General features: G+C 44.4%; 1 protein-coding gene across 3 annotated transcripts; it reads right to left on the bottom strand.

Moving 5' to 3' along the window:
- Window positions 1-8,544: 8,544 nt before the first annotated feature.
- On the bottom strand, window positions 8,545-68,535 carry LOC137427989 (uncharacterized). Of its 3 annotated transcripts, XM_078777548.1 has the most exons (14): window positions 68,442-68,535; window positions 59,561-59,670; window positions 49,579-49,710; window positions 49,358-49,465; window positions 45,779-46,782; window positions 45,480-45,546; window positions 44,231-44,378; window positions 43,737-43,856; window positions 38,276-38,385; window positions 17,932-18,025; window positions 13,515-14,062; window positions 13,274-13,466; window positions 12,994-13,132; window positions 8,545-9,427 (listed from the first exon to the last, which is right to left on the bottom strand). In XM_078777548.1, exons 2-14 carry the CDS (start codon window positions 59,596-59,598, stop codon window positions 9,198-9,200), a joined length of 2,931 nt encoding a protein of 976 aa, XP_078633674.1. In that variant the 5' UTR covers window positions 59,599-59,670; window positions 68,442-68,535; the 3' UTR covers window positions 8,545-9,197. The 3 variants fall into 3 exon arrangements, with proteins under 3 accessions (XP_078633674.1, XP_067973973.2, XP_067973974.2); XM_068117872.2 differs by having other exon boundaries at window positions 13,274-14,062; XM_068117873.2 differs by having other exon boundaries at window positions 13,274-14,059.
- Between the last annotated feature and the right edge of the window lie 55,086 nt (window positions 68,536-123,621).

Raw genomic sequence — 123,621 nt, 5'->3', positions numbered from 1 at the left:
TTGTGTGTGCGTGAAGTGTGTGTGTGTGAAGTGTGTTTGTGTGTGTGTGTGTGAAGTGTGTGAGTGGTGTGTGTGTGTGAAGTGTGTTTGTGTGTGTGTGTGAAGTGTGTGTGTGTGAAGTGTGTGAGTGGTGTGTGTGTGTGTTTGTGTGTTGACGAGTTAGAGAACACGAGAAACAAGGTGGTCCAGTGAGGTCGTGATTTGAACACCAATAAACCAGGTCCAAAGCCAGATGCCGACCTTCAAAGTCCTTCCTTGGCATATCTGAAATCCTTGCCACCTCGCCCTCTACTCTCTCCATGCTTTGTTCCCCCCAGGTTTATGTGGGGCACACATGGTCAACAATTCTAGTGAAACTCCCAAAAACCAGAATCACGTCTCACCTCCACGATTTCGTTCCTCTTTTTTCCACCTGGGGAACCATCTTCCACATTCTATTCGGGGCGCGGGGTGACCAGTTAGGGTGCGCGGGGTGACCGGGGTGACCCGCTGAGTGCGCGGGGTGACCAGTTAGGGTGGCCGGAATGCGCGGGGTGACCAGTTAGGGTGGCCGCAGTGCGCGGGGTGACCAGTTAGGGTGGCCGCAGTGCGCGGGGTGACCAGTTAGGGTGGCCGCAGTGCGCGGGGTGACCAGTTAGGGTGGCCGGAGTGCGCAGGGTGACCAGTTTGAGTGGTCGGAGTGCGCAGCGTGACCAGTTTGGGTGGCCGCAGTGCGCGGAGTGACCAGTTAGGGTGGCCGGAGTGCGCAGGGTGACCAGTTAGGGTGGCCGCAGTGCGTGGGGTGACCAGTTAGGGTGGCCGCAGTGCGCGGGGTGACCAGTTAGGGTGGCCGCAGTGCCCGGGGTGACCAGTTAGGGTGGCCGGAGTGCGCAGGGTGACCAGTTTGAGTGGTCGGAGTGCGCAGCGTGACCAGTTTGGGTGGCCGCAGTGCGCGGAGTGACCAGTTAGGGTGGCCGGAATGCGCGGGGTGACCAGTTAGGGTGGCCGCAGTGCGCGGGGTGACCAGTTAGGGTGGCCGGAGTGCGCAGGGTGACCAGTTAGGGTGGCCGGAGTGCGCGGGGTGACCAGTTAGGGTGGCCGGAGTGCGCGGGGTGACCAGTTAGGGTGGCCGCAGTGCACGGGGTGACCAGTTAGGGTGGCCGCAGTGCGCGGGGTGACCAGTTAGGGTGGCCGCAGTGCGTGGAGTGACCAGTTAGGGTGGCCGGAATGCGTGGGGTGACCAGTTAGGGTGGTCCGCAGTGCGTGGGGTGACCAGTTAGGGTGGCCGCAGTGTGCGGGGTGACCAGTTAGGGTGGCCGGAATGCGCGGGGTGACCAGTTAAGGTGGCCGCAGTGTGCGGGGTGACCAGTTAGGGTGGCCGGAGTGCGCAGGGTGACCAGTTTGAGTGGTCGGAGTGCGCAGTGTGACCAGTTAGGGTGGCCGCAGTGCGCGGAGTGACCAGTTAGGGTGGCCGCAGTGCGCAGGGTGACCAGTTCGGGTGGCCGGAGTGCGCAGGATGACCAGTTAGGGTGACCGGAGTGCACAGGATGACCAGTTAGGGTGGCCGGAGTGCGCGGGGTGACCAGTTAGGGTGGCCGGAGTGCGCGGGGTGGCGAGTGCGGGGTGGCTTACTCACCACAGGTTGGTGGTCTTTCTGTCTTCTACCGACTCGGCCTTGCTCCCCCAGCTCTCTCTGTGCTCTGTCCCCCAAATATTCCGACAGGTCGCACAAGATGTGCCAGCAACCCTCTTATGGTTAAACTGCCAAAATCTCGGCTCTCTGCTCACCTTCACTCCTTCATTCCTCTTTTCTCCCGCCTCTGGAACAAACTCCCTCACTCTCTTCAATCCCACTCCTCCCTCCAGGTCTTTAAAACGGCTGTTCACCACCATCTCTTATCTTCCCCCATCCAAAACCTTGATCTTTTCTACCCCCGCTAATTTCACCCCAGATCCACTCTTTTTAAATTCCAACTTCTTTCCTGGAAGTCCTTGCAGTGTCCTTGTTTTATACCTCTCCCACCCCTACCCCCTTCCCCTGAAGCCCTCTCCCTCCCACAGATCTCTCGATGTCCCTGCTCCCAAATGTTGTGTTGTGTGCTTCCCCTTCTCTCCCCATCTTGTCTACCGCTCCCATTATTATGTTTTATGTGACTGTTTGATTTTTTTGTGTAATAAATATTAGCTCTTTCACGAGCCTCGATCTTGTATACAAAAAAACCCAAAAAACCCAGCAGCTTTACATCAATTAGTGAGAAAGTGGTGAGAACAACAGCTGTACATCTTAATTACTGAGCAAGTGATGAGAACAGCAGCTACACATCGTAATGAGAGCAAGTCGTGAGAACAGCAGATGTACATCGTAACATGTGAGCAAATAGCGAGAACAGACCAGCTGTACTTCACAATTAGTGAGCAAGTGATGAGAACAGCAGCTACACATCACAATTAGTGAGCAAGTGATGGTAACAGCAGCTGCACATCACAATTAGTGAGCAAGCGGTGAGAACAGCAGCTGTACACCACAATTAGTGACCAAATGATGAGAACAACAGCTGTACATCACAATTAGTGAGCAAATGTTGAGCAGCTGTACATCGTAATAACTGAGCAAATGGTGAGAACAGCAGCTGCACATCACAATTAGTGAGCAAGCGGTGAGAACAGCAGCTGGACACCACAATTAGTGAGCAAGTGGTGAGAATGACAGCTGCACATCACAATTAGTGAGCAAGTGGTGAAAACAGCCCACCTCGCGAAACAAATCCGTTACACCATGACAACGATAACTGCACCAGTCTTCATGGGATGTTTCACTCCAGGATTATTCAATTCTTGGGTAAAATTTGGGTCTCACTATCTGCCATGATCTTTCTTAGTCGGGTCAATATACGAAAAAAACTCACCTAACCCCCAAAAAATTGATACAAAAGGTTTTTCAATGGATTCTGGTACCATTGGGCATGCTAAATAACGTACTAAAAATCTAGTAACATCTGACTTCCGGAAAGGGGTCATTTTCAAGATGGCGTCCAAGATGGCCGCCGGGAGCTTAAAATGGCCATATCTCAATTATTATTCAACCTAGAAAGGTGGTTTTGGTGTCTAACCCTAGGTTTTAGGGCCCAAGGAATCCAAATGAATCAATAAAATTACCATCAGTTAATTATTTATTGGCAAGTCCAAGATGGCATCCCAAGGTGACATCCTGATCCACTAAAATGGCTCTGTCGAGTCGTAGTCAACCTAGAGAGATATTTTCAGTGTGTATATCTAGGTTTAAGGCACCCAGGAAATCATCAAAATTACTTAAATAAGCACAAAGTAATCAGGTAATCCAGTAAGCCAGGTTTACCAGCCCATTAGGCATTTGTTGTCTTATACAGTTAGTCGCTATTCATCGTCATCCTCCGACTCCTCTGGAAGAAACTTATGTGGATTGTCACATTCTTCAAGTTGGCACGGTCCACAGGCAGTAGTACATGGTAGTCTATATCGTCTACAAGAGCAGCGGAGTGTCTTGCAGGCAGTGGAGCAGTTACAATGAATGACCTTCAAGAGACTGTCTGGAGCATTACAAGTGTACATTTCTTTTGGAAATGTCTAAAAAATATGGATTTTGGTTATGTATACATGTACCAAATAATATACTTATTCCTTTTGAGATGAAAATAAATTGTTTGTCAGATTTTTCAGTCCCCCAACCCCCCCCCCCCCCCCCTCCCCAATATAAAATAGTCTGTCCCTTGCCATAACCTCTCAAGCTTTGTACAAACCTTTGTCTGTAATGATCACTGAATACTGTGGACTGGAGTCACAGGTGGCAGTGCTGTAGACACATGACACTCTTATCTCCAATCTCAAACACACACTTGGTTCATTAGCTGGTGAGTCGGAGGATGACGATGAAGAGCGACCAACTGTGTAAGACAACAAATGCCTAATGGGCTGGTGAACCTGGCTTACTGGATTACCTGATTACTTTGTGCTTATTTAAGTAATTTTGATAATTTCCTGGGTGCCTTAAACCTAGATATACACACTGAAAATATCTCTCTAGGTTGACTACTATTCGACAGAGCCATTTTAGTGGATCAGGATGTCACCTTGGGATGCCATCTTGGACTTGTCAATAAATAATTAACTGATGGTAATTTTATTGATTCAATTGGATTCCTTGGGCCCTAAAACCTAGGGTTAGACACCAAAACCACCTTTCTCGGTTGAATAATAATTGAGATATGGCCATTTTAAGCTCCCGGCAGCCATCTTGGACGCCATCTTGAAAATGACCCCTTTCCGGAAGTCAGATGTTACTAGATTTTTAGTATGTTATTTAGCATGCCCAATGGTACCAGAATCCATTGAAAAACCTTTTGTATCAATTTTGTGGGGGTTCAACCATATATTGACCCCTCTATCTTCGGAAAGCCACATTTCAAGTCTGGCCTCCAAAGCCAGTCTCCGACTGGGCATCTTCCGTCGTGCGAAGTCCTTCCTTGGCACACCTGAGCTCCTCACCACATACAAGGCTTTCATCCGCAGCTCAATGGAATACTGCTCTCCCCTCTGGGCCGGTGCTCCTGCCTTACACCTAGCTCGGCTTCACGCTGTTGAAACCAAAGCGTTCAGAATCATTGGAATCTCCTGCGATGAAGCTATCTCCGAGGGCCTTTCACTCACTTACCGCAGGCAGGTTGGTGGTCTTTCCGTCTTCTACCGACTCCTCTCCGGCCTTCCTCCCCCAGCTCTCTCTGGGCTCTGTCCCCCAAATATTCCTACAGGTCGCACAAGATCTGCCAGCAACCCTCTGATGGTTAAACTGCCGAAATCAAGACTCTCTGCTCACCTTCACTCCTCTTTTCTACCGCCTCTGGCACAAACTCCCTCACTCTCTTCAATCCCACTCCATCCTCCAGGTCTTTAAAACAGCTGTTCACCACCATCTCTTATCTTCCCCCATCCAAAATCTTGATCTTTTCTACCCCCGCTAATTCACCCCATAAACACTTTTTCGAAATTCCAGATTCTTTCCTGTAAGTCCTTGCAGTGTTCATGTTTTTTTTACCTCTCCCACCTCCCCCTAAGCCCTTTCTCTCCCACAGTTCTCTCGATGTCCCTGCTCTCAAATGTTGTTTGTGTCCTTCCCACTCTCTCCCCATCTTGTCTACCGCATCCCTTTTTTCTCCCATCTCGTCTACAAAACATTTTGTTGGTGTTTTATGTATCGGTTTGACTTTTTGTGTGATTAATGTTAGCTCTTGCACGAGCCTCGATCTTGTATACAAAATAAAATAAAATAAAATGCTTGGGGCATAGAAAAAGCCCCTTTACGGAAGGGTATGTGCCATGTGGAAAAGTAGAGAAAAGAAGGGACATTCCATAGCTTATAGAAAATGTCGAACAATATAAAAGAGGGGACATTTAAAAAAAAATCTTCGTGCCCATGCTGTACTACCCTCGTAATGCTCTAGAAATGTTCATATGAAGGGGCGCCAATTTGATTCATACACCTGCATGGAGAAGTAAATGTATTTTATTTGCCAGATGTAGGGCGCCGCTTTATATTAACTTACCGAGAGCATTACTTGGTTCCTCCTCAGAACACAAGGGTAGTCCAGCATGCACATGAGAATTTTTGAATGGCCCTTCTTTTCTATACTTTGCCACGTGGCACATCCCATATAAAGGGGCTGTTTCTATGCCCCTGGCATTTTACCCAAGATACATTTTAAATAAAAAAACAAAATGCATTTGTTCATCGTACAAGACTTCATTCAAGACGATATAAAACACTTCAAAAAGTAAGAAAAAAATTATTCAACCCAAATGGGACTCAAACCTGCAGTCCATAGCTTGGAAGTCTGATGCCTTATCCATTAAGCCATTAATCCAGCTCATTACATTTGGGTAATAACATTTTGAACAGTTATAAAGTATGTATATATTTTTATATATTTATTTATGTATATTTAATTTTAAAGCAAAAACTACAGCACGTAAGTGGAATTTGTTTCGAAAGCATAAACGAGACCTGTTGGCCGATGTATATTCCAAGTTTCAGCTAGTTTCAATGTATAGCCCTTGAGATATGAGCGCCAACACATTTTGGGCGGATGGACAGACGGACAGACGGACAGACACCTACGTGATTGAGGGTTTTCTAAATAAAACTCAAGAATGCATAAACTCAAGAATGGAATATACATCGGCCATCAATGCCAAACAGGAAATTAGAGCTGTCTCCCTCGACATATCACGTGCCTTCGATAAGGTCTGGCACCCCGCTCTGCTCACCCAACTCTCCTCCTTTGGTATCCATGGAAATCTCCACGCATGGCTGGCGGACTTCCTCTCTAGTCGTAGTCAACGTGTGGCCCTGAATGGGTTTCTCTCAACTCCTCTTCCTGTTCAGGCTGGAGTTCCCCAAGGCAGTGTTCTGGGCCCTGTGCTTTTTCTGGTCTTCATCAATGATCTCTCCGACTCTCTTGAAAATCCTCTATCTCTTTGCTGATGACTCCACTCTCTGCCGCTCCATTCCTCATCCCTCAGATCGGCAGTCTGCAGCCTCCTCACTCTCTGCAGACCTGGACAAAATCACAGACTGGGCAAACAAGTGGAACATGTCTTTCAATCCTGACAAATCTCACACTCTTACGATGTCTCTCCGAAAAGACCGACTGGACAACCCTCCCATCTACTTTCTGAATAATCCTCTCCAAGAAGTTCTGTCACTCAAGCTTTTGGGTCTCACGATCTGCCATGATCTTTCCTGGGAAAACCACATTTCCAAGCTGGCCTCCAAAGCCAGTCGCCGACTGGGCATCCTCCGTCGTGCGAAGTCCTTCCTTGGCACACCTGAGCTCCTCACCACATAAAAGGCTTTCATCCGCAGATCAATGGAGTACTGCTCTCCCCTCTGGGCTGGTGCTCCTGCCTCACACCTAGCTCGTCTTCACGCTGTTGAAACCAAAGCGTTCAGAATCATTGGAATCTCCCGCGATGACGCTATCCCCGAGGGCCTTTCACTTAATCACCGCAGGCAGGTTGGTGGTCTTTCCGTCTTCTACCGACTCCTCTCCGGCCTTGCTCCCCCAGCTCTCTCTGGGCTCTGTCCCGCAAATATTCCTTCAGGTCGCACAATATCTGCCTGCAACCATCTTATGGTTAAACTGCCAAAATCAAGACTCTCCGCTCACCTTCACTCCTCTTTTCTCCCGCCTCTGGAACAAACTCCCTCACTCTCTTCAATCCCACTCCTCCCTCCAGGTCTTTAAAACGGCTGTTCACCACCATCTCTTATCTTCCCCAATCCAAAACCTTGATCTTTTCTATCCCCGCTAATTTCAACCCAAATCCACTTTTTTGAGGTGACTTTTGACTTATTTCCTGGAAGTCCTTGGTGTCCTTGCGTTTTATACCTACCCTGCCTCCCCCCAGGCCCTCTCCCTCCAAAAACATCTCCCGATGTCCCTGCTCTCAAATGTTGCGTTTGTGTGCTTCCTCCCCTTCTCTCCCCATCTTGTCGACCGCTCCCCTTTTTATATACTTTGTTTGCTTGTTTGTTTGATAAATGTTAGCTCTTTCACGAGCCTCGACTCTGTATACAAAAAGAAAAGAAAAAAAACGGACGTTGCTTAAATTTGGAACATATTACCTCAACGTACAAAGCATTTACCTATGAACTTTCCAGCCGATTTCATCCAGTAGAAGCTGAGAAACGTATTTTCAGTCCCCATGTAAAATCTGCGTACAGTACAGAGAAACCATCCCATATAAAGGGAGGGGCGCTTTGCACCCCCCTTTCATATTGCTCTCCAACGATAGTGGCCATCTTTTTATTACGTCCGCAAATATAACAGAATTATTCATCCCCACCCTTCTTACGTCCGATGTATACCTCTCATCTTCCGAAACAGGTAACCCTTCTCTCCAATGAACTCTCATCTCAAAATGTACTCCTTCACCTCCTCTCCCTGTGTGTATCAAAAATTGAATCCTTCCCTATCCCCAGGTACCGATTCAGTGATATATATATATATATATATATATATATATATATATATATATTTGTTAACATAGGCTTAATTTAATAATTTATAAAGTTGTTCAATTAGCGATCATGGATGAGCTTTGTACATTACATGTATGATGTACAAACAATAGCACAAATTTTCATCAACACATTACATTAGACAAAAGGAAAAGAGATTTGTGTGTACGATTTGAACTTGGGATCCCTGCATCAGGAGCTAAATGCTCAGATGGGAACAAGCAGGCCAACGCAGACGGGGGTACGGGGTGGTGCGAGGAGGGAGAAGGGAGAAGGGACTCCTGCTCACCTGCCCTCACCACACCCACGGCATCCCCTAAGCATGTTGTCCCCCGCATCCTCCCTCACCACACCTGCCACTCCTTCCACCACACCTGCCAGCTCCTCCACCATGCCAACCACCTGTTACCAAATTCGCCTCCCTTTGGTGATGGAATAAATTCGGATCATTGGCATGAAGACAAAAACATTTTTTTTATATCACGTGTATCTGATCATGCTTTACAATGAAACCTGGACGCGCAAGGCCATTTGGCTTTATTAGACGATTCAGAATACAAACCGTGCATCCTTTGAAAACATAACGTGCAGTTCAAAAAGAGTTCAGAATACATGTTGCAGCAACATTTAGCAACAATAAAACACAAAGGAATGATTCATGTACAACAAAAAACGAAGCGCATAAGGGAGAAGGGGTCATGGGGGACGAGAGGGGGGAGCAGGGCATGGCAGAGAAGGAAGAATATCTGGGAAGAAAAATCCAACATGAGTCGTTGAGAAAATAAATGTACATGTCCGGGTCTGAGTACAGAAAGGACCTGGACTTGTATGGCCTAAACGAGGTTATGAGGACCGTTTGACAAGTTTGTGCGTCAAAATATTTGACTAGCCTTAACGTCCGCTCGGAAGAGAATCAGGAAGAGTACGGATCCAAGCCCCATTTATGGCCCTTTAGACTCCCCTTTACAATAGTCTGCAAGTCACAAGTCGATTTAAGTGAGAATAGACACTGATGGAACAACCCCCAAAAAATAAAGAACGCCGAAAACTATGAATAAGTACAAAGCTAAGTTTCTAAAATCTGACGACTGAAGAAAACAATTCGTGTACAAAATAGAAATCCCTGCAGAGGAAAAACAATTCCTTGAAGTGTTCATCACCCGCGTCACTTCGACAAACCGGGACAATCGGGGAGACGATGTTTCATCACGGAGGTGAACGGCTGGTTTCCGAAGAGCGGCGGAGAGTTCCAGCAGGCCGACGAGGTGCGCTTAAGGAAACGCGGCTTTCTGTATTGAAACATCTCCTCGAGGCTGAGCGATTCGGGCAAGAACATGCTGTCCAGATCAGGAGGGTTGTAGTAACTGCGCACGACGGCTGCCTCTAATGGAGAACCTATGGGAAAGGAGGAGACGTCATTTCTATGGATAATGATGACGTCATGCCATTTCATCTCATAGGAGGGACTTTTAAGGTGCGTCTGTTTCAAAAAAATTAACCTTGAGATGGAAAACTTTACGTCCATTAAAGCTTCCAGACATGGCACATTTAACTTGGCACAGAAAAATACCTTTGGTGTGATCTGAAACCATCAATTTTCATCTGAAAAATCATGAATTTTCATCCGATTGACTTGAAAATTGAACAGCATTAGTGTAGTGCGTCACTGAATTGGGAAACCAACTATTTTTGAGGTCAAAAGGCCAAAGATCAACTCTAGGTCAAACTTCTAAAATCATAAAAATTTTTTTTTTTTTAAATGTTTTTACTTTAATTGCCTATTTTTTTGGATGAAAATTGGTAACTTATTACCCAGAAAATGGGCCAAGTTCAGGGATCCACGCCTGATTACCAGTCCCATTAGGTTCCAGTGTGACTTCAAAATATCTCAAAAGCTTAGTTTTACATATAGATAATTAGGAACAGAACAGGAAAGAAAATCATGAGGATTTTATCCTGATTTATTTCTTCGCTTGTTCACAAAGAAACAAAACAAACTAAACTAAACCAAAACATGCAAGTTTTATGCAAGCCGTTTTACTAATCTAGTGAGGTTGTTACTCCCGCCAGGGAGTAATGCATTCACTCGTGTCCGTGTGTGTGTTTGTGAACAAGATATCTGGAAGAGTTCTGAACGGATTTGGATGAAAGTTGGTGGGATGATTTCCCTTGGGATAAGGAAGAATTGATTAGTTTTTGGTGAAGCTCAGGATATTATTCCTGATCCAGGAATTTTTTGAAGGATTTTTTTTACCATTGGAAGACAGGGCTCATTTTTAAAAAACATTATCTTCTATATATTCTATATTTAACATTGTGATATGAAAATAGTTTTCATATTTGTTGTATATGTAGTTTAAACTCGTCGTTATGCGTTAGAGCGGTGTATTTTTTTTAGCAGCGTCGTCTTCAATGTTCATTTTTTTTTTCTTCTAATAAAGACATATTCTGTCATTTTAAAACCACCAAAGTGTGTATTAGGTTTCCCCGTTTCATAAAATGTATCGTTTGATACATATAATGCTTTAAAACTGTTTTTTTGTTGTTGTTTTTTTTTGTTTTTTTTACCTCAGAAGAGATATCAACATTTAGCTCAGCGATTGTCATTTGCGGTGTCAGTATTTGATGAACTTATAAAGACTTAGTTCCAGATTTGTCAATGACTGAGGTATATAAACAACCGAATAAAACAGATTTGGCAAAATTCGAACTTTTTTTTAAAAAGATCGCATATTCACCCAGGGTTGAGAGGCTGAAGAAGAAGAAACCTCGCATGGGCTTCCCAGACCAAATAAATAATTCTGGTTCTGGCTCTGCGATTTTCAGATTTATTACTCCCGCCAGGGAGTAAAGCATTCGATCGTGTCCGTCCGTGTGTGTGTGTGTGTGTGTGTTCGTGAACAAGATATCTGGAAAAGTTCTGAATGGATTTGGATGAAAGTTGGTGGGATGATTGCCCTTGGGATAAGGAAGAATTGATTAGTTGTTGGTGAAGCTCAGGATATTATTCCGGATCCAGGAATTTTTTTTGGGAAAGATTTTTTCTGTTTTACTGCATTAAAGCTTTTATTCTTCAATGATGTTTTTCTCCTGTAATTCCGAAAAAAAAATGAATGAATGATCGTTTTAAGGCCATTTTTCCCCGCTAGAGCGGGGGTTAGCCTTGCGGGCCCCATGACCTCATGGTTCCCTGTTTGAGGCAATGTTTTTATGGCCGGATGCCCTTCCTGACGCCAACCCTTAATCGCCTCTTACGATGCGTAGGATACGGTGTACCTATTCTAAACCGGGGTACACACCGGGATCTCTTCTAATTCCGAGATATATCAAAATTAATTCTCTGACAGTTCGGGCTTACTTTCTTTTTCATTTATTGTTTTGGGGAGAGGGTATGTTAAACAAAACGTATTATTCCAACTAAACCCACGGCGGGAGTATGCGCTCTACTGAGTGGCGTTCTAGTTGCTGCTGTTTTTGTGCAATAAGAATATGGAATCGGGGCACAGTTCGTGACAACGCCACTCGCATATCATCGGACACATCAAGTAGATGTCTCCACTTTGATTTCAGGCTCAATAATGCAGAGAAACCTGTTTCACAGAGATACGTAGTTGTGAAGGGAACCAACGCATTCATTGCCCTCTTCGCCAAGCTAGGGTAAGCTGCAATCTGCTCACACCAAAACTGCTTAAAATCCAGCGCAGCCTTTCCGAAATCAGCTTTCTTTCTTTGATCTTCTTGGAACTCGATCAAATCATCCTTCACTAAATCGTTGTCACTCATCGTAGAAATATCAATCGAGAAAGGGTTCTGGATCCAAATGGATTCCGTGCTAAGATCATCAATATCTGAGAAGTAACCCTCAAAATTGGTACTTAGGACTTTCAAATGGTCCTCGACTTCTTGAAGTATTTCCCCAGGCAATGCCTTTTCATCTTCTCCATCAAGAAGGATATCGCCAAGGATTGGAAAGTTCACCATGTTTCCGCTTTCAACACGGCGACTCCAAATAGGTAATTTCTTTGTGAATGCCACTAACTTTCCCCTGGCTTGAATAATATCCACATCCCTTCCCTGCATCGACATGTTCAAGTCATTGAGGTGACCGAAAATATCGGCTAAATATTCCAGGCTAATAATAAAATGCTCATCTTCAAAACTGTTTGCAAGAGGGGATTGTTGATGCCTCAGGAATTCGAGAATTTCTTCCCGAAGTTCCATGACACGTGCGAAAACACGACCACGAGGATAGCCAACGTACCTCTGTGTGGTACAGTAAAATGCAATGTTCCGCCCCAATCTCATCACAGAATTTTTGAAATAGCCGATGATTTAATGCCCGTCCACGAATAAAGTTGACTGTCTGCACGACTATTACCATCACTTCTTTCAGTTTCTTTGACAACGTTATCAACGTTGATTTATTCAAATTTTATCAGAAAATTGAATTTATATTTGTTTGAAATATAATTATACAAATATAATTTGTTTTGAAATATAAATATTTATATTTAAATATATATTTATTATATATTTAAAGTTGACAGTTCATTGAATTTATTACAATTTATTATTATTATTTATTACGAGTCCCATACCCCCAGATTTTGTTCCCCATACCCCTAAGGGGTATGGATACCCCAGGTTAAGAACCCCAGATCTAAATGATGGTCTGTGGAAGACCACCTGAGGTCCAAAAAAGGAAATTCACAACAGGTTGGGAAATGTACAAATTACAATGCAAGAAGGTAGGTTGTTCAACACCTCTCAATGATAAATGTCCCTTCCTTATTTTCTCCCCTTTCCTCTCAAATGACCGCACCATAACCATAGTATCCAAAAGTGTTTCTTGACAACACAAGCAACATGAAAACGAGATAAAATATTCAGATTTCTTTCAGGCAACAAATAGAGAAAGAATAAGCAAAAGAGACTTCCTCAAATAATGCTGCAAAATTCACCTTTGGCCCAAGCGGGTATGGGTTTGCGGGGTTTACCCTCGTCATCCGTAGAGTCATCGCTTTTCAGGTCCATTCCATAATCTTCTAATACCTTGGTCACCTTGTTCTGACAGGTGCGGTTCAGCAGAGATTCGCCATCCTGCGCCGACCCCACCAACATGGGTGATGGTCGAAGAGAAATGGAAAAAAAAGAAGATAAGAGTTCATTCTTGTTTTTATCAGTGGCAGGAATTAAAGAAATAATAATAATAAAACGGTTCCATAATGATTTAGAACTTACCTCATTGGTTATGGTTTGAGACGTGGGGTTTTTCTGACCGAGCATCAACACCCTTTCAATCTCTTCTCTGCGTTTCTCTTTTGCTCGTCTCTCCTTTTCCAGCTCCAGCTCCTCCCTCTTCTTCCTCTCCAAATCCAGCTTCTCCCTCTTCTTCCTCTCCAACTCTTCCCTCTTCTTCCTCTCCAACTCTTCCCTCTTCTTCCTCTCCAACTCTTCCCTCTTCTTCCTCTCCAACTCCAACTCTTCCCTCTTCTTCCTGTCCAACTCCAACTCTTCCCTCTTCTTCCTCTCCAACTCCAAGTCTTCCATCTTCTTCCTCTCCAACTCCAAGTCTTCCATCTTCTTCCTCTCCAAGTCTTCCATCTTCTTCCTCTCCAACTCTTCCCTCTTCTTCCTCTCCAACTCTTCCCTCTTCTTCCTCTCCAACTCTTCCCTCTTCTTCCTCTCCAACTCTTCCCTCTTCTTCCTCTCCAACTCTTCCCTCTTTTTCCTCTCAAACTCTTCCCTCTTCTTCCTCTCAAACTCTTCCCTCTTCTTCCTCTCCAGCTTCTGCCTCTTCTGCCTCTCCAATTCCAGTTCCTGCCTCTTATTCTCCATCTCAAGCTCCTCCCTCTTTCTTTCCTCTTCCTTTTCCCTTTCCCTTTGCCTCTCCTCTTCAAGGTCTTTCTTCAGACAGTCTTCTGTTGCCACACGGGCTCTCTCCTGCAACTTCTCATATTTCTCCTTCTTGGCTCTTTGCAGCACGTCCAGCTCACGAGCAACTTGCATTTTTCTGGACTGCTCCTCCTGCTGTGGAAGATGATGAGGAATGGACAATGACAGGATGTGAACTCACACTTTGCCCTCAACAACAAAATCAGAACGATATGCAAGTTAAACTCTTCAAATAAAAATTCTGAAGATATTGTGAACTTGTAAAAGTGCAATCCCACCCTACTCACATTCCAGCGAGCTTAATCAACAAAGAGCAAAAGAGAAATCATAAATCTTCAATGTGCCACCCAATTGGTACGCCTTAAAGAGCGTAGCGAAGAAGATTCTGCCGTGAAGTGGGTATCTTCCTTTTTTAATTCCAAGGCATGTGCACTATGTTCCACAAATGATCATAGACCCCCATCATAGGGGAGGGCGGCGGGGAGGGGGGTACACGGTATAAAACAAATGGACACTACTGGGACTTTCGGGAAATAAGTCGGAATTAGAAGAAGGTGGATTTCGGGTGTATTAATGGGGGTAGAAAAGATCAAGGTTTTGGATGGGGAGAGATAAGAGATGGTGGTGAACAGCTGTTTTAAATAATTTTAAACTTGGGGGAGGGGGGGGAGGGGGGAGGGGAAGTGGTTTCAACTCTCCAAAATAGCTATTTACTGTCTTCTCCAAAACTACACAAACAATTTTGATGAAACTTGGCGACAAGCTGCATATCTGATGCCTCACAAAGGTGTGTTGACAGCATCAAAATCTGCACTCAATAAGAGGGCCAAGGGGTGTTTTTGACCCCCAAAAATAGGTATTCCCTCTCTTCTTCGAAACTACACACACGATGTTAATGAAACTTGGCAACAAGCTGCATATCCGATACATAACGAAGGTGTATTGACCGCATCAAAATCTGCACTCATTGTGGGGGTCTTTGGGGGTTTTGACCCGCCCCAAAAGTTATTTGTTCTCTTCTCTGAAACTGCACAGCCAATTTTGATGAAACTAGTTTAGAAGCTTCAAATCTGATGCCTAACAAAGGTGTATTGAATGCAAAATCTGAGCACATTAGAGGGGTTTATGGGGGAGAGGTGGGTTGACCCCCAAAATAGGTATTTGCTCTACCTGCCTACATATATAGGCGGCGCACTACATATATAGGTTAAAATCAGTCAGTACGTAAAGTTTTTTGAACTGTATGAATCAAATTGGTGCCCCTTTATATGAACTTTTCTCGAGCATTACTTGGTTTCTCCTAAGAACACAAGGGTAGTCCAGCATGCACACGATATTTTTTGGAATGTCCCTTCTTTTCCATTGTTTGGCATTTTCTACAAGTTTGGTATGTCCCTTCTTTTCTAGAATTTGACACATGGCACATACCATATAAAGGGGCCTTTTCTATGCCCCGGCATTTTCCCCAAGAATTACCCCTCCTGTTCACCTTCATGCTTACCAGTTCCATCACCATGATAAACATGTGTTTTGATAGAGCTTCCCTGCCTGAAATCATCCAACATTCCCAGAACCAACCAAAATTCTTCCGTTCGTTCCTTTGTACATTTCTTCAACCAACCTAACTTCTCTTTCCGGCATTGCCATCCATTTGAGTGTCGCCATCAACATCTCTCTCGGGACAGTGTCATAAGCCTTTTCCAAGTCCACAAATCCCATTGCCATTTCACCTTGCACCTCCATCTTCGTCACCAGAGCTCAGTCTCAACGTGAACATCCCATTCATCGTCCCCCCTACCGTTTCTCAACCCCTGTTGCTCTTTGCAGATCTCCATCTCCACACTCCTTATCCTCACGTTCAGAATCCTCTCCAGTACCTTCATGGCATCACTTAGTAGCATAATGCCTCTGTATTTGCCCCGGTCTTGAACGTCGCACTTTTTTTTTTTTTTTTTTTTTTTTGTATACAAGGTCGAGGCTCGTGAAAGAGCGAACATTAATCACACAGAAAGACAAACCGACACATAAAACATATAACATAGGGAGCGGTAGACAAGATGGGGAGAGAGGGGGAAGGACACAAACACAACATTTGAGAGCAGGGACCGAGAGACATGGAGACATCGAGAGATCTGAGAGAGGGCGAGGGCTTTGGGGGGGGGGGGGGGGCGTGGGAAGGGGGCGGTGGGAGAGGTATAAAACATATGGACACTGCCAGGACTTCCAGGAAAGAAGTTGGAATTCCAAACAAGGTGGATCTGGGGTGAATTAGCGGGGGTAGAAAAGATCAAGGTTTTGGATGGGGGAAGATAAGAGATGGTGGTGAACAGCTGTTTTAAAGACCTGGAGGGAGGAGTGGGATTGAAGGGAGTGAGGGAGTTTGTTCCAGAGGCGGGAGAAAAGAGGAATGAAAGAGTGAAGGTGAGCAGAGAGCCGAGATTTCGGCAGTTTAACCATCAGAGGGTTGCTGGCAGATCTTGTGCGACCTGTAGGAATATTTGGGGGACAGAGCACAGAGAGAGCTGGGGGTGCAAGGCCGGAGAGGAGTCGGTAGAAGACAGAAAGACCACCTACCTGCCTGCGGTGAGTGAGTGAAAGGCCCTCAGAGATAGCTTCATCGCGGGAGATTCCAATAATTCTGAAAGCTTTGGTTTCAACAGCGTGAAGCCGAGCTAGGTGTGAGGCAGGAGCACCGGCCCATAGGGGAGAACAGTATTCCATTGAGCTGCGGATGAAAGCCTTGTATGTGGTGAGGAGCTCAGGTGTGCCGAGGAGAAGGAAGTTTAGAAGAGGATAGAGGTGGACCAGCGGATGCAGATAGCTGAACTTACTCTTCTATATCGGCACAATTCGTCCCGTCCGACAATCCTCCAAAATCAAACCCTCTCTCGTACATACCTTCATCAGCCTCTTCGTTCAATTGATCCAGATTTCTCCTGCAGCAACGATCATATCTGTAAGCAACTCATCAATGCCTGGCGCTCTTCCCTTTTTCATTCTCTTTACTGCTGTCCACACCTCCCCTTCCATGATCTTCACTTAACACAAAAGCTATCTGCATCCGCTGGTCCACCTCTATCCTCTTCTAAACTTCCTTCTCCCCAACTGCCTTCACTCGTTCCTCCATCTACCTTGTCGCTCAAGCTTTTGGGTCTCACTATCTGCCATGATCTTTCCTGGGGAAAAAACCATTTCCAAGCTGGCCTCCAAAGCCAGTCGCCGACTGGGCATCCTCCGTCGTGCGAAGTCCTTCCTTGGCACACCTGAACTCCTCAGCACATACAAGGCTTTCACCCGCAGCTCAATGGAATACTGTTCTCCCCTCTGGGCCGGTGCTCTTGCCTCACACCTAGCTCGGCTTCACGCTGTTGAAACCAAAGCTTTCAAAATCATTGGAATCTCCCACGATGAAGCTAACTCCGAGGGCCTTTCACTCACTCACCGCACGCTACATTTTGCCAGTCCCGAATCGCCGACAGCATAATTCCTGTGCGCAGCCATGTTCACACCAATTTCCTCAGCGAATTTAACTTCCAACTTGAAAGCTGCCATGTACGACTTGCGCGATTTGCGTGACTTTACGGTAAGCATTTTGAGATAATGTAGTAACGATGGATACATATTAGGATTGAAAGGGGTGGATCAAATGCAAATGGCGAGTCTGGGCTCGTTATTGATTGGATCAAACATAATTGGTGACTGCTCATTATTGATCGGATAATTTTGCATGTGTCATGAAGTGGATTAACGTTCAATTGCTCAAACCAATCGGCAAACATTCCGGGCAATGATTGCTGATGCACGTTTTAAATTAACAATTGTACAATTTATTTCAGAAAATGTCACACGTTGCAATTATTTTTCCTTTTCTGCAATTCAAAGTCCTAAACGCTAGATAAGTCAAGGTCCGGACTTCCAGGAAAAGGTATCGACTTGTAAGCCAAACAATACGGTAATTTAAAGGTGATCCATTTCAAAATGCGGTGATCTGAGAAAGGACTCACAAGCTTCAACTCCATTTTCCTCTTCTTTTCTATGTCCAACATATCTTGCTTCCCTCGAACCTCGGCAGCTTTCCGAAACCGTTCCTCGTTTTTCCTGGAAAAGAGAAGACCAATCCGAATCGCTCAAACAATCTTTAAATGTATTTTTCAAAGGTAATGTTTGTTTTAAAAATATATTATATAGTTGTTAATGGAGGGTGGTTTTGTTTAACACCATGCTCAATAACCCTCAAATTGGTGTTGTGATCTAAATGTTCAACCAACTCATCTAGACTATGAACAAAGTAGTTCTAAAGTTGCTTGAAACAAATCAGACCGCCAGGCCCTCCTCCTCCATTGATGAGAAATGTTCTTCGAAACATCGTTTATGTCTTGTACCGTCATCGGTGCCCGAACAGAGTTACTCGGCAAAGCTGATGAAATTGAATTAGACAATTCAAGTCTTTCCTAAACTCCGTAGCATCCTCCCTACCTGGAGGGGACGATAGGTTTGCTCTCTGTCCGTCCGTCCATCCCACCTGTGGTTTTCTGCACTTTTTTCCACACCCTTCAACATATTGAACTGAAACTTGGTACATGGCTTTATTATGAGAGGTTACAGAACAAGTTTGAGTTTTGGGGCGTTTCACCAATTTTTCATGGAGTTGTGCACTTTTTGAAGTTACAAAATATCACGTATACATCGCTCAGTTTTCAGCTTCCCTGAATCCACCCACTGCTTTACGCCCATTGGTTGGACAGCTGGCCTGACCACTGCAATTAAAATTATGCACCGCCATTCCATGAAGCAGCACAGATCGGCAGGCCTCAGGCCTGGGTGTTAGTCCATGGCTTAGTACAACTGGAATGATCGTAGGTGTATAACCACAATGTATTATATATGCTCATAAGCCATTCATGTATGTACATCGGGTTATTTTTTAATTTTTTAAATTCTTTTTTCCCGGCACCGAAGGCGGCATTATACAGTCGTTGCCAAAAATATTGGCACCCTTGCACTTTTTTCAAATAATGCACCATTTATTCCACAAAATTGTTGAAATTAAAATACATCTTTGCAACCACATATGTACTTCTTTGGTTATTTTTTATTTATTTTTTTTGTACACAAGATCGAGGCTCATGAAAGAGCTAACATTCATCACACAAAAATTCAAACCGACACACAAAACACAAAATAAGGGGAGCGGACAAGATGGGGAGAGAGGGGGAAGGACGGACACAAGCACAACATTTGAGAGCAAGGACATCGAGAGAACTGTGGGAGGGAGAGGGCTTGGGGGGAGGTGGGAGAGGTATAAAACATATCACTGCAAGGAATTCCAGGAATGAAGTTGGAATTTCAAAAAAGTGTATCTGGGGTGAAAATTAGCGGGGGTAGAAAAGTTCAAGGTTTTGGATGGGGGAAGATAAGAGATGGTGGTGAACAGCTGTTTTAAAGACCTAGAGGGAGGAGTGGGATTGAAGGGAGTGGGGGAGTTTGTTCCAGAGGCAGGAGAAAAGAGGAATGAAAGAGTGAAGGTGAGCAGAGAGCCTAGATTTTGGCAGTTTAACCATAAGAGGGTTGCTGCACAGATCTTGTGCGACCTGTAGGAATATTTGGGGGACAGAGCACAGAGAGAGCTGAGGGAGCAAGGCCGGAGAGGAGTCGGTAGAAGACGGAAAGACCACCCACCTGCCTGCGGTGAGTGAGTGAAAGGCCCTTGGAGTTAGCTTCATCGCAGGAGATTCCAATGATTCTGAAAGCTTTGGTTTCAACAGCGTGAAGCCGGGCTAGGTGTGAGGCAGGAGCTCCGGCTCAGAGGGGGGAACAGTATTCCATTGAGCTGCTGATGAAAGCTTTGTATGTGGTGAGGAGCTCAGGTGTGCCAAGGAAGGACTTCGCACGACGGAGGCTGCCCAGACGGCGACTGGCTTTGGAGGAGAGCTTGGAAATGTGGTTTTCCCAAGAAAGATCATGGCAGATAGTGAGACGCAAAAGCTTGAGCGACAGAACTTCTTGGAGAGGATCGTTGAGAAAGTGGATGTGAGGGTTTTCCAGTCGGTCTTTTCGGAGAGACTTAGTAAGAGTGTGAGATTTGTCAGGATTGAAAGACATGTTCCACTTGTTTGACCAGTCTGTGATTTTGTCCAGGTCTGCAGAGAGTGAGGAGGCTGCAGACTGCCGATCTGAGGGATGAGGAATGGAGCGGCAGAGAGTGGAGTCATCAGCAAAGAGATAGAGGGGATTTTCCAGAGAGTCGGAGAGATCACTGATGAAGACCAGAAATAGCACAGGGCCCAGAACACTACCTTGGGGCACTCCAGCCAGAACAGGTAGGGGAGATGAGAGAAATCCATTAAGGGCCCAACGTTGACTACGACCAGAGAGGAAGTCCGCAAGCCATGCGAGGAGTTTCCATGGATACCATAAGAGGAGAGTTTGGTGAGCAGAGCTGGGTGCCAGACCGTATCGAAGGCACATGATACGTCAAGGGAGACAGCTCTGATTTCCTGTTTGGCATTGACGACCTCCATCCATTGTTGAGACAGCAGAAGCAACATGTCCAGAGTAGAATGACCTGGTCTGAATCCAAATTGATGATCGGAGATCAAGCCGTTGGAGAAGAGGAAGGATTTGATATCCGAAGCAATGATGGATTCCATGACTTTGCTAATAAATGGGAGCAGGCTGATTGGTCTGTAGTTGCAAGGATCTGTTTTTGCACCTTTTTTGTGTAAAGCGGTAATGTTTGCTGATTTCCAGGATGCTGGCAGATGACCTTGAGAAAAAGAGGGTGAAAAGAACAGAGAGGGTGAGATGGAGCGGCAGAGCAGGATTTTAGGACCCATGGGCTGATGCCGTCTGGTCCAGTTGCAGAATCAGAGTCGAGGTTTGACAAAAACTTCTCCACCTTGTCAGGAGAGAAGGACACAGAGTCCAGGAGCAGTTGGGTTCGACTGGGTAAGGTGGGAACAGAGAGAAATGGGTTTGGGACACAAGATTTTGAGGCAAACACAGAGTTGAGGCATTCAGCTTTGTCACGCGCGGTGTCAACTGTGTAGCCATTTGAGGTAAGGGAGGGGATGGAGGGGGAACAAACACCAGAAACAGATTTGACCAGACGCCACCAGGATTTGGAGGAAAGAGACAGGTTTGAGAGTTCATTCTTGAGTGTGGAGAGATAGTGCTTCCTGGCACTCCCGAGGGGAGACACACACTTGTTCCAAGCTTGGTGGAAGGAACTGAGATTGCCTTCAGTTGGATTTGCCTTCCAAGAGGCAAAGGCAAGTTGTTTACATATCTTGGTTTGCAGTGGAACAAAACAAAAAAAGCTGAAAAAATTGCTAAATCTTAGCTTATTCCACACAGAAATCCTAAAATGGCCTGGACAATATTATTGGCACCTTTTAGAAGTTGTTAGAAATAATTAGATTTCAAGCAGGTGATTCTCCTTTACTTTGGAATTGAACTCACCTTTGGTGAGTTGCAGGTGCCTGCAATAGAAATATCACTCAATCAACCAGTTTGAATAGAGAAAAGGAGTCATTCTGCTGTTTTGTGTCACTGTTTGTACCACAATGAGCTTGGAGAAAAGAAAGAAAACCAGAGAAATGTCTGAGGAAGTCAGACAGATTGTAGCCAATTATGGACAATCTCAAGGCGACAAGTCTATCTCCAGAGGTCTTGATGTTCCTGTGTTCACCATACGCAATGTTATCAGGAAGTTTAAGGCCCATGGCATTGTAGCCAACCTCCCTGGACGTAGCCGCAAGAGGAAACTTGATCGAAGATTGCAGCGAAGGATTGTTCGAATGGTGGAGAAAGCACCTCGATCAATTGCGAAACAGATTCAAGCTGACCTTCAGACACAAGGTACGACAGTTTCAACTCGCACCATCCGTCACCACCTCAATGAAAGGGGGTTCCATGGTAGGAGACCCAGGAGGTCCCCACTGCCGAGAGAGAGAGACATAAGAAAGCCTGAATGGAGTTTCCCAAAACACACCTGAACAAACCAAAATCCTTATGGGAGAATATCCTGCAGACAGATGAGACCAAATTACAGATTTTTTTGTAAAGCACATAATCTCTATGTTCACAGAAAACAAAAAAGAAAAGAACACATTCCCGACAGTCAAACATGGAGGAGGTTCAGTGATGTTTTGGGGGTGCTGTGCTGCAACCCCAAATCCTTGAATGTGTGCACGGCATCATGAAATCAGGAGATCAGGAGATTACCAAGGCATTTTGGAGCGCAATGTTCAACACAGGGTCAGAAACCTGGGTCTCCGTCGAGTTCAAGACAAAACGCTGGACTGTTCTGAAGTGGCCAGCAATGAGTCCAGATCGAAATGCCATTGAACACCTGTGGAGAGATCTGAAAACAGCAGTTGGGAGAAGGCATCCTTCAAATCTGGGAGAAATGGAGCAGTTTGCACAAGAAGAGTGGGCCAAACTGCCAGTAGAGAGGTGTAGGAAGCTCATGCATGGCTGTAGAAAGTGGTTGACTGCAGTTATTTTGTCCAAAGGTTGTGCTTCCAAATATTAAGTCTTGGGTGTCAATAATTTTGTCAATGCCCTTTCTTTTTATTATCTGATTTAAAAGAATATATTAAGTTCTGAGTAAAAAACAAAGGTTCTGTAATATTAACAGTGAAAGAAAGAATTGTGGAGACCAAATACTTGAGTAAACAAACAAACAAAAAAGAGTTATTTGTAAAAAATGCAAGGGTGCCAATATTTTTGGCCACGACTTTACACTGCCCATAAAAATGATGTGTTTACTGATATTGCACTTAAACTTGGGAGGGGACATGTATTGCACAGCAATTCTTACTCTTGTATAATTTCCATTTCTGTCCCATCTGCAGAATCTCACCCTGCAGTCCTTCAAGGAATTACTGTTTTATCTCAATACCCCCAACTTACCCATGACGTCTTCAATCGTGCCTACCCCTGAACATTTTTGTTTGCCTGTGCCTATTTGTTTCTCCACCACTGACGCAAATGCATAACCCCTCCTCTTATGTAACGTACAGTACGTTTATGGCACATGAACTGCTTCCTATATCAGAAACTTGGTGAAAGTCTTTCAATCATGACAAAACATGAAAACAGAAAAATAAAATAAAAACATGAAAGGAAAGAAAGAACATGTCTTTCAATCCTGACAAATCCCACACTCTCACTTTGTCTCTCCGAAAAGACCATCTGGACAACACTCCCATCAACTTTCTGAACAATCCTCTTGAAGAAGTTCTGTCACTCAAGCTTTTGGGTCTCACTATCTGCCATGATCTTTCCTGGGAAAACCACATTTCCAAGCTGGCCTCCAAAGCCAGTCGCCGACTAGGCATCCTCCGTCGCGCGAAGTCCTTCCTTGGCAGACCTGAGCTCCTCACCACATACAAGGCTTTCATCCGCAGCTCAATGGAATACTGCTCTCCCCTCTGGGCTGGTGCTCGCTCCTGCCTCACACCTAGCTTGGCTTGAAACCAAAGCATTCAGAATCATTGGAATCTCCCACGATGAAGCTGATTCTGAGGGCCTCTCTCTCACCGCAGGCAGGTTGGTGGTCTTTGTCTTCTGCAGACTCTCCTACGGCCTTGCTCCCAAAGCTCTGTCTGTGCTCTGTCCCCCAAATATTCCAACAGGACACACAAGATCTGCCAGCAACTCTCTTATGGTGAAACTGCCAAAATCAACTCTCTGCTCACCTTCTAGACGGGTCAATATACAACCAGAACAGCCGTACCCCAAAAAAATTGCAAATTTTAGTTTTATTGCATTTCCTTATATTTTAAGACTTACTTAGGAACATATCAAAAGTTGGACAGAAATGGACCATGGGAAAGTAAAAATTTTTGACATGATAAAAATGTCACAAAACCATGCATGATTCACTACGTCGAAAACGTCTTTGGTTTTTTATTTTTGTTTCTTTTTGTTTATATAAATTAATTTGTTCCACTGAGACCAGCTGCAAAGGCAACATTTTATAACACTTGTTTCGTGTCTTTAACAATGTTTACATCTGCTACCTGACACATGTCTTTAACAATATGACCTCCCAGCATGTAGGCTAATGACCTAATTCCTCACTGGTAGTTGTGCAGCTTGACTGAGTAACAACTCCACATGAATGAGTTAATTACACCTAATTAGGACTCAATTGGACAACGTTGTATGGTAAACATTGGAGATACAATACAATACAACCAAGGAGATACAGTACAATACAACCAAGGCCAAGGCAGTAGCAAAAAGACAGGTAGGCCTATGCATACAATTGCCCCATATATTCTACATGTATTTTGTACTCCTACAACTGTAGTGTATGATGGTATTTATTTTCCAGGTTCTAGAGTTGTGGGGATGCATATTTATTTAATAGGAATGGGACCAGTGATTGGGGGAAGGGGGGGGGGGGGGTTCTATCAGTATGTTTTTCTTCTGGACTATACATATCTTTTCCTGGTGCACCTTGTGACTAAGCAACAGAGCCCTTGTATATAATTCATTTCAGATGCAGAAAGCAATGGGATTACCACTATGCAGATTATTCCATAGTATGTTTCCTCCTAATATATATCTTACATAAATATCTCAGTTTCAGGGGCGGAGAATGCTCTGATGGCATTCAATGTATATGGCCAATGTAAATTGACTGCATGCTTCTAAAAGATCTCATTTTTGTATTTTCAGAGATAGAAAATGAACTCTTTATATGGTAAAGAGACCTGCCCTTTATGCCAAAGGGGATTGGACTGTGAGGAAACAGTATCAGTTCGTGAGAAAGGAGCAGAAGGCATCAACCGTGCAAGTGCCGAAAGGGGTGTTGACATCAGAATTCTAGCTGGTACCAGTGTTCACAAATCATGCCGAGTGAATCACATAAACAAAAAGGACATTGCTTTAACTAAGAAGGATCATGCGGAATCAGGTCCATCAGTCAAGAGGAGTGCTCGCATTTCCCTGAAACCATATGACAGTAAAACACATTGCCTTTTCTGCGGCACTGAAGTTAAGGAAGAGGGCCCAAAGCGAGGCCATGCAGAAACAGCCAGTTTTGGCTACGTGAAGACTGACGCATTTGTTAAAACTATATCAGTTCATTGCAAAACAAGGAGCGATGAATGGGCCCTTGCTGTTCAAGGCCGCATTGAATATTTTGAGGGTGATCTCCATGCAGCTGACTGTGTGTACCACAAGTCCTGCAACATTAATTTCCGCACAATGCGAGACATTCCACAACGGTTCAAGCCGACTGAGTCAAACAAGAGACGAAAAATGGGAAGGCCTAAGGACAGTGACCAGAATGAGGCTTTCGATAAGGTGTGCTCTTTTCTTGAAGACAATGATGAGGAACAGTTAACAATTACAGACCTCGTGGCTAGAATGGAACAATACCTGGGCGATAGTGAATCCAATGCATATGGGAACCAATACATGAAGGAACAGCTTAAAAAACGATATGGTGAATCTATATTCATGGCAGAGGGTAGAGGCTTAAAAGACATTGTGACATTCAGAGAAAAAATGTCCCAGATCCTCCGTGACCACTACAATGCACCACGAGAAGATGATGAAGAAGCACAAAAACGTGCAATTCTTCAGACTGCTGCAAAACTAATAAAAAGTGACATAAAAACAACAGTTGCACCACATGGGGATACATACCCAACTACTGCAGACCTAAGCCTTACTGCTGCATTGGGGTATGTCCCAACTAGCCTGCGATTCTTGCTGCAGCATCTTTTGGTCGGGAAAGATACATCTAGGGAGGTTGCTGGTATTGGACAAGCAGTCATCCAAGCAGTGCGTCCAAGGGCTGTAATTGCACCATTGCAGCTTGGTCTTGCAGTGCAAATGCATCACTTGTATAGGTCTCGTTTCTTGATAGATAGTCTATCAACCTTTGGCTTTTCCTCATCTTACTCCGAAGTGCAACGGTTTGAAGTAAATGCAGCCTCTTCTCTTGCTCCGGATGTGTTTGGAGGTGACACCGACATTCTTGATACATCCTTGTTATTTGCTGGAGACAATGTGGACCACAACATCATAACGTTGGATGGAAAGGGTACCTTTCATGGGATGGGCATGATAGCAGCTATTACACCAGGGCGTCAATCTAGCCACATCATATCTAGAAAGAAAATGTCTGACAGGAAGCTCGTCGAACTGACGAAGATCAATATAATAGATTACCGCTATGCAGAGCACGTCAACCGCAACCTCAAATTTCAGCCCCTCCCTTTGTTATCAATTTGTGATCGCCCAATTGACATATTATGGGAGATGTCATTTTGCTTCGAAAAGAGTGCACCAAATTGGCAAGGCATGATGCACTTTCTGCATGAGGAGTGTGATCACCCAGGGAAAGCCTCAATACAGTTTCTCCCAATGATTGATATGAACCCAGGTGACAAAACCTGCATCTTGTCAACTCTTGATTACCTGAGCAAACTTGCATCAAAACACAACATGCCAGCAATCATCACATTTGACCAACCGCTGTTTTGGAAGGCCTCTGAGATAGTGAATGCTCTTCCTGCTGATAACCCAATCCATAATGCAGTGCTACTGCTTGGGAGCTTCCACACATTAATGAATTTGTTGGGTGCCATTGGAAGTTTGATGGATGGAAGTGGACTGAAAGAGATCCTGGAAACAGTGTATGGTCAAAATGCTGTTGTGCACATGCTGAGTGGGAAGGCGGTGCAACGTGCTTTTCGTGGCCATTTGCTTGTGGATCAGTGTCTTACACGTCAGGTTGTTGGCAAGATTGTGGAAGTTGACCCTGGGTTTCAAGAACAAGTGGCAGAACTGGAGCGACTGTACATTTCCCTGGAGACTGTCGAAAGTGACACTATAGAGTCTGTGTTGCAATCAGAGTGCATTCATTTCATTGACAATAGATTGAATCAGGAAAGGAATAAACTTGCAAAGGACTCGAAAACCAGTGCACTTTGGATCAACTACCAGCGTATGTTGGGAATTGCAAGGGCACTTGTGGCAGCTGATCGGACGGGGTCCTGGGAGATGCATCTCCAAGCCATATCAGCTTGCTTGCCGATATTTGCAGCTGCTGGCCATCCCAATTACCTGAAGTCAGCTCGACTCTATCTCGAGAAGATGCTTGCGTTAGAGGATGACAACCCTGAGGTTCATCAGAAGTTCCAATCTGGTTATCATGTAATCCGGCGCAGTGACCAATACTGGGCTGGCCTAGGCTCTGATCTTGTGATAGAACAGACATTAATGCGCTCACTGAAAAGCCAAGGGGGGCTGACTCGAGGAAGTGGGATGTCAGAGCACCAGAGAGCAGTTTGGACTCTGTCTTCAACCATATCGTCCTCCTACAACCTTGCTATGCAAGAACTGACCTCGAGTAGCTACTCAACAAGTGAACAACATAAGGAGTTGACAACATCCAGGGTGAGTCGAGATGAAGCTGATCGTGGCAAAGTTGCCGAAAAACTGGACAGCTTCACACCATTTTCTGATGACAAGTCATTGCGCAATATCATCACAGGGGTTACTGCAAATGAGGATGTCAATGTTCATGACCTATTCAAAGTAGGTAGTGACATTGTCAAGAAGATGGATGATCACCCAGCTTACTCCTATTCACACAAAAGGAGTTCTAAAGCCAAGACACTTGCATTCAGCAGGGCAGTCAAAGTTGCTGAGGACCGCACAATAGATCCAGCGTTACTATTCCAGAGGTTCTTAGTGGTGTCACAGACGGGAGATCTCCAGATAGGTGAAGTGATGAAATATGAACTCTGCCCATACCCAATGTCTCTTTTTGAGGCAAAAAACATCCTGCGCCAGCCAGATAAACCACAGTTGGCGGAGGCAATAAGGAATTATGCTACAACCAAATCTGACAATGCTGTCAACCAGACAGTTCCAGGAACAGATCACTATGTTCTTGACGGGGGATCACTTATTCACCGCTTTAAGTGGACAGAGGGATTCACCTACAGTTCCATTGCAGATGAATATGCCTCATTTACAGTACGACACTATGGCAAAGCTACTGTTGTGTTTGATGGTTATGAGGCTGGGCCAAGCACAAAGGACTGTTCTCATCAACGTCGGAATAGAAACAAGAATGCCACCAAGGTTAACATTACGGAGTCAACAAAATTTGTTGGGAAAAAGGAGGACTTTCTGTCGAATGAGTCAAACAAGCAGGCAATGATACTGTTGATTATAGAGGTGTTGCACAAGGAAGGCTGTGAGGTGATCCAAGCAGAGGGAGATGCTGATGTTGAGATTGCAAAAGCGGCCGTCGCAAATGCGGCTTCCAGATCTACAACCCTCATTGGAGAAGATACAGATCTCCTTCTCCTCCTGCTCTTCTATATGGTGGAGACAAACTGCATTGAACTCTATTTCCGTTCTGACACGGCAAAATCAAATGTCTACAATATCAAAGTCCTTCAGCAGATACTTGGAAATGCAGCCTGCAGAGATATATTGTTCCTTCATGCATTAACTGGCTGTGACGCAACGTCTCGTGTCTTTGGGATTGGAAAGAAGTCAGGGTTTCAAAGAATCATCAAGAAAGAAAAGGAACTGATAGACAGCTCAAAGGTGTTCTGTAAACCACAGCAGAGTCAGGATGTTATTGAAACTGCAGGCTGCAGAGCAATGGTGGCATTGTTTAAAGCAAATCAGAACGACTCATTGGCATCGATCAGATACAACATTCTCTGCAAAAAGGTTGCAAGGGCTAAGGCATTTGTCACTCTTGAAAGACTGCCACCCACATCCGCTGCCTGCAAGTTTCATTCTCTGCGGACCTATTACCAGGTAATGGAATGGATGGGCCTTTGTTGTGGAATGGAGCCAACGGAGTGGGGATGGAAGGTAGAAGGAGGAAAACTTGTTCCAGTGATGACAGACAAAAGCCCTGCTCCAGACATACTACTTCAGATGATTCACTGCAACTGTTCAGGGGGGTGCAAAACACTAAGGTGTTCATGTAGGAAGCATGGATTAGAGTGCACCAGTGCATGTGGACATTGCCAGGACAGCAACTGTGACAATATGAGTGTTGAACCAGACATAGAGGAGGAGGAGGAGGACGATGAAACTGGAATCTAAGACTAGAAGGCATATGGTACTTCCACATGTGTCAAAATTGTCCAATTTTTTATATGTTGCTTTCCATGTCATAGACTGGCAGAAACAATCAAAGAACATATATTTGTGCAAATATTTACTTTAAATTTACTCCACCAAGTCCGTCTCCACCGACACCCACTCTATCCTGACAAACTGCATCACTGAAATAAAATCCTGGCTTCAAATCAACTTCCTCAAGCTTAACTGTGATAAATCTGAAATAATCATCATTGGCCCAAAAACGCTCACAAAATCCACCCATAACTTTGCCCTCAACATCGACGGTATCCCAGTATCCACCTCCCCTCACATCCGGAATCTTGGCGTCATCTTTGACCAAACCCTTTCCTTCGACAAATACACTAAACAGATCACAAAGTCAGCCTTCTTTCACCTGAAAAACATTGCCCGTCTCCGCTCATCCCTCTCCTCCACGGCTGCAGAAACCCTCATCCACGCCTTCATCACCTCCCGTCTGGACTACTGCAATAGCCTCCTCCATGGTTCACCCTCAAAAATCACCAATAAACTCCAATACATTCAGAACTCCGCTGCCCGTCTACTCACTCATTCCCGGACCCGTGACCACATCACCCCCGTCCTTTACAAGCTTCACTGGCTCCCCATCCCCCAGAGAATCCAGTACAAAATCCTCCTCTTGACATACAAAGCCCTCCATAACCTGGCCCCATCCTACCTGGCTGACCTCCTCTCCAGACACACTCCCACCCGCAACCTCCGCTCTGCTGGTACCAACCTCCTGACCCCCTCCATCCGGACCAAATTCAGATCCTGGGGGGACAGGGCCTTCTCCATCGCTGCTCCCACCCTCTGGAACTCACTACCTCACACCATCAGAGACTCCTCCTCACTCACCACATTCAAAACATCACTAAAGACCCACCTGTTCAACGCTGCATTCAACATTCAACCCACAGCATTTAACCCCTGACTATCTCTTCTCCTTCTCCCTCCTTTTGCTTTAAATATTTCCCTATTGATTCTTGTCTTGTCTTTTTGATTCTTGTCTTATATATATGCCGTATATCGCTGCTGTTTGTTTTCTTGATTCTTGTCTTTTTGCAATTGTTGTTTTCATGTATTGTTATGCATTATGTTTTCCACTCTGTCAAAGCGCCTTTGGGCTTCTGGAAAAGCGCTATACAAAATAAATGAATTATTATTATTATTATTAAATTGCGAATGGTCTCAGGATTAGCACTGCATAAACTACCAGCAACGATCATAATACAAATATTGGTGCAAAATTAACTTTAAATTGTTAGTGGTCTGATGATTATCAGTCAATTTTTTTACGTTTTATCTGCTGGCAGCCATCTTGTTTTCTGACGTCACTGAGGGACTTTCCCATGCGTCAAAATTGTCCAACTTTTAATATGTTGTCTTCCACTTCATAAACTACTAGAAATAAGCATAAAACAAAAATTTGCAATTTTTTTGGGGTCAGGCAGTATATTGACCCGTCTATTCACTCCGTCATTCCTCTTTTCTCCCGCCTCTGTAACAAACTGCCACTCTTCAATCCCTCTCCTCCCTCCAGGTCTTTAAAACAGCTGTTCACCACCATCTCTTATCTTCCCCCATCCAAAACCATGATCTTTTCTACCCCCATTAAAACACCCCAAATCCGCCTCTTTAAATCCCCAACTTCTTTCCTGAAATTCCTAGAAGTGTTCATTTGCTTTATACCGTGTACCCCTCGCTCCTCCCCCAGCCCTCCCCTTCCACAGATTCACCGACGTCCCTATTCTCTTCTGTTGTTGTGCTTGTGTGCTTCCCTCTCTCCCCCTCTTGTCTCCCGCTCCCTTCATTGCATGTTTTCATGTTCAATGTGTTAAGCTCTTACACGAGCCTCGATTCTGTATACAAAAAAAAAAGTGATGCAGAGTTTGATTTGTAGAACATAAACACATAATATGCGATTTGTGTAGGCCTGTTCAGCATTCCTACCGAAGCATGTGCTTCATAATGCTGGGATGCCAGGTTCATATCCAGGATACCGTGGTGATTAGTCCATAATCTACTAACCCCCTTGTAATTCAGGTGAAAATACACTGATAGCTAAATGCTAAAAATGGCCTTCTGCTGCATGCGATTACATTACGACTTAACGGATGGTACAGAACAGCCACAGAATGACAACAGACTTCCTGTGATGAAAATTAACTGAAAGTGCCACCCACCTAACTGCCCAAAAATGGGTGATGGGGTTCGATTTAATGGAAGGGCCAAAGAACACTAACAATCTTGTGGGGGATTCGGGCCAGAATGCTGCCCACCGCAAGTCTGACATCGTTGAGCATGGCGAACATTGAGAAAACGTGTACTTTCGACCGGGCCAAAGAGAACAAAAGGAGAACGTGCATGTACATTTAGATGGCGCAAGCAGAATTTTAAGACATTGGTAATTATGTGCACAAAGTTTGGTGATAATGTGTTTTTTATTTTATTTGTATTTTTTAAGATTAATGACATTAATGAAAGAGCTAACATTAATGCCAAAAAAAAAAAATGGACACATAAGACAATTAAGACATAATAAAGGGAGCGGGAGACAAGATGGGGAGAGAGGGGGAAGCACACAAGTACAACAATTGAGAGCAGGGACATCGGGAGATCTGTGGGAGGGAGAGGGCTTGGGGGGAGGAGGCGTGGGAAAGAGGGGGGGGGGCCCATGGACACAGCTAGGACTTCCAGGAAAGAATTCGGTATTTCAGAAAAGTAGATCTGGGGTGAATTAACGGGGGTAGAAAAGATCAAAGTTTTGGATGGGGAAAGATAAGAGATTGAGACATGTGGCAAGAGAGATGTGTGGCAAGAGAGTGGGTAGCAAACTGAAAAGTGCCGGAGAAAGGTGCCACCCTTTTATTAGCCCCCGTTGGACATAGTCTGAAACGGGGGCTTATGGATCGGGTCTCGTCCGTCCATCTGTGCTTCCACAATCGTATCTCAGAGATGGATGGAGCAATTTTGTTTATACTTGGCACAAAGACAATACATGACAGTATACATATGCACATCATTTTGTTTCGCGATGCAATCAAAGATGGCCGACAGGCAGCCATTTTAGTTGTTAAAAACCCGATGTTGGACATGTCCTCAACCATTTATCGGACATGCACTTACCGATGTTCTTCAAACTTGGCACACAGATAACGAATGATGGGTTACATATGCACATCTTTGCTTTTCATGATGCGATCAAAGATGGCCAACTCGCAGCCATTTTAGTTGTAAAAAAACAAATACAATATTGACAATGTCTTCAAACATTTCTCGGACATGCATTTACCGATCTTGTTCAAACTTGGCACGCATATAATGAATGATTGATTAGTACATATGCACGTCATTGTTTTTCAAAATCATATCCAAGATGGCCGACTGGCGGCCATTTTCTTACTTAAACGTATCCCCAATCATTTCTCGGACACACATGGACCAATTTTGTTCAAACGGCACAAAGACAATACATGAGAGGATACATATGTAGTGAAATTATACTGAAGGTGAACCCAGGGAGTGCTCGCTTATCCCACTAAAAGGGGCGTCTATAAGACCCGGGACAACCGGGGCGCACGGACACTCCAGCGGCACTTACTGTGACATAGTCCTGTAGTTTGAATGGTACGTACGCCCCTATATGCTGCGCTTGCTTTGTTTTACCTATTGATATCGGACATTGCCCATGTAACACTCTGATTCTAATGTCTGTTGCATGAATGTATTTTACAGGATGTTACTTCAGATCTAAATGATATTAAACCTACCCAAGGGACAAGTCGTGTCTGTGCTTGATTTTCACGACATTTAATATCATTTAGATCGACGAAATGACTGAACACAAGATGATCATGGTACCGATTCTCGGCGCCGACGCTCACGCTGAGGGGTCGGGATCGGAGTTCACCCACTGGCTCAAAACGCTGGAGAATTACTTTGCCGCTCACGAAAGAGCCCACTGCTGCGGTGAAGCTGTCCGTGTTACAATCGAAGGTCCATCACAGCGTTTACCGGAGCATTGCTCGATTTGAGACGTACGCTACGGCTCTGGCTGAGCTAAAGCGACTTTACGTAAAGACACGGAGCGCCGTGCACGGCCGGCATCAACTCTCCCAGCGGCGACAACAACCGTCGGAATCGATCGATCGCTACGCACAGGAGCTGCGTTACCTATTGGCGGACTGCGTGCAGGAGGTGCGGACCCACGAGCAAGTGCAGGACGACCTTCTCCGAGATTCATTAGTCTCCGGAATTAATTCTGGAGTCTTGAGGCTCCGACTCTTGGAGGTCGCGGAGCTGACATTTACGGGGGCACTACGGCTGGCACGCGTCTTTACAGATGCCCGTGAACAATCCACCGCTTATGACCACACCCGAGTCGTGGCGGGGACTTCTCAACTCGCGCGACCGGAGAGGGTTACCGCCGAGGATATGGGGGAGGACCCGACCACCACGGCCGAGACTCTGGGTGCTCCTGAAGCGGACTCCGCTTCCGGCCTAACTGCTGCTGCCCGGCCACGGCCTGACCGGTACGCGAAGTGTTATTTTTGTGGGAATCGGCAGCACCCTCGATCTGAATGCCCGGCTCGGGAGGCCATATGCCACCTGTGCTCCACCAAGGGCCATTTTGCAAAGGTCTGCAGGAAGGCCGCACGGGGCACGGGGCACGCGCGCGACCTTGAATGGGCTTATCGCTGAGCCAACGGATCGAGCACCGGACGGGGCGCCTCACTCGGCTTTGATGAGCCGACCTCCTTCTCGCGGGCTTCTGGCTGCACGCAACACCTTGGTGAGATACACCGGGCCGCCGAAACAAATGGCGCGAACGCGACCGGCCGCGGAGCGACCGACCTTGACTGGCGTTCGAACGCCTTCTTCAAACAAGCGACATGCTCCTGCTTTGGAAACTCCTCTTGATGTGCGGCAAACGCAGCACGTGACTCGAGCGCCATCTGACGGCGGCTCTTATGAAATACATTCACTCACTCTGGCATATGAAACTGCAGATGGCAGTGATCCTTCTCACGTGACTCGAGCGCCATCTGGCGGCGGCTCTTATGACTTACACACACTCACTCTGGCAAATGAAACTGCAGATGAGCCAACTATGCGCTTGTCACGGGCTGCCCGAATGACCGGCAAACTGCAGCCGGCGTGGGAACGTCCTCCGACAGTGGGTATTACGATTTATATGCTCCTGCTGAGGCCCAACCTGCCGACGATGCCCGGAAGATTGCAGCCGGAGTGGGATCCACCCGCGAGGCGCGATCTTCTCGCCCGGCCGGTACAATACCTGCCGGGTCTGCCGGCCTTGCGCAGGCCATCATTCCGCTCAAGGTCGCAGGCGTTTTTGCGCAAGCTTTGATTGACACGGGGTCTACGGATAGTTTTATCGATCAACGACTAGTGCATCAACATGGGTGGCCGGTTCTCGGGACAATACGACGGATCTTCATGGCCTCCCAAGGACTTCGGTTGAGCACAAAAGGGGCATGTCGATTGAAACTTGTGATAAAGGGACGCACGTTCCCGGACGTGTATCTCATGGTATTACCTGCTTTATGTGCCGACGTTCTGTTATGACTTGATTTCCTTAAGCGACATGGACGTTTGGAAATAGACTTCGGTGGGCCGGACACGCTTGCTGTGTGCGCCCTCGCTCAGATGGACGTGGAGCCTCTCTCGCTGTTCCCCAACCTGACCACTGATTGTACCCCTGTAGCCGTCAAATCGCGGCGCTACTCTCGCGCAGACGCGCAATTCATTGCGGAAGAAACGGCCCAGCTCTTAAAGGACGGTATTATAGAACCCAGTAGGTCACCGTGGCGGGCCCAAGTCTTAGTGGTGTGAAGTGAGGCCCACCGCCGGCGCATGGTAATCGACTACTCACAGACGATTAATCGTTTTACACAGCTGGATGCCTACCCCTTACCGGGGATGGATGCCCTGGTACGCCAGGTGGCCCTGTATTCCGTTTATAGCACTCTCGATCTGCGTAGTGCGTATCATCAGGTCCCCATCTCTAGGGCTGATCGCGTCTTTACAGCCTTTGAATCGGGTCAGCGGTTGTACCAGTTCACCCGACTCCCCTTTGGGGTAACTAACGGGGTCTCTTGTTTTCAGAGGGCTATGGATGACCTCGTTGCGAAGGAGAACTTGGCCGATGTCTTTGTCTATCTGGACAATCTTACTGTTTGTGGGTATGACCAGGAGCATCACGACGCTAATCTGAAGCGCTTCCTCGAGGTCGCGCGGAAATATCGCCTAACCATGAATGCGGCTAAGTGTCGTTACTCTCTACGCACGGTAGATCTTTTGGGGTACACCGTGACCCATGGCTCTGTCTCTCCGGATAAGGAGCGTCTGCGACCTTTGCTCGATATGGCTCCGCCTAGCGATCGGGCTTCGCTGAAACGCGCTCTTGGGCTGTTCGCCCACTATTCAAAGTGGGTGCAAAATTTCTCCGCGAAGCTCCGCCCCCTTGTGGCCTGCGACACGTTCCCCATGGGCCCGGCCGCCATGGCGGCCTTCGAGGGCCTTAAAGCCGACATCGCTGGCGCCGCTGTAGCGACGATTGACGAGAGTGCCTCTTTCGTTTTGGAAAGTGATGCCTCGGATCATGCGATAGCGGCGACTCTCTCCCAAGGGGGACGCCCTGTGGCTTTCTTTTCGCGGACTCTCACCTCCGCTGAGCGGAGGCATTCGTCTGTCGAAAAGGAAGCGTACGCGATCGTCGAATCAATTCGGCGATTGCGGCCGTACCTGCTTGGGCGGTGTTTCCAAATCGTCACGGACCAACAAAGCGTTGCATTTATGTACGACACCTTACATGCTCAGCGCATTAAGAATGAGAAAATCACCCGTTGGCGTATCGAACTCGCCGACTTCTGCTACACCATCAAATACCGCCCGGGGAAGGATAACCTGTTCGCCGACGCCTTATTGAGGCCGGCCACTTGCGCGGGGGTTGTAACTTTGGAGGGACTGCGTGTCTTGCACGGCACTATGTGTCATCCCGGGGTGGCGCGTTTCGCGCATTTTGTGCGCAGTGGTAATCTGCCGTACTCGATTGAGGACATCCGCCGGATCTGCCGTGATTGCACTATCTGTGCGGAGCTCAAACCGCGCTTTTACAACCCTCCTATGGGGACGCTGGTTAGGGCTACTAGACCGTGGGAGCGCTTGGCGATGGACTTCAAAGGGCCGCTGCCGTTGTCGAGTAACTCTCGTTATCTGCTCACTATCGTTGATGAGTATTCACGATTCCCCTTTGCTTATACGTGCGGGGATATGTCGGCTGCCACGGTTATCCGGTGCCTGCAGAATTTGTTTTCTATGTTTGGGTATCTGGCCTACGAGCATACCGATCGGGGTGCGGTGTTCCTGTCTCAGGAGGTGAGGGGCTACTTGCTCCAGAATAATGTCGCTTCGAGCTACACCACCCCGTACCGGCCCAAAGCGAATGGGCAGATCGAACGCTTTAATGGGATTATATGGAGGGCCGTCATGCTAAGCCTCCGGACCCTCGGCCGAGGCCTCGATAAATGGGCGTGGTCGCTACCTGCAGCTCTAAACTCGATCCGGGCTCTCCTATGTACCGCCACCAACCAGACTCCTCACGAAAGACTGTTCCACCACCCTAGAAGCTCGGGTAGTATCCAATCTTTACCCAGCTGGCTCGCTGAGCCGGGGCCCGCCTATCTCAAACGAGCGGTTCGCGCTAGCAAGTACGACCCCCTGGTTGATAAGGTGCGGGTCCTCCAGGCTAATCCCGAGCATGCTCGCGTGTTAACGGCGAACGGCCGCGAGTCTACTGTCTCCGTACGCCATCTCGCCCCATGTGGGGACGACGACAGGGATATCGACGAACCCATCTATGAGTCTATGGACTCTACCGAAGCTTCCTCTATGGAACTACTACCGTCACTTCCGTCGTCACCCACTCCCTTGCCAGAAGGCGCTGGGGCGCCCCCTCCGACACCCACCTCCGGCGACTATTCCGACGCGGGGGACTCCGGGCTTGGGGACGCCGTACCCGGTAGTTTCCGAACACGAACTGGCAGGGTAGTTTGCCGCCCCGACCGCTACGGGTGGACCGACTGAAGTGGATTGACGTGACCCATCCGATTATTGCTGACGCTTGCTTGCCACCTGCCGGGCGGCAGTATAGTTCTAACGGTGGGGAGAATGTAGTGAAATTATACTGAAGCTGAACCCAGGGAGTGCTCGCTTATCCCACTAAAAGGGGCGTCTATAAGACCCGGGACAACCGGGGCGCACGGACACTCCAGCGGCACTTACTGTGACATAGTCCTGTAGTTTGAATGGTACGTACGCCCCTATATGCTGCGCTTGCTTCGTTTTACCTATTGATATCGGACATTGCCCATGTAACACTCTGATTCTAATGTCTGTTGCATGAATGTATTTTACAGGATGTTACTTCAGATCTAAATGATATTAAACCTACCCAAGGGACAAGTCGTGTCTGTGCTTGATTTTCACGACAACATATGTAGAAGATTTTGTTTTGTAATCTGACCAAAGATGGCTGACTGACAGCCTTTAACTCCACACAGCAAAATTACTAAAACCATGGGGGCTATGACATTTTATGTCTTTTTCTTCTTGTTTATACTAACAGAGAACCCACCCACCCTACAGGCAACCTTGTTCCAAGCATGCAACACATTCTTCTGAAACAAAACGCTATAAAGAAAAAAAATTCCCAAAACTTTATGGAATCAACCAAAACTTGCACAGGCACAACTCCAGGGTGCCCTTGTTAATTCCTGAAAGTTTCAACCTCCAAGATCAAATCCTCTCAGAAGAGTAGATGATACATACATACTTTCCCTCCGTTATTATATATAGATAGAAGAGAAATCTCCACCATGAGTCTGGGATGAATTTGGTTATATTTATGGATTTCCTCCAGTCACACCATCATACGTCCAGTTCCTTTTCCCATGACATGAGGCCCTAAGACGGGTGGTCCCTCCAAATATTGCCAGGAAGATGCTTGGGTAAATAATAAAACAGGATCCCCATGTAATGATACCGTAGTGTTATTTAGATGGAAAGATAAAATACAAAACCTCGTGATCATTACATCATACCATTTGTGCAGACACATTCACAAATCAATCGGCTGTATTTGCTGGAGCAATATAGGTGGGTGCAGGTGCGGTTACGTACCGTTTTCGTTCTTCAAGACGCTCCATGCGCTGTGCAATCACACGCTTCTGCCTCTCCTCCTCCAACATTCGTTTCTTATGCAGGTTTTCGATTTGCTCCTTCTCTCGCTCCTGTGAGACACGCCATCTTTGTAAGATATCGCGCAACACTCCGGCTTCACATTTGCTTTTGAGAGGCTCGCAACAGCTTCCTCAAACAAGCGTTACGCCTAGGTCCCCCGTCGGGGAAGTGATGTGAGTTGACAAAGTGGAACACGGAGAAAACATGCTATTGTAGCGGTTACCGCTGGATGTACATAATCGCCTTGCACCGGCCAGAACACGGCCAGACGCGCCTCTCCCGGGCATGCCCGGACTCACTGTTCCCGGGCACGCCCGAACCTCCCGGGCACGCCCGGTCTCGTCTTTCCCAGGCATGCCCACTCTCGCCTTTCCAGGGCTCGCCCAGAGCGTCCGGGCATGCCCGCTATCGCCTTTCCAGGGCTCGCCCAGAGCGTCCGGGCATGCCCGCTATCGCCTTTCCAGGGCTCGCCCAGAGCGTCCGGGCATGCCCGCTATCGCCTTTCCAGGGCTCGCCCAGAGCGTCCGGGCATGCCCGCTATCGCCTTTCCAGTGCTCGCCCAGAGCGCCCGGGCACGCCCAGCCTCGACTTGCCAGGCCGCAGCCAAACACGCCTGGGCAGGTCCAGACTCGCCTTTCCAAGGCTCGCCCTTGATACCCGGGCATGCCCGGTATAGCTTTTGCCGGGCAAACTTCCCGACATAAATGTGTATATATATTGTTGCCCGAAAAACGGGCTTGTCAGAATACCTGAGCTGTTTTGTTTCAATAAAGCAACTCGGACGAATTCCGTCTTTGGTCGCGTCAATTCTTTCGACTCGCGTTGGAGCGCAGTTCCTTCACTATGATATTTCGCTCACAAGGTTCAGACATACATGGAGGCAGCCATCTTGGATTTTGACGTGGCGACCCAATTTACAATAGCGGTCTTCCTTATGCCGAGATACACCCACACACCAAATTAGAAGTTGGTACTTCGCTTATCTTTCAAGATATTGTTGTGGATATGAGAATGTTTTTTTAAATTTATTGTTGTGTAATGAATTGTTGTAAAATGTCACCCTCCTTCTTGCATTTGTTGTTGTATAAAGGTCAAAGGGCGTTCCCGTAGTTAATTCCATAAAACATACACGCAGGACACCATATATCCCTGTTCAGTAGTTATATCCTTATTATGTGTATTAGTGTAAGGCTGTGTCTTCCATTAATTTAAATACTCCATTGCACCAAGTGAAATAAGAGTAGATTCCCTTCACATTCCCCTTCCAACCATTGCCAACTGCATTCCCTCAAAGCCTCAATTGCCAACTGCACTGGGCGGTTTGTTAGGGTTGCTCCAGCGGTGGTTTGTTTCATCCCAAGACTCCATTAGCCACGAGGTAATCTCGGAGCCGAAGGTGGGAGGAGTCGGCCCAGCGCCGGGAACAAGGCGTGGCCTTGCCAACGCCTCCTCTAAGGGCGGGATCGGGAGCCCGCGCGACCAACCAGGGCCGAGGTGAGCTCACCGATGGGCGTGTCCTGGACACCAGCGGCTTGATCGCCTGAGGCGCTATAAAGAGCGCGCGCGGAAGCCTTTAAGTTGTTGGACTAAGAGAAGGGGCAAAGCGAAGAAAAGAGAGCAAGAGAGAGAGAGAGGGAGAAAGAAGCAAAAAGAGGGAGTCAGGGCGAAGCAAGAGAGGAAGAGAGGGAGTCAGAGAGAACAAGTGCCAAGTGCCAAGCCTGAGAACAAGTGCAACCACCGCAGCTTTAAACCACCACAGCTTTGAGCTTCGACGGCAGTTTCGTCCGTGGCTGCGAAGGAACGGCGGCTGCTAAACGTGCCGATCGACCAGGGGCGGCGGCTGCTCACTCCCGGCCTGACCGTGCTCCGGTTCCAGTTTTCATCCTCTCCCTCCAGCCATCCACCTCCTGCCATTCCTGTCATCATTCCCCGCGTGAGTCTGTCTTTGTTTGTTCTGTCCCTGGGTAAAGTAAGACTGTTTAGATAAGCTAGCAATTTTCACTGTGTCTTCTTGATTCCTTCTGTCTTTATTTTAATATCCTTCCTTCTCCTTGGTTACTTTTGGTTGTAAATAGAAATAAATTATATTCGTATTCCCTACTTCTGTCTTCCTCTTCTTCACATCCGTGTCGCCTTTGTCTTTTCCCTCATTGAATATCTGTGGCGCGATTCGGCCAACGTTCAGGAATCGGGTTAGTCGGGGTAACTGTTCGGGCACGGCGGCCATCCGCTCGGCAAACAACATCCTCGCCGCGGTCCCGTAACAATATTCATCTCACAAGATTCAGACATACATGGCGGCGGCCATCTTGGATTTTGACGTGGCGACCCAATTTTAAACAGCGTTCTTCCTTATGCCTAGATACACCCACACACCAGATTAGAAGTTGGTACTTCGCTTATTTTTCGAGATATTTCGCTCACAAGGTTCAGACATATATATGGTGGTGGCCATCTTAGATTTTGACGTGGCGACCCAAATTTCAATAGCGTTCTTCCTTATGCCTAGATACACCCACACGTCAGATTAGAAGTTGGTACTTCGCTTATTTTTCAAGATATGCAGGTTACAAGGTTCAGACATACATGGCATCAGACATACATGGCGGCGGCCATCTTGGATTTTGACATGGGTTGCACCCACACACTAAATTTGAATGCGGTCCTTCGCTTACGCACGCACGCCCGCATGCACACACGCATGCACGGACGGACGGACACACGGACGGAGGGGAAAGCCATAGTCCCCCTTTCGCTCCGCTGAGCGACGGGGGACAAAAAATGAATTGCAATAAATACACGCCACTGAGACGGCAAAGGACACAAAGTCACACATATGATAAGCAAATGGTTAACACACGACACATCCTGGTTTTCTTCACTCCCAATCATCAGCAAGGTCACGGAATTCCATCACCACTTCAGACATCAAATTCTTATTTTTCTTCTCCAATGACTTGATCTCAGATCAATTTGGATTCAGACCAGGTCACTAGGTCCTCAATGCCAAACAGGATATCAGAGCTGTCTCCCTTGACATATCCGTGCATTCGATACGGTCTGGCACCCCGCTCTGCTCACAAAACTCTCCTCCTATGGTATCCATGGAAATCTTCACACATGGATTGTGGAATTACTCTCCTGTCGTAGTCAACGTGAAGCTCAAAAGGGAATTCTCTCATCTCCCCTTCCTGCTCAAGCTGGAGTTCCTCAAGGCAGTGTTCTGGGCCCTGTGCTATTTCTGGTCTTCCTTAATGATCTCTCCGACTTTCTGGAAAATCCTCTCTATCTCTTTGCTGATGACTCCACTCTCTGCCGCTCCATTCCTCATCCCTCAGATCGGCAGTCTGCAGCCTCCTCACTCTCTGCAGACTTGGACAAAATCACAAACTGGTCAAACAAGTGGAACATGTCTTGCAATCCTGACAAATCTCACACTCTCACTTTGTCTCTCAGTAAAGACCGCTTGGATAACCCTCCCATCTACTTTCTCAACAATCCTCTCAAATAAGTTCTGTCACTCAAGCTTTTGGATCTCACTATCTGCCATGATCTTTCCTGGGAAAACCACATTTCCAAGCTGGAATCCAAAGCCAGTCACAGTCTGGGCATCCTCCGTCGTGCAAAGTCCTTCCTTAGCACTTCTGAGCTTCCCACCACATGCAAAGCTTTCATCCGCAGCTCAAAGGAAAACTGCGCTCCCCTCTGGGCTGGTACGCCTGCCTCACACCTTGCTCGGCTTCACGCTGTAGAAACCAAAGCTTTTACAATCATTGGTATCTCCCATGATGAAGCTCATTCTGAGGGCCTTTCACTCTCTTTCACCACCAGGTTGGTGGTCTTTCTGTCTTCTACAGACTCCTCTCTGGCCTAGCTCCCCTCGGCTCTGTCTGTGCTCTGTTCCCCAAATATTCCTGCAGGCCGCACAAGATCTGCCAGCAACCCTCTTCTGGAGAAACTGCGAAAATCAAGACTCTCTGCTCACCTTCACTCTTTCATTCCCCTTTTCTCCCGCCTCTGGAACAAACTCCCACCTCCCTCCAGGTCTTCAAAACAGCTGTCCACCACCATCTCATATCTTCCCCAATCCAAAACCTTAATATTTTCTACTCCCATTAATCCACCCTAAATCCACCTTTTTCAATCTGACTTCTTTCCTGAAGGTCCTTGTGGTGTCCATCTTGTTTATCCCTTGTATACTCCCCCCCCCCCCCCCACGCCCCCCAACCTTCTCCCTTCCACAGATTTCTCGATGTCCCTGTTCTCCACTGTTCTTGTGCTTCCCTCTCTCTCCTCCCCTCTTGTTACCCGCTACCTTTATTATACGTTCTATGTGTTAGCTCTTACATGAGCCTCGACCTAGTATATATACATATATAAATGATAAAAGAAGACCTGCTTCCTGTCTCCTCTCTGTCCAGGCTCTCATTCCCTCTGCTTCCATTCCTCCAACTTCCCTCAGTATGTTCCACACATATCTGTGGTTGGAGCATGCTGTTCCTGAATATTGTGCACTCATCAAGAAAGGTTTTCACAGGATGTTCAAAACTCATCTGCATCTCTCCCGAGCTATTCTCACTTCCATTACGAGAGGCCTGTAATCCTCATTTAAATCAACACTCCATCCCCCACAGCCATCGCTATGTAGGAATCCCTCGTAAACTCCTGGAATGCCTCCTGCTTTGCATTCCTCTCCATACATTATCACATGGAATCACATTGGCATTGTCCGGCCTACTTTTCAGAGGCTGTACTTTGTTCACTCATTTCTGAAAATTCTTTACAACTTCCTCATTTTTTGCATTGGACTATATCTTCTTCCCTTTATTTGTGGTGGTTTTTGAGCCAATGTCCATCACCATCGGCAGGTGAACGCCACCATTTTGGCAAACCACACAAGGCCTCACAGGAAATTGATTGGTTTTTCGCTATATCTACAAGTGCGCGCTTGATGGCGAAAATAAATAGTCGACGATGCTTTTTGGGAAAATATCGTAAAGGTTTTTTTTCTTTCTCTGACTATGGAAAATGATCGCCAAAAATGTTTTTCTTCTTCTGTCACTCGAGTCAAACTTGCATTTGGTCATGTATAAAACTGCACAAGCGCAGCAACCAATCGGATTACTTGATATACATTTAGAGCCAACTCGCATTGCAGGGATGTTTCCAGGGATATCCTGGACGCACCTCCCTTTGGTTAAACATGTTCAAGTACACCTGGTGTCAAACAAAAGATGACTACCTGTACATTGACAGTTGAGTTTATTCAATATTTGTTCCCCCTACCATACAGAGCGTTCGACTAGCGGCTCAATAACGTAAATCTGTACAAAACAAAGAACCTAGCCGGTGTTAAAACAAATGAACCCGACAAGAGAAAACATCAAACATGGATACGTACTTTAGGGTCAATTCTCTTTGGTCTGGCGTCTTTGATGAATGAGTAAGGTGTTCTTGAACCTGGTTGTGGAGTCGACGAAGACCATTCCATCGGACGTTGATGTGTGCCGGCCAGTACAAACTGCACACAAAAGTCAAACAGCTTCAAGCAACGACTCCGATTCTTCACAAACAGCTCCAGTTTCAACAGGGAGCAACTGAAATATTGTACATGACGTACACCTCCATCTGTAGACACCGGAATACGCCGACAACCCACAACCACTCAAGCAAAACAATGATTCAAGGTGGCAATTCCATTGAATTAGGGATAAGGCTGCATTATAACTGATGAGCGCAAACTGGTGTGAAAAACGGAGGCCGCAAACTTCAGACTGTCACGGTATGGATTGTTGACATTCTTTTGCCAGTATCTTCTCAACGATCACCTGAAAAAAAAAATGGCTGCAAGGCTCAGACCTAACAAGGTTGCCATGGGAGTCGGGGGTGACTTACCTTATTGGCCGAGAAAAGCGGGGACTGTTGTATTTTGGAGCGAGGAAGGCTTTTAATTCCCCCCCCACTCTTTCCAGCTAACTTGCTTTGCTGCAAGGCTTTCTGATAGTTTGCCTTTCTTTGAAGAACACTGACCACATCTGCCTTTCTGTGAAGAGGAAGAAGAAGAAGAAAAAAGACAAAAAACAACAACAAGCACACAGTGAGAATTGCTTTTCAATACATGTCCCCTACAGGTCCCAATGAATGTTCTACTCAAACTTGTTCTGTAACTTATCACAACAAAGCCAGGTACCAAGTTTCAGTTGAATATGTTAAAGGGTAAGTGGAAAAAGTCTGGAAAACTACAGGTGGGAAGGACAGACAGACAGACACAGACAGAGAGCAAACCTATATAGGTAGGTGACTGACAAAAATATTGCATGCCGTCTCCACACTATCGGGGGAGGAGGGGATGGAGTGGATGTTGATTTATGTAATGCCCATGACCTGACCCTGGGTAATGGGTATCTCCTGGGTATCCCAAGCATTAATGAAATAAAATAGCCCCGAGTGAGCTGACGGTCATCTCTTGAGGTTGTAGTTCAGAACTCTGCTGATTTTGGGGGACCCCCTCTGATAAGAAATCAAATAATCCAAGACCGAGCTATCCTGCGGACCATTGAGTATAAGGGCTGTCGGGTTTCAGAGCAATTGCTTGGTAAATAAGGGACGAGTAGGGATCCGAAGTTTAAGGTGGTAACCCTCTTTCTTTCCCCCTCTCCCCCCTTCCGCACCCCTACCCGGGAGACCCCATGATCCGAAATCGAAAAATCGAAGCCTGAGCGATTGTGCGGGCCATCCAGTAGAAGGGCTATATCAGGTTTCAGAGCAATAGGTTGGTAAATAAGGGACGAGTAGGGATCCAAAGTTTGGGGTTAACACCTCCTCCACCCCTCACCTCCCTCAAAGCCCTCATTATCTGAAATCGAAAAATCAAAGCCTGAGCGATGGTATAGGCTACTGTCTTGTATTCATGTGTCAAGTTTCAGAACAATCAGCCAGGTGATAAGGGAGGAGGAGCAAAAAATATCAAAAAGTTAATGGACGGAAGAATGGATGGACGGACAGACATCCGGACAGACCTAAAATTGGTGGAGGTCGGCAAAGCAGTTTTCTATTCCATAAGCCATGAACATAATGTCCACAGACAATGCCATATTTTATATACTGGAGTACGATAACGGAAAAGGGTGAAAAATGCCACAACCTCAGTGAGCGCGTCACATTTAGCAGCTCGTTGGGGGGCGTCGAGTCATTCACAGCAGGCCCTCTCCCTGTCGGGAATCCAGGAAACAACTCATTTCACACATTGTAATCACACTGATTTGGAGAGCATCATTTGAGTCAAAATAATATTTTCAAAGTGACAAAGACTTTTCAAAATTAGAACATTGTATGACAAGGAAGTAAAAAACAAAGGCAATTGAACATGTGCAAAGTGTACAAGTGGCTTGACTCGGTGAAATGGAAGAATACCAAAAGCAAACAAGATCATAAATATCTCACCAATTGGCTGTACACGGCTCTCCAGGTTCTGCTGCCCAGGTACCCACAACACACTGATCCGGGCTGCCAGCGAGGAACAGGCCCCCAGACTGCGATTGCCCAAGCGTGATGATCGGCGACAAATAGACAGCCGGACATTGGAGCCCTCGTCCTGGGGCAATCCAGCAACCGTCTCAGTTTCTTCTGGAATTTCAAGTTCTGCAAGAACTTCTCTCTCTTCACCATCTGGCTGAGTCTCCACACTCCTGAGATCACCATTTTCCTTTTCTCCCACACGAGAACATTCTGCTTCTTTGGAAACGTTTTCTACATTCCCACATTCCGCCTCTCCTGCTGTAATGGCTGCAGCACATTCACAATCAGCGCCGCCGCCTCCTCCGTTTGACCCACTCTCCTCACCATCCATCCTATGGGATGGCTCCGTTGGAGCAGTGGCCTGTCCGTTGGAATCTGCACCACTCACTTTGTCTTTACTTTCATCCACCTTCCAATTATTCATCCAGTCCATTACTCGCTCTTCCACTATGCAGTCTTTAGAAAAACCAGGTTGCACCTCAGTGGAGCAGCCATCTCCGACGTTTGCTTTATTATTCTCGATTAAATAACTTTTGCTCACATACTCATGGTCCAATTTGTGTGTCTTTGCAAAATGGGATGCGTTGCATGCCACATCTTTCTCTTCAGAAATGGCAGGCACAAGCGCTGTGTCCTTTGCCTCAGCCAAGCTTTGTTTCGTCTTTTTTCTTTGGGACGCACGTTGTTTTCCACTTGTCTGCCGGATTACTGCCCGACGACTCGTTTTTCTTGAAACTTGCTCTGTCTCTCCCATGGCAACCTCCCCATTCAAGCTGACAGATGCGTGTTCTTGGATGTCTGTTCCGGGGTTAACGACCGCATGCCCACTGCACAGTGCCAAACGAGTGGAAATCTTGTGATCCTGCAGGGAAGTGTCTGCCTGTGTTGTTCCTCCATCATCGAAACCATTAAACTGAACGACACAGTTGCTGCGGTTCAGAGATGGGGAGAGGGTGGGGTGGATAGGTTTGGGGTGGTGTGTGCTGTAGTGCTGGAGTTGTAAATATCACAGAAAACATTAGAGAGATGAGGTTGTGGTGGTTTGGACACACGATGAGGAAAATTAATGAAGAACCAATCAATAAAAAATAGAACGAGCTAATTGGAAGGAAAACAAGCGCTATGCCTCGGTCCCCCGTCGGTGAAGTGATGCGAGTTGACAAAGTGGCAGAGGCAAGGCGGCCATCTTGGATTTTGACGTGGCGACCCAATTTTCAATAGCGTTCTTCCTTATGCCTCGATACACCCACACACCAGATTAGAAGTTGGTACTTCGCTTCTTTTTCAAGATATTCTGCTCACAAGGTTCAGATATACATGGCGGCGGCCATCTTGGATTTTGACGTGGCGACCCAATATTCAATAGGGTTCTTCCGTATGCCGAGATACACCCACACACCAGATTATAAGTTGGTACTTCGCTTATTAGTCCCCTACCGGAGTACACCGGAGAGGACTATAGGTTTGCACTCCGTCCCTCCGTCCGTCAGTCCCTCACGCAAAGAACCGTTTTCCAGGCTTTTTTTCTAAACGCTTAATGCTAATGATTTCAAACTTGGCACATGGTTTCCTTATGATAAGTTACAGAAAAAGTTCGAACTTCACGACGTTTCGATTATTTTTGACAAAGTTATGGCAATTTGAACTTTGGGAATTCTGATAATTCTGATGATCCTCAACTCAGTGCCATTTTGAGTTTTCATTTCCTTTAAAAAAGATTTTCTCTGCAATAATTGGACCGATTGAGATCAAATTTTCACCGCAGGAGGGACTCGGTCTGTAGAATATTTTAATGGTAATTATGACGTCACAGGTCACGTGGTTCGGCCGCCATATTGTTTTTCGTGAAAACACAAAAAACCCTTTTTCTCTGCAACGGCTGAACAGATCGAGGCCAAACTTTACAGGCAGAATCGCATACCCATGACGAACAAAAAAGTCAACGAGCATGACGTCATGCGTCACATGGTTTCAGAGTTATGACGTTTTTAAGCATGAACCTTTAAAACCGAGCTCCTCCCTCATTTTTGATCCAATCGAGGGGAAACTTCACAGATCTGTTGAGCATGTCAGTCTACTAAAATGTCCTTTTGGAATTTGTGATAGGGCACGTGGTTTGGCAGATATCGTTAATTAAACGAAAATATTTTTTTTAAAATGGATATCTCTTGATTATTCTAGAGTTCTCCTCAAGCCGCACCGCGCGCCCTCAGCCTCGTCTCGCGAACAGTCAACAGCGCGACACAGCCCGCGCTTTCGGGAGGGGCGGAGCCAAGCCGAACAACATATATATGCACATCGATCATTGATCGTGAACCGGAAAATATAATAAATTACTGATATTTAGCGACTCATAGGGTTCTTTATCAAAAACTTATTTTCTCGTGCTTCTTCTGACCTGTCTGCAAGGTGTATAAATCGAAGTCCCAAGTGCGAATCACAGGTGAGCCCGTCCTGAGGTAATTAGTGATTGGGAACGATTCGGAACCTGTGGATAAATAACCCTTGGTAATTTCCCCAAGAGTGTTCCGGACGACAGACTGCCGGTAGGGGACATGTATTGCAGCGCAATACTCAGAATGCTTGTTTTTCAAGATATTCATCTCACAAGGTTCAGACATACATGGCGGCGGCCATCTTGGATTTTGACGTGGCGACCCAATTTTCAAGAGCCTTCTTCCTTGTGCCTAGACACACCCACACACCCGATTAGAAGTTGGTACTTCGCTTATTTTTCAAGATATTTCGCTCACAATGTTCAGACATATATATATATATGGTGGCGGCCATCTTGGATTTTGACGTGGCGACCCAATTTTCAAGAGCCTTCTTCCTTGTGCCTAGATACATCCACACACCAGATTAGAAGTTGGTACTTCGCTTATTTTTCAAGATATTCAGCTCACAAGGTTCAGACATACATGGCATCAGACATACATGGCGGCGGCCATCTTGGATTTTGACGTGGGTTGCACCCACACACCAAATTCGAATGCGGTCCTTCGCTTACGCACGCACGCACACACGGACGGAGGGGAAAGCCATAGTCCCCCTTTCGCTCCGCGGTGTGAGGGGGGACAAAAAAGATCAAGAGGATGGAGATTAAGGAGGAGTGAGGTCATGGAAAGAGATTGAAGACGGTGGGATGAAGAGAGGAAGATGCGGAGGACAGAGGGGGATGGAAAAGGCAGCTCCGAGTGGCCAACCCATAACTGTTGGGATTAAGTTCCAGAGAAGAGCAAGAAAAAGAAGAAGAATGGGGATGGTGATATTCATTTTTTAAAAATTGATGTACTATATTCGGCAAGGAACAAAAAACCCCAAAACTTGTTGCCACCTATTTGCCCCATTCTCTTTTTCATCAATAAGGAAAACCAATATCATTTAAGTTGTTAATAAACCTCCCCAGATCCCTTTGCCAGGCAATAATCAGAACTGTAACGGCCACAAACCACAAACCAACTCGTTTATTTAAAGCCAGTAAAGAATCCTTTAAGAACTCACCCACGTGCTTCTTGTTTGGTGCTTCTCGTCTGACGTGCTTTCGATGCCCTTGACCTACGATTCCGCTTCTTTTTCAATGGTGTCTTTGGTATGAAGGTCTGGTCCTTGCTGCAGGTACACAACAATCACTGTTCCAATCAACTACCAGTGCGGTCAGCGGTAAACAAAAGGGCAACCGCATCCCACCCCCCATCCCACAATAGTACGTCCAATTGACTCACCGAGTAAAAGACTGCTTGGCTTCTTCCACGATGCCATCCAACCACGAGAGTGTGGCTGCATGGTTAGTTTGCATGGAATGCAATTTCTGCTGCAGAAAATTGCTCGCTTCATCCAGGTATTCCTCTAGTGTGCTGAGGAGATAGAGGATTGAAAAGTAAAAACAAATAAATTACATGACAACCAACGAACGGTCAAGGAGCGAGAGCATCCTTGACTCGTGAAACGCATGTAAACTGAAGGGTTATTTATTGTAAAAAAAAAAAAAAAATACCAGATAAAGATGTTGAAATCCCAGTTTGATACAAGCTGTAAATGCAATCAAACTCGGAAACTGGAAAAGCATCCACTACCATCTATTACAGGAGGAGACACGTCCACCATGTGTGCCTGTGCACGTATGCATAGTTGATTGTTATCTCCAGATGAGGGATTAATACGGTGGAATGGAGTCTTCCTTGGGCTCCAAATATCCACCTTCGTTTCATGGAGGGATCATGATTCATTTGGTGTTCTTTGGTGTTCTCAATTTTTTGTTCCGAGGCCTCTTTTGAGGATCGTCACCAAGCCCCAGACAGTTTCCAACTGTAGTTTCTTGTAATAATATTCCCAGGGATGTTTTTTCTTCATTATTCCAGTACCTCCAATTTTATCAACACACACAGACACAGGCAAACAGTGCCTAGAGAAAGTCTACACCCCTTTCAAAGTTTTCACCTTTTGTTGCCTGATAGCCTGGATTTAAAATGCATTAAATCAGGCTTTTTCCACCTTTATTTATTTATACATCGTAAAGGTGGGTTTTCACTGGACACGCGAACGGTTCGCGAAGGATGCGAATGTCGAAAAAATGGCAAAGTCCAACATTCGTATTTTAGGCTCCAAAAGTTCGCCAAACATGCGCGGGGGATCGGAGGCGTCGTCAATTGTTCGCAGGAGTCGTTTTTTGTTGGGCGGGAATTTCAAACTTTTTTGAAATTCCCGCCGAACAAAAAACGACTCCTGCGAACAATTGACGACGCTTCCGATGCCCCGCGCATGTTTGGCGAACTTTTGGAGCCTAAAATACGAATGTTGGACTTTGCCATTTTTTCGACATTCGCATCCTTCGCGAACCGTTCGCGTGTCCCGTGAAAACCCACCTTTACCCACAAATTTCCAAGTGAAAAACAAATTCTACAAATTTCAGGAAATTAATTAAAAATACGAAACTAGAATATCTTGGTTGGATAAGTGTCCATCCCCCTTATAATAGCAATTGTAAATTAGCTCAGGTGTAACCAATCACCTTCAAAATCACACACCAAGTTGATTGGCCATAAAATTGTAGCGATTCTGATTATTTCAGAATAAAATCAGCTGTTCCTGTAAGTTTCCTCTGCTGGGTAGTGCATTTCACAGAAAAGACCCCCTTGCCCCCATCCCTCCTAAACTCCCCCCTTGCCCCTACCCTGCTAAACTCCCCCCTTGCCCTCCCCTCCTAAACTCCCCCCTTGCCCCTCCCCTCCTAAACTCCCCCCTTGCCCTTCCCCTCATAAAATCCCCCCCTCCCCAAAACCTCCCCTTCAAATCTGCAATCCAAGCATCCCTCCCAAATTCTCCCTCCTCCCAACCTCCTCCTCAAAGCTGCCTCCTCCCCACTTCGTCTCCCTTCTATCTCATACCTCCACCTCCCCCAACCTTCTACTTTACTAGCCCCCCACCCCCCTCAAACAACCCCTCACTGTGCCTCATCCCATCACCATCAAACCTTTCGTCCTCCTCATCCTTCCCTTTCTTGTAACTCTTCTGAAATATCTGACACACCATCAACTGCTCTCCCTACCTCCCCCTCTCATCCATCCTTCATCTGACCCTACCCCTCCCCTGTCCTGCACCCGATGCTCCCCCTCTCTCCTCTAACGGTATGGACCTCAAACATCCAGGGCCTTCGCTCAAACCTGATTGATCTCTCCATTCAGGTTGCTTCTGACAATCCAGACTTGATCTGCTCAACAGAAACTTTCCTCCTTCAAGATGTCTCTGATTCCTTAACTTAATATCTCTACCTGGTTACTCCCTCCTCTGGTATGATAGACCTGAGCCTCATCCTGGTGGTGGAGTGGCTATCTTTATCAAAAACTCTCTTCCTCACACTCCTTGCACTGCCCTCTCTCCACCCCACCCCCAGGAGTACCTCTGACTACGGCTTCCTCTCCGCTCGCACCTTTTGTTCATATGTGTTCTGTACCGTCCTCCAAACAGTGATGACGCCATTTACATTTCGCTGTTGGACAACATGGACCAACTTCCATCAACTCATCCAAACTCTTCCTCATATGTGGCAACTTCAACTGTCATCATGCCAGCTGGCTGGGTGTGGGTCCCTCTCTCAGCAGCCAAGGCACCTCAGCAAAGGACTTCTGCGACTCATTGGGACTGACACAATCTGTCAATTTCCCAACCCAGATCGCAGTCAATGGAGTATCTTCTCTTCTAGACTTGCTTCTGACAAACTTCCCTGCAAATGTCTGCTGCTCTTCTTCTGCTCCAATCGGTTCTTCTGATCATGTGCTTGTTAAAGTAGACATCTCTCTGGCCATTCTCAGAGAGCCTCCTCAGCGCCGACAAGTCTGGCATTTCACTCAGGCTGACTGGCACGGTCTGCAAGCAGCCATCAATCATCTGGACTGGTCTCCTATCTCTACTGCCTCTGACATCAATTCTTCCTGGGAATTCTTCCAAAGCAAACTGCTCTCTCTCATGCCCAAACTTATCCCATCTCGTCTTCAGTTGTCTTACCCTTCCTCCCGTCCATGGTACACTGAAACTTGTGGTGAGGCAGTTGCCCTGAAACAACTTGCCTTTGCCTCTTGGAAGGCAAATCCAACTGAAGGCAATCTCAGTTCCTTCCACCAAGCTCGGAGCAAGTGTGTGTCTACCCTCAGGAGGGCCAGGAAGCACTATCTCTCCACATTTAAGATTGAACTCTCAAACCTGTCTCCTTCCTCCAAATCCTGGTGGCATCTGGTCAAATCCGTTTCTGGTGTTTGCTCCCCCTCCATCCCCTCCGTTACCTCAAATGGCGACAGTTGACACCGCACGTGACAAAGCCGAATGCCTCAACTCTGTGTTTGCCTCAAAATCTTGTGTCCCAAACCCATCTCTCTCTGTTCCCACCTTTCCCAGTCGAACCCAATTGCTCCTGGACTCTGTGTCCTCTCCTGACAAGGTGGAGAAGTTTTTGTCAAACCTCGACTCTGATTCTGAAACTGGACCAGACGGCATCAGCCCACGGGTCCTAAAATCCTGCTCTGCCGCTCTATCTCACCCTCTCTCTGTTCTCTTCACCCTCTCTTTTGCTCAAGGTGATCTGCCAGCATCCTGGAAATCAGCCAACATCACCGCTTTACACAAAAAATGTGCAAAAACAGATCCTTGCAACCACAGACCAATCAGCCTGCTCCCAATTATCAGCAAAGTCATGGAATCCATCATTGCTTCAGATATCAAATCCTTCTTCTTCTCCAATGGCTTGATCTCTGATCATCAATTTGGATTCAGACCAGGTCATTCTACTCTGGACATGTTGCTTCTGCTATCTCAACAATGGATGGAGGTCCTCAATGCCAAACAGGGAAAAAAAGCTGTCTCACTTGATATATCACGTGCCTTCGATAAGGTCTGGCTCCCATCTCTGCTCACCAAACTCTCCTCCTATGGTATCCATGTAAATCTCCACTCATGGCTTGCGGACTTCCTCTCTGGTCGTAGGCAACGTGTGGCCCTGAATGGATTTCTCTCATCTCCCCTTCCTGTTCTGGCTGGAGTTCCCCAAGGTAGTGTTCTGGGCCCTGTGCTATTTCTGGTCTTCATCAATGATCTCTCCGACTCTCTGGAAAATCCTCTCGATCTCTTTGCTGATGACTCCACCATCTGCAGCTCCATTCCTCATTCCTCAGATCAGCAGTCTGCAGCCTCCTAACTCTCTGCAGACCTGGACAAAATCAAAGACTGGTCAAACAAGTGGAACATGTCTTTCAATCCTGACAAACCTCACACTCTTACTATGTCTCTCCGAAAAGACCGACTGGAAAACCCTCCCATCTACTTTCTCAACAACCCTCTCCAAGAAGTTCTGTCGCTCAAGCTTTTGGGTCTCACTATCTGCCATGATCTTTCCTGGGAAAACCACCTTTCCAAGCTGGCCTAAAAAGCCAGTCGCCGACGGGGCATCTTCCGTCGTGCGAAGTCCTTCCTTGGCACACCTGAGCTCCTCGCCACATACAAGGCTTTCATCCGTAGCTCAATGGAATACTGTTCCCCCCTCTGGGCCGGTGCTCATGCTTCACACCTAGCTCTGCTTCACGCTGTTGAAACCAAAGCTTTCAGAATCATTGGAATCTCCTGCGATGAAGCTAACTCCGAGGGCCTTTCACTCATTCACCGCAGGCATGTTGGTGGTCATTCTGTCTTCTACCGACTCCTCTCCGGCCTTGCTCCCCCAGCTCTCTCTGGGCTCTGTCCCCCTAATATTCCTGCAGGTCGCACAATATCTGCCAGCAAACCTCTTATGGTTAAACTGCCAAAATCTAGGATCTCTGCTCACCTTCACTCTTTTATTCCCCTTTCCTCCCACCTCTGGAACAAACTCCCCCACTCCCTTCAATCCCACTCCTCCCTCCAGGTCTTTAAAACAGCTGTTCACCACCATCCCCCATCCAAAATCTTGATCTTTTCTACCCCCGCTAATTCACCACAGATACACTTTTTTGGAAATTCCAACTTCTTTCCTGGAAGTCCTTGCAGTGTTCATATGTTTTATACATCTCCCACCTCCCCCCAAGCCCTCCCCCTCCCACATTTCTCCTGATGTCCCTGCTCTCAAATGTTGTGTTTGTGTCCTTCCTCCCCTCTCCCCATCTTGACTTGCCCGCATTACTTCTTCCACCACCTTTAGCCAAGTCTTTCTCGGTCTTCCCCGTCCTCTACTTCCTTCTACATTCATTTCCATCACTCTTCTCAACAAGTCACTTACATCCTTCCTCAACACATGACCAAACCATCTCAACCTGTTTCTCTTAACAGCATCCATCACAGGCAGTATTCCCATCATCTTTCGCAATTCATCATTTGTCTTCCTCTCTCTCAACGACACTCCACACATCCACCGAACCATTCACATTTCCACCCTTTCCAGCCTTCGTTGCTGCTCTACGTTCATTACACATATCTCGCTCCCATAAATCATAACACTTCTCACACATCCAGCATACACCTTTCCCTTCAGCTTCAACGACACTCCCCTCCTCGTCAGCATGCCACTCAGTTCCCGAAACATCTTCCATGCACATCTCACGCAAGCAACCGTTGCCGATTCTGATCCACCTTCTCCATTCAGCATGTCTCTGAGGTAGCAAAATGTTTTCACACCTTCCAGCTTCACGCCGTCTCCATGATCCAACTCAACATTTCCTCCATCTGCAGCTCACTCTGTGCACACCTTACATTTGAATGTAGCTGCCACACTGGTTAATGACCCTCTCAGACCACTACATTTTTGATGAACCCACTCAGCGCACATTGTACATTGAATGGAGTTCACTCCGACACCCTTCCTACACACAGCACAGGGCCACGTCCCAGTTCTTTCCACCTCACCACATGCTTTACCACTTGCCATCACCTTCGTCTTTCCGATATTCACCTTCAGACCTTTTGTCTCCATACATTCCTTCCACTTGTTCATCTTTTCCTTCAGTCCATCCATACTTTCCGCAATCAACACCAGATCACCTGCATACAACAACTCCCACGGTAAACCCTCCTTTACGTTCTGAGCCAGCACCTCCATCACAGCTACAAATAGTAGTCGACTTAATACCGACCCCTGATGCACTCCCACCTTCACCTCAAACTCACCACTGTTCCCGTCCTTCGTCCTTACAGCTGTGCGCGCTCTTTTGTGCATTGCCATCACTACTCTGATCAACCATTCCTCCACTCTTAACTTCCTCAATGCCCATGTCAATACTTTGCGTGGAACCCTATCGAATGCTTTCTCCAGATCAACAAACCCAAGAAACAACTTCTTCCTCTTCTCCATGTACTTCTCCTGCAACTGCCTCACAATGAAAGCACGTCTGTCGTTCCTCTTCCTGGCATAAATCCAAACTGCATTTCGTCGATCTTTACTTTCTTCCTTATCCCATATCCGCAACCACCTTCCACACTTCTTTCCTGAAAGTCTTGGCAGTGTCCATATGTTTTATACCTCTCCCACCCCCCCCCCTTCCCATGCCCCCCCCAAAGCCCTCTCCCTCCCACAGTTCTCTCGATGTCTCCATGTCTCTCGGTCCCTGCTCTCAAATGTTGTGTTTGTGTCCTTCCCCCCTCTCTCCCCATCTTGTCTACCGCTCCCGATGTTATTTGTTTTGTGTGTCTGTTTGTCTTTCTGTGTGATTAATGTTCGCTCTTTCACGAGCCTCGATCTTGTATACAAAAAAAAAAAAAAAAAAAAAAAATCCGCCTCTCCAACACCCTTTCCAATACCTTCATTCCATGCTCCAATAACTTTATCGCTCGGTACGAGTCACACTCCAGAGGGTCACCTTTCCCCTTGTATAGAGGGACAAGGGTACTCAGTTCCCAATCCACTGGAATGCGGCCTTCTTTCACCACCAGATTACAGATCTCTGTCATTCTCTTCACACCCCAACTTCCTGCTGCCTTCAACATATCTCCCACAACTCCTGTCGGCCCTCCCGCTTTTCTACCCTTCATTGCTTTTATCGCTTCCTCAACTTCCTTCTCAGTTATCTTCTCTCCAGGTCCTAAAACTGGGTTACTCTCTATGTTGCCATCCCATTCATTCTCTGTATTCAACAGCATTTCCATATATCTTTTCCATCTTCCTTTAATTCCATCTGGGTCGACAACGATTTGTCCCACTTCATCCTTCAAGCAACTCACCCCCATCACATCACACCTCTCTTTCGCTATCTGCTTTGCAATCCTGAATACTGCTTGCAAAGCAGATAGCGAAAGAGAGGTGTGATGTGATGGGGGTGAGCAACTTGGAACATGTCTTTCAATCCTGAGAAATATGTGCATGTCTATCTATCTGCCTCTCTTTGTCTCTCTCTACCATTCCACAAATCCTCCCATATACTTTCTCAAGAACTGTCTCAAAGAGGTCCAGGTACTCAAACCATTGGGTCTCACTCTCAGACATGATCTCTCTTCGGCAAACCACATTTCAACATTGGCATCCAAAGCCAGCTGCTGACTGGGCATCCTCCATCGGGCAAAGTACTTCCTTGGCACACCTGAACTCCTATCCACCTAAAAGGCTTTCATCCGCAGCTTGGAGTACTGCCCTCCCATCTGCGGTGGCTCCCCTAGATCACATGTTGCTCAGCTTGATGTCGTGGAAACAAAGGCTTTCAAGATCATTGGAATCTCTCACGATGAAGCAGAGTCTATGGGCGTATTGCTTCGCCATGGCCGGCAAGTATGTGGTCTCTGTCTTCTTGGACCTCATTTCTGGTCTTGCCATCTCCTTGCTCTGTCACCCCCTCTCCACAGGTATCTGCAGGTCGCACGTGGTCTAGCAGCAACCCCCTCCCAGTGAAAATGCCCAAATCCAGAACCACTGCTCACCCCCACTCACTTAATTCCTATCTTTTCCCACATGTGGAACCACCTTCCACACTCTTCGATCTCATCCTTCTGGTCTTCAAGACAGCTGTGCACCACAATCTCGTGTTTCAATCCAAAGCCATATTTTCTACACCCAATAAACCACCCCCACCCCTCACAAAATTTTGCTTATGTATCCATCTTGTCCACCCGTTGCATTCTCTCCTACCCCTCATCTTTACCTGCATCCCATATTTGTTTGTCCCCATCTATTTTCTCCCTCCTCCCTGGAACTTTTCACATACTCAGCCAGTCCTACTATTGTCACTCTATGTACTTGGTTAGAGTTCCATTAGGCCACTCGCTACCTCCTTCTCGTCTCGGCGGGTACATTCTCGAAATGTACAGAAATTTGCAAAACGGATAGCGAGGCGTTTCCTTGTTTTGATATCTTGTTTATTGATTTCCGCTTTTGCTCAGTTTATTATTCCGCAGATGTCCTGGAATACGAGTATTACAAATTATTTTATGGCTTTGATTCTGTTCCTTGGAGAAACGTACGTTTTGAGGATGAGCCTCATTCTACGCAGGCATTCTTTGGTAATTAATTTGCGCATTTGTTTGTGACATATTTGGTGGCCCTCTTCTAATCCGAAATATTTGTATGACGCTTCGTTGTCTAGCTCCTGTGTTGTTGTTTTTGTGTCAAATTTTATGTTGTCCATTTTTGTTGGCGTGCCTTGTATGAATGTGCACTTAACACTTAGCGATGGCAAATTCCATATGTTGGAAGAGTACCATTTCATAAATTTCAGTTCTTCTGCCAATTTTTTGTTGTTTCGTGCAAAACATTTTAAATCATCCATGTGCACGTCACTGTCTCCTTGGACGCCCTCTCCTCGTCTCCTTGGACGCCCTCTTCTCGTCTCCTTGGACGCCCTCTCCTCGTCTCCTTGGACGCCCTCTCCTCGTCTCCTTGGACGCCCTCTCCTCGTCTCCTTGGACGTTCTTTTATTGGATGTCCGGGTGTATCCATATCCTTGCTCATTAACGAGGTTGCTCAGTGGGTCCAAGGCCAGGAAAAACAGGAAAGGGGGGAGGGGGGAGGGGGGAGGGGGGAATTGGGATAGCAAAGCTAATAATAAAGAATGACCCAATATCAAATATCGAGTTAAAATAAATTTCCCCATTTTGACCCGTGACCCCAAGTCCCCAAAAACCAGAGGTCAAATCCAAAAAAATGGTTACATAATTCATGGGTCCACCAATGTTGATACAAGTTTCATTAACATATTCAACATCGATTAAAATTTTTAGGTATTTGACCCTTCGACCCACCCAAGGGGCCTTACTCGTCACATGCTGATCATGACCAAAACGTTTTTTGCATTTAGGAAGAGATAGCATGACGGACGCGGCCAGACAGATGGAGCCAATTACAATATCCCCCTTGCCCCCATTTTTTTTTTTAATTGCGTAAAGATAATAATCGATTTACTTGGTTGCAAAGCTAAAGATCTTTTTCCTTGTTTTTCTAAGTGTGTTACACCTGTTTTAAATGGCCCTCTTTCCAGAACAAGCCTCGGGAATGGGAGCTTGATACACAGCTGTTCTAACGGTAACAAATCTCATTCGACAATAGCAGGAACCCTTTTGAAGGACATGGGAGGGGTACACAAACTTACATGTAGTAATACTCCGCAAAGCAATATAAAAATACATAAAAATAGACAGGAGCACACAAAAAACAACAACAACAACAACAACAACAACAACAACGTTATAAAAGATCATTTTTTTCATGTTTCACTGCATTGTAAGTGCTCATTGAGATTCACAGATACACGTGAAATACGTTTGTGAAGTACAACATTCCATCTTTTGATTCTATCGGTCAACGAAGCGACGAATAGGCCCGGCTAGTGTTAATGAAAGGAATAAAACCAATCAGCCTTTTGTACGTATACGTTTCAAAATAACATCCATCAGTGATTCCTCAGTGATATTCAATATCATCTCAATATCATCAGTGATATTGAGTACCAGTTCACTGGTAATTCCCTGCTTGTCGTAAAAGGCGACAAACAGGGTTGGCGGCAGGAAGGGCACCCGGCCGTAAAACATTGCTTCAAAAAGGGGACCAAAAAACAACAACAACCACGGTGCCCGAAAAAGGCCAACCCCCGCTTTGCGGGGAAAAATGGCCTCTAAAGGTGGTTATTTTTTTTTTTTATAGTGATTATTAAACAGCAGACATCCGTCCATTGGAGTTTCCATGAACTCATCATAAAGATAGATGTATGAACACAAAATGAAACATTATATATTTATTTATTACAGATCACAGCTCCAGCTTATCCTTACCGCAGCTCAGTAAAGTCCTGAAGTCTGTGATGGTCCATGCTTCGGGCCCAGCACTCCCTCGAGCCTCAACCAGTTTCCTCTTGTTTGAGTAGCAGCGGATTTGGGGAATACTGTGCAGAGGGAAGCAAATCAGTTCAGCAATGAAATCAGTATACGGGATACAGGAATCATTTGCGTTCTTTTCTTCATGATGCCTCAGATGGAAACCGTGGACGGAGAGGATGGATAGGGTCGATGTTGAACAAGGTTGTTCAAGGTTACAATGAATAACAAGGAAATTTTATGCAGGAGGCCATTTGGCCCATCATGCCTGTGTCACATGAAAACCAGATTAAATTATTCTGTCAAAAGGATCATTTCATTGTGGGGATAGGGGAGGGGGAAGGTTAAAGGATCAGGGATATCACCAGTGTTAAAATTAAATTGTCCAATAAAATTAGGGATTTTTTTTAAATGGAGGGGAGGGGGTGAGAGGGGGGTTCATTGTGTTCTTGTCCCCCAACCAACTCATCCACATAGTTTTGTCATAATCCGTCCACAACTTTTTGAGATATCCTGTGTACAAACAGATAAAAACACAGACAGATAGACGTGAATACAACCTCCATCCACCTTCAGTGGCAGAGGTAGTTGCAGTAGTCTGCAAATAATGTCTCCAGTAAAGGGATGCGTCTGGGGCTTCATTATATCTATCTCAACACTAGGAAGGCCGAAATAGTCATTTTGATTGTTTTGTTGTGCTAAATTCCACTTCCTTCCTGTGTTTGAACAGTCAAAATGACTGCCGAGATGGTTTTAGGTCGGAAACATTTCAGCCTTCCCAGCGTTACATCTCCGTATCCATTCATAAATGCACCCTTTCTCATGTATAAAGCCCCGTCTCCTTCGGCTGCGCCTCATAGCCGAGTCTAGCAAGGCCTGGAATCAATCATCAAGTCGCCCTGCACTGAAATCTCTATGGCAGCTACATGTATGTCCTTCTTGGGCTGTGGTGACCAAAACTGCACTCAATATTTGAGATGGCCCTCACTAAATTCAATAAAGTGTTAGAAACACCTCTTGATTTATAACTTATCCCCCTACAACATTTGAAACCCTGTTTGCCATACCTATCGCTGTCTGCTTACCCCCCATATATATTACCACCCTGAGATCCTTCTGCCATGTGACACGCTCCAAGATTGACCCTTGCATCACATGATCTCTATTTTAATTTTTCTTACCCATTCGCAGCACCTTACACTTGAATGAATGAATGAATGAATGAATGAATGAATGAATGTTGTTAAGGCTAACCCCCGCTCTAGCGGGGGAAATGGCCTTAAAACGATCATTCATTCATTCATTCATTCACCTTACACTTGTTTAGGTTAAATTACATCTACCAATAATATACCCAATCTATGGAGGTATCACTACTTTCCTGAATCTTATCATTACCCTGTCTGTTATCTACCTTGCCTTCAAGCTTTGTGTCAACTGCAAACTTGGAAAGTAGACTCTTCACCCCACTATCCAAACTATTGATGTAAATTATGAATAACTAGCAGAAGCACTCGGTGTTGCCTGGGGAGGGGGAGGGAGAGGAAGGGGCAGATGGAAGGGGAGGGGTGGGGTAAGGGGGGAAGAAAGGGGGAGGGCTGGGAAAGAAGTGAGGGGAGAAAGGAGAGGGGAGGGAGGGTAGAGGGGAGAAGGAGGGCACAAATGTGTGTGTATGCATATGTATATGTATATATATACAGACTTGGTATTTAATATGGAATATTTTTTTTGTGGGGGTGAACTTACTTTTCAAGATGTCTTAGAACCAAAAGTTCATTAGAATTATGTTGAAATTATTCTAGATTTTGTTAATGTGACCTTTAAAAGAAACAATAACCACATTTGACATTTCGAAGCAAATAAATTGATCCTTGAAAGTGATGAAAACTGATATCGAACTCAATTCACCGACAGTACTGTGTTAAACTTCTGTACGTTTTCCAGAAGTATCTTTATTTTGTACATTAGCCAAAAAAAATTCTAACAAAAACAACAGTTAAATTACGACTGGGATTACGGACAGTAAAATTACAGTTCAGTACTTCGTGTAACCCCCACGAGCATTCAGGAGAGCACGTACACGTTGAGGCATGCTGTGTCACGAGATTTGCCAAGGTTTGGATAGGAATCGCTTGCCATGCAGTGACAATAGCCTGCTGCAATTCACGCACAGAGGTCGGCTGCTGGTCCAAGTGGTCGATTTGACGCGTTAATTCTGCCCACAAGTTCTCTATCGGATTCATATCCGGGGACATGGCAGGCCACTCCATATGCTCTACACCACGGTCAGCAAGAAAGTGTTGGATCATGCGAGCACGATGAGGCCGTGCATTGTCATCTCGGAAGACAAAGTTTCCTCGAAAGGCTGCACGAGCAAATGGAAGCAATGTTTCTTCCAGAATGGCCCTGTACTTGAACTGGTTTAGGTTTCCATTCAGAACAACCAGGTCAGTTTTGCCCCCTGCATGAAAAGCAGCCCAAACGGTCACCCCACCACCTCCAGCTTGAACTCTTGGCAATATACAATCTTTGTTGTAGGCTTCATGCACTTGTCTGCGCACTCGGACGCGGCCATCTTGACGATACACCAGAAATCTAGACTCGTCACTGAAGATCACGTGATTCCAGTGTCCTCGCTGCCATTGGCGGTGCTCTCTGGCCCACTGCAATCGGCGCTGGCGGTGTTGTCTGGTCAGGCGTGGCTTTCTCAGGGGACGCCTGGCACGATAGCCTGCTTGAACCAGTCGTTGGTCGACTAGCCTTCTGGATACAGGCACATTTGTCAATTGCTGCCACTCAGCCCTAAGCCGATTAGCTGACTTGGTACGGCCATTGCGGACAAACCGGTGCAGCTGGCGATCATCCCTCCTTGTGTTTCTGTGGGGATGTCCTGGCCTCGGTATTGGAGTAGGGACACCCCTCTGAGCATTTCGTTTCAGGATCTTTGACACCTGACCTTGAGTGATGCCATACTGCCGAGCAATAGCACGCTGTTTCATGCCGTAATTTCGTAAAGCCACCACTCCATGACAAACAGCGTTGTCGAGTTGACGGACCATCTCCAGAGGAAGCGGCAATAACTTTTGGAGATGTGCAGCAGTTGTTTTCCACTAATACAGAACGCAACAACCCTTGTATACCCGACTGTGAAGCCAATCATCAAATGCACCTGTCCGGAGATTTTGCCACGCCACCAGTGATATAATCCTGTTGTTGACTTCTTGCTGCGACAGACAATCAGTGACATGGTTCTTTTAACAAATAAATCACCAAAGTGTAAAAAACTCACCAGATTGATATACTGAGTTAAGAAAGTAAACCCAAGTCAAGAAAAAAAAAAAAATTCCATATTAAATGCCAGGTCTGTATATATATATATATATATATATATATATATATATATATATATATATATATATATATATATATATATATATATATATATATATATATATATATATATATATATATATATATATATATATATATATATATATGTATATATATATATATGTATATATATATATATATATATATATATGTATATATATATTATATATATATATATATATATATATACATATATATAGAGAGAGAGAGAGAGAGAGAGAGAGAGAGAGAGAGTTCGAAATAAGTGGTGGCCTGGGTGGCAAATGCCACCAATAACTCCGTCGGCCCAAAAGCTGGTCCTACGTTGCCCGTGTGGCCACTTGTCAAAATCGTCGATGTATTGGGTCGTTACTTATCAGTTATCATTATGCAATCTCAACAAACTGAACTTGCCAAGTGGATTACAGGCCATATGGCAAAGGTTGTAGTGAATTCATTTGCTCACCAAACCAAGAGGTCCGAAGGTCGGGCGATGCAAATTATCTTCATAAAGGTGTACGGTGTATCACCGCTTCTGGTGATGGTGGACGAGTGTTTTTTTTCTTTCTCTTTTCTTTTTCTCTCTGTCTCTGTCTCTGTCTGTGTCTGTCTCTCTCCCACACTTGGTTATGACTAACTTCCCTGCAAATGTCTGCTGTTCTTCTGCTCCAATCAGTTCATCTGATCATTTCCTTGTTAAAGTGGACATCTCCCTGGCCATTCTCAGAGAGCCTCCTCAGTGCCGACGAGTCTGGCATTTCACTCAGGCTGACTGGCACGGTGTGCAAGCAGCCATCAATCATCTGGACTGGTCTCCCACCTCCACTGTCTCTGACATCAACTCTTCCTGGGAATTCTTCCAAAGCAAACTGCTCTCTCTCATGCACAGATTTATCCCATCTCGTCTTCAGTTGTCATACCCTTCCTCCCGTCCATGGTACACTGAAGCTTGTGGTGAGGCTAGTGCCCAGAAACAACTTGCCTTCGCCTCATGGAAGGCAAATCCAACTGAAGGTAATCTCAGTTCCTTTCACAAAGCTACAGGGTATTACAAATGAAGCTTCTATGCAACCTCCTAATGATTAATAATATTCATCCCACCGCGAGCCGTAAACAAACTCGTGCAAACAACTGATCCAGGTGTGTCCCATTACCAATGAGCTTGCCAAGCCAGCCATCCCTCATCAACCATTTATTTGGAGTGTGAGCTTGAGTGCTTAAGCCACATGGCGAGCGCTCTACAAGCTGCTTGGTAATGGAACACGCCGAATGTGCTGTATCAATAACTGGAGCGAACCCCGCTGTGGTCATATGTTGCGAGTGTCACCAGCGACGAGTCATTACCCGCATCTTGGATTACCATAGCCCAGGGAGGCTGTTCAGCTCACTGGTTTCAGGTATAAACAAGGTGTTCATGTTCAGAGTTCTATTTTGATTTCGGCTGCAATCACAGGAATTCCGGCCAGTTGAAAGTGACCAAACCATTACTTTTCACAAGTGAGGAAACGGTATTTTATATTAAATAAGATTTTAAAATGTTGAACAATGTTATTATTATTATTAATATTTTATTATTGTTTAGCTCTCGGAGGTGAAGTTTCAACTCCATAGTATTTGCCTGATCATTATCACTGATTCGGCTTATGTTTATGCTGATGTGTTTCAAAGTGATAGAGTTGCATGTGTCTGTCTGTCTGTCTGTGCATACGTGTGTGTGTGTACGTGTACGTGTATGTATATGTGTATGTGTGTCTTTGTGCATGTGTTTTTGTGCATGTGTTTTTGTGCATGTGTTTTTGTGCATGTGTTTTTGTGCATGTGTTTTTGTGCATGTGTTTTTGTGCATGTGTTTTTGTGCATGTGTTTTTGTGCATGTGTTTTTGTGCATGTGTTTTTGTGCATGTGTTTTTGTGCATGTGTTTTTGTGCATGTGTTTTTGTGCATGTGTGTGTGAACATCGTTGGTTGGTTGTTAGCTCCACATGTAGGTTTCTTATTGTTTTTTCTTGTTTCTTTCTACATGTTTAAAAAAGACAATCAAAGCTTGCATGCTTAGGGGCTTGCATGCCCCTAACATGTGTGAGCCCATGCTTGGCTTGTATGCCCCTAACATGTGTGAGCCCAAACTTGGCTTGCATGCCCCTAACGTGAGACCAAGCTTGGCTTGCATGGCCCTAACATGTGAGCACAAGCTTGGCTTGTATGTCCCTAACATGTGTGAGCCCAAGCTTGGCTTGCACGCCCCTAACATGTGTGAGACCAAGCTTGGCTTGTCTGCCCCTAACATGTGTGAAGCTTAGCTTGCATGCCCCTAACATGTGTGAGCCCAAGCTTGGCTTGCATGACCCTAACATGTGAGACCAAGCTTGGCCTGTGTACCCCTAACATGTGTGAGCCCAAGCTTGGCTTGCATGCCCCTAACATGTGTGAGACCAAGATTGGCTTGCATGCCCCTAACATGTGAGCCCAAGCTTTGCTTGCATGCCCCTAACATGTGTGAGACCAAGCTTGGCTTGCATGCCCCTAACATGTGTGAGACCAGGATTGGCTTGCATGCCCCTAACATGTGTGACCCCAAGCTTGGCTTGTGTACCCCTAACATGTGTGAGCCCAAGCTTGGCTTGCATGCCCCTAACATGTGTGAGCCCAAGCTTGGCCTGCATGCCCCCAACATGTGTGAGACCAAGATTGGCTTGCATGCCCCTAACATGTGTGAGCCCAAGCTTGGCTTGCACGCCCCTAACATGTGTGAGCCCAAGCTTGGCTTGCATGACCCTAACATGTGTGAGACCAAGCTTGGCTTGTGTACCCCTAACATGTGAGCCCAAGCTTGGCTTGCACGCCCCTAACATGTGTGAGCCCAAGCTTGGCTTGCATGACCCTAACATGTGTGAGACCAAGCTTGGCTTGTGTACCCCTAACATGTGTGAGCCCAAGCTTGGCTTGCATGCCCCTAACGTGTGAGCCCAAGCTTGGCTTGCATGACCCTAACATGTGTGAGCCCAAGCTTGGCTTGTGTACCCCTAACATGTGTGAGCCCGAGCTTGGCTTGCATGCCCCTAACATGTGTGAGACCAAGCTTGGCTTGCACGCCCCTAGCATGTGTGAGCCAAGCTTGGCTTGCATGCCCCTAACATGTGTGAGCCCAAACCTGGCTTGCATGGCCCTAACATGTGAGCCCAAGCTTAGCGTGCCTGCCCCTAACATGTGTGAGACCAAGCTTGCCTTGCACGCCCCTAACATGTGTGAGACCAAGCTTGGCTTGCATGCCCCTAACATGTGTGAGCCCAAGCTTGGCTTGCATGCCCCTAACATGTGTGAGCCCAAGCTTGGCTTGCATGACCCTAACATGTGTGAGACCAAGCTTGGCTTGTGTACCCCTAACATGTGTGAGCCCAAGCTTGGCTTGCATGCCCCTAACATGTGTGAGACCAAGATTGGCTTGCACGCCCCTAACATGTGTGAGCCCAAGCTTGGCTTGCATGCCCCTAACATATGTGAGCCCAAGCTTGGCTTGCATGCCCCGAACATGTGTGAGACCAAGATTGGCTTGCACGCCCCTAACGTGTGTGACCCCAAGCTTGGCTTGTGTACCCCTAACATGTGTGAGCCCAAACCTGACTTGCATGGCCCTAACATGTGTGAGCCCAAGCTTAGCGTGCCTGCCCCTAACATGTGTGAGACCAAGCTTGCCTTGCACGCCCCTAACATGTGTGAGACCAAGCTTGGCTTGCATGCCCCTAACATGTGAGCCCAAGCTTGGCTTGCATGCCCCTAACATGTGTGAGCCCAAGCTTGGGTTGTATGCCCCTAACATGTGTGAGCCCAAACTTGGCTTGCATGCCCCTAACGTGAGACCAAGCTTGGCTTGCATGGCCCTAACATGTGTGAGCCCAAGCTTGGCTTGCATGTCCCTAACATGTGTGAGCCCAAGCTTGGCTTGCATGCCCCTAACATGTGAGACCAAGCTTGGCTTGTATGCCCCTAACATGTGTGAGACCAAGCTTAGCTTGCATGCCCCTAACATGTGTGAGCCCAAGCTTGGCTTGCATGACCCTAACATGTGTGAGACCAAGCTTGGCTTGTGTACCCCTAACATGTGTGAGCCCAACCTTGGCTTGCATGCCCCTAACATGTGTGAGACCAAGATTGGCTTGCACGCCCCTAACATGTGTGAGCCCAAGCTTGGCTTGCATGCCCCTAACATATGTGAGCCCAAGCTTGGCTTGCATGCCCCGAACATGTGTGAGACCAAGATTGGCTTGCACGCCCCTAACGTGTGTGACCCCAAGCTTGGCTTGTGTACCCCTAACATGTGTGAGCCCAAGCTTGGCTTGCATGCCCCTAACATGTGTGCGCCCAAGCTTGGCCTGCATGCCCCTAACATGTGTGAGACCAAGATTGGCTTGCATGCCCCTAACATGTGTGAGCCCAAGCTTGGCTTGCATGCCCCTAACATGTGTGAGACCAAGCTTGGCTTGTATGCCCCTAAGATGTGTGAGACCAAGCTTAGCTTGCATGCCCCTAACATGTGTGAGCCCAAGCTTGGCTTGCATGACCCTAACATGTGTGAGACCAAGCTTGGCTTGTGTACCCCTAACATGTGTGAGCCCAAGCTTGGCTTGCATGCCCCTAACATGTGCGAGCCCAAGCTTGGCTTGCATGACCCTAACATGTGTGAGACCAAGCTTGGCTTGTGTACCCCTAACATGTGTGAGCCCGAGCTTGGCTTGCATGCCCCTAACATGTGTGAGCCCAAGCTTGGCTTGCATGCCCCTAACATGTGTGAGCCCAAGCTTGGCTTGTGTACCCCTAACACCGCCTCTGGATATAGAATGAAGGCCGTGAGCTTGCCATATGCACACATCACATCGTCACCCGCCGGCTCACCACTCATTCACGCTGTGTTAAAATAACTGTTCTTTCCATCAAAGTTTGACTCAACATTCTTTGAAACTGAACGTTCATCAAATAAAAATACTCAAGTTTTACAGACCTCGTGGGCCTATCTACAAACTGGGTTAAAATGCAACCCTCGACTAGATCCAGGAAAGTGTCACCCCTTCGGCCTTTCTGTTCTTCCCCTGTTCCTGGACCCAATCTATCCCTGGCAAGTTAGAAACCCCCACAATCGATTCTCTTCTTCCCATACCATACCATACCATACCATACCATACCATATGCCCTTCTGAATCGTTCACGTTCTCCTTCTTTCTCCTCCTCTTCCCTCACACCTGGAATCCTATAAAATGATCCTCCCAGTACTTTAACGCCACCACCGCTGTTAATAGTAATACGCACTATCTCAGGCCTGTTGTTGAACAAGTACTAAGTAGATTCATTTATGTTTAAGAGGCGCCGTCCGAAGTATCGTCATATTTACCTCAGCGAGTACGTCCGAGTTAACACAACGGGTTGAAATGTTAACATTTGGGAGACTAACTCGCCAGACAGCGCCAAATAAATCTTACCGGAGCGGATAACGCGACCAACAGGAACGCCGAGTCGCCGACCACCACCACTCCAGTCTCCAGGACATTCAAAACGAAACAACCGCTGCGCTCTGATTGGTCTAGCGCAAAAGGTTCTTCTTCATATACATAGCCTCTCCTCCAGTGGTTCGATCAATTATAAATTTACAACGTTAGATTTTTCTATCATTTGACAACATAAAAAGTAAAATTAATAAATGCTTTAAAATAAAGTTTCGCTCGAAAAACAACGTCTCTGATTCATCTTCTTCTTCGGATCCTAAAGGGTGCTGCTTCTTCTTCACAAAAGAATCTTATTACGTATGCACGATGGGCTGGATGCTGGAGGACGTATGCTGGAGGATCAAAAGACGCATGTCGTACTTCCTCTATCCACTCTATCATTTCCCCGACGTCATATTCCATTTCATTGGAAGTCAGGGGGAGTTTTCCCTTTTCAAGCAGCTTGTTTCATTCAAATCGCTCAAGCAAGCACTCCAACTAGTCTGGTCTGTTAGGGGAAAAATTGTGCAGATTTGTCTACAAGCATGGCATTTGGCACGCTTGTAGTTTGTGACCTGCTGAATTCAAATCTGCCGGGAGCCAAAGCCAATTCTCAATGGGAGCGCCATATTTGACACTTCAAAATGGCCGCCACTCAAAAACTGACTTTTCCGTTACTAGCCAACCAAAAGTCACATAATTACAATTAAAAGCACTTTTCTAGGGTTTTGGACCTCACTGATTCTAAATCTGATGTCTGTTTGACAGTAGCCTTGACAGGAAATTTTACATTTTTTTTATTTTATGTTTGACAATTTTTTTTAATTTTATTTTCTTTAAAAAAAATTTTTTTTTTCAGGTGCCTGTCGTTCTGCTGTGGGAATAGAAGAATAGAGAATAGAAGAATAGAGAATAGAAGTCCTAGCTGCACTGGTGGTGGATGGCAAGGATGGATGCCATCAACTGGGAGCTTTGCTGTGTCTGCCAAGAAGAAAAGGATGAACGGTTGCAGACGCCAACGGAAGAGGGCCTTGCTTCAATTGAGAAAGATCTGAATGGTTTTAAAGCCATTGGTGTCATGCCTTCTTGTTTGAAAGTTTCATGGGCTCAGCTTGATGAGGGCCAGGGCATTGCTAAGACGCTTCAGACACACAATGCCAAATATCACAAAGTTTGCAGAACCTACTGCAGTAACTCTCGCCTGAGAAGGTTCACTGAAAAAGAGGATTCTAGTGACCAAAACTCACCTAAGAAACTACGGTCCAGTTTTGCAGTGTCTTCTGCTGCTCAGAAGTCTCCTTGTTGCATAATATGTGAGGGACAGGACCAAAATAATCTACGTAAAGTTGAAACATTTAATGTAGACACAAACTTAAAGACCTGGGCTCAGAGCACCAACAATTTCAATCTTCTGGGCAAACTGATTGCCCACGCAGCTGATGCCCACTATCATGTGGGCATCAGCTGCGTGGTGACACTTACTGGTGACACTTACTATCATGTACAGTGTTACTTGCACCTGAGAGACTCAGCTCGTGCTGAGGATCGCAGATCATCTGCAGGTCCTCCTGCCCCTCACTTCAATTCAGTTGCCATTGCGCAAATTGTTGCTTTAGTCGAGGACTCTGACTCAGTCTTCAAACTGTCTGCTTTGCAACAGTTATATAGAACACTTGTGGAGCAACACTGAATTCCCTGTTCTGATACCAGGGAACCACATGCCACACGGTTCAAGGAGTATCTTCTGAAGCTGCTTCCTGAGTCGACAGAGTTCTCCCAGGGCAAGGAAGTCTATATCTCTAGCAACCAGAACGTTGGAGATCTAATAGCTGAAGCCCATAAGTCCCAGATAGGTCAGGATGATGCTTTGTTGTTGATGCGAGCAGCAGTAATACTTAGGAAATGCTGTCTCCAGAGGCAAGAACCATTTACTGGTTCTTTTGCCTCTGATTCCCTGACATCTCCCATCCCTGGACAGCTGAGAAGCTTCCTCAACATCCTGCTCCAGGGCCCCTCAATCTTGCGTGAACAGAGCAATGAGGAGTTGCAGGCGCAGGTACAAGGCAGGGCAAGAGTTGCAAGCGCCATTGCCCAGCAGATTATTTATAATACCTGCAGTGGTTCACATCATGCCACAAAGTCCAGCAACATCCGTCACAACAAAGAACATGAGACCCCTTTTCCTTTGTACCAGGGCCTCAAGCTGCATGGTGAGGGTAGGCGGAAGAAAGAGATCAATAATGCCAATGCCTTTGGGGTTTCTGTGTCTTACAGTCGTGTCTTGGAGATCAGGCGATCCATGGCACGAGCACACGTCAAACAGTTTGTCCAGGATGGAGTTGTGCTGCTCACAAACATCCGTAGTGGGGTCTTCGTGACCTTTGATGTAGACAACTTGGATAGCAGCAACCAAGGTAACTTCTCCCATGATGAGTTCCATGGGACAGTAATCAGCGTGACAAACCACCTGTCTTGGGACAACCAAGGAGTACAGCGACCCTCTATCGAGCTGGATCCTACAGACACTACTGTACCACAACTTCCTGAATCCTACACAGTGGTTCAGCCAGCTGAATTCTCAAGCAATGATTTGCATGTACCATGTACTCCAGATCTCAATTCTCGGCCATCTCATAATCTGCTACATGGCGCCAAATTCAAGGATGAGTCCTGGATGGCACATGTGTCCACAGTGCTGAAACAGGACACATTGCCAGAAGGTGAAGTCATCACCTGGTCAGGCTACAACTCCCAACTCATGAGTGATGACTCTGTGAAGCCTAAGGCATTGATAGGGGTTCTACCTCTGTTCCCTGACAAAGCAGCCACACCTATGATGAAACATGCAATGCATCTCACAATGCAAGGCACAGAGGCCCTCAACCCTGGTCAAACTCCTGTGCTTGGTGGTGACCAGCCTCTGTATGCCATCCCTAAGCAGCTGCAGTGGTCATTCCCTGACACAATGGGGGAAGATAAGCTGGTCCTGATGATGGGCGCTCTACACATAGAGGACAAAATGCACCAGATGATTGGTAAGTTGCTGCGGGACTCTGGGTGGAGCAACATTCTTACTCAGGCCCAGGTCCTCACATCTGGCCGTGCCCAGTCTGTGCTTCATGAGCATCATATAAAGCGCACTCGCTATGCTCACCAGGTCTCTGTCATGGGTCTGTATCTCCTCAGACAGAAGTCATACTCATCACTTGGGCTGTCCCAGTTGTGGGTCTGTCTCGGCAGTGGGAAGAAGATGCGTGACATTCCTATCCACACTCTCTCTGCCCAGCTGGGACCATCAACGTGCCTGGCACTGCCACTATTCCACGCGGTCACAGGCTGTGACACTGTGTCACACTTCCTGGGATGTGGTAAGAAGTCAGCCTGGTCAGCCTGGCAGAGCACACCAGGACTGACGGACACCCTTGTTGCCCTCACCAGTGAACCCCAAGAGCTCAGCCCACAGTCCCAGCACATGCGCACTCTAGAGCGCTTTGTTGTAGTCATGTACAGCAAGGGCTGTGGTCTGGAAAGAGTCAATGAGGCTAGGCTTCGACTCTTCACAAGTGGGAAGAAGACACTAGAGGCCTTACCACCAACACAAGCTGCTCTATATCAACACATCCGCAGAGCAATGCTGCAGGCCAGCTTCTTCTGGAGTCAGGCAACGTCTGTTTACCAGGACATCCCTGACTTCCATGACTGGGGGTGGCACAAGGACAGCAGTGGTGGGTGGTTGCCCTTCTGGACAACCCTTCAGGACAGCAGCAAGGCCTGTTCCATCCTTTTGCAGTGTGGCTGTGCGAAGTCATGCACAGGGAACTGCAAGTGCTGCAGAGCTGGCGTTCGTTGCACAATTTTGTGCAAATGCGAAGGTGGATGTGTGAACAATGAGAATTCATGAATCAGTGTGACACCAGTCACAGCACGTGATATGATTGATACATTTATTGATTGATTGATTTACTATTAATATATGTAAATTAATTAATTAATATTAACATAGTGCTTAATGGTTATTAGCCTGATTTTGTTGATCAATAAAGGATACCTTGATCTCTTGGTTTTACTTGTTTTACTTCCTGATTTATGACTTTAAGTGTCAAAGTTATGCAAAATTTATTATAATATTCACCGGCGGCCATATTGGATTTTCCAATTTGGCGATCCCTGTCAAGGCTACTGTCAAACAGACATCAGATTTAGAATCAGTGAGGTCCAAAACCCTAGAAAAGTGCTTTTAATTGTAATTATGTGACTTTTGGTTGGCTAGTAACGGAAAAGTCAGTTTATGAGTGGCGGCCATTTTGAAGTGTCAAATATGGCGCTCCCATTGAGAATTGGCTTTGGCTCCAGGCAGATTTGAATTCAGCAGGTCACAAACTACAAGTGTGCCAAGTTTCATGCTTGTAGACAAATTTGCACAATCCCCCCTTAAAATCCCCCTATAGTGGGGCGGCTTAGCCCAAATATTCAAAAGAATTGTGCATTTTGTGATACAAGCACCAAATTTGGCACACTAGTAGACTATCATATTATGAAAAGATCTGGATATTGGGCCATCTCAGATTCAGAGATTTGATTTTTGCAAGATTTGCAGATTTTGCAAGCTGAGATTGCAACGCCAGGGACGGCCGACTCCTTCCTACGAGCTGCCCACGTCACCCGCACAAGAAGAGCTCATCAAATCACTGCAGCGGCACTGCACATCCTGCAACACCATGCGTATGAACGCCACTGTATGACATATGCTGATGATGCAGAAGACCTGCCTGAGTTCGAAGACTGGTGTCACCAGAGAGGAGAAGACATTCCCAACTTTCAGTACTGGGCAACTGTGCTGGAACTAGAGATGTTGGTACTGGTCTACGTGCGTTCTCTGCGGCAGGCTTCATTCACGACGTACCTTGATGCCCTGACGGAACTGGTCCCATGGTTCCATGCCTTAGACCACACACACTATGCCAGGTGGGTCCCTGTTCACCTGAGGGACACGGTTGCACTCCCAATGAAGCACCCAGATGTAGCCAGAGAATTCAGAGCTGGCAACTTCACTGTACAGAAGACGAAGAAGGTGTTCTCTTCGATCCCAATCGAATCGAAATCTTGCAAAAATCAAATCTCTGAATCTGAGATGGCCCAATATCCAGATCTTTTCATAATATGATAGTCTACTAGTGTACCAAATTTGGTGCTTGTATCACAAAATGCACAACAGGTTTGCTATGCTGCTACACTATAACAGACCAGACTAAACGGAAAGTCGTGCTCCGCACCGCTTAACAACATGGCGGTCTCAATGTAAACTGCTGGTCGTGGTGTATACTCGAACAAATGCTGTCCGCATCGTCGTTTTCACTTTTACTCGATGCTCTTGTGACAAAAACTTCCCCAAATGAATTTACACTACTCACAATAAGTTAGGGATATTGTGGGAGTGAGTTTATTTTTTTTATAGGGGTTAGGGTATTGAAATCAAGAATGCTGTGTTTTTTCACACTCGTTTATAAACATAGAATTATGACCAACAACTTTTTTCAACATAATTAATACACAAAATCAACCACACCGAAGAACCTGCCAATATCCCTAACTTATTGTGAGTAGTGTATTATGTTCTAGTATCGTCCGTTAATTCATAAAATAACTTTTGTGTAAAATGTTTGTTTAAAGCAATTTTTCACTCCTTGATCTGCTGCGGCATCATTTTGCCCGACTCACCACACTTCATTTCAGAGGGATAGGCATCTTTGACCATGTCTGCTTTCTCAGGCAGTGAAGGATGGTGGTGATGGTGGATGGGGATCGTGGGGGAAGTGGGGGAATGGTGGAGGGGTGGATGGTGATGGGGGGGACGGTGGGAGAGAGCGACCAAAATTGGGTCTTCAGGGTATTTTGGGTCTTCGGAGTCTTTTGGTTCCTCTGGGGCTTTGGGGTATTTCGGTTCTTCGGAGTCTTTAAGTGTCTTTTGGATCTTCGGGGTGTTTTGTGGCTTCAGGTATTTTGGGTATTTATGGGTCTTTGGGGTATTTTGGGTATTCTGGGTATTTAAGGGTCTTTTCTGTATTTTGGGCCTTTGGGGTATTTTGGGTCTTTACGATCTTTAAGGTCTTTAAGATCTTCAGGTATTTTGGGCCTTTGGGGTATTTAGGGTCTTCAGGATCTTTAAGGGGCTTTTGGGTGTTCAGGTTGCTTTGAATCTTCATGGTGTTTTGGGTCTTCAGGGTATTTTGGGTCTTTACGATCTTTAAGATCGTTAAGATCTTCAGGGTATTTTGGGTCTTTACGATCTTTAAGATCGTTAAGATCTTCAGGTATTTTGGGCCTTTGGGGTATTTAGGGTCTTCAGGATCTTTAAGGGGCTTTTGGGTGTTCAGGTTGCTTTGAATCTTCATGGTGTTTTGGGTCTTCAGGGTCTTTTGGATCATCTGGGCCTTTAAGGGTATTTTGGCTTTTTGGGGTGTTTTTGGGACTTCGGGGTCTTCAGTGTCTTTTGGGTCTTCAGGGTGTTTTGGGTCTTGAGGGTGTTTTGGGTCTTGAGGGTTTTTGAGTCGTCAGGCTATTTTGGGTCTTCATGGTCTTTTGGGTCTTCAGAGCCATTTGGGTCTTCAGGGTCTTTTGGATCATCTGGGCCTTTAAGGGTATTTTGGGTCTTTGGGGTGTTTTGGGTCTTTTGGTTCCTCTGAGTCTTTAAGGATCTTTGGGGTATATTGAGTCTTCGGGGTCTTTTGGGTGCTTTGGGCATTTTGGGTATTTGGGGTATTTTGGGTCTTCAGGGTCTTTTAGGGTATTTTGGGTATTTTTGGGTATATTTCTTTAAGGGTCTTTGCGTCTTTGTGGTATTTTGGATCTTTGCAGTCTTTAAGGGTATTTTGGGTCTTCAGGGGTCTTAAGTGGCTTGGGGGACTTAAAGGGTCGTCAAAGGTCTGAGGGGTCTCAGCAGTCTAAAGGGTCAAAATATATATTCCAACAGTACATAATTAAGAGTTCACGGACTGTTTTGGGTGTTAATTTTATTTGAAGAAGAAGACATTTTGGTCACAAATAAACAAACATACAAATTTCACCATATACGTTCGCTCTATTATAGCTGGCGAAGCCGGTGTTGTCAATGAACGCGTACGTATTATGTTGAAAAGCCAGATTTTGCTGGATCCTTTGAGAATTTCGAAGCTTTGACGCACCAAATCGCTCCATGGAGGCCGCCATCTTGCGGATGCGGAAGTATGCATAAAAAATTGCGAAAAAGTTCAATAGGAGTTTGTTTCACCCGTCTTTGTTTGATTCACAATCCAATGCACCTCTAATTTGTAATTAAAATACTTTAAGACCAACCTCGGCCCGCACAGGCCTGGTTATCTTTAACGAAAATCGTCACCAAACACCGGAACCAATGAGATTCGAGCATTTGAAAAAATATTTCAAAAACCAAATCGCTCCATGGAGGCCGCCATCTTGCGGATGCGGAAGTATGCATAAAAAATTGAGAAAAAGTTCAATAAGAGTTTGTTTCACCCGTCTATTTTTGATTCACAATCCTATGCACCTCTAATTTGTAATTAAAATAATTCAAGACCAACCTCGTTCCCTGGGCCCGCATGGGCCCTGGTTATCTTCAACGAAAATTGTCACCAAACACCGGAACCAATGAGATTCGAGCATTTGAAAAAATATTTCAAAAAAGCTTATTACGCGTTTCGGAGGCTGAAAACGGCGTCAAATATTCTAAAATTGACGAATAATTATTTTTTAGAAATCTCGAGGCCGTAGGGCATAGTTTTTCACAGCCGGAAATATGCGAAGTTGAGACAGAATTCACCGAATTAATCAAGAAGGAAATTTTATAAATTTTAATCTCATCCAGAATGCAAATGGTGTCATTTTGAATGAGGTACGGTACCTACTACACCTACCTACTACCAACTACCTAACCTACTGATGCCATGGTGATGGGTAAAATAGTGGCAAGAGGCTTTGGCTTCGCCGGCTCATTGCGGCTTTGCAGTCGGGTACCAGTAGCCGGCGAAGCCGGTGTTGTGAATGAACGCGTATTATGTTGAAAAGCCAGATTTTGCTGGATCCTTTGAGAATTTCGAAGCTTTGACGCACCAAATCGCTCCATGGAGGCCGCCATCTTGCGGATGCAGAAGTATGCATAAACAATTGCGAAAAAGTTCAATAGGAGTTTGTTTCACCCGTCTTTTTTTGATTCACAATCTTATGCACCTCTAATTTGCAATTAAAATACTTTGAGACATGATGGAGTGACTTTGTTGAGTGAATTTGTAAAAGATTTTAGCTGGCGAAGCCGGTGTTGTGAATGAACGCGTATTATGTTGAAAAGCCAGATTTTGCTGGATCCTTTGGCTTTGGCTTCGCCGGCTCATTGCGGCTTTGCAGTAGGGTCATATTAATAAGATACTAAATATTCTGTATTAAGGTATATAAAGAAATAGGGTGACATTTTTTCCAAACTTGTAAAAGGTACCAAATCCAAGATGGCCACCACTGTTGAAACACTTAAAATGTGGCACAATTTTATAATTCTTTCCATAAAAAGTTATTTTAGACAATTTATTACAGGTTTAGAAAGATGTTTGAAGCCCATGACATTGACGAGAGCCATTTGTATTAATATTGTTATGTCGGTGGGGTAGGGACATATATAGATTCAGGTAGATCTGTGTAGGTATCATGCTCCGGTTGTCGTGATAGGGGATCTCGATGTAATAAGTTCTGTTTAGGCGGTTTGTTCGGATTGTGTATCTTTGTGATCATACAAGGATGATCGTTGTGTTAGGTAGGGTAGGGATTATGTTAATTCCCCGGTGTGTCAAACCTGTGATCATTCCTTTGTCCCGTATGGCAACGCACCATAGACATTAGTTAGGCCCAAGAGTTGCACCATACAAACACTACTTAAATTCCCCCTCCACCACAATAATAATAAAACTTACGGAAGAACAGTCAGGAAGCTCCCGCGCATTGCGCACCATGGCGATGGAACATCGAGCAGGCAGGCAATGGACACGTTCAGAGGGGCAGCAATTGGTCAAGGAAAAGGGCGAGTAAGAAGCAGGTCGCCGATTGGCAAAGTAAGGAAGGACTGGTGCTTGATTAGGGGCGGGGCAAGAAGCTTCCCTCGGATTGGAGGACGCAAGGGGCGAGCAGGAAGCGACGCACCGATTGGGAGAGAGAGAGAGCTAATGTCACGGGATGGCCGAAAACAGACGGGCAAGCCGACATTTTCTTCTTCTCGTTTTTGGTTTCCTTCTTACCGGACCTCTTCCCTCCGCTGCCTTGTGATTCCTCTCCCCTCCGCTGCCTTGTGATTCCTCTCCCTTGACTGGTTACTCTTTTCGCCACCTTTGCCCTCGACCCTCTCTCACTTCTGATCCAGACATTGGGTGCATTGCAGTCCCGTTCCGAACCCGAGAGGAAATTGCACGGCTGAGGAGGCGGGTTGCATGCCCGCCCGCTCACTTCGCGCGGGAGGCCTTGCCAAGGCCTAGTGAACAAGGGCGCATCGATGCCTACTTCCCGCGAACACCGGAGCCGCGTCGGATGACTGCGCTTTGAGCTTGGCGATCCCTGACCCACAACAGACAGAGATATGCCGCAGCAAACACAAACACAACGGTTCTTTTAATGTATCCTCCCCATTTGTCTGTTGTTGAAGTCTGTGTGTAGGAGCGCTCATTAGGGGTTTTAGATATCGTCGTGTTCTTTGTTCTCGGGGTTCGGCAATAAAGCCGTTATTTTTGTACATAAAATCCGCCTCGGTTTGTTACTTTTTGCAGGCGAAGACGCCTGCGCGGGGCCCATACAGGTGAGTCGGCATTCTTCATTCCTTGTCGCGTATCAGCCACCATCGATTGAAGTGAATGCCTTCATTCACACTCGTTTCCATCCGTGGCTTACTCTCGGTGTTAACTGAGAGCCAGCCACATGACAATATTGTCGGGTGACTACCCTGTGGTGAACACCGCAGGGCGACAAGGATGACCAAATGAGCTTTACTCCAAGGCGTTCAATCCAAAAATGACGGTATTCTTTACACGAGGGAAAGGAGGATGACGAACTTACCTGGACGGCTTCCACCTGATGTCTTCACACATGGATAAATTAATTCCAAGCCGAAACAGAGTTAAAATGTATTAAAATACCGGCTTTATTAAAGAAAATGCCAGTAACAAAGAATGCACAATAAGACTAAATTCCTAATTGGAGCGCCCCCACACAGACAAATACAGACAAAGGGAAATATAACTGAAAATAAATGTGTTTGTGTGGCACTTAGTTCTAATCGGCTCTTGATCCTTGTCAGGAATTGTCCCGGGCCCCACGTCCTTGCGCGCAAAAATGCGCTCGTTGGCGCAAAGTCTGTGCGCGGGAACAACCTTCACGTGCAGCTCGCTCTTCCAGCCGCTGAGCCCAAAACGAGCAGGCCGCGCTCGTCCACTCAACGTCTGTTCCACACCAGCACCCACGTCTCCCAGCGCAAGAATGCTACGAACTCCGACCACTCGCAGTGAACTCCCAAAACAGAGCGAGATATCAAATTGTGACCATTCACCGCAAAAGCCAGAAAATCAGAGCCAGCCACGAGAAGTCGAAGAAGAGAAGAGACCAAGAGAGTGAGGGAAAGCCAAGAGGGAGAAACAGCCAAGTTTCTCTTGGAGAAACAGCCAAGAGGAGAAAATGTCAGCAGAGCGTTCTTTTATACTCAAGGCTCTGATGTCATCCGTGCCTGCTCCACCAATTCCATAGTCCCATCTTAGCCGTCCTTGCGCCAAACAATCCCGGACCAATCACTGCTCTTCAGGGCGTGGCCTCCCAGGTCTGCCTGTTTGTTGTGGCAATGTGACGGCTGGCAGCTCTAGCGGTATTGTTCGATGCCAGGTTTCGGGTTGGTTTTTATTTAGTGTGGTAAATGCGCGATTTCCTGGCTAGGTGTGTGTGCTGCATGAGTAGTGTATATATGTTGCTTCTGGGACACTCTCATTTTTCTCATTGACTTACATGTTAATTTTTCCCCTCCCTCATTGCCCCTAAACACCTCTATTTCTCTCACCCTGTTCTTTACGAACCTTCTAACCTTTTGACATGTTATCCTTATTCATTAGACCACTTAAACAATGGTCCTTCTGTGTGAACCTGTGATCCTTCTGACCTTATGGACCTTTTAACCTTTTACTCTTAATATCATCTGGTGAATCATCTTTGGCCCACTCAAACAACGACCCTACAAATATTTGTTTATGCGTGGGAAATAATTTCATTCTCTTGCCACTCTCTTCACCATCTAATATATTAACAAAAAATATGTTTGAGTTTGGTTCTTTATTAAGATATTTTAACTGAGCTAAGATAAAATGGTAAACCTCCCTCAATGTTCTTGTTTGAGCGCCTCCAGTGCCACATACCATTTTTAAATTAAAGTATATATTTTCCTGACAACCATCAAAGTTTTCCGTCCACTCAAAAATATTTCCATCTTTTTTACCCAATTCACCGGTATTTAAATTAATTCTCTTATTTGTTTTGTAAATTGTTTTACCAGTTGTCTTTTCAATTATACCTATTTGATATTTTTCACATTCGTTATGTTTACCATTTATATACCAAGGTTGATTACACCTCCACTCTTTAGTCTGGTTGGTACTTGGTTCTATCATTTATATAATAGTAAAAAGGCGGCGGTAGCCCGTTAAAATCCCTAACCCCCCTTTTTAACTTATCACTTATATACTTATATAACCATAAGGGAGACTATCAATTCCATTTTCTAAAATAAACCTCATCATCAAAAGCCCCCAATGCTTTCTTATTCACCTCTTCTGAATATAATTTATGTTTATAACTTCTTATACCATTAATCTTTCTAAACTCTTCTTTCTTTGTTGTTAAACAGTTATAATAATCCTTAAAGTTTATTGTTTCTTTAATGACATTTTTCTTTATGCCTTTTAACTTCTTATCAGTTTTTTCAACGTTATTCACAATGTATTTATAAGCATAAGCCTTAGACCTCAATCCCACAAATTCACTCATTACATTTCGCCCTAATTCATCCTTAAACTTTCCAATCACCTTTTTATTTTTAGAAGAGAACAACTCACTCTCTGGACTGTAATTACTAGTGTCATAGATATTAATGTCCTTTTTCATGTCTGAATAAACATCATCAGTATTAATTTGCAAAATAAAACTATCTGTATCCATATAAAGTAGATTAACATCATTTTGATATTTCTTCCTCAAGTTATTATAAAAGTAATCATACATTAATGACTTTGATAAATCAAGAATTGATGTTCCAATATAAATAGGTTTGTTCATTTCAATACTCTCTTTAATCAAATGGATCGCACAAAAGTTCTCAGTAAAGACCTCAGCTCTAGTAAAACTCGGTCTATTAATTAATTTTGATGCTTGTTTCCAAGATGTTGATAGTCTGATATTTTGTCTTTTCCTCACATTTTCCATGGTCTTACCAAAGACCGCATTATTCATCAATTTATAAAAGTCTTTCTCAAAATCTGTTTTTGACTCTGTTCTTCTTTGTGTATTAAAATCAATGTACCCCTTCAACCAATGACTTTGATTGAACTTTAGAACCCTATGGATCTTCTCTACTCTTAGACCTTTTGATAAATATTGTCGCAAATTTCTTTGGTGTAGAACATAATTTTTCTTGTTATATAATGTAGTAAGTAATTTTTCTGTTGATTCACCTATATTAAATGATTGTTGATAATCACTTAACCACTCCTTCTTTGGACTTTCCTTTTCACAAGCAAATGGGAGATCTTTGTGTAGGTTATGAAGTTCCTCTGGATATTTCAAATCGACCTCAAAATAATAACCAACCTTTGAATCATCCAATTCTTTTTGTGTAGAGATACATACATCTTGTAAAACCTTTTTGTAATCTTTTTCCTTTACCCATCTAAGTTTTCCATAAGGAAGAGCCTGAGACATTGCCCAGCCATACAGGTTGTTCGCATCATAATACATCAAGTTGGAGCTCTCTACCGATGGATTATAATTTGGAATGTACTTGTTATTTGCTTTAGCATATCTCTTTGAACAGACTTGTGAAATTCCTCCTCTCTTTGCCTTTTCAATCATCAAAAGCATATCAACATCGGTTATCAAATCCAAAGCTTGTTTTGTCATTTTTAACATCGCGCTCCAAGCCAATCCAGGAGCAGTGTAATAGTGAGCAGGATCCAATCCATATCCAGAATGACAGATTGTTCTGAAAGCCTCAAACACATCAGCCAACAAAAGCACATCAGTTTTGAGGTACAAATCGTGATACTCACCAAGATTCTTAATGTTATATTTTTTCCAAACATTTTGTGCGTGTACATAATCTTTATCAGATATATGACTATTATTTAATTTGTTATAGAAATTTTCTTTTAAAGGAAGTTGTGTTTCATTGAATCTCTCAAATGAGTCCATATAGTCATAGGGGTAAATTCCCTTTTGTGTTAGAAAATCTTTATCTAAAAAATACTCTGAAAGACATGGAAACTCTTTTAGATTTTGAACCAAGTTAGCCAATGGACTTGCCATGAATTTAAATGTATCAAGAAATCTGATATGAGTAATAGGAGATGTGTGAATTGTTTTTGTGAATGAAATGTATTTCTGATCCGTGTTTGGAATTGCTGAGATACTTCCAGAAGTCTTTGAGAGTTCCTTGATAAATAGATGTGTATCATAATGAGCGTTGTTATGAAGAAAGACAGGAATGAAAGAGGGGAGTTGATAATTAATATTACAACTTTGATGAGCCGGACCTCTATATTTACCAGTGAGATGACAATGGTCTCTAACCTTTAGACCTTTACCAATTTTCTCCTCACAAATATGACAGACATTGTTTTTTATAAATTCCCTTTTTTCTTTACTTGTTAAGGACATTGGTTTATTGGTTTCTCTCATTATCTTGGTTAATCGAACACAGTCTTTTTCTAGTCGTTTCACAAACTCCTCTGGGGTATTTGAGCCTCTATACATCTCTAACTTGTTATATTTATCACCAACGGATGATTTGATATAATAACAAAAACCACAAGGAGTATGTTTTTGATATTTATTTGTGTATGATTCTTTTGGATCTGGAGAAGCAGTATCAATTTTTTCTAAAATACTTTCAAAATCAGCATATATAACAAATGGATGTTTTATTGTTTTCTTTTCATCTTTGAATGTGATCTTTGAGCCTTTTTTAGGCATGTTGATTACCGTTGATTTATGTTCACCACAATAATTTGAATGTTTATCTAATCTTTCTTGTGTATGGAAGAAGTTAAGACAACGCATACAAATATATATTTTATTTGTTCTTTTACATACTTGTGGTTTTATTAATTTTGTAATATCTTTGATGTATGTATAATGTGAATTTTCCTCTGAATTAAAATATAGAAGATTAATATGAGTTTGTTTACAATTGTCAGAAAGCTTTAAAACCTGAATGTTGTTTGTTTCTGTTAGACCATAAACATTAACTGATAAATTATTCATCTTTTCAAATTTAGGAATATCATTTAAAGTCATCGGAAACTTTAGATATTTCGTATTTAATGTATTCTCATATTTTTTATAATGAGATACTCTTTCATCATGAAAATGTGGAGGATGTAAGTGTGCTAAAATAGACCAGAGAAAACATTTATTGTCTTTATTTTTGATATTGATAACTGCTTTTCTATTTTTGATAACACTGGGTAAATCAATGTAAGAAGAAGCTTTTAGAGGATCTGATTTAAGAATATGAATGTCTATGTAAATAATTTTTCCTATATTGAATCCACTTCCTACGATTGAATTATCCACATCTTGCTCTTGTTTAATAAGTTCATCATAGACTCCTGATGTTTTAAAATCTTGATATGAAGATATAAAGTGTGGCTCAGTTCTCATGTATGGTGTATCTATAACTCCTTTATCCTTTGTCATTTCTAATTTTACCCCCATATAAAATTTAAGTGGTTTCATTTCTTTTAGTGTTTTTTCAATCAACGTTTGAACAGCAGGTTTAACTATTTCTACAGCATCAACTATAGACTTTGGTTCGGGAGGTTTGAAGTTAAAGACTCTTATTTTAATATGTCCTTTGAATGCACCATCAGAGTTTTTAATAGTAAACAATTTTGACAAGTGTTTGTTAGTTTTAAGATGGGCTTTAAACCCCTTCTTGAGGATGGTTGTTTTACAGACCTTACAATGTTTTGTTTTAGGTGGAAGAGGGGAAAGTTTGTTAAGAATGTTGTATGTATGTTTTGCGGTGAGAATATGTTGTTTATAATATTTTACTTCCTTCTCGCAAGTATCACAATAAACCATATTTATAGCGTGAGAAAACGTGGTGTTTTATATATATCACTGTGCTTAAAATAAAACACTTTTGAGCTTTACAGCTCCGTTTTATATATATCGCTGTGCTTAAAATAAAACACTTTTGAGCTTTACAGCTCCGTTTTATATATATCGCTGTGCTTAAACTAAAACACTTTTTCACTCAGAATCATCGAAGCCATAACTATCACATGAATACTCAGAATCATACTCAGAGTCATCAATAAAGCTACTCTCATAACTATCATTTGAGCACAAACTATTAGTATCATAACTATCATCTGTGTTCAATGAAATACTATCATCACCATCGTCCGAGTTCAATGAAATACTATCATCACTATCGTCCGAGTTCAATGAAATAGTAAAATCTTCACTGCTGTAATGACTCATATTTAATTAGCAGAAAAAACCTTTCCATCTATACCAATATACTTTCTTTCATTAACGGATTCAATCTCTACATTTTTAATATCAAAAGTTATCTTTAAATAATCTCTAACTATCATAGAACGAAATGATATTTCACCAGAAATATTAACATCATTCATTTTACTTAGATCTACACCCTTTGGATTATTAAAGTAAATACAAATTTCTCCACGAGTATTGTTGATGGTCTTATCATTCTTTTTCAAAGTATCGTGGTCAATCACTTTTTCAAGCTTTGAATAAATTGCCAGGAGTAGAGGAGAAACTTTTGTTAGATTTACTTTAATGGATGTCTTTCCAGGTATAGTTAGAGCTCTTCCTTTAAATGAAATAGAGGGGCTTATGTTATTTTCCATAACTGGTTTTACCCAAAAATTTCCATATTTATCTTTGTTCAATTTAACATCTTTGACATATTTTTCTATATCTTTCACCGAAGTAGAGATTGATTGAAATTTGTCTTTTGTGCTTTGAAACATTGTATTTATTAATGAATAAACTTGCGTTTAGTTTAAGTAAAAATTTACCATATAAATATGATAAGTTCTGAAGGATATTTAGAATTTCCAGACTCTCCATATGATAAATTAGAGAACTGTCCGGCTTGTGATAGAATAGGGCTTAATAATGAGGGTTCATATAAACAATGTATTTTCTGTGATTTAATTTTAATTAATGATAATTAAAAAAAAAAAAAAAAATATAACTCTTTTAAATTAGAACCAAAAATGAATTACTTTACAAGATTAATAAGAGAGATGAATGTTAAGTATTGTGATGATAATACACCATTTCTTTCAAGGGAAGAGACTATTTGTATTGAGGAAATGTATAAGGGTTTAATGATATTTATTATTCAAAATAATTTTAATGGAAATGTTAATACAAGATACTATATAAATAAAATAATGAATTATTTTGAAATTAAACCCGAACTCAGGATAAAATATAGAGTTTCTAAAATAGCTCAAAAAAAGTTAGATGACTTGTTTTCCAAATATATAAATGAATGATTTTTTACCCGTTTGGGAAAATAAGATAAAATTTAATAACCATAAAAACATTCCAAATTCATTGAGATATCTAATAGTTGGTTCAAGCGGATGTGGAAAAACCTGTTTACTTTTAAAGATGCTCCTTGGTCCTAATTTTTTAGATTATGATAATTTAATAATTTTTACAAAGTCTAGTTTTCAACCCGAGTATCAACTACTCTCACAAAGTTTTAATGCAGGTCTTAAAAAGGAAGACATTATCGGTTTATTTAAACTTCAAAACAAACTGAATGATTATAATATTGAAGATATAATACAATTATTTTGTGATACACAGAAATCAAAATCGAAACCAAAACCCATAACTTGTATTCTCAGTGATAAAACGGATGATATACCTTCACCTCAAGATTTAGATAAATCAAAAAAGAACCTCGTCATCTTTGATGATTGTGTTAATGAGAGAAACCAAACAGTAATGGATAGCTACTATACAAGAGGGAGACATTCTTCTTGTAATTGTATTTATCTTAGTCAGTCATATTTTCAACTCCCTCGACGCTCAATAAGAAACAATGCTAATACTTTTATTTTATTTAAGTTAAATTCAATAGATGTAAATAATTTTTGGAGAGATAATTGCTCTACGTTATGTAGTAAAAAAGAATTTGAAAATTATATGAAACACACGATTGAAAAATATAAATATATTGTTGTGAAACAAGATGATATACTCACTGATATTTTACATATATAAATGACAATAATTATTATTAACCTTGTGGGTAAATCTGCTTCTGGAAAGAACTTTCATAAATCTAAACTCTTGAATCGTAAAAATGAAAAGATTGTAAGTTTTTTTAAAAAACACCCTATGATTCGTTTTGTGAGTACTACAACCAGAGCAAAGCGACCAGGAGAAGTAGAAGGGAAAGATTATTACTACATTTCAATGGAGGAACATATGCGATTGAGGAACGAAGGTCAAATATTTGAGGAGGTCTCTCTTGGTTCTACAAAATATTCACATTGTAAGAGTGAGTTAAATAAAGTAAAATCTAATGGTCTTGGGATTTTAGAAACTAATCCTGAAGGAATGAGACAAATTATTAAACAATTGTGTGGTGATGGAGTTAAGATTTTATCATTCGGTTTTGATATCGATGAGGAGACTCAACGCAAACGTATGAAAAGCAGAGATACAAGTATTAGTGAAGAAGTAATAACAACTCGTATTAATACCAATAAAGAATTTGATGAAATATTTAAAGAAAAAGATTTATTTCAACACATTTACTATAATGATGAAGAAAAGGAAAATTTTCCCATTGACCTTTACAATTCATTAAATGATATTTTTCAATAAATAAATACAGAAAATGAATACCGAAGAAAGAGAAAGAAAGTTTAAGGAACATCAACAATTAGTTTCAAAAGTTGTTAAACAACAGGAAGAGATAAAGAAGAAACGGAGACAGAAACTAACTGGTGAAGAAGCCTTTGAAAGAAAACAAGAGAAATTCTTTAAACCACTTTTGAAAACTCAACACTCACCTACAGTTCCCACGGTAGAATTTACTCCGAAAAATCTTCAAATGCTCAAAGATTTTAGTCAGATAACAAAACAAGAACTTGGTGAATTAGAATATGATGACGAGGGATTATTTCGGAAACTTGAGGAGGTAAATCAACCCCCTAATTATGTTGTGGAAGCTCTTCAAAACAATGAATATTCGGCGGGTTCAAAAACCAGAGCAGGTCTCATTCCAACAGAAGAACCAGCAGTGTTTCATCTTGTGGAAGAAAAGGTATTGATATTTAATGATGAATTGATGTTCTTGAGTTCTACTCAACCAAATGTTAAATTAACTCCAAGATTAATGTTTCTTCTAACAAACCCCGGATTCAGCGGTTCAAAATATTTTGAGGAACCACTTGATATGGAAAGAGAGGAAGATAGGGTATATATTGAGTTGCTAAATGCACTTGATTATGGAGTTTCTGTTGCTGGTAAAAGTAAGAAGAATGAGAAGGAGAAACATATTATTGATGCTTTAAGTAAACTTGGTTCAGGTGTTAGTTTTCTTCCAAATGACCCATCACAATTAGTTAATAGGCTATTATTGTTGTCAGGTAGTAAGAAGGCTGGAAACAACAATTGTTTTAATGAATCCTCAGCCATTTTAGATCAGTTGATGAATATGAAAATAATTAATAAATGTCAATACAAAGATATTTTATTAGATATTAAATAAGATGAGAAGCACAATTCTTAGTTTTAATTTCACAACGAGCGATTACACAGCTTCATTCCCTTACCCACTACAACTTGACCCCCTTACCTCATATGAGGCATCTTTATTGTCGATGGAAACTTATAATACCTTGTTTAATATCACAGAGAAAAACAACAAGTTTAGTTATAATCCAGGAAGTGGATATAAAACTATAACCGTTTCACCTGGAGCTTACGAGATTTCTCAAATATCTTCAGAAGTCTCTCGCCTTATGAAAGAAAAAGGTGATGAACCAAAAAATATTGTAATAGATATTCAAAAACACACTTCAAAATCAACTATTAAACTTAAAAATAATTATAAAGTTGATTTCACGATTGAAAATTCGTTTAGAGAGCTATTGGGTTTCTCTTCAAAAAAGATTGAAAATAACGGGACGTTTTACAGTGATAATGTTATCCAAATATCCTCCGGTATAAATTCAGTATTAATTCATTGTGATTTGATTGATGGTGCTTATAACGATGGAATAAGAACAAATACAATATTTTCATTCAGTGCATACTCAACCCCGATTGGTTATAAATTTAATATGGAACCAAAAAATCTTGTCTATTTACCTGTGTCAGGAAAAACCATATACAGAGTAAATTTTAGGATAACCGACCAAGATAATCGTATGATATCCTTTAATGATGAAATTATATCCATCAGAATTCACCTACGTGAAGTTTTTCAATAAATAAATAATGGTTATTGTGAGAAAACATGAGTTGGGAAAATATAAAATAATTACAGGGGAGGGCATGTACCTTTCACCATACTATACAAGGTATGTGGGTAAAGGATACTATAAACCTAAGAGACAACGAGGTGTAGGTCATCAATTTCGAAATAAAGGAGATGGGATAATTGATACTCTAATGGGTATTGGTTCAACCATCCTTAAACATAAAGACCTAATTGGTTCAACTGCTTCTGCCGTGGGCTCCGTTGCGGGTGCTATAAAGAGTATAAAAGATGCTCAAAAGGAGTCTCATAAATTACAAGCAATCAAAGAAATAAAAAAAGGTAAAACTCAACTATCTTCACAAGAACGACAAAAAATCATTAAAATACTTGGGTCAGGGTTTCAACGATTTTAATACTATATAAATACAAGTATGGAAGCGATTGATAGTATCTATGATTTGGATGATACAATTATCATTTCAAACTCCACAAAAAAGGAAGACTATTTTAAGGTAAATGCTATAACTGGAACAGACTGGAATTCAAACGGAACAAAAAGTTTTGAAATAAATAATCAACAAACTTACTTGAATATAGCTGATAGTTTCTTGCTGTGTAAATTTAAATTCACTAAGGCTGCGAATAATACTAATGCTACACTCGTAAATGATTTCTTCTGGAAAATGTTTGACAGTGTCCGCCTGTATATTGGAACACAAGAGGTTGAAGCAGTTGATTATGTCTCTGCTACATCTGAAATGATGAAATTTACACTATATTCGTTTAGTGATAGAATGGGTAAGGGAGCTGTTGAAGGTTTTATTCCTGATATGTCAACGGGAACAAATGCTGACCCTGGTTATAGTCAAAGGAAGGCAATGTATAATGATGAAACAAAAGCAGTGAATAGTTTTACCGTAGCAGTACCTCTTAAAGGTATATTTGGATTTTGCGATTATGATAAAGTTTTGTACGGTCTTAAAATTAGATTTCAACTACAAAGGAATGATAATGTAAATAGGTTGCTTTTTGGGGATGAAAATGCTTTTGGAGACAACAATAAATTTGTTATTAATGATTTGTGTTGGTATATCAGTGAATATACTCCTAATCTTAAAACGGAAGAGATGTTAAATAGAAGACTTAACTCAAAGAAACCGCTAAATGTATCATACCTTAAAAGAAGATGTCAACACGTTAAACTGGAACACACTACCTACACTTGGAATTTGGGTGTTCTTCAAGGAAAGCCACGATACCTCTGGCTCATTTTTTAAAAACCAGATGGAGAGGACGGTACTAATAAGAATAATGCGCTGAGTGATAATGCTAAGGTGAAACAACTTCGGGTTTCTCTTGATGGCACATTTTATCCGCGAGATAGATTGGAAATTGATTGGGAAAAAAATGATTATGCGGAAGCCTACAAGTCCTACCAAAAGGTGTGTGAAAGTAATGGTAATAATGATCCTATTTTGGATATGGTTGCGTTTCAAAAACTTTATACAATCTACGCAATTGACCTGAGTTCTCAAAAGGAAACTATAAAGTCTAATCGAGTGGATACTTCTCTATACATTGAAAGAGGGGAGAGTGAAGAGGTTAATGCATATTGTTTGCTTTTGGAGGAAACAGAATTACAGATTAATACAGATAATGGTGTTATGCTTAATATCACATAGGTTTTTTCTCATAAATAAATGGTTGGGGTATATGTTAATCAAATCAATCTTAATAAATTAACATCTTGTATTCAAAATCAAAAGCCTTGTATTATTAATGTTAATACAATTCAAAGAAAAGGAGCTGTAAGAATTGATGTCTTACTCACACACACACAAGTAAAAACACTAAATGATGTTGGATCTCTTAAAATTAAAATGACGAAACCTATGTTAAAGAAATATTCAATAGACGAGTCAAGAGGAGGATTTCTCCCATTTCTAATTCCTTTATTTGCTGGTTTAAGTGCGGCGGGGGCATTGACTGGTGGTATTTCAGCAGCGGTAAAAACTGCTAACGAAAGGAAGGCACAACTAAAAGCTCAAAAAGAATTGGAAAGACATAACAAGGAGTTGGAGAAACAAATTAGTGGAAGTGGTGTAATTGTAGATTTTGCTCAAAAACTTGAAAGTCTACCTGATAAAGCTAGATTGTTGGTTGGAGATATGCTTTCCTCTATCGCTCAAGCGGGTGTTAAACTAACTAAACGGGGTAATGGATTGTATCTTTCTCATAAATAAATGGATAAATGGTTTAAACAATTTGGAAAGAATACAACGTCAAATATAGAACTTACTAAGTATTGTAAAACACTAAAAATTGATAATGTGGTTATTTGTATGAGAGATGAATTAATACATATAAATAAGAATACAAAGAATATTATTATGAATTTAGACACACAGAATGGTTCTCATTGGGTTTGTATTCATAATAGTCAGGATAAATATTATTTTGATAGTTATGGTATGCCACCACCTGTTGAAGTAATACAATTCTTACAGAATGGTGTTTATCAAACATTTCAAGTTCAAGAAATTAATTCTAAATGTTATGGTCAATTATGTTTATATGTATTATTTCAACTCAACAATAATGAAAATTTTTATGATATCATTTTTAATCTAATATAAATGACTTATGTTGGAAAAGATGGTTCTATCTTTGGAAAATCCTCTCAGGATATTGATTTATCAAATTATTATACAAAGGCACAGGCTGAACGACAAAAATATAGTGTAAGAAAAAATATTAATATGAAGAATACTTATAAATTAATCAATTATCCAAACCCTACAGATGCAAATGACTTCATTAGATTTAGTGATTTATCACAATATATATTTTTAAAGAAAACAGCACGTTTTGTTAAACAAGTAAAATTTACAACCACAACACCTGGTTATACTGACCATACACCTTTCCTCATTGAATTTAACTACCTGCTTACAATTGAATTTTATAAAGAAGGACATATAGTTAATATGCGAATTAATAAATGGGGGTATGATATGCCTGATTTAGGGTATAATTGGTCTTTTTCAATAAACATAGAAGACCTACATGATTTTAATCAGTCTCGTAAAGAAGAATATTATCCACTTGGTGAGGATAAGGATTTATGTGGAAGTACAATTAATAAACAACAAATACATGGTTTTAAGAAAAGAAAAATATATGATAGTATAGCGATGGTTAGCATGACAAAGAAGGAAGGTCATGAGATAAGGATAGAAAGCCAAGGAATACAAACCAATTTGGTAGTGGGAAGATGGGGTGGTATTACCTGTCATAATATTAATCTCACATATATTTCTGATACATAAATGGCAGGAAGAAGACTACAAGAGAATTATAATTTTTGTATTCAAGGATACCTACAAGAAAAGGGTGCTCGGTATTACATACCTTATGATTTGGAGCATATACATGGGAATTTTGTCATAAAAAACTGGCCTTATACTGATATTGTTAAACCCACAAATAGAGACTTGTTTAAAGTATTAAATAAAAATGAACTTCTCAAAGTTATGAAATATAAAACTCTTTTAGAAATCGTCAACAAATCTTATTGGTATCCTATTATGAGAAAAATAATTATAGATACAAGAATATCTCAAAATCCAGATGAGTATATGAATAATATTCTTTGGGGTTTAAACTCAAGGGTAGCAAGGGATGAGGAAGGAGTTGAAGAAGAGAAGGAGAAAAGAGAGAAGGAGGAGAAGGAGGAGAGGGAGAAAAAGGAGGAGGAGAGGGAGAAAAAGGAGAAGGAGGAAGGAGAGAAAAGGGAGAAGGAGGAAAGAGAGAAAAAGAAGAAGGAGGAGAGGGAGAAAAAGGAGAAGGAGGAGAGGGGGGAAAGGGAGCAAAGAGAGAGGGAGGAAAAATATAAAAAGATGGAAATCAGTGAGATTCGTAAAAGATTGAGTGTATTACAGCAAATAAATCAATCTCAACGCACCGAAGAGGAAATTAAAGAATTAACAACTCTTATGAAGATAATGGTTTCAAAAATAACAACGTCAATGTCTTCAATTTCAGGGAGGAGATTTAAACGAGAAAGTGGTGAAGAAGAAGAAGAAGAAGGAAAAGATTATGTGATTGATGATGTTGGTGTCATTGACTTTAGTTAGTTTTTATTTGTAAATAAATGGAGGAGAGAGTGAAGGCATTCCTTAGGATTCTTTATGTTTTAAAAATTAAGATAGAAATGTATATGTTAAAAACCAAAAAGGTTTTGATACTCTGTCGGAATTTTTCTGATAAATAAATATGAGTTATTGTCTCAAATGTAAAAAGAAAACTAAATCTAAAAATATCTCTTATGTTAAAGCTAAAAATAATAGAGTTTATCAAAAAGGAATATGTCAAGTGTGTGGCTCTAAAAAGTGCCAATTCATCTCACCTAAAAGAGGAGGAGATATACAAAAGTTTCTGTCAGGAAGTAAATTTACAACAACTGGAATTCCAGGGGAATTACACCTTCCAGGGTATTCTTTCTGTGGTCCAGGAACAAACTTGGATAAAAGATTAGATGAGGCTGACAATCCTAAACCTTGGTCTAAACCTACAAATAGGGTTGACGAAGTGTGTATGAAGCATGATATTGAATATGGGAAAACCACTACGTTGACTGAAAAACATAAAGCCGACAGCGAAATGTTGTATAATTTGTCTTTGATACAAAATCCAACGTTGAGAGAGAAAGTTGATAGGTTTATTGTGAGAAATTTGATAAATGCTAAATTGAAACTTGGTCTTGGTTATTCCTCAAAAAACTATTAGGCTCTAATGATGTCATCAAGACTGAGGAGCTTTTGGCTGAAGAATTACACAAACCTATAATCACAAAGTTTAAAAGAAGGAAGGTTTATTCTAAATACACCGACCACAAATGGTCCGCTGATTTAATTGAATTGAATAATGACAGGGGATACAGGTATGCTTTAACCGTTATTGATTTGAGGAGTAGATTTGCCTGGGTTGTCCCTTTAAAAAATAAAAGGGGTGATACTTTAATGTTAGCCTTTAAGCTAATATTTGATCGGGATAAAAGGAAACCAAAGAAGTTATGGACTGATGAGGGAACAGAGTTCTATAACAAAATATTCACGAAATTTCTTAAGGGGAAGGGTATTAAATTATACAGCACCTTTAATGAAGGAAAGGCAGTTGTTATTGAGCGTTTTAATCGTACTTTAAAAGAGAAATTATATAAAAAATTCACATAACTCGGTTCTCAAAAATGGGTGTATTTAATTCAGGATATTGTAGATAATTACAATAATACATTTCATTCATCAACAAAATCAAAACCATCGGAAACATTTACAAAATTAGAATATGAAAAGGAGATTAATTTGAGAAAGCCCAAGTTTAAAGTTGGTGATATTGTAAGAATATACAAATGGAAAAGTCATTTTGAGAAAGGTTATACAAAGAGATGGACTAATGAATTATTTAAAATCGTTGATGTAATGGCTACAAACCCTTGGACCTACAAATTATATGATTTAAATGGAGAAGAAATCTTGGGTTCATTTTACTCGCAAGAATTACAAAAAACACAAGTAAGCAGTTAATACCCTTTAAAATAATAAATAAATAAATAAAATGTAATGGGGATACGTTTTTTAATCTGTGAACCCCAAACACAGAATCCCACAACTTTTTAGTTGGGGCTTAACTTTTGTGTGTGTATAATGGGGATACGTTTTTAAATCTGTGAACCCCAAACACAGAATCCCACAACTTTTTAGTTGGGGCTTAACTTTTGTGTGTGTATAATGGGGATACGTTTTTAAATCTGTGAACCCCAAACACAGAATCCCACAACGTTTCAGTTGGGGCTTAACTTTTGTGTGTGTGTGTATGTGTGAGTGAGTCATAATAATATACAAACCCTAACCCAACCCCATCCCTAACCCAACCCCATCCCTAACCCAAACCCATCCCTAACCCAAACCCATCCCTAACCCAACCCCATCCCTAACCCAACCCATCCCTAACCCAACCCCATCCCTAACCCAACCCCATCCCTAACCCAACCCCATCCCATCCCTAACCCAACCCCATCCCTAACCCAACCCTAACCCAACCCCATCCCTAACCCAACCCATCCCTAACCCTCACATTCAAAATCCCAACCCTAACCCAATCCCATCCCTAACCCAACCCCAACCCTAACCCTCACATTCAAAATCCCAACCCTAACCGAACCCCATCCCTAACCCTCACATTCAAAATCCCACCCTAACCCAATCCCATCCCTAACCCAACCCCATCCCTAACCCAACCCATCCCTAACCCTCACATTCAAAATCCCAACCCTAACCCAATCCCATCCCTAACCCAACCCCAACCCTAACCCTCACATTCAAAATCCCAACCCTAACCCAACCCCATCCCTAACCCAACCCCATCCCTAACCCTCACATTCAAAATCCCACCCAAACCCTAACATAATCTTTCTTTTCTTCTTTTTTAAAATACGTATTTCTTTTTTTTCCTCTTCTGCCAATTCTGTCTTTCAAGGCTTTCAAGTTTGAAGAAGTAGAAATGGGAAGAAAGAATTTTCCAGCATTTTCTTCCTTGAACTTTCTTGATATTGCTTAAATCAAGCGTCATTAAATAATGAACATTGTTCATTGCTTTAGAATCCAAAGAGTCTCCAAGAGGAACCCCACAGGTAGAGTCTCCAAAATAAAACCAACTTTCCAAGTTCCCAAGGTATAACCACATTCCTGTTGAGCCTCCAAGATAGGTATCACATTCCGAGTCATCAAAACAAAACCCCCATTCCGAGTCTCCAAAAATATAACCATCTTTCCAAGTCCCCAAGGTAGAACCACAATTTTCAGAAATATTGGGGGTTTCCGTGATAAGTCTCACATAGTATAACTGCGGACCATCAGGGAAAACTTCCCTTTCCCAATTTTTTAGGGTTTCTATGATGTGTCTCACATAGTATAACTGCGGACCATCAGGGAGAACTCTCCTTGCCCAATTTTTTAGGGTTTCTATGATGTGTCTCACATAGTATAACTGCGGACCATCAGGGAGAACTCTCCTTGCCCAATTTTTTAGGGTTTCTATGATGTGTCTCACATAGTATAACTGCGGACCATCAGGGAGAACTCTCCTTGCCCAATTTTTTAGGGTTTCTATGATGTGTCTCACATAGTATAACTGCGGACCATCAGGGAGAATTCCCATTTCACAATTTTTTAGGGTTTCTATGATGTGTCTCACATAGTATAACTGCGGACCATCAGGGAGAACTCCCCTTTCCCAATTTTCAGAAATTTGTGGGTCTCCAATGTATGACTTGTATTCTGGCTCATCAAGGTAGAACTTGTTCAGTGGGTTTTGTTTTGATAACTCACAACAAGTATCATCATGGTAAAACTCTTTTTCAGGATTTTGTGGATCTCCAAGGTATAACTCTTTGGCTGGGTCATCAAGGTAGAACTCGTTCTGGGGGTCTTGGTTGTTCAAAATGTCTTCAAACAAAAAAATAACTTCATCCCAAGTTGTGTTAAAAGCAGAATTTTCATTTCGTATCTCAGATACAATTTCCTGTGAAAGAAAATAACAATGTATTAATTTAATACAATATTTTTTATTTGTATAAATCAAGCTCTATGAATATAAAAATAAACTTTGTTAACTCTTACACGAGTCTCATCTAAAAAAAAAAATTAAAATAAATAATTAAATAAATAATTAATTAAATAAATAAATAAACAAACAAACAAACTTACCTCCATTGATAAGAGGTTCGAGTCCAGTTCATCAATCTGAAGGTTGAGTTCTACACAGGTAGTAGGACTCCAAGGAATAGCAAAGTTATCCCATTCCATTTCGGCATAGTAGTCCATTCTCAAGTGAAGCAGAAAGCGTGTTTGAAAAAGCCTGTGTGGTCGGTGCCTTTTATAAGGACTGGGTGTGTCATTTCCTGTGGAAATTCCCTGGGCGTGTCTTAACTGGAAATGATATGATGGGAATTCCCTGAAAATGATGTAATGTATTACCTGGAAATGATACAATGCTGGAGTTTATAAAGTGGGTGGGACTTAGCAAAAGTGGGCGGAGCTTAGCAAAAGTGGGCGGGGCATAACAAAAACGGGCGTGGCTTAACAAAAAGTGGGCGGGGCTTAGTAAAAAGTGGGCGTGGTTTACCAAAAAGTGGGCGGGGTTTACCAAAAAGTGGACGGAGCTTAACAAAAGGTGGGCAGAGCCTACCAAAAAGTGTGTGGCACTGGAGGCGCTCAAACAAGAACATTGAGGGAGGTTTACCATTTTATCTTAGCTCAGTTAAAATATCTTAATAAAGAACCAAACTCAAACATCTTTTTTGTTAATATATTAGATGGTGAAGGGAGTGGCAAGAGAATTAAATTATTTCCCACGCATAAACAAATATTTGTAGGGTCGTTGTTTGAGTGGGCCAAAGATGATTCACCAGATGATATTAAGAGTAAAAGGTTAAAAGGTCCATAAGGTCAGAAGGATCACAGGTTCACACAGAAGGACCATTGTTTAAGTGGTCTAATGAATAAGGATAACATGTCAAAAGGTTAGAAGGTTCGTAAAGAACAGGGTTAGAGAAATAGAGGTGTTTAGGGGCAATGAGGGAGGGGAAAAATTAACATGTAAGTCAATGGGAAAAATGAGTGTCCCAGAAGCAACATATATACACTACTTGCATGTGTCATAAGGAACAGAGGAAAAATATCAGAGGCTATTACATACAGGGGATTTATTACCCATAATCCCTAACTAATTAACATAACCCCACCCCTCGTGATGGGAACGAAGATACGAGTTGTAATGAAATTGTATCTAAGTTGAACCCAGGTGTTATGCTCTCTCCAACCACTGAGGCGTCTATAAGAACTCGGACGACCACCGCTCCGAATCATTCCTGTGACATATATTCTGTGTGACAGCGTATACTCGAAAGGTGCATATATCTAGATGTTCCAGGCTTGCTTGCATCTATCTATAATTCCAGTAATCTCTGTCTGTACGTTTGTCTGTGACCGCTGTTTCTCGACAACCACGGGTCCGATATACTTTTAACTTGCCAGGTATATTGCTGGGGACCCGAGGATGTGCCTTTTCAAGTTTTCATATTAATCGGACAATTACTTACCGAGCTATGTCCAAAAAACGATTCAACCAATCAGAGAGCAGCGAACTATCGCGTGTGCCGAACGTGGCGGGCACACTCTGCCTCGGATGGCACATTTGAGAGCGTATTCATTTATTTCACGTTTGCAAACTATGTTGGCGTTAAACTATGTTTTACAACTAATAAAAACGAACTTGCGATTCATTCGCTTTCCTGCGCGTTTGTGCACGCGATGGCGATTTCTTTACCAAACTCCGGAAGCCGTTCGCTTTGGACCAAACCATTGCATGTAAATAGAGGGGGGGGATTGTCACCACTCGCAAGCCGTTCGCTTTGGACCAAACCATTTCATGTAAATAGAGGGGGGGGATATAATTTTAGATATAGATATAGTACGGGCATGCCCTAGTTGATTGATAATTGCTGGACTCCTCCATGATTATGTAATCCTGATATATGGCTTGATTATATCTTACAGGTGTTGCCAGAGATCGAATTTGAATTAAACCTACCTTGAGGACAATGTTGTGGATTTGACTTTTTACAACATGAGTTACACAACATACGGCCTGACTTATGTACATCAAGATGGGTACATGACATTCGGAGCATACTACCTATGCAATTCTACCTGGCCTAAGGTAATCACTGCCTGCCCCCTACAAACGTAACAATATATTTATTTTTCAGAGTGGAAGTAGATTGTCAGGATGATTGATATTGTTATGAATTTGGTAGAGCAATATCTAGAGCTAGGTAGATCTGAATAGGTAGGTATTCGGCTGTCGTGACAGGGACTCTACATGTAATAAGTTCTTGATGTTTAGGCGTTTGTCGGGGTAAGATGTATGATTGTGGATCTACCTGGAGGTCCGAGTGTTAAATAGTGAGGGATTAAAGGTAACGCCCCTGTGAGTCTCACCTGGTAGTCAAACCTTTGTCCATTATGGCACTGCAAACCACATAAACATTAGTTAGGTCCTTAGCGCAACATTAAATAATTCCCTTTCCCTGACATTGACTTCGTAATAAATAGACAGGAAACCAGGCCAAAAACACCGCCACGGTTGGCCGCCGCCGTTCGCACCTCAAAGGCCTACCAACCTCGCTGGCACGTGTTACAAAACGACCGCGGGGGGGTCGCGGACGGGAGATGTCAGGAGTCGCATGCCGCAGAGGGCGTGACCTGGGCGAGTTGGGAGGCTGTGATTGGCTGAGGAGTGCGCCAATGTGACGTCATCGGCCACCAATATATGCGACGGTCGGACGCCATTTCAGGCAGTTGAGTTGAGTTCGGGGGAGACGCAGGCAGACACCAGAGAGTTCGTAGGAGTTGGTTGGAGCACACAGTCGACGCAGAGACACAGTTGGTGGAAAAGCTCCCCGAAGGCAGTTGGTGGAGAGTTCGTTCACACACCGAGCACACCAAGCCCACAGAGCACGCGGCTGTTCGCAGCAGTTCGTTGCAAGTCGAGCCCTCCGTTGAACCATTGGTGCACGGGCCTTGTGGAGATCGTCCTCGTGTGAAGCTGCTGGCCACGCGTCGGACGCGTGGTGCTTGGAGCGGGGCCTCGTAGAGCTTGGAGCGAAGGACCTGGTGGTGTGCGATCGGGCCAAAAGGAGCGGTGTTGGACGGCCGCCCCGAGAGACGACGAAAGACAGATAAGCCGCATCCGCGTACATTTGAACGACGTGACGTGTTATTTTTGTATTCATAATCTCCCTCGTATCGTGTTTGCTGTCAGTCGTGTGGGGACGTCCCGATTTAGAGTTATTAGATTTACCGGCGCGGCTTTTTCACTGTATTACTATTCAATAATAAATCCTTATATTATTTTCTATATATATATCTGAACGCAGTTTTCCTGGGTGTTTGATTTTAATAGATAAGGTTGCGGAGCCTTCGCTGTGTCCCGCCATTCCGCGCGTTTGTGTTGAACTTGAGTCCGCCATTGAGTGTTCGCCTCGGGAGTTAAAGTCTCGCAAATCGGCCATCCGTAACTGTGGTGTTAATCACAGTTGCGTAACAAGTGGTGTCAGGAGTGTAGGATTTGAACCCGTCGGACAAATTTTTTTTGTCCGCGGCGAGACATCGACACGGTCGGACAAATTTTTTTGTCCGCGGGGCGACATCGACACGGTCGGGCGTACATTGCGCCCGACGTTCGAACGCAAAATTTTTATAGTTGAGGCGGAGAAATTTGATAATCAATTGGGCAAACGGAGCGCGATATCGCGTCTTCGTCAAATTTAAATTGTTTCAGGAATTATTAAAATAAATACGCGCGCGGGAAACAATCTTCCGGAAAGCGGATGTCGGAGGTCGACGAAATGGAAGTACGCAGCGAGGCCTCCGTCAGCGTCGGGAGTGAGCCGGAAATAGGGGAATTAAATGTCGAGGTGAGCCTTGGAACCTCCCCCGTCCCGAGCACCAACTTATCCCCCTCCCCTACCGGGGAGTCGGGAGCAGTAGGAACGGCCCCGACAACCGACCAGATGTTGGGTCAATTGCTTCGAAAAATGGAAGGGATGGAAAATAACATTAAAAAAAATATGGGAGAAATGAGTGATCGATTGGAGGGACACATTGAAGGAATGGGAAATAAAATTGATGGGTGAAAAGGGGAACTGAATGCCCAGAGTGATAAAATTGAAGGATTAAAGGAGGGATTGAAAGAACAAATCGAAGGGATGGACAGCAAAATCGATGGATTGGAGGGAAAAATGGAGGTGATGAATGAACAAATGAATGAACAAGGGAATGAAATAAAGGAAAGGAATGAACAATTGGAAGGAAAAATTGGGGAAATGGCACAGCAGCTGGGGGAACGAATTGATGGCATAGAAGGGAGAGTGCAAAACCAAATTACGGACAGACTGGGGAAATTTGAGGGTAAAGTAGAAACTCAAATGGGGGAGATGGAAAAAGCCATAGGGGTGGAAATTGAATTGAAACGGGAAGAATTAATGTCAAAAATAGAGGAGGGCGTGACGCAGGCTGTCCAAATGGGGGAAAAGTTGGAGGGTCAGATTGGTGCCACAAATGCTCGAATTGATAAAGCAAATGGGGACCTGGAAGGCTATCGGGGCCGGGTGGATGCCAGAATGCTACAGCAGAGTGAGGAATGGGGACTGCTCAACCGGCAGGGGGGCAAATTGGCCGAGGAGGTGAGGGGGTTGGAAACCCGCATAAAAGAGCAGGAGCAAGGGTTAATTGAGAAAGGCCTGTGGGGGCCACTAATGGATAATGAAAGGGTGAGTGATTTTATGCAGGAGCGACTGGAGATCTGGGACAATACCATCAAGAAGGAGGTTGGTCGGGTTCAAGAGAGCCTGAAGGAAGAGGTGAGTAGGTCGGTTAAACATTTTCAGGACCAGATTAAGGTGACCCAGGAGACCCTCACCACGAGCCACATTTGGACACCAGAGGCTCCGAAACGGAATACCCAGTTGGGGGGGTGTTTTGGCCCCGGACTGGATTTGGACAGAGAGGAATCGGGGAATAGAGTCTCTGGAAAAACAATCCCCCTCGTACATTTTGACGGATCAGGGAGCCTCGAGGCTTTCCTGACACAATTTGAGTGCGTGTCTCAGCTCAATGGTTGGGGAGAGCGGGAGCGCATGGGGAATCTGGTGGCGACACTGCGTGGGTCAGCCGCCGACGTGTTGAACGTAGTCCCAGAGGGAATATTGACCAGCAAGGCCATTTGTGAGGCCTTGAATAACAGGTACGGGACAGGCGCAAGGTGCGACCTGGTCAGGGCACAGCTGCTGCATCGCAGGCAAAAGCCTAATGAGACGTTGCAGGAGCTGGCCCAGGATATATACTAGTCTGTGAGGATAGCATACAGGGACCTACCAGCACAGGCGTGGGACAAGCTGGCGATAGAAAAATTTATGGCGGCTCTCCCTGATCCTGAGGTCCGGACGTTGGTGGAGTTACAGGACCCACCCACGGTGCACCGGGCAGCGGAATGCGCGGCGAGACTGACCTTTTTGAGAAGGTCGAACCGCGCATCGGAGAGGGCACCTGTGACGGTACGGCAGGCCGAGGTGCGGGATCAGGAAAAGCCAGAGGATGACATCGGGCGAATGTTAAGGGGAATCAGCCGCCAGCTGACAAATTTGATGGGGGGACAATTTGCAGGGAGCGAGTCACGACAGGGTGGTCCAGGTTGGCCATCGGGACGGCCTGATTTTTATCGGGCTGGGCCGGGAGAAAGGGGGGCTCCGCCTGGCTACCAGAGGGGTCCGTTCTTGGGGACTTGTTTTAGATGTGGGAGAAGAGGGCACAGTCAGAGGAATTGTCGGCAACCATATGGGCCCCCACCTCCTGAGAGGCTTCGCAGTCCAGAAAGGAGGGGGCCCCCAGTAGGTCCACAGATGCCAGACAGAGGACCACCATCTCCGCCTGGGCCAATAGAGGTAGAGTGTGCGGGAAACTAGAACGAGCCGAGCATACGGGGCCATGCTCGGCTGGCAAGTGTGTGGAGAAGCGCCCTCCTTTGGTGGAAGTAGTGAATTGCGGACAAATTGGCACGGGTAATCTAAGGGTTAGATGCAAAATTGAGGGAGAATTTTGTGAGGCTGTGGTGGACACTGGAGCCAGTGACACCATTATCAATCCAGGTGTGTAGACCAAAGTGTTGGAGGCTGTGATGAAATTAATAGGGTAGCAAGACACAGCTTTCAACTGGTTGCGGGGGCAACTGTGCTGATATTTGGGACGCGGGATCCTGGGGATGCAGTTGTGTAGCCTGAGGGTCAACGTGGTGCTGTGCATGTCCGAGGTGTGTGGACCATGTCTTCTGGGTGAGTCTCCTGGTGGAGCATGGCTGTTGACTGGACCTTGGTGTGGTCAAGTGTGGGTGAGCACTGGGGGGGCTGCAGTTCTGTAGTCGGGCTGGGGGATGATGGGGAGGTGCAGGGGACGTGGCTGTAGGGATGCCACGCACTGCGACCGTGCCCCCCAGGGCCGAGGTTGTGTGTGCGGTAGTGTGTGTTGTGGCAGCAAGTGCTCACCACATTGGCCAGCTGGGGCTGCTGCAGCTGTGTTCCTCGCAGGGGGGCCGAAGGATGGATGGTGGGTCGCACCCTTATGGACACTCATGGGCCATGTTGGCGTTTTGACTGCTCACCTTGTCCCGGTGACCCTTGCACGGTAGAGGTGCAGAGCTGTCGTGGCCACAGGTAGTTGTGTAGTGATGATCACCGTTGGATGCGGATCCACATACCTGCCAGTGTAGTGGGGACAAAAGAGAAATTTGGAAGTATTTGGTAGGCCCAATGTGAAATTTTGGGATTGTGAAGGGTGGATGACGCTCTTGAACCTGACCAACCTGAAACTACCTGCACTTGAGGTGAGTGTTTTGAGGAGTACTGTCCCAGGCTTCAGGATTTGCTTTGGGAAATTGGGGACATGTAATTTGGAGTTGGGAGGTGAGAGCGAGTGATGACATGGCCGGTGAGGGGATGGAATGGGAGCCACAGTGTCTTGTGGGTGGCGTATGTTTTGTGTTGTGGTTAGGTGTTTTGATGTGGTCGTGAGAGTGGAACCTGGAGAGTGAGTGATGATTATTGGAGATAATGAGGGGCGATAATTGTGCTTTTTGGAAATGTGCTAATGGAAATGTGTAAGGATTCAATGATTCGAACTGTGAATGGGATTTCACATTGGCAGGCCATGGCAAGCCTTGTAACACCTTTTACACCATCTATGAATTGTACTGAATTGTGCTGAGTTGTGTGGAGAATTGAATGGCAGCGGGGGAGGAAGTGTGTTTTGGGATCTTGTGGGTGGGGAAGGTGTGTGTGTCCGCAGGTACAGAGCAAGCTCTGAGGAGCGATGCCTGCGGGCCCCCCTCTGCGGCAATTACCCCTGGCAGCCGGTGGTAACTGGAAATTGGAGCTCGTCGGTGGAGGGTCTGGTTGGGCGCCGCGGGGTGAGGAAGTCCCCCGGTGACCCGTGTTGCTGCGCGAAAGCAGGAGGCAAAGGAGCCTGGTGTGTGTGGAGACCCTCACCGGCGAGGTAACGGCGGAAAGGGGCTGTTGGGCTGTCACGGGGCCAAGAGGTAAAGGGGGGGGGGGCAATGAACTTGTAAGTCGGTTGACTTGTTTTTGGGACTGCGGGCACCACAGCCTGATGCGCCCCCACCATCTTTTTGTGCGGTACCTCCCCGCTGCCTAGTTGAGGAATGCACACACACGTGAATGACATCAATGCCATGGTCCTGCAGGGGGTGTATTGAAATAAGTGCTTTGTTGATTTTTGAAATGCCTTGATGACCTATGGAATGAGAATGAGTGGTTAAGGGGTCTGTGTTGCATGAATGTGGGCGAAATCCACCGAGCCGTGTCACTCACCTGTAACATCTGGACAGGGCCCGTGGAAATTTAGGGGGATGCATTGGGGATGGCCCCGCAGGTAAGGTTGTGTCTTGTGGCATCCACCGGGGGACGCGGTCTGTAGACCGGGGTATGTACAAAGGTTAGAGTTTTGAGTTTGGAAAGATGGTTAAGTTTTGTGGTTAAGTTAGTGTTGTGTGTTGTTGTTTCCTCCCTCCACAGGAACAACGAAGAAAATGTACATACTTGCATGATGGTTAAGGGGTTCAGCATGTTAAGGAAGTGTAGGTAGGTAGTCCGACTCACTTCCCACAGCCCTTCCTGATTTATTTCATAGGTTAATTAAGTGTGTGACAGTAAGTGTTAAGGCTGGAATGGTAGCGCCTGCGGTGAACCTTGCAGGAGCTACGGTTCCAGGGGGGGGGGGGGCTGTGTTATGAATTTGGTAGAGCAATATCTAGAGCTAGGTAGATCTGAATAGGTAGGTATTCGGCTGTCGTGACAGGGACTCTACATGTAATAAGTTCTTGATGTTTAGGCGTTTGTCGGGGTAAGATGTATGATTGTGGATCTACCTGGAGGTCCGAGTGTTAAATAGTGAGGGATTAAAGGTAACGCCCCTGTGAGTCTCACCTGGTAGTCAAACCTTTGTCCATTATGGCACTGCAAACCACATAAACATTAGTTAGGTCCTTAGCGCAACATTAAATAATTCCCTTTCCCTGACATTGACTTCGTAATAAATAGACAGGAAACCAGGCCAAAAACACCGCCACGGTTGGCCGCCGCCGTTCGCACCTCAAAGGCCTACCAACCTCGCTGGCACGTGTTACAAAACGACCGCGGGGGGGTCGCGGACGGGAGATGTCAGGAGTCGCATGCCGCAGAGGGCGTGACCTGGGCGAGTTGGGAGGCTGTGATTGGCTGAGGAGTGCGCCAATGTGACGTCATCGGCCACCAATATATGCGACGGTCGGACGCCATTTCAGGCAGTTGAGTTGAGTTCGGGGGAGACGCAGGCAGACACCAGAGAGTTCGTAGGAGTTGGTTGGAGCACACAGTCGACGCAGAGACACAGTTGGTGGAAAAGCTCCCCGAAGGCAGTTGGTGGAGAGTTCGTTCACACACCGAGCACACCAAGCCCACAGAGCACGCGGCAGTTCGCAGCAGTTCGTTGCAAGTCGAGCCCTCCGTTGAACCATTGGTGCACGGGCCTTGTGGAGATCGTCCTCGTGTGAAGCTGCTGGCCACGCGTCGGACGCGTGGTGCTTGGAGCGGGGCCTCATAGAGCTTGGAGCGAAGGACCTGGTGGTGTGCGATCGGGCCAAAAGGAGCGGTGTTGGACGGCCGCCCCGAGAGACGACGAAAGACAGATAAGCCGCATCCGCGTACATTTGAACGACGTGACGTGTTATTTTTGTATTCATAATCTCCCTCGTATCGTGTTTGCTGTCAGTCGTGTGGGGACGTCCCGATTTAGAGTTATTAGATTTACCGGCGCGGCTTTTTCACTGTATTACTATTCAATAATAAATCCTTATATTATTTTCTATATATATATCTGAACGCAGTTTTCCTGGGTGTTTGATTTTAATAGATAAGGTTGCGGAGCCTTCGCTGTGTCCCGCCATTCCGCGCGTTTGTGTTGAACTTGAGTCCGCCATTGAGTGTTCGCCTCGGGAGTTAAAGTCTCGCAAATCGGCCATCCGTAACTGTGGTGTTAATCACAGTTGCGTAACAATATTTACAACCTGCTTACCAAAGTAGTTATCAATGAGAAAGTGACCAAAGATAACATCGATCATGTTGAGATTGGACAACAGATGTTGGAGGGATTTGTCACAGAACGTTTAACAGAGGGAAACCTTTATTTGTGAGACAAAATGAAGAAAAGGAAGCTCGTAACCTTCAAAAGTGCAAATGCAACAACAGAAGAAATGGAGACAAGCTGTTTAAAATCAAAGAAGAATGAGGACTACCGTAGAGGTTCATGGTCATTTGAAGAAGCTGGCCAGAGCTTGAAGGAATGCATCGCAACTTGGGAATTTGACATCGTTCCACGATCCCTATTTGCATCGGATGGGTCACTCTTGTATAAACTGTGTAACCACATCAAGGATAGTTTGTGTAATGTAACCCGACAGAATCGACAAACATCGATCAAGTTGTCGTACATTTATAAACTCTCAGCATACAAGGACGTTTCATGTCCATACAGTCACGTGAAAAAGTAAGTACACCCCATGTAAAGTTTTGACTTTTTCAACATATTTCAACATACAGCTTTTTGATCTTCATTTCAACAATATTGATAGATAAAGGTGATATAATATAACAAATATCATGAAACATTCACATTTTGTAGTCCATTGTATAATTTAAATAAACATAAATGCAAAGTTCGCATGTGGAAAAAGTAAGTACACCCTTGGCTCTAATAGGTGGTATTGCCCCCTTTGGCAGAAACAACCTCAAGTAGGCGTTTCTTATAACTGTCTACCAGTCTCTGACATCGACTGGGAGAAATTTTTGCCCACTCCTCCATGCAGAATTCTTTCAGCTGTGCGATGTTTGAGGGGTACCTTGCATGCACAGCTCGTTTCAAATCCCCCCACAACATCTCGATGGGATTTAGATCCACGCTTTGACTTGGCCATTCCAGAACCCTCCATTTCTTTCTTTTCAGCCATTCCTTGGTGGATTTACAGGTATGTTTAGGGTCATTGTCATGTTGCAAGGTCCACCTTCGGTTGAGCTTCAACTTTCCAACAGATGGCATCACATTATCCTCAAGCACCCTCTGGTACAATGAAGAATTCATAATGAATTATATGATGGTGAGCTGCCCAGGCCCTGATGCAGCAAAGCTGCCCCAAACCATAATATTTCCACCACCATGCTTTACAGTTGGTATCAGGTTCTTCTGGTCAAATGCTGTCTTTGGTTTTTGCCAAACATGCCTTCTGGTACAGTGGCCAAATAGCTCTACGTTTGACTAATCTGTCCAGAGCACATTGTTCCAGAAGTGCTGGTCTTTGCCTAGGTGTTCATTGGCAATCTTTAGTCTTGCCCTGATGTTCTTTCTGGACAGCAAAGGTTTCCTCCTGGCACATCACCCATGTAGATCAAATTTGTGCAGCCTCTTACTAATGGTAGACTCATGCACTTTGACATCAACAGTGGCAAGAGCTACCTGTCGGTCCCGTGATGACATTCTGGGGTTCTTAGTCTTCTTTCAGCATCTTGCGGTCTGCTCTCGGGCTGAACTTGCTGGGGCGGCCTGGCCTGAACAAGTTGGCAGTTGTTTGGAATCTTCTCCACCTGTAGATGATCTTCCGGACAGTCGAATGATTGATTTCAAATTGTTTGGAGATCTTTTTAAATCCCGTCCCAGACTCGTAGGCTTCTATAACCTTCTTTCTGAAGGCCTCAGCATGCTCATTTGATCTAGGCATGGTGACGCCACACACTTCAACAACAAAGAGCAAACCAAACTAAATGTCTGAGGTTTAAATAAGACAGGTTCCTCCAAGATCCTCTCTAATGATGTGCTAATCATTTGCACCTGAGCTGGTGCACCTGATTCTAATTTTAGGTATTTGAAGTAGTGATAAATGTAGGGGTGTACTTACTTTTTCCACATGCGAAATTTGCATTTATGTTTATTTAAATTATACAATGGACTACAAAATGTAAATGTTTCATGATATTTGTTATGTTATATCACCTTTATCTATCAATATTGTTGAAATGAAGATCAAATAGCTGTATGTTGAAAAAGTCAAAACTTTACATGGGGTGTGCTTACTTTTTCACGTGACTGTACATGCCATCTTTCGTAGAAGGGTGTACACTAAATAGAATATCCACGCTTCAAGAACAATGTCAAGATTCTGAACTTTCTGTCTTCTACCGACTCCTCTCCGGCCTTGCTCCCCCAGCTCTCTTTGTGCTCTGTCCCCCAAATATTCCTACAGGTCGCACAAGATCTGCCTGCAACCCTCTTGTGGTTAAACTCCCAAAATCAAGACTTTCTGCTCACCTTCACTCCTTCATTCCTCTTTTCTCCTGCCTCTGGCACAAACTCCGTCACTCTCTTCAATCCCACTCCTCCCTCCATGTCTTTAAAGCAACTGTTCACCACCATTTCTTATCTTCCCCCATCCAAAACCTTGATCTTTTCTACCCCTGCTAATTTCACCCCAGATCCTCTTTTTTGAAATACCAACTTCTTTCCTGGAAGTCCTTGCAGTGTCCTTGTGGTTTATACTTCTCCCACCCACCCCCCCTTCCCACGCCTCCTCCCCCCAAGCCCTCTCCCTCCCACAGATCTCCCGATGTCCCTGCTCTCAAATGTTGTGTTTGTGGGCTTCCCCTTCTCTCCCCATCTTGTCTACCGCTCCCCTTATTATATACTTTGTGTGTATGTTTGATTTTTTTTTTTGTATGTGATAAATTTTAGCTCTTTCACGAGCCTGAATCCTGTATACTTAAAAAAAAAAAAAAAAACTAATTCAAAAGAGAAACCTCACTCGAATATAATAAAAGTTACAACACAGTTAAACAGGACTCCAAACGACATATCGAGCAGGTCTTCTGCCAATTCGGTTTGCATCGTCTTTTATAGTGTTTTGTTGAGACAAATAAATTCTTCTGGGCTTTGGAGTGTCGGCTTCAGCGATGAGGGTTCGATCAAGAGGTCATGGATTCAGATAGGCAAGCGTAAAAAGGCATCTGGTTTCCATTCCAGCATAAGCCATAAAGATAAGCATTTCAGACCAAGTATTCAGACATTCCATTTGTCTGGAAGGAACATTTTCTGGGTGTAACATGTTGCACAGATTATCAATATTGCCTTTTATTTATTTTAAGTGTATCTAAGCACATCACATAATTTCTATAATTCATAATGCAGATTACTCAAGGAGTTATCACTAAGTATATGTTTTTCATTGATTAGCATTCCATATGCTGAAGATTATATAATACTGCTGTGCATGACAATTAGTATTACAAAACAACACCCATGTTTCTGTGCTTTTCTGCAATGAGAAGAGTACGAACAGGTTAGAACAGAATGTAAGTAATAACTCACACATACACACACACACACACACACACACACACACACACGCGCACTTCAATCAACTCAAGTCCATGCGGACTTCTACATTCACCCGTTTTTGTCCTTCTCATAGGACAATTGAAAAGCTCTCAAATTACAAATTTGGGTGCCCAATTTCCCTTTACCTAAGGCATCCACCATCCGCATGGAAAGATCTGGTCATTACTGTTCGTTGAATCCATCCATTGTTGACAGTTCAGTTTATTGCATTCAAGTGAGTCACTGCCTGGTGATACAGCAATATGAGGTTGTCTGCAATGGCTGGGGGGTGTTGTGCCAACAGGGGGCGAACCACACACTATTCCATTAGATGTGTATTGCTTTAACATCAGTTAACAGCACAAGTATCTCTGCAAACAAGCTTCACCTCATACAAATACACACAAAAATATATTTCAGTTCAAAATAAAGGTTATCACTATTATTTCCTTTTTTCATTTCCATCATTATCTGGATGATACTGTCAACATGATTTGACGTTTGACACCTGCAACATTCAGCAACTATACACCCATGATGCTTTGCTGCAAGGTGAATGCTGGAACGCTGTGTGTGAGAGAGAGACCGATCGCTTATGTGGTTGAAAATCAGATGTGGGCCATCTCCTTCTAGTGTCTGCAATGCACAACTTGTCATGTCTTGATAGCACACAAGCTATCGTGCGTGGAGTCTCCATTATGGTGGTAGGTGGGCAAGATCATAAAATGACCCCGCTCCGTACGTAGCATCATTGGCACTCTTGCAGTAAGCCTTAGTAGATCTTGAACAAGGTTGTCGTCCAGTTGCAGTTGGCCTGCCTCCTCACACAGCGTGAGTGGGCAGAGAGTGCTGACGAGATGTTGCTTGACCATCAGGATTGTGTGAGGTGTGGGCCAGAGATGAAAGGTGCTTCGATGGAGACTTTAGGACCATGGTATCCAAGTGGTCCCTGGCCCACGCCAGGAACAGCCAGCAGACGTAGTGAGAAAATGCATGGCCATCCGCATCCAACTCCATGCTGGCCAGCAGTCCCATCCAGGACTTGGTTCCCTTTGGCAGTCGATGAAGCAGTGACATCATGTTGGAGCATCAGGTAGGAGTTGCAGGAAGCAGGTTGCCATGCCAATGGGAGAAACACCCTTGACTTTTGACACGAGCTCCCAGTTGGCTGCTGACGCGATGGATGTTCCGGGCACTGAACTGAAGCAGGTGGTTGCCTTTACCCATGCATAACAATGTGGTCCAGGCGAATGGTCACGTGAAATTCCCATGGTGACTGTGGCCATCATTTTCCAATCTTCCAGAGGAAGTTGTCTTTTGCCATGCTTCGGGGGGGAGGTGTATTCCAAAATTAACCCCATCTTTGGCCAAATTTTCTGCTCATAACTCTTCCCAAAGCAATTCTCACTCCATTTCTTAGATGTGACATGGTCTCTTCTTTCATTCAGCCATATCTGAATCTGCTTTCAACACACTCTGCACCAGGTAGAGTACACCTGAACATAAAATTACCAGGCTCCAACTGATCACATGATTAATTACCCAAACATATTTTATCTTATAACAGCTCATATTCAGCAGTTTGCCGTTTTCCCTTAAAACATTCAAAATATTATATTCCCATATATACCACAAAGACATAAGGTCCAAAATCGGATGCATGCATGTTTCAGGCATGAACATGAACAAAGTGTATTCGTTTCCCCGAGTCTCCAATCAGCCTCTCATATTTCAAAACAGGACTGGGAGTAACATTTAACATACACACAGCCTGACATTTAAGAAGAAAATAGTCAGTATTTTCACAATTGTGGTTTTGTTCTTCAAGACAAAGCACTAAATGTTCAACAACCCAGAGATCTCAACCCTTATGATTCATTGATTAACAATTTGGAAGATTATGTAGTCCTCATAATACAAATCGAGGAGAAAGATGGTTACTACTGTAACTTTTGTAACCATTAATTTTCTGCAAACTTACTCGCATATTATTTATCAAACAAGTATAGAACGAGTGTTCCATGCAACTCATAGGTACTCAAATTAAGTACAAACAATGAGTAAATCATAAACAGTACATATAGTCAGGTTCACTATGTAATTTCGTTGGATTTTTTGGGGGATTTGGAAAACTATATATTTTTGGAAACTATATTGTATAGTCAGTCAGAAAACCAATGTTGCTATTTGCACAGACTCCTGTATGGCGGCCATCTTGGATTTTCAAAATTGCCGCCGTAGAACTAATTTTTCTCAATATCTCAGCTTCTAAATAACATAGAGCTTTGATTCTAACGGCTAAACATACATTTTCAAGGGCCCCGAATCCAATGGTAACAAGTTCGATAAGCTAGACATGACCATAGAGCTCCTATGTGGCGGCCATCTTGGATTTTTCAAACTGGCCGCCGTAAAACTGATGTAACTCACCTTCTAAAGAGCACAGAGCTTTGATTCATCATTGAGTAAAGTCATCATCATCCTCATCATCGCTTTCGTTCATCACATCTTGAGAGTCCTCATCATTTTGGCACTGGATGTCACACTGACAAAGGTCTGTACAAGCCAAGTTGTTTGTTTGCAGGAACATCTAGATGAAGAACAGTCTGTTTTGCACTGACATCTAACCATTTGAATGATGGCCTTGGGGGCTGGAGGCTCCTCAGTTGTGGTTGGTTTCACTTGTCCATCCGTGTCTTTGTAAAAGCCGTTTTGCAGGGGATTCAGCTGAGGATCCTGTTGAGCAATGCTTGCCTGACCCCACACTCTGGCTTGGATATGGACTCTAAGGATGTGCTGCTTGAGAGCTCCAAGAGTAGGAGGAAGCCTGTTACTTTCTGCCATGTGTTTGCAAAAGAGATACCATCGTAGTTCGGGGATGCTGTCGATGTGGATGCCATTTGGAGAGTAAGCAGCGCATACAAAGTTAGCTAGTGTGGACAACATGTCCTCCGTCACTTCAGTTGCATCTGAAAGCATTCGCACGGTGTCTATGACATCTTCACTTGCTTTGAGGTAGACATGCAGCCAGGTTGCTTTGCCTATTCGAGAGAACCTCCCAGTGTTGTCTGCCCCTGTGAAAGCATGAAAGGCTGGCAACGCCTTTGCTCTTTCGACCCCTAGAGCTGTCCACAGTGGCTCTATTTGAAGTATTCCAGAGGCCATGGAAATGGATGTATTCCTCAGCAGTAGGTTAGTTTGCTATGACTAGTACCAGGACATCTGTGTCGGGAGAGCAGAACACCAACTGCGCATCATGTGGGTTTCGCTGGGATGCCAGCACGGCCTGGTGGATCAACAGGGTGTCAGCTTCTTCATGGTTGTTGTCCTCGAAGAGCAGGTCACTGTTGCTCCTAGTACGCCCTGAAGCAGACGTGATGATCAACTTGGATGAGTGACTGTTGTATTCTAGAGTTTTCGCTGCCAGATAGTCAGTCAGATCAGCCTTTGTTTTGTCATGAGAAAGGAATCTGCTCATTGGGATGTGTTTGATGTTGGTGTCATCTCTGACTTGATACTGTACCGCATCCTTTCCTTGCCTTCTTTTAGCCCTGGTAGCACTCTTCAGAGAATCGTTTTTGCACGTGTCAAAGACCAGTATGATCTCATCACAATCTTTTGTTAGAGACATGAGTCTGTCATTGAAGCATTCACCCAGATCGTTGACTTTCACTACAGTGGCTGGTTTCTTTGTCAGCTTATGCACAAGTACCATCCCATCCACCAGTGCAATCTTCCGACTTGTAGGTTTACTAAATGTGGATGCCATAGTTCTTGTGTCCATTGGATCTTCTTGTAGAACACTTGCAGCTGGTGTCTGCTGCTGATCTTCGGGGTGAATTTCTGCTCTTGCTAACTTGTCGAGGAGATGAATTAACTTCGACTTGTCAGTGCATGGAAGAATTGTCCCATCTGGAGCGAACAGTGCTCTTGGTGTCACAGTGAACTCGTAATTTCCGATGGCATATTTCTGGTTGACGTCTCTGTTTGACTTGGCAAGGACCATGAGCCTTCCGTACAGTTCCTTAGTCTCCTTCAGATCCACAGTCCTGTCTCTGAGTTTCACTGTGGTTCTCTTGTTCCCAGACGTGAACATCTTGTGGTTCTCCTTCTTGACTGGTGCCCAGAGGCTAACATCTCCATTGATACGCTCCGACACGTAGTCTTCATACAACTTCTGACCAGTGACATCAATGTTCAAGATCTGTGGTACATACTCGTCTGGGATGTAAGCATTCGTTATCACATTGTGCAGCTTGTCACCTTCAGTGTCAAATGGATTCCCGTGACTCAGTATCGCAGCCTTGATCTTGTTGATTGCTTCATGCTCCCTCTTGACTGCACTTGGACCAAGGTCATGATGTTCTGTGATCTTGTCACCTTCCAGGCCAAACTGACTCTTGAAGTCTTTTGACGGGCGTGATAATTCTGGTGTAACCATGAAGAATCTCTGTCTAGCATTGGCATTGTTAGAGATGCCAATCAGTCCAGAGTGAATCTTCATCAGCTTGTTCAGATGTTCACATGCATGATCTGGTCCAATGGATACAAACGGGATGTCATTCTTGGTTACTGATAGATTGCCAGCTCCTAGTTCTTCCCAGGTCCTAGGGTGATTGGTTCTTAGGTCATACATGTCTGCGATGTATCGGGGCCAGAGCCGCTTGTATTTGATCTCTCTCATGAACATTAGGAGTATCTGTGTGTTATTTGGCAGTATGCCACAAAGGCCCACAAAGGGCAAAACACTCGCAGTAGAATAGTATTTCTCATTACAGTCAACACAGTCAGGTTCAGCATGTCCAGATTTTAGATTTCGTTGGATTGTTTTTGGGATTTAGAAAAATCAAAGCTCCGTCTTATTTAGAAGATGGGATCCTGAGAAACATCAATTTTACGGCGGCCAGTTTGAAAAATCCAAGATGGCCGCCACATGGGAGCTCTATGGTCATGTCTAGCTTATCAAACTTGTTACCATTGGATTCGGGGCCCTTGAAAATGTATGTTTAGCTGTTAGAATCAAAGCTTTATGTTGTTTAGAAGCTGAGATATTGAGAAACATCAATTTTACGGCAGCCAGTTTGAAAAATCCAAGATGGCCGCCATACAGGAGTCTGCGCAAATAGCAACATTGGTTTTCTGACTGACTATACAATATAGTTTCCAAAAATATATAGTTTTCCAAATCCCCCAAAAAATCCAACGAAACTTTAAATCTGGACATACTGAACCTGACTAATAACTGTGGTCGAAATATCATAACCATGGTACCTAACCCACAATTAACTATGTAAAATCTATTCATTGACACAGGTTCTTTGTAGGTTTTCTAACAACGTTAATCAACAGTTCTTGCAAATACTGCGAGCTTTGGGAAACAACACATAAAATACCAATCCTTAGTTAATTCTTTCTTTTGTGAGATTTATATCACCACCAAACAGTCAATCAGTCAGATCTTACCCTCAATTTTTTTTTTTTTACAACTAATAAAACCAACAAATGTGGTCCATTGATCAACCTGAAAGTGTGCTGACGAAATTTGGTGACGCCGAAAGCGATTCCCAACCCTTCCTTATCAAGTTGGGAATAGTTCTTCTCTGTCGGGGACAGCGCTCTGGAAGCAAATGCAACAGCTCTTTCTGTACCATCGGTCATCATGTGAGATAACACACTACCCACATGCATCACATGCCAGCACGAGATCCTTCTCTGGTTTAAAATGAACAAGAATGTTGGACGATTTAAGCAGATCCTTGGAGGTCTGGAATGCTGATTGTTCAGTGGACCTCCAGCTTCAGGAGACTCCTCTTCAAGGGAGGATAAAGAGGGCCCAAAACTTCAAAAATCCAGACTCTCTGCTCGCCTTCACTCTTTCATTCCTCCTTTTTCCCACCTCTGGAACAAACTCCCTCACTCTCTTCAATCCCACTCCTTCCTCCAGGTCTTTAAAACAGCTGTTCACCACCATCTCTTATCTTTCCCCAACCAAAACCTTGATCTTTTCTACCCCCACTAATACACCCAAATATACCTCCTTCAAATTTCGTTTTCTTTCCCGAAATCCCTTGTAGTGTCCATCTTGTTTATCCCGTGTACCCCACCCTAACCTTCTCCCTTCCACAGACCTCCTGTTCTCTGCTGTTGTTGCGTTTCCATCTCTCTCCCCCTCCTGTCTCCCGCTCCCTTTATTTTATCTCCTATGTGTTAGCTCTTACACGAGCCTCGATTTGGCAAACAAACAAAAAAAAATGCCGTTCACGCCTTCTTGCACAAGTGTTTAAGTGGCTCGAATAATGATTTCTACACCGGATCAAAACAATGTTTCAGACCCTCAATGTCACCGGTTAAGATAATTTCTGAGTCACACGGAACCAACTCGAAGACCATGGCTGATGCCCTGCTGATTATCCTTTTTTTTTTTGTATACTGAATCGAGGCTCGTGAAAGAGCTAACATTTACTTCACAAACAAATCAACCAGACAAAAAAAATACCCAAAAAGAGGGAGCGGAAGACAAGATGGGGAGAGAAGGGGAAGCACACAAACACAACATCCGAGAGCAGGGAGATGTGTGGAAGGGAGAGGGCCCGGGGGGAGGAGACATGGGAAGGGGGGGGGGGGGGGGGGAGGGAGAAGTATAAAACACAAGCACACCAAGGACTTCCTGGACAGAAGTTGGTATTTCAAAAAAGTGGAATTGGGGTGAAATTAGCGGGGGTAGAAAAGATCAAGGTTTTGGATGGGGGAAGATAAGAGATGGTGGTGAACAGCTGTTTTAAAGACCTGGAGGAAGGAGTGGGATTGAAGAGAGTGAGGGAGTTTGTTCCAGAGGCGGGAGAAAAGAGGAATGAAGGAGTGAAGGTGAGCAGAGAGTCTTGATTTTGGCAGTTTAACCATAAGAGGGTTGCAGGCAGATCTTGTGCGACCTGTAGGAATATTTGCGGGACAGAGCCCAGAGAGAGCTGGGGGGGGCAAGGCCAGAGAGGAGTCGGTAGAAGACGGAAAGACCACCAACCTGCCTGCGGTGAGTGAGTGAGAGGCCCTTGGAGTTAGCTTCATCGCGGGAGATTCCAATGATTCTGAATGCTTTGGTTTCAACAGCGTGAAGGCGAGCTAGGTGTGAGGCAGGAGCACCAGCCCAGAGGGGAGAGCAGTATTCCATTGAGCTGCGGATGAAAGCCTTGTATGTGGTGAGGAGCTCAGGTGTGCCAAGGAAGGACTTCGCACGACGGAGGATGCCCAGTCGGCGACTGGCTTTGGAGGCCAGATTTGAAATGTGGTTTTCCCAGGAAAGATCATGGCAGATAGTGAGACCCAAAAGCTTGAGTGACAGAACTTCTTGGAGAGGATTATTCAGAAAGTGGATGGGAGGGTTGTCCAGTCGGTCTTTTCGGAGAGACATCGTAAGAGTGTGAGATTTGTCAGGATTGAAAGACATGTTCCACTTGTTTGCCCAGTCTGTGATTTTGTCAAGGTCTGCAGAGAGTGAGGAGGCTGCAGACTGCCGATCTGAGGGATGAAGAATGGAGCGACAGAGAGTAGAGTCGTCAGCAAAGAGATAGAGAGGATTTTCAAGAGAGTCAGGGAGATCATTGATGAAGACCAGAAAAAGCACAGGGCCCAGAACACTGCCTTGGGGAACTCCAGCCTGAACAGGAAGAGGAGATGAGAGAAACCCATTCAGGGCCACACGTTGTCTCTGACTAGAGAGGAAGTCCGCCAGCCATGCGTGGAGATTTCCATGGATACCAAAAGAGGAGAGTTTGGTGAGCAGAGCGGGGTGCCAGACCGTATCGAAGGCACGTGATATGTCAAGGGAGACTGCTCTAATTTCCTGTTTGGCATTGAGGACCTCCATCCATTGTTGAGAAAGCAGAAGCAGCATGTCCAGAGTGGAGTGTCCAGGTCTGAAACCAAATTGATGATCAGAGATCAAGCCATTGGAGAAGAGGAAAGATTTCAAAGAAGAGGAAAGAAGAAAAAGAAGAGGAAAGCAATGCATATTTTCATTTATAAATGAAAATATGCATTGCTAGCCTAAATATCAACGGTGGTCGCACATCTCTCCATAAAGTGCAAGTTAAACAACTAATTGAATGTAACAAGGTTGACATCTTGTTATTGCAAGAAACTCATTGTCCTGAAGGTTCTTCATCTGAGTGGGAATTGTTCCTTAAAGGGCACTGGTTCTTTCGCAATCTTTGAAGATCAATTGCTGGGATAGCCATCTTTTTTCAGCAAACTTTTCCTTTAACTTTGGTTTCCTTTAAAGAAATTGTGAAGGGATATTCACCTTTCCTGACTTTCTCCGTTGGTAAGCAGCTTTTCAGAATAGTCAATGTGTACGCACCAAGTACAAATGCTAAAAGATCTTCCGTTTTTGACCGTCTCGACTCGTATCTAGCTGGTGTTCCCCCTGATCACTTTTTATGTCTTGGAGGAGATTTTAATTGCACACTAAACCCCTCCATAGAGCTGAGCCACATGTAGCCAGTGCGAGACCTCTCGTTCGCTCAATCTCAACATTCAAGTTGAGTGACACTTGGAGATTGCAGCATCCGACGCAGCAACAATTTACTTGGTGTCGCTGCTCTAACAATTGTGTCGCTCGCTCGACTTGATAAATTGTACGTTTCCGATAATTTCCTCAACCTCGTCTTAAACCTCTATTCTCCCATCTGGGTTTTCCGATCATCACTTTTTTTTATATATATATTTTTTGTATACAAGATCGAGGCTCATGAAAGAGCGAACATTAATCACACAGAAAGACAAACCGACACATAAAACATATAACATCGGGAGCGGTAGACAAGATGGGGAGAGAGGGGGAAGGACACAAACACAACATTTGAGAGCAGGGACCGAGAGACATGGAGACATCGAGAGATCTGAGAGAGGGCGAGGGCTTTGGGGGGGGGGGGGGGGGCATGGGAAGGGGGCGGTGGGAGAGGTATAAAACATATGGACACTGCCAGGACTTCCAGGAAAGAAGTTGGAATTTCAAACAAGGTGGATCTGGGGTGAATTAGCGGGGGTAGAAAAGATCAAGGTTTTGGATGGGGGAAGATAAGAGATGGTGGTGAACAGCTGTTTTAAAGACCTGGAGGGAGGAGTGGGATTGAAGGGAGTGAGGGAGTTTGTTCCAGAGGCGGGAGAAAAGAGGAATGAAAGAGTGAAGGTGAGCAGAGAGCCGAGATTTCGGCAGTTTAACCATCAGAGGGTTGCTGGCAGATCTTGTGCGACCTGTAGGAATATTTGGGGGACAGAGCCCAGAGAGAGCTGGGGGTGCAAGGCCGGAGAGGAGTCGGTAGAAGACAGAAAGACCACCTACCTGCCTGCGGTGAGTGAGTGAAAGGCCCTCAGAGATAGCTTCATCGTGGGAGATTCCAATAATTCTGAAAGCTTTGGTTTCAACAGCGTGAAGCCGAGCTAGGTGTGAGGCAGGAGCACCGGCCCATAGGGGAGAACAGTATTCCATTGAGCTGCGGATGAAAGCCTTGTATGTGGTGAGGAGCTCAGGTGTGCCGAGGAAGGACTTCGCACGACGGAGGATGCCCAGTCGGCGACTGGCTTTGGAGGCCAGCTTGGAAATGTGGTTTTCCAAAGAAAGATCATGGCAGATAGTGAGACCCAAAAGCTTGAGCGACAGAACTTCTTGGAGAGGATTGTTGAGAAAGTAGATGGGAGGGTTGTCCAGTCGATCTTTTCGGAGAGACATAGTAAGAGTGTGAGATTTGTCAGGATTGAAAGACATGTTCCACTTGTTTGACCAGTCTGTGATTTTGTCCAGGTCTTCAGAGAGTGAGGAGGCTGCAGACTGCCGATCTGAGGGAAGAGGAATGGAGCGGCAGAGAGTGGAGTCATCAGCAAAGAGATAGAGAGGATTTTCAAGAGAGTCAGAGAGATCATTGATGAAGACCAGAAAAAGCATGGGGCCCAGAACACTGCCTTGAGGAACTCCAGCCTGAACAGGAAGAGGAGATGAGAGAAACCCATTCAGGGCCACACGTTGACGACGACTAGAGAGGAAGTCTGCCAGCCATGCGTGGAGATTTCCATGGATACCAAAGGAGGAGAGTTTGGTGAGCAGAGCGGGGTGCCAGACCGTGTCGAAGGCACGTGATATGTCAAGGGAGACAGCTCTAATTTCCTGTTTGGCATTGAGGACCTCCATCCATTGTTGAGACAGCAGAAGCAGCATGTCCAGAGTAGAGTGACCTGGTCTGAAACCAAATTGATGATCAGAGATCAAGCCATTGGAGAAGAGGAAAGATTTCATATCCGAAGCAATGATGGATTCCATGACTTTGCTGATAATTGGGAGAAGGCTGATTGGTCTGTAGTTGCTAGGATCTGTTTTTGCACCTTTTTTGTGCAAAGCGGTGATGTTGGCTGATTTCCAAGCAGATGGCAGTTGACCTTGAGCAAAAGAGAGGGTGAAGAGAACAGAGAGAGGGTGAGATAGAGCGGCAGAGCAGGATTTTAGGACCCGTGGGCTGATGCCGTCGGGTCCAGTTGCAGAATCAGAGTCGAGGGTTGACAGAAACTTTTCCACCTTGTCAGGAGGAAAGGACACGGAGTCCAGGAGCAGCAGGGTACGACTGGGTATGGTGGGTACAGAGAGGGATGGGTTTGGGACACAAGATTTAGAGGCAAACACAGAGTTGAGGCATTCAGCTTTTTCACGTGCGGAGTCAGCTGTGTAGCCGTTTGAGGTAAGGGAGGGGATGGAGGGGGAACAAACACCAGAAACGGATTTGACCAGACGCCACCAGGATTTGGAAGAGGGAGACAGATAAGAGAGTTCGGTCTTGAGAACGGAGAGATAGTTTCCTGGCTCTCCTGAGGGTGGACATACACTTGTTTCGGGCTTTGTGAAAGGAAATGAGATTTCTTGCGTACATCATTACAATGCGCTTTCAGTTGCCACTCATTAAGGTGGTGAGCCCTTATTGGAAGTTCAACACAACACTTCTTCAAAATGAATCCTTTGTTACATATTTTAAGACATTTTGGCCTCATTACATCACAATGGATCAGGAAGTTTCTTGTTTACGTCAGTGGTGGGACAACACTAAAGCTCAAATTAGAGGTTTTTTTTGTCAAAGTTTTTCACGACACATTACTCGGGATCACGATGTAAATATAGATCTGGTGAAGACACAAATTCTTCACTTGCAAAACAAAGTGTCCTCTTCTAATAATAATGTGCAGCAGATGTTGTACGAAAGGAAAGCTCTTCTGAACGAATTATTCTACAGAACCTTCTGGGATTTGCTGGGACCATGTCTATTAATTGTCTTTCTATAAATCATACAAACTGGTGAACTTCCCTTGAGCTGCAGACGTGCCATCATTTCATTAATCCCTAAAAAAGAAGATCTTCAACTTGTTGAGAACTGGCGCCCGATCTCTCTACTTTGTACCGATTACAAAATCCTGTCCAAGCTTCTCGCTAATCGCACAAAGACCTTAATTGGGCACACCGTATCCCCCGACCAGTCTTATTATATTCCGGCACATCGATATTTAACAATATATTTTCTGTTCGTGATTTGATTTGTCATTGTCAGAATGTTAACACTGGGCTGATCTTTCTAGATCAGGAAAAGGCCTTTGATAGTGTTCACCATACGTATTTATTTGAAGTTTTTAAGGGGTTTGGGTTTGGTTCCTTCTTTATTTCTTGTATCAAGCTGCTGTATCACAACAACTTTTGTTTAGTGAACATCAATAACAGTTTGTGTTCACCTTTTCCTGTTCAGTGAGGTATTAGACAAGGTTGCCATCTCTGCAAGTACCTGTATTCACTTTCCACTGAACCGTTGCCGATTCACTTACACCACAAACTTTCTGGGTTCTCGGTGGCACCTCTTGCTAATCCTGTTAAGGTGCTTGCGTATGCCGACGATCTGTGGGTGATTGTAAACACTCAGTCTGACATTGTTGCCCTCACAAGTGTTCTACGTGAATTCAATTTGGCATCTTCTGCTACTGTCAATTGGAGGAAGAGTAAAGCTTTGTGTCTTGGTCCTTCTGGGTTATTTGTCCCACTTTCCCTGCCTAATGCTTTGCAGTGGAGGTATGATGGTGTTAAACATCTCGGTGTGTTTCTTGGGAATGAGACCTTTTCCTTAAAGAACTGGGATCAGCTGGTTGATCAAATTTCCCATACCCTTAATCGTTGGAAAGGATTGTCCAGCCTACTGTCTTATAGAGGTCGAGTGCTGATTAATTAATAACTTGGCCGCTTCCAAACTCTGCCATCGGATGGCTGTCTTACAACCTCCCAAAACGCTAATCATTAATTTGCAGCAAATCCTAGTGAATCTTTTTTTTCTGGAATGGCATGCACCAGCTTCAAGCAGATATTCCAAGTGTCCCACTAGAAAAAGGCAGTAAAGGACTCGTGGGCAATACCAGTAAAATACTGGCTTTTTGGCTGACCACCTTGCACCAACTTCTGTACAAGGAAGTCCCGTCTTGGTGGCCCCTGGCTTCTTGCAGCTTCGGCTGACCACCTTGCACCAACTTCTGTACAAGGAAGTCCTGTCCTGGCGGCCCCTGGCTTCTTGCAACTTCGGCTGACCATCTTGCGCCAAATTTTGTACAAGGAAGTCCTGTCTTGGTGGCTCCCGGATTTTTGCGTGTTGCAGAAAGCTGGTAAACTCAGGTGTGGCCCCGAGCTCTTTCTACTTCATCTGCAGCGAATAGAAATCTCCTTGCTGCCCTCCAGTTATCGAAGTCTCGTGAATGCCAGTCAGTGTCTTTTTCCAGTACGAAACAAGGATACGAATAAATTTTGTAACCTAATGTGTGAACCTGTTTTTTAACAGCCTTTTTCATCATGACTGCCAAAGTAGGTCTCTCAGTCAATCCTTTATCGAATCTGGTTTCTTCCTCGTCAGGGACTTTGTTAACCATACTTGTCCTGGATGGCAGGCACCTAACCAGATTTTGGAAGTTTGCAATGTTACCTCAGCTTAGTTAATTGGACAACTTCTACATTCAATTGTTAAAGTGTTCAACTCTTTTCATTTACCATGGCATCTATTGCATATCCCTGGTGTTGGCTTAGCGGTTAGGGTACCAGCTTGGGATCCTAGGATCTTGGGTTCGAATCCTGGTCGATCGCTGAATTAACGTCAGGGGGGGTTGACTCAGCCTGTCATCCTTCCGAGGTTGGCAAATTGAGTACCAGCTTGCTGGGATGAATGATCACGGCATCTATTGCCGTGATCACGGCATCTATTGCATGATGTTCAAAATGCAAGTACTATGCACCCTGAATTCCCTGATTTTTGTTTTTTCAGTGCTCCCTCCACAAAGTCTCGACAAACCTGTGCAAAGGCAGCTCTGTACGTGCAATGTCTTAATGTTATTATTTCTGCACACTGACCACCCACTGGAAAGAGCTTCTGCCTGCAGGGGTTCCATCATCTCCCTACCTGGTCCTCTAAGTATACGTCACCTGTATCTAAACGTGCCACAGATAGAGTGGAGGCTTGCACACTATTCCTTGCCTTCCGACGTGTTTCTCAAAAGACGGAACCTCATGTCATCTGATGAATGTCCTTTTTGACGGCACTCCGAGGACATTTTCCATGCTTATGTTGGATGCCAAAGGCTGGCTCTGCTTTTTCAGCTCTTGAAATCTATTTTCCAGAAATTGGTTTTTTTCACCATAAATTTGTGTACTATATGCCTGTATCTTACGAGAATGTCAGATCACAAATTGTAAATATCTTGCTTGCTAAGGCAAACTCGCAATATACATGACACGGAAGACAATGGTTTTGGGAGTTGGTTCACCAGAATGGAGTTCTTTGTTAGCGTTTAAAGGCTCTGTAGTTGCCTGTCTTAAAACGGTGGTGCAGACTTGAAATACCCTCTCCCACCTCGAGGTGGCGCTACATGATACACATTTACGTGGAGAATTGGTATCCCTCCTCCACCCAAGACCACCAGAGAGATAAAGGCCTGACATTTGATTAGTTAGGACAGGAATTTGGAATTTGGCCATGTTGCCATTGATAGCTCATCTACCTTTTGCTAAGGACTTGGTATCCATGCCTTTAGGAACTGCTTTTCTTAAACCCTTTGTCATAGTAGAGTAGTAAGTTGGTAACTTGACTTTCTATCCTGCTCGATCTCAGTCTTACGTTATGGCATGGAATAGAATTAGGTGAAGGAGAGTAGTGGTAGACGAGGTACAGTGAGTGGATTTCACTCAACCACGTTTACCTCTCGAGTGTGAATCATTCGATTCCCAACAGAGTATAAACAGGTAACCCTCATTCACTGCGCACCTCATTTCCCCTGCTGTTAAACCTCTAACCTTGGTGGCAATATATATACTAGGGCATGCCCGTACTATATATATATCTAAAATTATATCCCCCCCCTCTATTTACATGGAATGGTTTGGTCCATTCGCAAAGCCAAAGGCAAAGCGAACGGCTTGCGAGTACGGTGACAATCCCCCCCCTCTATTTACATCAAATGGTTTGGTCCATTCGCAACGACCACAGAACCCCCCCCCTCTATTTACATGAAATGGTTTGGTCCATTCGCAACGCCAAAGCGAACGGCGAACGGCTAAATCGCCATAGCTCGGTAACTACTTGTCCGATTAATTTCAAACCTTGAAAAGGCACATCCTCGGGTCCCCAGCAATATACCTGGCAAGTTTAAAGTATATCGGACCCGTGGTTGTCGAGAAACAGCGGTCACAGACAAACATACAAACATACAAACAAACATACACACAGAGATTAGTGGAATTATAGATAGATATATATATAATATATAT

This window comes from Myxine glutinosa, chromosome 5 (assembly GCF_964187855.1).
Source record: "Myxine glutinosa chromosome 5, kmMyxGlut1.1, whole genome shotgun sequence".
Lineage (NCBI taxonomy): Eukaryota > Metazoa > Chordata > Myxini > Myxiniformes > Myxinidae > Myxine > Myxine glutinosa.
The sequence above is the reverse complement of the archived record's forward strand: the minus strand, read 5'-3'. Positions and strand labels throughout refer to the sequence as shown.

What these genes read in the sequence shown, in the direction of transcription:
- LOC137427989 (XM_068117872.2), bottom strand. Translation starts at nt 59,598, where the DNA reads ATGGACCATCACAGACTTCAGGACTTTACTGAGCTGCG. An exon ending in CGTCTTGAAGAACGAAAACG is followed by an intron (nt 18,026 to 38,275) that starts GTACGTAACCGC and finishes TCTCTTTTCCAG; the next exon opens with GAAAAACGAGGAACGGTTTC. An exon ending in CATACCCGCTTGGGCCAAAG is followed by an intron (nt 9,428 to 12,993) that starts GTGAATTTTGCA and finishes CCTTTCCCATAG; the next exon opens with GTTCTCCATTAGAGGCAGCC.